We start from the raw sequence: 118004 nt of genomic DNA, 5'->3' as shown, positions 1-118004 counted from the left end.
ACTAAAATTACTTAAAAAAAATTATTTTTTACTTAAAATTACTTAAATTTATTACTTAGAATTACTTAATATTTATTAAAATTATTAATAAATAATTAAAATATTAATAATTAAATATTATATTTAATTATTTATCTTAATTATATTATATTAATTATTTATATGTTATATATATATATATATATATATATATATATATATATATATATATATATATATTATATAATTTAATATTAATTATATTATAATAATAAATAAAATAATAATAATCAAATAATATTTTATTAATAAATTAAAATTTACTAATTAAAATAACTTAAAAATTACTTTAAAAAAATTACTTTAAAAAATTACAAAAAAAAAATATTGTTGTAAAATTCAGATCAATACTGCTATTTGAAATGACCACCAAATTACAAAAAAGTACTACAAAAACACTAAAATTAAACTCAAGTAATTACATGCAGAGTAATTCCTTATCGGAAATTAGGGACCCTGTAAGGAACCTAAAACTAAGCGCAAAGAATTTTCAGTTTCTCCAATTAGTTTCAGCAAATATTCATAGTTATTCTGTTTTTTACAGTATATGAATAATTTATTCACAAATATGATTGTTTACGCATAAATATCTGTAATTTATCATTTATTAATTATTATTATTTAATAATAATAAATAAATGACCAGATGCCCTTCAATGAACAAAAGTAGGTTTACCGTGTACTTTATACCTCTTACATGTTTGCTAGAGAAGTATTTATCTCTATTTGTTAGAGGTATTTATCTCTAACATATCGAACATATGCAACGTTCAACTTGTTACATATGTTTTTCTTATATAAATGGGATTTTCATTCTGCAAACCTCTTTACAAGCTCGCTTCCATTTTCTTAAATTTGCATAAATAATTTTGATAAAATTGTAATTCAATAATTTTGAATAAAATACTGTAAACATTTTTGATACAAATCAATTTACAGAACACTATGCTAAACTTCATGTAACTAAATGGTAGCTTGTAGCCTCTTTAATGAATTGAACCACAATTTCAGTCCTTTTGTAAGCCTTTTAAAGTAAACAAAAAATACATTTGAACATTAATTTAACATATTTAATATTAAAGAGATTGCCTAGCGTCTCTGACAGCTTTCTTCCGTTTAAGCAACTATAAAATCCTAAACTTTGACATAACTTTAACAAGATTATATCAAAGTAGTTAGCAATACCTGAAAAACATCTATAAAGTCGGACCTTCAAGGGTAAGTTACGGTAGAATCTGATCTAACAAGAAGGCACTATATGTATTTAATGCTAACATTACGGTTACTGGAACTAATGACGCTAAGGATATTGAGGTGAGAGTTTTTGAGGGAGTTTCAATAAAAAAAAAACTGTATGCATGCAGGTTTTGAAAAGAGTATATAAGGACAAAGAGTTGGAACAAAATTCGAACTTTGTGTAAAAAGTGAGGTATTGACGAGGGGGCGAACCCCCTCATATATGTAAAAGCAGTATCATAAGGCAGTGTCCCTCTTTAATAGCTAGAGATATCATTGACTTTTGAATGAGTTAGTTCGATTGGAAATTAAAAAATTAAAGTACTCTTTGAGAGTCAAAAGAGATCGAAGGGTAAGCAGCCTTCCTCAGAAGCCCATTCATTTTTCATACAGATCCAGGCAAAAGTTTTAGACAGCCATTTTGTTCAGTATATTAGAACAGTCCAGTAACTATGTCTTTAGAGATGTTAGATATGTCCCCCCACACAATTAAGCAATTTGTCCATAATGTTCTAACATTAAATGTTGCTTAACAATTAATCAAAAGGAACTGCGTGTATGGCTGTTAAAAAGACACAACAGCAATATATCGAAAATTACTCTTACGTTGAAACTTTCGAGGCTACTGCCATTACCAATCCTGCTCTTACAATTTAAATATTTAAAAAGATGTAATTGTATACAGTTTGTCAAAGAGCATAGATAGAATTTTTTGGGAATGGTATTAAGCTTTATTTTTCAGGTCAAGTTGAGGAGACATAAAATTAGATGACACAATACTATTTGTGTCAGGATTAAAAATAGTTGAAAAAGATTCTCCAACACACAAACAGCAAGGCAAACTATGAATTCTTATAGAACAAAAACAGACATAAAATATTTATCTTTCCAAAAAAAAGACAATGCCATTAAAATGGAACAGAAATTAATTTTAAACCTTTTTTCAACAAACAATGTTTTCAAAGAAAAGTAAAGAGATGCCTTAAGCCAAAAAATAAAATCAAAGTTTTTCCAAGCGTAAAACTGCTACAAATTGCCATGAATAAATAAATGAAACCCAGAATTAACAGAAATTAAATAGCCGAATCAACCTCAAAACCGGCAAAAATGAACATGAATAGGGCTGGAAACCTCCATTACTTCTCTAAACAATGAGATAATTTGCACTTTACTAAAAAACGAAAACGGAATACATTTTAAATGTTTTTAATTTGTTAACTTAATAAATTAAAAATTATAATGAAAGAATATCGGTAAATGTATATTAAATAAACAACTCACGTTTAAATGTTTTTTTGTAATGTAATGTTAGTTAATCCGATGTTAGGTTGTTCAAAATGATGATTATTTTCGTGCGGAAACTGGGAAGGGTTTCCATAAGATATATTGTTGGAGTTATTGGGAGGAATTCTTTGAGTTTCTTTCTCACCTTTCTATTATGTATCTCTCTTTCTTGTTTTTCACTTTATCTTGCTCTATACTCCTCTTAGTACTTTTTTGTATCTATAGAGGGTTCAAATATGTTATATTTATATCTATTTGGCTTATAAGTAATATTTTGAGGTCGTATGCCTGAAACATAATTTTCTCGAGGGAAGTTCAGCGCAATTAAATATGACTTGTAAAGCAATAGCTTATTATCAGTTTTACTTTTCAAAAAATTTTTTTTTGTAAAACTCAGGTCAATTCTGCTATTTAAAATGATACCCAAATTACAAATACTACAAAAACACTAAAATGAAACTCGAGTAATTAATAAAAATTACATGCAGTGTGATTCCTTATCGGAAATTAGGGATCCTGAGGGTATGTCAGAGGGTAATGACAGTTTACAGTTATAAGTATATTTGTTGATTTGTATAATCGCGGGCATGGTTATAAATATTCAGCTTGGTGAGTCTGGCTCAAACCCACAACAAACAAGTGCTATTCATAGTTTAAATTTGTCGAAGATTTTTAGTTGTTTTCTTTTTCAACTTCTGCACTGTAAATTATCAGTTTGCATATGATTGGTGGTTTTGGCATTAAGCTATTTTAATGCTCCAAAATGTTTTGTTATTCAGACCAAGGTCTTCAAACACATTTTTTTTTTAAGTGGCTAAACAGTTTGAAATTTGAGAGTGTCGAACATCTTATTTAGCTTATGATAGACTGTTGTTTTAAGAACCACTTGAAACCCTTGCTTAAAACTCGTAAGAAAAATCTTAAATAATAAAATTCTTATTTCAATACCATATACTAATGTCATCTCATTGTGCTAAGAGCTTTAATCTTTACTTCGTCCTGTGAAGATCCCCTTACTTTACGTAACTTCACCATAAAATGAAAATTTAGCAGAAAAACTTTTTTTTTTAACCCCTTGGGAGTCGCCAAAGAAATTCCTTTAGATGGAGAAAAGGGGGGATGAAGTGCTACAAGGTTTTTCACTGAGACTAAAATAACAATATCTCTCTTTTTCTATTTATACATAATAAAAAAAATACACGTCCAATTATCAATTGGGATAATCCGTTTACTTGGACAGTGAAAACAGGTACAAAAAACTAGATATTTCGATCATAAGTCCTGAAAACAGGGCCGTTTTATTTTTTTTACCCGTTTTTTGTTCGTCATAAAAAGGCAGTGTGGTCTTAGAAAAGGATACCTAATTTAAGCTGTCACGTCGAAACTCGGGAGAAAATAAACATATACAAAATGTCCACAAATGATGCTATGTACATGTTAGATGTCAATAAGACGTCTCAGCAGTATCTGACAAACATCTGAGGGTATTAAATTGAAACTTACGGGGTTACAGCTATAACTACTTATGTTATTATTATGGAACTAAATCAAAAGGGTGTAAGTGTATCCAGGTTATAAAGAAAAACATGAAATTTCTTAGGAGCAGAAATGAGGATTAAGTTTTATTTTTCAGGATAAGCTGAGCTGTGAAAATATACCATATGTATTCAGAAGGGCGTCTATAATTAAAAATTGTTGAATATTTTGTTCAGCATATAAATACTAAGGCAAAATCTTGATTCATATAGACAAAAACTGAAAAGATTCGAAATATATTTTTTTTTTAACCGAAAAGACCTTGGCGATTAAAAGCGAACGGAATTTAATTTATTTTGCTTTAAAACAGAATCAAAAGGCGCTATGTGCATGCTAGTTGTCAATAAGACATCTCAGCAATAACTCGAGATTGCTTGAAGGGATTAAGTTGAAACTTTCAGGCCTACAGCTATTACTACTTCTGCTCTTACTATAGAAGTAAATCAAAAGGGTACAAGTTCATCCAGGTTACCAATATAAATAGACACAATGTCTTAGGAACAGAAAACAAAATTTATTTTTCGGGATAAGTTGACCTGTGAAATAAATGAAAATATACTACATGTGTCCAGATTTTTAAAATGGCGTTTAAAATGCCGATTTGAATAATTATAAGCAATCAATTGCGAGGAAATAATCAATAACTTTCCCGAGGCTAAAGTAAAAAAAGTCAGATTTAAATGAATCGAAAAAATCTGATATAATTTGGCCTATAAGTTTTAGGTAGATGAGGTGAGAACTAATCAATATTTTTTACCCCAGATGCAAAAGGTCAGAACTACCACTGGTATGTCACTGCCCTCCCGATTCAGACAATCAGCTGTCATTTTCTCTGGATAAATATTTCAGAGCTCATATAATTTACTTGCAAATAAAGTGAACATACCAGTTGATGCCTTTTTTATGTTCTTTACGAATATAATAATCGCTTCTGTCGCAAACTCAAATTTAAGCACTTTTTAAGCTATTAAAAATGAAAGATTTTCAATTAAAGTATGAGTTATCGGTCGTTTTGCGGATGACAGATTGCCGAAGAATTGTCCTTTTTGACCAACCGTCTGGGGCTACATGGAAAGCAGGTCGTCCTCGTCTGGGTTAAGAGGATGTCATAAATAAAGATTTAAAGGAAATGGGAACTTCCTGGGAGAGTGTAAAGAGGGAGGCCTTAATAGATTAGGTTGGAGGAGGATCGTGCGTAGCTGTGTTGGCCTCAGGCGGCTTGGTGCTGCAGTGAGTTATTAGTAGTAGTAGTATCGGTCGTTTCCGACAAAATAACACTACGTTTTCTCAGCACCGTTTTCGACAAAATAATACTACGTTTTCTCGGTGCCAAAATTACTTATAGTTAGGTTAGATATGGTTGGGTTAGGTAAAAAAGCGCTTAAATTTCCGTGTAGCCCCAGACGGTTGGTCAAAAAGGACAATCTTCGGCAATCTGTCATCCGCAAAACGACCGATAACTCATACTTTAATTGAAAATCTTTCATTTTTAATAGCTCAAAAAGTGCTTAAATTTGAATTTACGATAGAAGCGATTATTATATTCGTAAAAAACATAAAACAAGGCATCAAGTGGTATGTTCACTTTATTGGCAAGTCAATTATATGGGCTCTGAAATATTTACCCAGAGAAAATGACACCTGAATGTCTGAATCGGTATGTTTATTCAGCAAATCTAGATAAACAGTTTAAAGAGATATTCGCCTTGTCTTAGTTTATAAATTACTTTTTATCTAGATATAAGACATGACATATTGGACACTTGTACAACAAAGCAAAGTTAATCAATTTAGGTGTCACGACAATCAGGTGTCATTTTCTCTGAGTAAATGTTTCAGAGTTCATATAATTGACTTACCAATAAAGTGAACATACCGCTTGATTCGTTTTTTTTATTCTCTTTACGAATATAAAAATCGCTTCTATTGCAAATTCAAATTTAAGCACTTTTTGAGCTCTCAAAAATGACAAATTTTCAATTAAAGTATGAGTTATGGGTCGTTTCCGACAAAATAATACTACGTCTTCTCAGTGCCAAAATTATTCATAGTTAGGCTAGGAAATAACTAGGTTAGAGACCTAACAAGAAACCTAAACTAGTTAGGTTAGGTAAAAAAAAACTGCTTAATTTTTTAATTTGCAATAGAAGCGATTATTATATTCGTAAAGAGTATAAAAAAGGCATCGAGTATTTACCTTTCTCTGTTCATTGTACCCATAATCGACGGAAGCCGGCATCCCCAGTCTCTAAAAAAATTACACTGCAAAACTGAAGAGGAAGTACAAAATGCTTGCCTAAAAGAGCAAATTTAATTGCCCGATTCTCAATGCGCCTTCAGATAAATATAGGAATATATTTATCCTAAAAAAGGAAAAACATAGAATATATTTGTAAATTCATGAATACAGCACCAAATAGCACCTTACTCTGAAAAATATAAATGTATATATTAACTATTTTTTGTAGGACTAACAGTACTTTTAGAAACCAATGAGTACGACATTACTGCTTCTGAAATAGGAGGCTCAATACACGTATAGTTTTTTCGGTAATTCTAAATCAATTGACTATCTCAGAATTTTCACACAATAGCTTTTTGGCTAGAATCTTTGTTTTCACCACAAAATGCTTGAAAACGCCACTTCGCTGTGCAACTGTCTTTTTTGGTCTAAATAAACATATATGTTAACCATTTATTTTTTGGGACTACCAGCACCCTTAGAAACAAATGTGCCATCGTACAACATTGTTTCCCCTTTTGCAGCCCTCATTACTCCTAAGATACTTTTAGATATTTTTTTTAAATAAAGTGATATCCAATTCGACTTCAACCACTTCTGACCCTGGTTACAACGGTTCCACGTTCGATTCCACTGGCTTTCATCCCTGGTTCAACCAATTCCAGTGCCCACTATGCCCCCTCCAATACCAATTCCAAATCTGGCTCCGGTTGTATCAGTTCTAGATTTCCCACCTCTGCCTTCCGATTCCACAATTCTGATCCCGTCAATTTCACTCTAAATTCTGTATGCGGCTGCCTCCGTGGTAATCTATGGCTGACAAAGGACACCCCTCTGGCCCACATTATCCCGCCTGAGGGTTTTACGCAAAAAATTAACGTGGGGAGGAGAGAATTCGCCCTCCAATCACCTTTAACTATTAATAAGGGCACTAGCCCTCACAATTTCCAATAGAATGAGCCCTTTTGAGGTTTCTACAGCACTTTTTATAAAAACAGTGTATGCCCCTAGGGCATATATTACAGCCTTTGCCCTCGAGGACTTTGGGGGGGGGGGGGTTGTGAACCTCAAAGACATAATTTCCAAACCTTTCAACAACGTTTAACAAAAGAATCTCTCAAAATTTTGATTGGATGTGTTTGGGGAAAGGGTAGGCGTGGGAGGGGGTTCGTTTCCCACTAATCACTTATTAAAAAGGGTACAAGCCCTGTCAATTTCAAATCGAATGAGCCCTTTCTAAAGTTTCTAAAACACCTTTTATAAAAACGTTATATGCCCCCAGGGCATAACTTACGACACTTGCCCTGAAGGCTGTAGGGAGGGGTGGGTGTCATCCTCAATGACATAATTTCTAGATATTTCAACAATGTTGAATATAATGGCTATCTCAAAATTTTGATTGAACGAGTTTGGAGATATGGTGGGTGTGGGAGAGGGGTTAGTTGCCTTCTAAACACTTTGATTATTTAAAAGGGTACTACGAATAAGCCTTTTTTGAAGTTTCTGCGACAACTCCTGCATGTCTAAACAAAAAAAATACATAGTGCCAATATCGTTTTTTTCCTTAGACAGCGCCATTGCGCTACCTATGACTAAGTTAAAGCTAAAATTTGGAGAGGGTAACTACCTTTCGGTTAGTTTTGACACTGATTAACTCCAGATTGAGAATTCAAGCGGAGCGTTCCAAGAATATATGGATATAAAACCCAATATTTTAGAAACTAATAATGTAGAAGACAGATGGACTTATTTTTAGAATGTAGTTTAGGAAGTAGAAGGTCTTGGAATTAAGTTACAAACATTGCTAGCTTTTCTTTAGTTAAAACAATCCTTATCTCGAGTTGTGCTTTATTTTACATTATTTCGAAAGAAGACAAACAAATCACCACCATAAGCAAGACTACTGATAACAATGAATGTGAATTGACAGTTTAAAATATATACTTACATTCATCCCTGAGTGTTAATAATTTAGATTTATGTAAGTTAAAAAAAAAAAAAAACTAAAAAAAATGTTCAATAAAGTGCAAATTATGCAGTGTCGTATTTTTGTCAATATCCTGGGGAGGGGGGGGGATTAGAGCCAATTTTCCCAAATCAAGTGAAAATGACAGTGAAAACTGAAAAATTATCCATTTATTATCATAAAGGCAAAGATATACCTGCTTCTCTGGATAGATGAATTATACAGACTTATCTTAGTTTTGACGGGATTTTTTTTGCTTAAACTAAATTTCTCCTACAACAAGAGAAAGGTACTGATTAAATGATAAGAAATACTCGCTTGGCTTCAGGCACTCAATGAGTTTTCATCGTTGATAAGTTTATTTCTTCTTGTCTTAGGTTCAATTGTTTAACCCTTCCTTAATAAAACAATCAAATCCAAGAAATTTTGCCGACTATAATAGACAGCATTTATTCCTATTTTCGGAAAAACCTACATGTATTCCAAACCCTTCATTTTTGTATAACTTTTTTATTTTATTTCCTGCAAATCCATCGTTTTTTATGTTTTTTTTTTTACAAATGGCGAACTTTCACTGGATAGTTGACACAAGTCTGTTTCACAAAGAAATTTTTGTCTTCCTTCAAATGAAAAAATGAGATTAAATTAAATTCAGCCGCACGATTTTAGTGCTGGATATTTATTACCAGTGATGCAAGAAAAAAGTAAACATAAATAATAATTACAATGGCTGTCTGTGATAAAACTATTTCCCAAGAAAAGGAATATAATTGTCGAATATATGTGAAGGGAAGGAATAGAACAGAACTTCTCTTCTGAGGATCCTTCCCCTCAACAAAATTGAAACATAATGATTTAAAGTATGATTTAGTGAGGTTTTATTCACACACCCCTCCCCCTTACTCCACTCAAATATCATCAGATCTCGGAAATTTTTTTTTACAGGGACAAGTAGCAAGTTTGTCGCCCAACTTTCCTGCAGCGGGGATCGAACCCGGGTGCTCCGCATTACCAAGCAGAGCATCAATCCACTGCGCTACAACGGGTTAGGAAAACTTTATAAACCATAATTAAAACATTTATACCTATTGCGGGAAAAACATAAATATTCCAAATTCTTTATTCAGAAACCCTTTACTAAGTGACATTAGTGAATAATAAAATGAATCCTTGACAAGAAGAAGACGAGGAAAGAAGGAGCCAATTATTGGCCATCAGAAGCCTAAAAATAAGTTAATATTAAAAATGTGGAAATATGTTAAAACCCAAACCCTAATTGTTAAATATATACCCAAAGTAAAAACTAATTAAAAAAGAAAAGTAAATAAAAATAAATACGAAAATAATATTAAGTAAAACTACAAAATGAAAAATGTTTGATAAATTAAAAATTCTGTCAATAGAAAGGATTGTCAATGAGGAAAATGAACTAAAAATAAATGGGGTTATGAATTAAAAATTCAGTAAAAGCAAGTTAAAGCAGAATTAGAAATTGTACAATTAAAAATTGTACAGCATAAAATAAGATAAATTTGAAATACCTTTCTATATCCATATTTAGGAATGGGTTGGAATTTATTTCTCATCTTCCTTCATTTAGACAAAGCCTGAATAATCGTTCTTCATATTGCAAGAAAATTTTTTCTGATATGTATTTCAAAGCTTTGTTTAACTAAACTAATTTACTTTTTATTTGATAAAATGTTTTGGAATGATGCATAAGTGTGATTTTTTTTTGTTATGAAGGAGTGCCAGCAGATCGTTTTTTAGGTGTGGGAGGGAAAATTATCTCAAAGAGTAAAATATAATGCAAAGGCTCCTATTGAGCCTTCGGATAAATACATAAAGTGGATAAATAGCAGTGGCTATTTTAGAAACTCGGAAGGGAGCTCATTTTATTGATGATTGATAGCTCTAGCGTCCTTTTTAAACGTCAAAAGATACTAGAGGGTAATCAGCCTCTCTCTCAGTTCCTTTTCTGCTATTCGGCTCTCCACTAACTCAAATGATAAAATTTTGATAAATTTTTTTATCATTTTGATAAAATGAGAAAATATGAAAATTTTTTCATGTATCTGTTTTAGTGAAAAATAAAATATTACATGCATTTACACAAGGGAAGCTTAACAGGCCATTAAACTGACATTTTTTTTCAGTTTTTCCTTTATTCTTATTTTTCTTTATTTTTTTCTTTTCTTTATTTTTTTTTCTTTATTTTTCTTTATTCTTTATTCATATTTTATTCTAATTAAAATGAGTGTCTGTATCTAACACCTTTTATACAATACATGACATTATTGCAATACCATCACGGATTTTTGTTTTTTCTTGACACACATTAAAAGATTTTAGGTAACTAACATGAAAGTTTTTTTTCAAAATTAAGGCTCTAAAGTACAGTGTGTTAAAGAGTGGACGTCTTCCTATGACCAACCAAAATATTGCCATCCTCCACCGATAGAACCCGCATCCCACACTGGGAATCACGGGACCAAAGTGAGAAAAACAGAATTGAATACAACACATTTTTTAATAAATAACATTTTGTTAAGATTTTTTTTAGTTGGTCCAGAAAATTTTTGAGAAGTAAAATGACAGAGGTACTAATTAAGGTTGTGCTCGAGGCGTAAGAGAGTCGAGCACCCCACGCTGAGAATCACACTGAGAAACTAATTGCTTATTTTACACAAATAAATCTTGAATTTGATTTGAGTTTAACTTTAATTTAGTCTCTACATCAAAGGTGTATAGCATCAAATCCCAACAGATCGAAACAATAAACAGTTCCAAAGATCCGGATTTTTGACATCTTTTAGGTTCAATATGTCATCAATGTTTGACATAATAACAGTTGAAATCATACACCTTAGAGCAGGGGCGTCATTCCATGGGAGGGGGAAGATGGGGGTACCCCCTCCAATAATTTGGAGTAAAAAAATTTTATATAGCCCAGCAATTCTGGAATTATGATTCAGAATTATAATTCAATGAACTATGATTCAGATTTAGATCAAATAAATTTTTTAATAAATAAAATTTTGTTAAGATTTTTTTTTAAATTGGGCCAGAAAATTTCATGATAGGTATGGGGACGGAGGTACTAATTAAGATTATGTTCCAGGCCTAAGAGAGTCCAGAACCGTCAATGATAGCAATCAAGTCAAATAAATCGATTAATTGAATTATTATGTATAAATAAAAATATATTTTCTTTTCTTAAACGGTCAGGATATTTCTTCGTTTAATGCTCATTCAATATATGTCTTCTTTACCAAGTCTAGTTTAAGATCAGAAGAAATCTAATAAAAATGGTGCGTCGGGAAATCTACCTTTTTACATTTTTCCTACTGCAAGTGGTTTCTCGTTGGCACCATTGAGTTAACATGAGTATCAATAAGCAGTAGGGGAATTACACCTTTTCCCATTAATTAAAATTTTTACAATAAAAAAATACCAAATTTTGAGGAAGATTTTTAATTCCTAAGTCAGTACAGCCAAGCTTGATATTGATTGAGCAAATTTTATTTCTATAGCTTATATATTTTATATAATTTATTTATATAAACTTATATTTATATAGATTATTTTATATAATATAAAATTAATTATATAATATAAAATATATTTATATATTAATATATTAATATATTTATATATTAAATTATATAATGTAAAATATAATTTTATATAATATAAAATTATTTTATATAATATAAATATTATAATAATATTTATATTATATAATTATATTTATATAAATTTATATAAATTTTTATAATTTATATAATTTATTTCTATAATTTGATTGAGCATTATTTATTTCTATATGAAACTTCAAAAAGAAAACAAAAAGCCAATACATTTTGTATAAGAAACTTTATCGAGAAAAGTTATCAAGGAGAAAGTTATGACATTAGAGTTTACATGATTTTAAGAGAAGCGTGACGGGGAGATGTTGGAAAAATATTGTTGCGACTCCACACTTTCAAAAATAGTTTCTACGATTCTACCATCTTTTTCTCATTTATTTTTGTGTGCTCTTTTTTTTATGAGTAATAATTATTTGACTAATTGATCTATGTCAAGATTTTTGTTTCAGTTTGTAAGTAGACGATGTTTGTAATAGGCTTAGAATCTTGGACGGTGGAACGGTAGCACAACAATAATGGTGGACATGGAAATGAGACCCCTAATAAGAAAAACAACACATGCTCGTATTGGCGTTTTTTTTACTTACCAAAATGATGTATAACAATTCTGTTTCAAATGGGCCCTTCAACAGATAACTAAGTTTTTCCAGTGCCCCGCTAGTAGTGAAAAGAAAAACGGAAAAAAGAGGACACGTTAATGTCACCCATGTAAAAAGTGATATTCCTTTCTGTTGAAGGGGGAGGGGGAAGACAGTCCCAATGATTTAGTTTTTATTTAAATCTGTTACCTTTTTTTAAAGCTTTTTAGATTGCTGTCAAAATTCCCATTAATTTGTTATCGCTATAAACTTTAACGTTAAAATCAATCGGAAAAATAAGCTACTATTCCTGAATCAACTCTGAATTCCAATTTGCTGCCGCAAGTAAGTGACTTAGTAAAACAAGCAAATAATATATTGTAACCACTTCATTCTCCACAAGACTTCATTTCATTATTAATTTGGGATTTTTAGTATGACTTCATTATGGGTAGAGTTACATTTGTACGTTGACGTCATTGTATGAGCATCGAAGTACGTGACGTTATCATATGAGCATCAAAGTGGTGTGATAAATATGACGTCCTCTTTACCATATATTTTGTAATTCCCATGGTTTGGTAGTTAGTTATTACTTGGCATTTGACAAAGTATATTGCAATGTTTAGGATGATTTTTAAAGTTCTTGTTGTCGGAGTTCCAATCTCTGTTGCTACAGTATCAGCCTGCTGGTGGGCTTTTAAAAAATTAAATAAAAAACAAGTTTTTTTAAATGAAAGTAAGGAGCGACATTAAAACTTAAAACTAACAGAAATTGCTCCGTTTATGAAAGAGGCTTTCCCTTCTCAACACCCCATTCTTTACGCTAAAGTTTGACTCTTTCTCTTAACTCTACATTTTAAAACAGTAAAAAACTTTAGCATAAAGAGCGGGGCGTTGAGAAGCGAAAGCCTCTTTCATATACGGAGTAATTTCTGTTAGTATTAAGTTTTGATGTCGCTCCTTACTTTCATTTAAAAAAACTTGTTTTTTTTTATTTAATTTCTGAAAGTTTTTGAATCAATGTATGTTTTGATTTTGGCTCTCCGCAGAGGAATAAATAAAACAAAATTTGTATATTTATTTGTTTTGGCTAAATGGCTTTCTCATAATTTTGATCGAATGATTTTAAGAAAAAAAGAGCGGGGGAGGAAGCCTAGTTGCCCTCTGATTTTCGGTTAATTAAAAAGGCAACTAGAACTTTTAATTTTTTACGAATCTTTTTATAAGTAAAATATATACTTAACTTATAAATTAGCTTACGTAAAGAACTTTTGTATTCTCATGTTTTTATTACATACTAGCTGTTGGGGTGGCGCTTCGCGCCACCCCAACACCTAGTTGGTGGGGCGCTTCGCGCCCCCCAAGCCCCCCCGCGCTTGTAAGTCGTTACGCGCCATTGTAGTTGTGTCCCTGTGTCCCACCTGTGAATATAGACAGATTTATATATGTGTTTCAAACTACGTAAAAATTGTGAATATACAACATTCTTGGCTTTCCCATTGTCGGTGCATATACAAAGCCGTATGTACTAATAATGACGTCATATGCAAACGCTCTTTTTACAAACAAACAAACATGCATACACACAACTCGTTTTTATATAGATAGATAGATAGATAGATACAATACAAATTAACTGCGTAAAACTTGCGAATATACAACATTCTTCGCTGTCCAATTGTCCCTGCATATAAATAGATTGTCAGGTTTACCGACCCTCGAACATGCAACGTACAATTGTCCATGGGAAAAACAATCAGTATTAAGATCTATACCACATTTTTCTAATGATTGACCTTGAGCTTTGTTAATGGTGATTGCAAATGCTAATCGAATTGGGAATTGCAATCTTTTAAATTGAAAAGGCAGATCCGTTGGAATCATGGGAATGCGAGGAATAAGAACAGCCTCACCCTCAAAAGGCCCTGTCAAGATTGTTGCCTCTATTAGGTTTTCCATTGTTTTTTTTTACGGCAAGTCGCGTGCCATTGCAAAGCTTTGGTGGGTTGATATTTCTTATAAGTATTATTGGTACGCCTATTTTTAGTTGTAGCACGTGTGGTGGAAACCTTGAAAGATCTATGAAATTTAAAAATTCAGATGGATAATTAACCGCTTCATTTGGTTCCAAAACTGTGTGGACTGACTTGTAAAGGATTGCCTGGTCTCGAATCTTGGTCAAAACAATATTGTTGATTTCGTGGACGTCTATATTTTTGGGTGCGAGAATCGCTCTTTCACTTAGCCATTTATTATTTTTATAATTTTTTAGAATATTTGGAAATACTTTTTCAATCAATTCATTTTTGGACGTCACTAATTTACAGAAATCAGCAGGTAGTTGTATACGTCCTGAAATTGAGTCTACTGGGAGCTTTCCGTTTCCAATTGCCAGCAATTGATCTGAAAATATTTGACCAGAGTCATCGTTTTGCAATCGGACACGCATATTTGTAGTTAATTTTAATATTTTTACGTGTGCCCATAAATTAGAATTTTTCAGGCAAGCATTCATTTCGTCTGCAGGAGTTGATCTAGGTATTATAGGTAATGTTTGCCTGAAATCTCCCGCATCCAAAAAGAAAATTTCTCCAACGTTGTTATCGACACGATGCATTATCGTATCATAAATGTCTTTTTGTTCCAACGTTAACTTGGAAATGTTATTTTGTACATACGACAATAGATCACTCGTACTGTAACTTTGTTCACGATCCATTTCTACAACTGTCGAAACAGCAGCGATACGGTTAGGTGAAGGCATTCCCAAATCCTGAAGAGGTTTGTTTGCCATACGTACGCACAAATCTTCTATAATAACTAAAGTGTAGTTATAAATTTCTGATGTAATATCAAAAGTCATATCTGACGTCTCTAACTGTTTTCGATGGAGTATATCTTCGGACATTTTTGACTTATATTTTTCCCATAACTCTGTAGGAGCTGATGGAGAGCAAGTTGTTAAAATGATGCCAAACAATGCACGAATTTGACTTGGGGTTGACGTTTCGCACGCGTCATTGATGCAGTTATCCCAGTGTTGGTCATTCTCCAATAAATTCAGAGCTTGGCATGCACTAAGGTAAGTGTCATGTATAGTACCGTTTACAGTTCTCAAATACTCAAAGGATGTCGGACCAGGTACATTCACCAAAAGCAGGCGTAGAAAGAAGCATTCATGTTGATTGGGCTGAACGGTGTAGAGTCTTCCTATCGTGGTATCTTTGAAGATGGTAGGTTGGCCGTCGACTGATTTACCCTGTTTTCGACGTTCAAATACTTTATTTTTAGTATTCCACGTGTAATACGAAGAAACTTCAGTATACAGCAGTTTTTTTTGCAAAAGAATCATTTTTGCAAAGCGAAAAAAAAGCTGTTAATGTTGTATCCGGTGGATTCAGGGCTCTTTGTTGCACGTTGGTTTCCGTGAAATAAATTCGCCAAACAGCTTCATTACTGCTTATGTATCTTCCAGCCTAATATTGTGCGATTTCGTCGAAATCTTTGATTTCGGGCTGCAAGCCAAAAACTGCCATGTCACTGCCTTTGTTGACGTACTTACATATGTATTTGATTGCCTTTACGGAGTTACTGTATTCAACGTTTATGTGTGCGTTAAATGTTTTTGATAATAATGGAGAATATAGAACAACCCACTGGTTATCTACTTCGATGGTGGTACCGTTACACTTCTTTATTATTGCTGTTTTACCGCCATCTTCAGTAGATCTTCTTCTATTTTGTGGGTAACCATCATTGCCAGTAATTGTGTTTGATACTAAAAGTCGAGGATATTGCTTTGTGCACCTTCTTTTGGCCATGCATGGTGAATTTTCGTTCAGTGCACCGCAAGGTCCATGTATCATATTTTTTACAATAATATCATGTAACCCCTTATCGACATTTTTATCAGGTATTTCATCGGAAATCATATCATCAATTTCGTTCGAAGTAATTTTTTTAAGTAGCCAGATTAGTATATGTGCGTGTGCAAACCTCGTTTTTGCCTTTCCACTGAGTACATCCAGCATCGCACTGACCCAAACACTTCAAGTTTTACTATGTAGTTTATCAGTGATTTCAACTTTTGCCGGAAGACACGGGCCGTAATGTCATGCCTATGAGCCGCCGATTGTCCTTGAAGTAAAAGCTGCAGTATCTCGTCCCAAGATTGATTACATGTAAATGTAATAAATAAATCTGGACGACCTTAGAGACGAACATACGCAATAGCATCTTGAGCATATTCATGCATATGACGGGGACTCCCAGCATATGACGAAGGTAAAATTGTTAATCTTCCAACGTTTGTGGTATTACCGTCATTTATAACTGCATCTCGCAAATGAATGTATTGTTCAGAGCGGAGCTTGGTCTGATTCAGGCGGATATATAGCAAACGTTCTGATTCAATTTTAGCATACATATCAACGACAAATTGGTGAAACAATTCACGGCATTTTAAAATATAATTTTCTTCATCCTGCCGAATCATTAGTCTATAGGAATAATAATGCATTGCACTGCATTTCTTATTCATTTCTTTGTTAGTGGCTGGATTCATCAATTTAATATTAAAGTGATAGCCGTCGGCTCCATCCCAAAAAATGATAGGATATTGTAGGGCATCGTAGCATCGATGAGTTTCAGCAATTCTTAACAACTGAGCGTTTCGCTTATGAAGAATAATATCTGGAGGTAAAAACTGATCACCGACCATAACGATTGTCACTTCTTCGATAGTTGGAGCATTGTATCTACGCACATGTTGGCCAGGAGGCGTTTTGTCAGCGGAAATAACAATTTTATGCGTATCAGTAGGCATCAAATCGATGGCTGTTTTGAACAGACGCACTAAATTATTATTTTCGTGGAAAAGATGTTGCAATTGGGAAACGATTGTCCTTTCAACGTTGGGAGAAATTTCGTAACGTGCATTCAATTCAGAATTTCTATCACTGATGAAGTACAATTGTAAAAATTTATGATTCTCGCCTGAGAATGGGAGAAGGGACCCTGCTCTATGATAAATTTGCCCTTTTACTTTGAAAGTAGACATAAATTGATCTGGATTTTCGATTTGGGCTCCAAACGACGTCATTTGGAAACATGAGTTGTATTTTCTGATTTTTGACAAAAAACCCTTAGATTCTGACGTAGTTCCAGTAAGGAAAGTCTTCAATGGCTCTGGTGGTGCAGCCAATAGAGGAAGTTTAACTTTTCCTGAGGCGCAACACATTCCCATTGTTTCACCATTGAATTTCAAGGCCTTGCAATAGGGACAAATTTTAGACATTGTCCCGATTTGAACACATCTACTCAAGCTATAATCATCGACTGGGCTGTACCTGAATGCCAGGCGATAACTTTCAGGTTGCTCTGATTCCTCGGCACGCTTTCTTTTCTTACTTTCTCTATCAGCAGCAAGCCTGATTTCTTGCTGTTCTTGTGATTCTTCGGCACGCTTTCTTTTCTTACTTTCTCTATCAGCAGCAAGCCTGATTTCTTGCTGTTCTTGTGATTCCTTGGCACGCCTTCTTTTTTCACTTTCTCTTTTAGCAGCAAGTCTGCTTTCGCGTTGCTCTGGTAGTTCCTTGGTACGATTTCTGTTCTTTCTTTCTCTATCAGCCTCAAGCCTGTTTCCTTGCTGTTCTTTTGATTCCTCGGCACGCTTTCTGTTCTTTCTTTCTCTATCAGCCTCAAGCCTGTTTCCTTGCTTTTATTTTTAATCCTCGGCACGCTTTCTTTTCTGACTTTCTCTATCAGCAGCAAGTTTTTTGATATAGACTCTTTGAGCATCTTCATCGGCTTTTGCCATTGTAGGTTCATCAGTCATTTTAAACTTAAACATTAATAGATTTCTACATGAACATATATGTCTTAAATATCTTTAATGACGTCACCGTCATAGCAAAAATGACGACAACTAACTTCATGATTAAATATCTTGAATGACGTCACCGTCAAAGCAAAAATGACGACAACTAATTTCATGACGTCAGTCAACACAGAAACATGACGTCACCTGATCCACAGACAGACACACAGACAGACAACTTATTTTTATATATATAGACTAGCTGTTGGGGTGGCGCTTCGCGCCACCCCATCACCTAATTGGTGGGGCGCTTCGCGCCCCCCCAAGCCCCCCCGCGCGCGTAAGTCGTTACGCGCCATATTAGTTACGCGCCATTGTAGTTGTGTCCCTGTGTCCCACCTGTGAATATAGATAGATTTATATATGTGTTTCAAACTACGTAAAAATTGCGAATATACAACATTCTTGGCTTTCCCATTGTCTGTCCATATACAAAGCCGTATGTACTAATAATGACGTCATATGCAAACGCTCTTTTTACAAACAAACAAACATGCATACACACAACTCGTTTTTATATAGATAGATAGATAGATAGATACAATACAAATTAACTACGTAAAACTTGTGAATATACAACAGTCTTCGCTGTCCCATTGTCTGTGCGTATAAATAGATTGTCAGGTTTACCGACCCTCAAAGATGCAACATACAATTGTACATTGGTAAAGCAATTTGTATTAAGATCTATACCGCATTTTTCTAGTGATTGCCCTTGAGCTTTGTTGATGGTGGTTGCAAATGCTAATCGAATTGGGAATTGCAATCTTTTAAATTGAAAAAGCAGATCCGTTGGAATCATGGGAATGCGAGGAATAAGAACAGCCTCGCCCTCATAAGGCCCTGTCAAGATTGTGGCCTCTATTAGGTTTTCCATTGTTTTTTTTACGGCAAGTCGCGTGCCATTGCAAAGCTTTGGTGGGTTGATATTTCTTAAAAGTATTATTGGTACGCCTATTTTTAGTTGTAGCACGTGTGGTGGAAACCCTGAAGGATCTATGGAATTTAAAAATTCAGATGGATAATTAACCGCTTCATTTGGTTCCAAAATACAAATTAACTGCGTAAAACTTGCGAATATACAACATTCTTCGCTGTCCAATTGTCGCTGCATATAAATAGATTGTCAGGTTTACCGACCCTCGAACATGCAACGTACAATTGTCCATGGGAAAAACAATCAGTATTAAGATCTATACCACATTTTTCTAAGGATTGACCTTGAGCTTTGTGAATGGTGATTGCAAATGCTAATCGAATTGGGAATTGCAATCTTTTAAATTGAAAAGGCAGATCCGTTGGAATCATGGGAATGCGAGGAATAAGAACAGCCTCACCCTCAAAAGGCCCTGTCAAGATTGTGGCCTCTATTAGGTTTTCCATTGTTTTTTTTACGGCAAGTCGAGTGCCATTGCAAAGCTTTGGTGGGTTTAAATTTCTTAAAAGTATTATTGGTACGCCTATTTTTAGTTGTAGCACGTGTGGTGGAAACCCTGAAAGATCTATGGAATTTAAAAATTCAGATGGATAATTAACCGCTTCATTTGGTTCCAAAACTGTGTCGACTGACTTGTAAAGGACTGCCTGGTCTCGAATCTTGGTCAAAACAATATTGTTGATTTGTGGACGTCTATATTTTTGGGTGCGAGAATCACTCTTTCACTTAGCCATTTATTATTTTTATAATTTTTTAGAATATTCGGAAATACTTTTTCAATCAATTCATTTTTGGACGTCACTAAATTACAGAAATCAGCAGGTAGTTGTATCCGTCCTGAAATTGAGTCTACTGGGAGCTTTCCGTTTCCCATTGCCAGCAATTGATCTTAAAATGTTTGACCAGAGTCATCGTTTTGCAATCGGACACGCATATTTGTAGTTAATTTTAATGTTTTTACGTGTGCCCATAAATTAGAATTTTTCAGGCAAGCATTCATTTCGTCTGCAGGAGTTGATCTAGGTATTATAGGTAATGTTTGCCTGAAATCTCCCGCAAGCAATATTAATGTGCTGCCAAAGGGTTTCGACTTCCCTCGCAAATCTTTCAAGCATTGATCCAGAGCCTCGAGCGATTTTTTGTGTGCCATTGTGCACTCATCCCAAATAATAAGTTGGCATTGCTGCAATACTTTACCCTTCCCAGATGATTTGGAAATATTGCACGTGGGAGTTTCTGTAGAATGAAAGTTCAGAGGCAATTTCAAAGCGGAATGAGCAGTTCTTCCACAAGGCAGCAATGTTACGGCTATTCCGGACGACGCAATTGCCAACGCTATATCATTTTTTGATCGAATTGATGCCAGAATCAGTTTTATCACAAACGTTTTACCAGTACCTCCTGGCGCATCCAAAAAGAAAATTTCTCCAACGTTGTTATCGACACAATGCATTATCGTATCATAAATGTCTTTTTGTTCCGACGTTAACTTGGAAATGTTATTTTGTACATACGACAATAGATCACTCGTACTGTAACTTTGTTCACGATCCAATTCTACACATGTCGAAACAGCAGCGATACGGTTAGGTGAAGGCATTCCCAAATCCTGAAGAGGTTTGTATCTGACGTCTCTAACTGTTTTCGATGGAGTATATCTTCGGACATTTTTGACTTATATTTTTCCCATAACTCTGTAGGAGCTGATGGAGAGCAAGTTGTTAAAATGATGCCAAACAATGCACGAATTTGACTTGGGGTTGACGTTTCGCACGCGTCATTGATGCAGTTATCCCAGTGTTGGTCATTCTCCAATAAATTCAGAGCTTGGCATGCACTAAGGTAAGTGTCATGTATAGTACCGTTTACAGTTCTCAAATACTCAAAGGATGTCGGACCAGGTACATTCACCAAAAGCAGGCGTAGAAAGAAGCATTCATGTTGATTGGGCTGAACGGTGTAGAGTCTTCCTAACGTGGTATCTTTGAAGATGGTAGGTTGGCCGTCGACTGACTTACCCTGTTTTCGACGTTCAAATACTTTATTTTTAGTATTCCACGTGTAATACGAAGGCACTTCAGTATACAGCAGTTTTTTTTGCAAAAGAATCATTTTTGCAAAGCGAAAAAAAAGCTGTTAATGTTGTATCCGGTGGATTCAGGACTCTTTGTTGCACGTTGGTTTCCGTGAAATAAACACGTTGACCATTCTGTAAATGTACCGCTAAGTGAACAACAGCTGGACTACGTTCATGTATCGGAAATGAAAGAATTCGCCAAACAGCTTCATTACTGCTTATGTATCTTCCAGCCTGATATTGTACGATTTCATCGAAATCGTTGATTTCGGGCTGCAAGCCAAAAACTGCCATGTCACTGCCTTTGTTGACGTATTTACATATGTATTTGATTGCCTTTACGGAGTTACAGTATTCAACGTTTATGTGTGCATTAAATGTTTTTGATAATAATGGGGAATATGGAACAACCCACTGGTTATCTACTTCGATGGTGGTACCGTTACGCTTCTTTATTATTGCTGTTTTACCGCCATCTTCAGTAGATCTTCTTCTATATTGTGGGTAACCATCATTGCCAGTAATTGTGTTTGATACTAAAAGTCGAGGATATTGCTTTGTGCACCTTCCTTTGGCCATGCATGGTGAATTATCGTTCAGTGCACCGCAAGGTCCATGTATCATATTTTTTACAATAATATCATGTAACCCCTTATCGACATTTTTATCAGGTATTTCAGCGTCACCGTCAAAGCAAAAATGACGACAACTAATTTCATGACGTCAGCCGACACAGAAACATGACGTCACCTGATCCACAGACAGACAGACAGACAACTTATTTTTATATATATAGATATGAGGGGGTTCGCCCCCTCGTCAGTACCTCGCTCTTTACATTAAAGCTTAAATTTTGTCCCAATTCATTAAGAATGACCCCTGAATCACAAAAGGCGCAGAATAAATAGTTGAAATTACTAAAAATATTTAACGTAAAGACCGAGGCATTAGGAGGAGGTGAGCCCCTCATATGGGTAATAATTTATGTTCGTTTTAATTTTTAATGCTGCTGCTTACTTCCAGCTGAAAGAAAAACTTTTTCATATTTATTTTTTCATTGTTCTTTTTAAGTAATGCTAGTAAACCCTGCGCTCCCTTCATGGAAATTTTCTTCCCCCATGACAAATTCCTCGATGGAAAGCTCCCCCAGCATATCCCCCTCTTCTCAAACCCTACACCCAACCAAAAAATCCTCCTGAAAACGCCTGTACACTTCCCAATAACCATTATTATATGTTAGCACTGGTCAAAGTTTTGAACTTTTAACCCCTCCCACGGGGACTATGGGGGAGTAAGTCTTCCCCAAAGACATAGTTATAAGGTTTTTCGACTACGGTCAATAAAATGGCTATCTCAGAATTTTTATCTGTTGACTTTGGGAAAATAATTAGCGTGGGAGGGGGCCTTGGTACCCTCCAATTTTTTTGGTCACTTAAAAAGGGCACTAGAACTTTTCATTTTCGTTAGAATGAGCCCTCTTGCAACATTCTAGAAAAACTGGGTCGATACGATCACCCCTGGAGAAAAAACAAAAAAACAAACAAACAAATAAACACGCATCCGTGATCTGCCTTCTGGCAAAAAAATAAAAGTCCACATTTTTGTAGATAGGAGCTTGAAACTTCTACAGTAGGGTTCTCTGATGCGCTGAATCTGATGGTGTGAATTTCGTTAAGATTCTATGACTTTTAGAGGGTGTTTCCCCCTATTTTCTAAAATTATTCAAATTTTCTCAGGCTCGTAACTTTTAATGGGTAAGACTAAACTTGATGAAACTTATATATTAAAAATCAGCATTAAAATGCAATTCTTTTGATGTAGCTATTGGTACCAAAATTCCATTTTTTAGAGTTTTGGTTACTATTGAGCTGGGTCGCTCCTTACTACAGTTCGTTACCACGAACTGTTTGATACACAGAATCTGAAATGAAGGCATACTCAGGACAACATATTATATTTGACAATTCCATTCTGAAAGATAGTAAGAATTTAAGCACGTCGCCTGTTGAAGAAGAAGAGTCGACCCCTTTTGCTGAAACAAAACTAGAAGAGGCAACAGAGTAAGTAAAGGTCAATGACTGTACTCCAGAGCCTACAACAAAGGAAAAAAAGAGAACTGGGAGTTTCTGGACGAAAAACAAATAACCCCACCAGAAAAGAACAGCGTCAAGACAATGCTCCTGTGACCAAACTAGAAGAGAACGCCAGTAAAGGTGAAAAAAGGTCATCCAATTCATCAGTAAGCAGTCCAGCAGGAAGTCAGAATGAAGGTTCGGGAAATAAGCACTCTTCCTATAAGGGTCAAAAGAGACAAACCAAAGCGATACTAATTTTAACAACCATCTGATTCATAAAGGCATAGACAGTAGAAATGTAACGACATCACCTGTTGAAGAAACCACTAAGGACGAAGAAAACGAAAGTGACGCAAAACCTTCATCAGCAAAAATTGCAAATAAACTTGTTCTTCAACCATCTAATGCATCGATGGCCTTGATCAGTGAGCAAACCAAGACTCCAGTTAAAAAAGCTTTACATGAGGGGGAAGAAGAATCTATTTCCCATTTTGATGTCAATAAACAACAAAGAGAGATAAAACTCTACAAAAAAAAACTTCAAACGAGACAACTGGCGTCCTCAGCACAAGATAAAAAGAAAACTAATCTAAAAAGAAATAAAACCACCACCAATAATAATAAATACAATTGTCACTACTTATCCACGTAGGGAAAAGAAGCTATTCGAATTACTTCAATGAGAACATCAAAGCAACATCAAAGCAATGTTCTCATTGAAGTAACTCGAATAGCTTCTTCTCCCTACGTGGATAAGTAGCGACAATTGTATTCTATTTCTGTTAACTTCTATTTCTGGTAACTCCTATTTCTGTTAAAGTTTTTGTTAAATTTAGAATAAGGGACCATGAGTAGACAGCTAAAAAACAAACATAGCACTTTATTCAGAATTTAATATTCTATCTAAATGTAGCAATCATTATCTCTACAGAAAAAATTCTTGAGATTTAGATAATTCTGGATTTTCTTATTCTGGAATTTGAAAAACCTACTTGTGGGATAGCTTATGGCTTACTAAAAATATATTGTCTTGGCAAGTTTTTTTTTTAAGATTGATTTTGAGAAAAGATTGTTGAACAAATCGGAAAATAATTACATCTGAACCGGCGAATGTGGGTACACAGTAGCCGTTAGCCATCTGATTTTCATTCTGAAGTTGTGGGCTTAACTTTACTATTGAACATCTATTTATGGGCTGTGGTGCTAGAAAAGCACAGTTTTGTTCAAAGATATCGGCATTGGTACGGTGACGATTGAAGACTTATTTTCAAACATTCCTATCCTTAAAAAAAGCTATTGTTCAAATCTGAGAAAGGTTCTGGATTACATGTATAAAGGAATATTCTCAAATGTGATTGCAGAATGCTTGTTCAGGACTCTCGATAACACGAAAATGGATAAAACAAACTCTTTGGCAACAATTTCAGTAGTATCTATTAGTATCTACCAGTAGAAAAGTCAAATTGAGAAATAAATAGTTGTGTGTAGATTCATCTTCTCCTGTCATGAATAGCGAGATGATGAAATCGTTGTCATGTATCAACGCTTCAGAGACTTATTAAGAAGCAGTGATGATTGTCTCCAGACCCTCAGTTTTATGCTACACTTAATTTACTATACTTTTCTAGTTTTTCTTGTTGTAAGTCACTCTTAAAGAAATTCACAACCATTTTGTTTTTGGTAAACCAAAAAAAAGACAAGAATCATTTTTGTGATTTTCATAGCTTTATTTTTTGGGCTAATGAACCAAATATCTGATGATTTTCTCTGATTAACATATCAGTCGATTCACTATTATATTCTCTGCTTATATTAGCATCATTCCAATTATAAGTTCCTGTCCATTTGTCGAAGAATGCTCAATAGTTTTGAATTAATAAAAATATGGTTGTCCTATGTTTGATTATTGCCCTTATATGATTTATTTTAGTCATCTTTCTTAAAATAAACGCAAAGAAGCTACGTTTTCGGACTAAAAAAAGTAACGAAGATAATGTGTATACAAACCTAAGGTAATAGATTATGAAAGTTCATTTCAGCAATATTTAAAACACATTTGTATTTTTTGTAACAATGTCAGCAAAATCTATTATCAGCTAAAAGTTCCAATTCTAGGCTTTCATTCTAGAATCTACTTTGTAAAAGCATTTAATTTTTTTTATGAATCCATACCCTATAAAAGCCCTGCTGAGCATGAAAACAAAACTGGAGCAAGTTTATGGTCCGTTCAGACACAAAGAAAACTTATTTGTATAATGACAACTAAGTCAAGTTATGATTGAAAAATTGAGAGCTAGGACTAATTAGACTAAAACCAAGACAAACAGTTTCTGTGAGATATAAAGCCGGCTTTACTTTTTATTAAATTTACTTTTTATTAAATAATAAAAAATTTATTATTCCCCCCCCCCCTTAATGATGATATTTTATCATCCTAGGGCAAAACTAAAGTTGATAGGCATACATTAAAAGTAATTCAAATCGGCTTCTTCTGGTGCAAAAAGCATTTGGACTCATCCTTTGGGGTCCTTGTGGCTTTGAAGTTGGCTTATGCTCCTCTATGGTATTGATTTTTATGCTTCCAAAAGGAAAACAAAACTACTTTGGCTATTTTCAAAGGGATAAACTGAGGGCTATCAGTTCTCTGGACTATTTAAAGGCGACTAGAAATATTTTCAGCTTATTTTTTTTATCTCACTCCAAACTCAAAGCCTCAGCTTAGCCCCTGCTTACACGTGCCAAGTCTCTAAGTCAAGTTCATTTTTTGCAATGTATCTTCCTTTTGCATATTATTTTTACGTATATGATTTTTGAATTGGATATAAAATATTGGTTTTGGATAAGAACCATGAAATCTTGAACTTTCGTGTGCTTACTGTAATACTTTTTCGCACCCAAATTCCCCAAAACTCTTGAATTTAAAAGTTCGGCAGAATTCAAACACTGTTAAAATTCGGGAAAGAAATGATTAATGGGAACCAGTTGGCGTGACTACTGTATAGACGTTCATTGAATTTATCTGAATTAATCCGTATAAGTTAGCATTTGAAATGGGAATAGATACAGCAAGATTTTCGGGAGACATTGATGGAGATCTTCTTTGTTTTATTTGCACATTTGTTTTAGAAGACCCTGTTCAGGTTTGTAGGTTATTCGACCATCTAACAGGCTACTTATGTAGCAAAGGCTGTTTTAATTTTAATTTTTTTTTTAATGTGGCAAACGAACTAATAGAACTTGAAGTTTTAGTCTGATTTTCCTTACTTTTGACTTGAATTTTGCTGGGTTGTTGGCCAGTTGTAAAGGAAACATAATAATTTGAAATAGCCTAGGTGTATGGTATTAGAATCTGTTTAGATTTTGATTTTGAATTAGCCACCACACAAGGAGACATGTTAAGAAAACAATTCATACTTCATACTATACAGAATTTTCCTAGTTAGTCTAATATATTTTGGGTAAAATTCTAGTTAATTGACTTCTTGCTATCTTGGAAAGGGTTTAGGTTAGGAAAATGAAACTTTCAGGGACGGATCTACAAGCTAAAGTATGTCCTGGGATGGTATTTTAAAGTACCCACCTCCACTCCTTCTCCCTCTAGAGGGCCCTTAAACGTGCCTACATGACAGGCCTATAGCCTACCTATTTCAATTTTGACAAAACAACATTTTACCTTAATTTTCAGTTACTAGTTGCTTCTTCTATGCCTATGGTTCTGAAAATGGAATTCATGGTAGGCTAGTTTATTTGAGAAAAATTTTGAGCCATAGGCTATCAATGTTTTTTTTTCAACATTTAGGAAAGGTAATTGTATATCTTTAAAACCTAATAAAATGGAATTGAGTAAAGTTATGAAGCTGAAAACAATTTTGTTGTACTTCAATTAAGTGGAAGATCTATTTTGTAAGGTTTCACTTTTATAACACACATATTTTTAAAAGTCATCAAAGGTCAGGGCCCTCTAGAGGGAGGAGTAGAGGTAATTGCTTCAAAATACCTTCCAGGGACATACTTTAGTCTGTAGATTCATCCCTGAAAGTTTCATTTTACTAATATAAACCCTTTCTGATATAGCAAGAATTCAACTAACTAGAATTTTACCATATTTTGCAGCAGGACCTTTATCTCTACTTTTTTCCTTGATTTTTATGACAAATTAATGAGTTGTTTAGAACATATATATAAACAAAATATATACCTCCAATCCCCTTATGTGGTAATATATACTTACCTTGAATTACATTCTGAATCTAATTATAACCTTTATTTGCATAACAAATGAACTTTACCCCCACCCCTAAGTATATCCAAATCTGGGAATACACTTACACTTTGTAGGGGTAAAGCTCATTTGTCATGCATATGAAAGTTATATTTGGATTCAGAATTAAACTTTGGGCTTGTATTTGCACATGAGGGGATAGAGTATAGCCTATACTCTGTTAAATGTAGGTTCTAACAAATTCATGAATCTCTTAGAAAAACTAGATAAACATGGAAAGTTCTCCTGCTGCAAATATAGCCTATTAGCTAAGATTATAATGCATATTATGAAGTAAGAATTATCTTCTTAACATATGTCTCTATAGAGTGATACTGGTTGTACAATACTGTTTACCCTTTAAGGGTATCAAACATAGCCCTAGTAACAAAACCTCCTATGCTATTTTTTGATAGACCATCAGGCTACTAAACCAGTTACTCATTACCTGCTAAAAGCTAGGAAATATTGCAATAAATGACCTAAAAATAAAGGTAGCATTCCAATTCATACTTCATTTATATTCTTTCCAATTGTTTTGGTATTAATTCAATTTTAAGCCCCCTATGGACACTAAAAGATGATACCCTTTTTTCTTATTTCAGATATGGCTTATATAGCCTACCTCTTTTGGCATCACTTTTGTTTAGACTAGTTTCCCTGTAACTAAATTTAGGTTAAAATTCTAGATAGACTACTTAAATCCTACTAGCTACTTCATTTTGTGAATTTCTCAGGCTTGCTCTCTGCTGTCTGAACCTTGTCCTTCAAAGGGTTCTATCAGTATAACTAGAGGTTGGTATATTCAGCTGTGGTATATTATGAGTGTCTCTCCTTTGTACACTGAATTAACCTAATTAAGATAAACATTTCAAAGAATTTTGGAATTATAAAACTTTGGGTTCATTATTTATTTCAGTCATTAATTTCTTATTGTACTTCTTTGTGGGTGTCAACCTTTTCTTCATCTCTGGTGTTGCTCTCTGAGATACATGGCGAAGCAAGGAGCCTTATCCTTGAAACAAATACTTTTGCAAATAAGCTGTTGCTTGATTAGAAGTCTCTTTGTATTCTCATGTGTGTATTTTGTTTTCTTCAACCCCATTGTGGCACTCCTTTGGCCCTCAGAATTAGTCCATCTTTGCCTGATCATTTTAATTGTCATATTTGTAAATCTGACAACATTCAACTTCCATTAGTAACTTAAATCTTTCTAAATCTACTTAGCTAATTTAAGCTACTAGATCTTCTACTTAAATGAAGCATGAAAAAAGTGTTTTTAGCTTTAAAACTTTGCTCAATCCCACTATATTATGCTTCAAAGATCTTCAAAATATATTTCCTAAATTTAGAAAAATCCTTTGACATGGCCTAAAATTCCACTCCAGTTCTAGTATCAAAAATTATAGAGAGGTATATGGACTATCATCAAGTCCTTTCACCTCTTTGACTACTTCATCAGAAAAGCTAGCTGCTGGAAGCACTATTCTCCTCCAGTCAGCAATCAATGAGTACACACTATTATATACAATAATACACTATTATTGATTATGGGAAGTATGGGTACCTGAGCTACCTGTCCCCAGCAGTTTAAGTCCACTAGGCTGGCCAGTACAAAAATGGCTCTTCTTACTCTCTCCTGCTCTCTTCTGCCCAATCAAAATCTAAACCTAAATCATATCCTTTTAAATTGATATCTTCATGCTTAAATAAACACTAAACAATATTTCTCTTCTTTAATATATTAATAGATGCCTTAAATATCTTGTGATCAATATCTCAGGAGAGGTTAGAATTCAGGATAGCTGTATAAATATTTGGAATCCTAGCCAAGGAGCAGAAACACTTTAGAGAAATAGTCTCCTCACTCTGAGCCTGACAATCAAAGAATACATGCTGAATTGTTTCATCTGTTGAGAAGCAGATTTGGCATAAAGGGGAATGATGTAGTTTCCAATTAAATAACAAGCTGTTTAGAAATATGGCACCTGATCTCATTGGTAATATAGCACAGTATTTAATCTAGTATGAAATGGGGATAAAATCAATTTACTGTGATTAACATTGGATCTTTGCCTGATAATATTTCCTGAATGGAGGTCAGAGGAAGGACTAGGAATTAACATGAAAACCTTAACTGCTTGAGAATCTGCCATATTATTATATTTGATGCCTTCATGACTTGGAACATGTTGGAAATAAATCTCATTGCCTTTAGTCATAAGATAAAGAAGCTGTCTTCTAATATTATTTAAATCCTTGTCATTGCCAATTCTATTAATATTTTAAAGCTATAGTAATACTGATTTGGAGTCAGAGAGACAGAGTATATTTTCAGATTCTATATTATAATTTATAAGTGCATCCAAGGCCAGGCAAATGGCACATAATTCAGTAGACAAAATAGAAGATCCTAACAGGAGAGGAGAATAGATGTTCAAGTTTAGGGATGGGATACATTCTCCTGCTCCAGCTCTCTCCCTCTGGACAAATCCATCTGTATTTATTTTTCTACAATTAGGGTATGCCTTTGAGATCTGTTCAGCCAAAATAGTCCAGATCTTGTAGTTAGGCACCAGGTTTTATCAATTGAGATAAGTTCTACTTGACAACCTGGTGGACTCATTTTCCATGGAGGGGACACAGTAAAGGTATATGTAGAAGGAGAGTATTGATTCCAATTTGGGACCTCCAGTTGAAATTGATTCCATGATGAATGGGCATTGGGACAAGCTGACTTCCCAGCAAAGGTATGTGCATGTAAACCATGTTTGGTTCCATAAGCCTGGATTTGTGAGAAATATTTAATCCTTAGACCATATGCTCTTTCACTTAGGGATATCAATCAAGACAATATTTTTAACTTAGAAAGAGGAGTATGCTTATGCACACCCAAAGCTATTTGAATGGCAGGGTTTTGTGAAGATTCAAGGATTTTGAAGAAGGATGGGAGACAAACTGAGAAAAATTGGATCCCATATTCTAGATTTGAACCAATATTTAATTTGTAGAAATCCAATGTAAGTTTAGGATGACATCCTCACTTACTTCCAGAAAGTCTCTTTAGAATACAAAGTCTCTGAATAATCAAAGATTTCAAAGGATTAATATGTTTGTGTCACTGTATTTTAGAATCCATAAATAAACCAAGTAATTTCACTGAATTTCAATATGGGATGTCCCTTGAGAAGATCTTGAGTGGATTAGGAAGATCTGTACCACCATTATTAAATATAATGGCTTTAATTTTACTGATTGAGATTGGGAAGCCAAAAGCTAAAGAGAATAACTGGACTATTTTAATATACTGTTGAATAAGACTTCAAAGAAGGCCATTATCCCTTCCAGACTTCTAAATAATCAAATCATCTGCATAAAAACCAAATGATTACCTTAAATTGCAGCTTGGAGCAATCTAAGGATTTTTCCTTGTAGAAACTCCAGAGTTGATAATACATGACACATAGTTGAATACATACACTTGACTAGTGGTTTGATGTTGCTGATTTGAGTGCTTCCCTGTTATACTTCCATTCTTTTTTTACCATTCGTTGTCAAGATGGTTCTTAAAGCTGTATGTGGTTTGGGCAGCAATGGTATCTGGCAGTAATTTGTTCCAGAGGTTGGCAACATGGTTGGTAAGAAAATGGGCGTGTTGCCGCTTTGAGGAGAAATGCCTGAATAACTTCAAGTTATGTCCCCCTGTACAAGAGTCCTGAGACGCCAGAGGAAGAAGATCAGGAACTGCCTTTGAAATAATAAGTTTATGAACCAGAATGGCATCACACCATCTACTTCTATAAACCAGAGTTGGGAGTTTCAGCTTGTAAAGCCTTGTAGGGTAAGGGAGCTCATGCAGTCCACTCACCATGTTAGTGGCTCTTCTCTAGACATCTTCAAGAATTTTTAAATCTTTTTTGAAAAAGGGGGATGCAAGGACCATGCCTGTCTCAAGCCTTGGCCAAACAAGTCCTTTATACAAAAGGCTCAGAATTTTAGGAGAACGAGAGGAAATTACTCTTTTAATGAGCCCTAGTGATGAGCTAGCTGATGCTGCTGCCATCTTTGCATAAGTGCTAAATTTAAGATGATTGTCAACAATTACTTCTAGGTCACGTTCTTCCAACACTGGGGAAAGGAGCTGACCGTAAAGAGAGTAAGTTGTATTGATATTCTTGTGCCCAAAATGTAAAACATGACATTTTGACACATTGAAAGTGAGTAGCCAAGATTTCGCCCACATGCTAAGGAGTTCAAGGTCATTTTGAAGTTGGGAAGTATCTTCAAGAATGCTAGCTGGACCAATTACCTTGGAATCATCAGCATATAACGTCATCCTGCTTTTAAGCGCTAGAGGAGCATCGTTTATGAAAATATTGAACATGGTAGGGCCAAGAACACTACCCTGTGGAACCCCACTGATAACATTCTGAGAGGAGGAGAGAATAGGATTGCCATCTGCATCAAACAGTCTTACATTCTGAACACTATTCCTCAAGAAATCCAGAATCCATTCCTCCAAACCAATAGATTGTAGCTTAAGCTCAAGTCTCCTATGACACACTTTGTTGAATGCTTTTGAAAAATTAAGAAGGATCATGGCAAAAGGGATTCCCAACTCCAGTAGTTTTGTAATATATTTATATGACTCAATCAGATTAGTGTCAACTGATCTGTTGCATCAGAAACCATGTTGAGAGCTGTTAAGAAGATGATTCTGATCAAGATGCTCAATAACTGCTTTGTTGACAAAAAATCAGGGACAGAGTGCTTATTTCCACATTTAACAGAAGCATACTGCCAAAACAGCTTGGGATTATTTTTTATATTTTCAGCTAACCTTTCTTCATGACTCTTCTTCAGTTGTTTGATAGAATTGGTGGCCTCATTCCATGCCTTTTGATACTTTTGATAGTTTGCAGCTGTTTTATTTTTTTTAAAGTGTTTCCAGGTTCGATTCTTCCTATTCAGTAGTTTGCTAGTTAGACAAGTCATGAAGGGTAGTGTTTTTGCCTGTCTCCTCCAAAATGTTCTAGTGTGAGCTTTTTCAAAAACTAGCAATACAGCTTTGAATTTCTGCCAATATTCTTCAATATCTGAAGTGAATATGGTATCCCAATCAAAGTCAGCAAGTCTTTCAGAGATACGCTTGTAATCAATAACTTTGTGTTGTTTAGGAAGAGGTTGAGTAGTAAACAAGCGCAATTCTGTGAGGATAGCAGCATGATCACTGTTACCAATAGGAGCAAGAAATTCATTTTTAGTCCACAAATCTGGATTATTAAGAATAACTAGTCCAGTTGGTCCAGTATGTTGGATGCTTGACCATCTCTGTACCGTGTAGGTTGGTCAACAGTTTGGAACAGTAAATGTTCAGACAGACAAGTAAGAAATGGAGATTCCAATTTTTTGGCTGTAAAACCAGAACCATCAACCCAATCATAATTGGGAAGATAGAAGTCTCCAAGAATCACCACATGTTGGTTGCAAGAGTCTTTGATAATATCAGAAATGATATTAGCAAGATACTGCTCAGATTCAAGGCAAGAGGGAGTATTAGGACTACGATAAACCACTCCGATCGCCATTGTAGAATTACCACACTGTAGTCTAACCCAGACATTCTCAACCCAAACACAGCAATGGGAAGAAGGAATCAAAGTGCTTACCTTGAAACTGCTTTTTACATATATTCAAACACCTCTCCTGCAGGCATTGGACTCAATGTTAGATATGAGTTGGTATTCACTGATTTCAAGTGCTTGGGCTGTAAGAGGCTGTTTCACATTTTTGGGGCGTATCTCAGATATGGCTGCAATATCAACTATTTCTTTTGGTAGGCGGAGATGGAGCTCTGGAACCTTGTTGAAGAGGCCTTCAGCGTTCGCACTAAGAATCCTGAATTTTCCAATATCATTTGCATGACGAGTTGCACTTTTGGTTGCACTGTGCAGAGATGATTTATTAGCAAAAAATACACAAGCAGAAAGAGGCTCAGTTGATGAAGCACCAGAAGAAATTGTTGAATTAGCGCTGAAAAAATAGGAACTACTTGAAAACAACTCATTAATACATGAAACACCATCATCAACTGAAACAAACAAACTATTTACACTCTCATCTGGTGACAATAGTCTGTCCAGATGAGAAACATTACAGCTTAGTCCAAAATCATCCCCTGCTGTGGAACTGCAGTCTACAGCAGGTCTTCATCGTCTTTTATGACGATTTCTAAGTTCCTGATTGCAAGATTTTTTTTTCACCTGAGGCTGTTCTCTCTTTCAGTTGCTGAACAAGCTCTCTATGTTTAAGGCGATCCTCCCTGGATTGGTCGGATCGAAAATGGATTTCCGCTCTGAGTTCAAATAATTTCTGAAGGATTTTTTTTCTTAACCTTGAATTCGGACACAGTGAAAAGTGCCGGTGGAGGATTTTGGCTTGGGGTTGAATTTGGACAAGACGTCAAACGTCTAACATTAATTAGCTCGCCAGGATTGATGCAATACTGCTGCACTAGATAATCTTGAATAAAAATAGACAGGTCACCAGACACTGGTATTCCAAGTGCAACAATATTTAATTTTCGACTATCATGATTCTTTTCAGCTCGCACTATTCATATAATATTGGATGCACTCAAGGCTGAGATGTTAGCAGATTTGATTTCTTCTTGGGCAATCGACCGAGTAGTCTTTTCATCACACTTTGTGGAGAGGTTTTGCTCAATAGTAACCATTTTAGTGTTTAAAAGTTTGAAGTCTGCTTTCAACGTATCCATGGTACTATTGACCAGTTCAGTTAGCGTCTGGGTGATAGTTGTCTGGAAGGGCAACATGGCGGCTGAAACGGCAGACGTTATGTCCGCTACACTGGAAGCATGAGTTGGTGGGCTTTTAAGGCATTTAGAACAGTTCCAAGCGCTCTCAAGCTTACTTGTAGCTGAGCTCAATGCAGCAAATTCTTCATCATTCAAATTTAAACAAATAGCACATGTCCATTTGCTGCAAGAGTCGCACTTCAAACATTTAGAACTCTCGTCAAGGCCTGTTAGGCATTTCATACAGCAGTCTGATTTGGAGGGGCTTTCTCGAACGCGCTTTTTGGGTCTTTTTCCCGATTCATCAGACGCGCCGACACTTTTTACTGTCGATTTCGGCATAATATTGGCAACACTTATTACAACTTCGAAGAAAACTGTTGAAAGATAAACAATATTAATTCAGTGACATGGCACTTATCACAAATAAAATAATTGTCTAATTAAAAACAGAATAAGACGAAAAAGGTATTATTTTGTTAAGCGTTTTTTTCTGCATCCATTAACATATAACACATTGGGAAAGAAACACTCTGCCTATAGGAAATGTTGGATAAATTTAAACTAGGTCACAGCACATCAATAAAGTTTGTATCACCATCATCAACTGATGAAATGATGCACGAGATACTTGAAATTCAGAAACATACAAGTTGAATAGAAGAGGACTCAACACCACACCTTGAAGAAGACCTCTCCTAATAGAACTTAACTCACCTCTTGACTGATTTACTCGAACATAAAAACATCTATCAGTTTGAAAAGACTATGAAATTTATGAAAGAGTATGGGAAGTCAAGATTAATTAAAAGTTCCAGTAATTTATTGGGAACTACATTGTCCTAGGCATCTGACCAGTCAGACAGAACAGCCATTTTGACATGTCTTATTTTAAGAGGGTTGCAAACATCAATTTCTAGCCAGGTAATGTTGTCTAAAGAGCTATGTCCTTTTCTGAAACCTGTTTGTTCACTAGGAAAGAGATTATTGACTTCAGAAAACTACTCAATTCTTGATATATAGACAAGCCTTGCCAGAACTTCAATAAAGGCAGGTAATACTGATATAGGACAGTAAGACTTGGGATCACTAGATGAGTAAGAAGGTTTTAAAGCTGGAAATACCTGAGCAATCTTCCAAGCATCTGGGAACATTTTGCTTGACCAAATAAGATTACAAAGACTTTCGAGGGCAGTATGAACCACCTTTGGGGACTCAAGAATTCACTTCATATAAATACCATTATGACCTGGGGAAGATTTGATATTAAGAAAGTTAAGGGCTACACTGAATTCATCTTGGGAAAAAGGTTTCATCAGGGCGCCTTTATATGAACAGGTAAGAGGGAGAGTGTAAAAAGGAGGTCAGGTGGAATGAAAATCTGACCAGTCCTTATTCTAGATATTAGTAAACAAATCTGCCTTCTTTTAATCTGAGACAATTGGATTACCATCCTGAATGATATCATATCTACACTCATCATTAGACTGCTTCCCACTACTTAGTTGGCTAAGGAAATTGTGAACTTTTGAAATTGGTGTTCTAAAACTGATAATTGAGCTGAAATTCAACTATGTACCCTGTTTTGCTCTTCTTCAAACTAGTTTCACCTTAGCACATGATTGCTTATAAGAGATTGCTGTTGACTGTGATGGGTGCTTTTGGAACATTTTAAAAGTCTTTCTTATTGCCTGAACTGTAAGCCTACACTTGTGGTCTTTCTTGGGTCTTTTGAAGCCATTGTTAAAAAGCAACTTAGTCACTGGTATTTCCAATTTAGCTGACTGTAACAGGATTGATTTCAAGTTAGACTCAATGGTATTAATATCAGGATTGGAAGAAACAAAGGAAAAGTCTACTTCCTTTAATATCTCACGAAAAGGCACCAATTGCCTTTGGAGTTATTAAGTGTTGGTATGTGGAGTTTGGGCAAATAGTATAAATCTTGAAATGATGTCAAAATTGCAGAATGATGAGATTGCAGAGATAACACCTTCACCATCTGAACTAGGCCATAATGTGAAGGAGGACCCAGAAGCAAATCTATAGTTGAGAAAGAGTTAGATGAAATGTTATACCTGGTCTGGAAGTTAAATGAAGTGAAAATCAAAGTTTCTGGAAAATTTGACAAAATGTACTCTATTCCTCTTCCTGCTTTGTTGCTACCAGCTGTTTGTTCCCATAGAGGGCTGTAGGCATTAAAATCATCAAAGATAAAGGTATTAATACCTGGTAGTTTGGATGAAGACACTTTGGATGTCCTTGCTCCCACATGGGCGATACAGTGACTTTATGGCAAGATGGTTACCATTAGCTTGGGTTATTATTATACCTTCAACATCAATCTCATCCCTGTTGATAATTGAAGGTTGGATTGAATCATGAACAAAGATCGCAACACCCCCTCCTTTTCTAGTAGTTTATCTATCTTTCCTGTAGCACTTGTACCCAGGCATTTTGATTTTCTTGAACTGATTAAGATTAGTCTCTTGTAGACAAATAATCCCAACTCTATTATTATTTGCACATTGGATAAGATCGGCAAGTTTATTTGAATTTAAAGAAACACAATTCCATTGTAGGATCTGCAGCTTAGCTAGCACAGGAGAAGTTGAATAGGTGTCATGCATGATAATTTGAGAGAGTTGATGATATATCTGTTCCTATCTCATTGAAAATAGAATTGGAAAGTAGTATTCTGCAATTTCTTTTGTTAAACAACCTTTTTTTTCTTTAGACAAATTTGATTGGAAGATTTGGTCCACTGATGCAACATATAAATTTGTAATATGAGGTCCAACTCTATCTTGCATAGTGTTGGCTTGAGTAGAAATATTTAGTGAAACTGCCATTCCTTCAGACCAAGATTTAGAATTAGTTCTAGGATTGTGGAGGGCTGGAATCGCTATAACAACATTGGGTTGCTCCCTAGCCAAGTGTGGGAGAGATGTCTTAATAGGAGGTAGTGGTGCCTGATTTGTTTTTTTTTTTTGGGACCTGTAGCCAGGGTTTTGGAGGAAGGGCTAAATTCACTTCCTTAGCCTCATTAGCTCTTAGACTTGATGGAACTTTGGAGAGCTTCGCCAGCTCCTTTACAGCTATAGGGAAAGGAACATTTTCTTGATGGGCAATCCTTAAAACTTTAGCCCATTGAACATGTTTTGAACATGAATTGTGATCTGTTGATTGATAACTAACATCACAATTTGTACATTTAGGAACTTCAGTACATAAACTTTCTGTAAACAAGAAATGATTACCAAGGCAATTGGGACACCCCAATTCAGAGCAAGAACAGTACTTAGATGAGTGACCAAGCTTAAAATATTTTGAGCATTGGAGAGGCTTTTCTTGGTATGTTTTATGAGCTATTAGCTGACCAAACAGGAAAACCGAGTCAAATTGGGAACTCACAGGTAAGATAAAGAGGACACTCTTACTGGTTATTAGTCCATCAAAATCTGGCTTGCCCATACAATGAACTTCAAGAACCTCCAGCATTTCCCCCTTGTTGTTCATAGAACCATCTTTCAAGTCTTCAGTTGACAGTTTTAATGGTATGTTATACAACACTATTTTCTTTGAATATTTCTGTGGTGGTTTCCACCATTCTGACATTACAGAGATACTACCAATTTTGTATAGGTTAAGAAGTTTACAGGCTTCATTTCTGTCAAGGAACATAACTGTTAATGAACCATCTCTGTTTACATTCACAGTGGAGATACATCTAAAAGATTTGAAAATATTCATTCTAATGTTATATAAATTTTTGATACAAAAAGATTGGTCTTTTACTGTTGAATTAAAAAGGAAAATGGGTTTGTCTTTTATCTCCATAGCTGGGACTGAGTCTGAGATTCCAATTATTTCAGGAGGACATATAGAAAGCTTTTTACGTTTCTGTTTTCTGCCCATTGTCTGAAATTATCATTTGGCTGGGTATCAGTTTTGGAGATTGGGGACTCTGAGACAGTAATCAGGGTATCATTCTGGCTATCATCATTGAATATTGGAGATACAAAAATATGAATATCAGATTCTGAAAGCCAATTACATGATTGGCCCCCTTCCCTGAGGGGGCTAGAAGAACTAGGGAACATTGAGTTAAGAAAAGAAAAACTCCGAAATCTTCTACCACACAATTAACTTCGAGGAAAAACCAAAAGTATACTTCTAAAAACAAGGAATATTAAGAACATTATGAACACTAATTAAACAACTGTAAGAAAGGTGATACAATTGAAGATGGTGTAATTATTGAGGCATTAGCCTGGTTGCTGTGGGTGGCAAATTACTTAGTAGTATGATGCTTTTTAGATTGAGACACAGTGTTGACAAATTTTAAAGAAAAGAACAGTCCAGTTTTACAAATTGTAGAGGATGGTTTGTTTTGTTTGATTCAGTTCTTACCAGAGCTTTAGTGGATGTTTTATCCTTGTATGGTATACCAGATATATACATTAAAGTGATTATTGATGTGTATGAGAATAGTTCTGTTGTAGTTAAGGTAGGGAATGAGGTTAGTTGCTGATTCTGTATTGAGTCAGGAGTTAAGCAGGGTTGTGTTCTATCCCACTTTATATAGATCACTTTTGTGGACTTTTTCTTAAGAAGCACAGGAAAAGCATTGGGAGAACAGAATTAAGTAGGGAGGAAAACTTTGTGGACTTAGATTATGCTTATGATTTAAGAATTCTAGATGAAAGTGTGAACAAATTTCAGTGAACTTTGACAGATTTTCTTCTTTTCTTCTTAAGTGCAAATATTTCAGTTTTCACTAAATCATCTTTGTTGACTGAATCAAATGTCTGTTCATAAAAAAAAACTAGAAAGTGATTTAAATTGGGAGAGTGCAAATTGACCTTTTGATCCCGTATGATCTTCAGGAAAATATCCAGAATCAGGAAAATGTTTAGCATTGTCTGATCCCTAAGTTAAATATTCTTCATAAAAATCTACATTTTACCTGCCAAAAATTAAGTACACAAGGATCAAGTCTTAGAGGTGAAAGTTTGTCAACTACAAGAGATAAAAAATGACAAGATTTTTATCCCAATCTTTTGCTTGAATGTGGGAAGGATTCAATGGATAATCACTGCTTTCTTGGCAAGTATTGAAACTTATTATAAGAACGGTGCAATCACTGGAACCTATAATAAGAAATGGACAATCAGTGGAAGTGAAACTCATATCAGTTTCAATTCCGAGTTCAAGTCGAATGCATCTATCTCAAAATCGGATATTTATGGACGAAATCAAACGAGTAAGCTTTCTCAGTGATCTTATGGCTATTGAATTTTAATCCCAGTGAAGGATTTTGAAAAATTTGGCAAAAGATTGGTTTTAATTAAAACTTGTCTGACTGGTTTACTCCAATTCCATTGCTGGATAAAAAGATAAAAAAGGAATTAATTAGAACTTTGATTGATCAATATTTCTGAACGAAAAAGAGAGAAAAGAGTAAATAAAGAGAGTTTTTAACTTTGGGAACGGTAGAAGCGCCGTATTACGCGATAATAAACGAGCAGAAGAGGGGAGTTTTCTTGTCGCAAGGGCCGTTGTACCTAGCGGGAGTGGGTTCTCCCTTAAACTGCGGGGATCAGGTAGCAAGAAACTACGCTTCCCTTGCTTATTATTTAATTTCCATCGCTCATGATTTAATTTGCATTCAAGATTGCAATCACTGTGAGCCGCATTCAAGTTATTTCACTGTGCATTTCACGTATTTCACTGTCAGCGCGCTATAATTAGTTAACATGCACGGAGGTGATGAGGACAATTTGCATTATTCTCCAGTGTTAAATTTTGTTCAGCAAAATGTTGAAAAAGGAATTGATGATGAGATGATTAAGAAGTTTGGTACAGAATTTTTTGACGTCAATGATATTGTGAATGCGAAGAAGTGGCTTGGGTCCAAGCTGTATCCAGATGCTTTATTTCAGAAGCGAACTGGATTGAAAGCGTCACTAAGGCATTTAGGAGATATACTGGATTTTATCAAGAAGGGCAATACAGATGATTTCGACATCCCGATATTTTGTATATTAAGCCCTAGTGAAGTCCCATTGATACCAGCTACAGCTTATTCTGCTCTCTTTTCGGGAGTGAACGAGCTGCGTATCCAGCTAAAGACTATTTCTAATCAGTTTGAGGCGTTTTCCAACCATTTCCCGCCATTACCACAGCCTGGAGCCAGTGCCTCGAAACCTGCCGATATCCACTCCACTATTGTTGTCTCTAAATTGCCACCATCTATTAGAGATCCGACAAGCCGCAAAGACTTTATCGATCAATTAAGTGGTCATGATTCGGTTCAGTTGTTCGGTTGTTCGTGAACATTGAAAAATCGGTAGCTTCTGATTTCTGTGAGTCTGTGAAGTCTTTAGTCTCGGGTATTGGCACGAAGATTCTGAAGAAACGTTACCTTGGAATAATAAAAGGAATCCTGCTGTCACTTAATGCTTCCGAATTCAAAATGCACTCAGGAGTCGTTGACGCAAACCGAATTGGTTTCTCCCAAACTATCAAGCTAGACTTTTCAGATTCGTTTGCAAAACGTGACGCTATGAAGAATGGAGTAAAAATAGGTTACGAGATTTTCAGAATTTATGATTTCGTAAGTGTACCATGATGTTGCTTTGAAGTGCAGGTCTCCTGATCACTATCAACGATTGTACCAGTCAGGTGGAAAAATGTGAGCGCTGCGCCGAATATCACATTTTTTCGAAAGATGCACCCTGTACAAATAGACCTAAATGTGCAAACTGCGGCGATTCTCACACTTCACATAGTCTATTATGTCCAGTGCTCAAGTCTCGTATTGCGACCGCTGTGAAAAAATGATGTCGCAAAAATTCTCGGTTATTTCTTACAATATAAATGGAACACGTCAAAAAGAGCACATCATTGATGAACTTTCGAGCAACTATGACATCGTTTGTCTTCAAGAGCATCTTTTATCTTCAGATAATACCAACTTGTTGAAACGGAGTGCAAACCATATTACTTTTGTGAGTGCTGCAAGATCTACGTTTGGTAGACCTTCCGGAGGCCTCGCCTGTATACTGAGACATAGCTCCTTTTCATCCACGACGCCTGTGCTGTTCCATAGTGACGAAAACCTCTTGGCCGTGCGAATTGCCGATTTAAGACTTATTAATGTGTAGTTTCCTTGTGATTGTAAGTCGGTTCAATCACTGAATAAGTTTGCCAAGACCTGTAGTGTTTTGAAAAAAGTGACAGAATCCGCATCGTCTCTCGGTTATCATTTTGTTGTCGCCGGGGATTTTAATGCTGATTTACTGAATTCAAATATTCGGTCTGATCTGTTGTTCGAGTCTTTATCTGAGTTTAAGCTAGTGGATAAGAATCGTCTGTTTTCTTACATCCATCATTCTGGGAGCCTTACTAATATTGATCATGTTCTTTGCTCTCCTAATTTATCTGTTTCAACTGTTTCTGTACATGAAATAGAAAGCGATATAGACCACCTACAAATTTCCTTCATGCTTGGTATTTCTCTGTCGCAAGATAGTTCTACTAGACGTGGGAATCGTAGATGGTTTACCAGGCGAAATTGGAATAAGGCTAATTGGGCTCTTTATATTTCTACCCTTACAGCTTTTTTGTCTAGGATAAAAGTTCCTTTTCAGCTACTTAAGGTTGGATCTAAATTTGTAAATGATAAGAATTTTCTGAATAAATATTATTTTAATATTATATCATGCATGAAGGAAGCTGAGAGGGTGGCTGTTCCTGAAGAACGTGTTAAATTTAATACGCGGAATCCTGAATGGTCAAGGGATCCGGGTCTAAAATCAGTGAAAAATAAAGCCAAATTTTGGCTACGTATTTGGGTTTCTTGCGAACGACCACGTAGCGGTGTAATATTTCAGCTTAAACAGAAAACTAAATTAGAGTATAAAAAGTATTTACGGTCTGCAAAATCTAAAATTTGCAAATTCCTGTCAAGTAATTTAGATTGGAAAAATGTGTTAAATTCAAATAAAATCGATGACTCTTCGTCAACAAGTAGCCCAATTAGTCCTGCTGCTTGGTGCAAATATTACGACCAGATTTTCAACACTATAAACCATTTTGTTCATGCTACTTTTATGAGGTTTCTTATTTCTGCGCTTCCCATATCACTCCGCCAGAACCAGATCCTCCAAGGTAATTTAGTTTCAGTGGTACAAGCTATAAAGAAGCCTAAGTCTAGCTCTATTGATTGTGATGGTATAAGTGCCAAACACCTAAATGTTGATTGTCCAGCTCTAGTCCAACATTTACAACTTCTGTTTCAAATGTGCTTATGCACCTCGGTTGTGCCTGAGAGTTTTTTGTGTGGAACAGTTACTTCGATCCTGAAAAGAGGAAAGATTCCGACTGAGTGTGCATCTTACAGGCCAATAACGGTTTCCTGCAATATAAGCAAAATATTTGAGTATCTTCTCCCATCAGTTAATTCTTCGGCATATTTTGGTGAAAATCAGATTGGGTTTTCAGCTGGAGTAGGTTGCCAGCAGGCTCATCGAGTTTTGGCTAATGTTCTTATTGAGGCTACTAAAAAGGGATTCGAGTTACATTTATGTGCTTTGGATCTCTCCAAAGCCTTTGACACTGTTACGCATTCCCAAGCTATCTTTTCCCTTTTTAGTCACGGTATCAACATATCGGTAATTTTTCTTCTTAGATATTGGTATTCAAATTCCTTTTTGCGGATTAAAACGGACATGAGGGTTTCAGATAGTAAAATTCCAGTACGACGTGGGGTCCAGCAAGGTGCTGTCCTTTCCCCCTCTATTTTCAAACTTTGTATATCATCTGTCCGTTCCTCTATCCCACCTACTTGCATCCTTAATTCTGTAAATATTTCTTATCTTGCCTATGCGGATGATATTCTTTTGATCAGTAGGACTAAAAAAGGGCTCTCTTTGTCAGTTTCAACAGTAGCATCTAAACTTCATGCGATTGGACTTTCTTTTAATCTTTCAAAGTGTGAATATCTTTCATTTAATAGTAATATCACTACTCCTCTAATCTGTGGATCTTTTTCTACCCCGTCGGTTTCTTCATTTCGGTGGCTGGGAATTAACGTTAGTAAAACTCTAAAATCCTTATGGACTTTCACTGTTGCTGATTGCAAGAAGAAAATCCAATTAAGTTACTCTAAAATTGTTGCTAACCGGGGTAGATACAATAGAAAGTCTCTTGCTAAATTATACTCGGTTTTTACAGATCATTCGGTTTTGTTTCTTTCTGGTATTTACCCTATTTTTCATAAAAAGATATCAGTTCAGTTCGTTCTTATTATTTCCGGTTTTCCCGTTTTCTATTGTATCTGCCTCCATGGTATAGGAATAGGAGCCTCATATCTATTTATAGTTTCCCGAATATTGGGTCGAAGCTCACGGAGCTTGCTGGCAAAATACCCCAGTCTACTTATAAGTATCTGCCCGCCCACAGAGGCCTTACTCGTTTGCTTTAGTTTCTTGTTCTTTCTGTTTTGTGTAGTGTTTGTATTGTTTCTTTTATTGATACTCCGCTTTGATTTTTTGTAGCGGGTCAAAAATAAATTATTATTATTATGTCCTCCTGCATATGAAATGGATCACACTGATCCCCTTGCTGCAACATTCTATCAAAACCTTGTTAGTCAATTTATCTGCTTGATTTTTTTTACTTTGTTAGTCATAAAAACAAATCGGAGTTTCACCAGACTAATATACCTCAATGCGTTTCAGTGCGTACTTGTATATATTTTTAGTTTTGATACTGGGAGATTCTATTAACTTTACTTCAATTCTTAATGTTTCTTCACATGCCTCTGTATAATTGATGTATTTATATTCAAGGCTCCAATATGTGAACATGTGTTTTGTAATACTTGCATTACTGAGTGGTTAACATCAAGCCAGACTTGTCCTATAGACAGAACCAATTTAACTATTGATGGTCTGAAGCCTGCTCCAAGGATCTTGAGGAATTTTCTGTCTAGGTATTTATTTAATTCTATATATTGCAGATATATACAAACTGATTTTAAAAAAACCTCAGGCTAGATGAGTTTTGTGAAGTTAATTTTTTTTACCTTTATTTAGTGTATTAAGGTTGATTTATTTTTATCAAAGTTTAAATGAAGTTTATTCTTTCTTCCTTGCAGCTCTAATTTAAAAAGTGTAAATGAATAGTACTTGTCAATCAGTTTTTCATGCTGATTTCTGTAGATAACTTTATTTTGCAAAAGATTGACTGTATTCCTGTGAAAATAGGCTATTTCTGTATATACATTGTTTCTAAAATGTGCTTTAGAAAGTTTTGTGCAGATACACTGTTTATACACCATAAGAAATATAATAGGAAACTTAGACCACCCTATTTTCTTGTGATACTGATTATATTCAATAAATCAATAGAATGGACATCAGCCACTTTAACAAGGTCTGAAAACAAGCCAAACTCAGGCATTTCGAGCTGAAACTGATTTCTACTTGGGGGTATTACATAGATCAGTCATTTGACAATTTTTGATTTCTTATCAGAACTTATGCCTATAGTACTGATTTTTCTAGGTGGTAAAGGGGTATTCAATCTCGATTTCCGTTTCAAGAGAAGTCATAGTCTACATTGGGATTGTCAAGTCTGTCGTAATTTTCACTGATTTTGTTTCTTTTCAAATTGACCTTCAACTGTGTCATATAGGTTACAGGGAAAGTTCTGAGTTCCTTTTCAATTTTCAAATCGCTGAAATCTTTGGGTGCCATTTCTTGGCAAGTTATGTTTATTTAGAGGGATTAAATACCTCTGAGTCATAAATGCCTTCTTGGCATGTATGTTATTCTCAATATTTCCTTGGACTCAGTCAGCAATTTAGAGTTTTTGAAATTGGGGATTCCAATAATGTTCTTTTGATTTTGATCTTCCACTAGTTTGAAGGGATTTGAGCTCTTTTAAGAATTTCTGAAAATTTGTTTCTGTAATGAACTTTTATTGTTTGAGTGAACATGCATTCCTTTATGACTTACTTTGCATTCCTTCATAACTTTTAAATAAATAAAAAATCTCAATTGACAGTTGTTTTCAAAATACGATTTTAGACTTTCGGTTACTATTGAATGTAGTTTACTCTTTACAGATTGCAGCTATTGCTGCAACCATGATTTAGTAAATATATAGGGCATGCAAATCCAGAACAAGGGAAGAATTTACAATTATCAGAACAGTCATAGATGGCTCTCAAAGTTAAAAAATGTTATTATTGCTCTAAGCTAGTTAAACTTGGCTCTCCTGCGTAATAACATTCATATTTTTACCATATATTTCTTTTTACGTAGATTAACCTTAAGCTGTAGCAACCAGACACATGGATGTCCTGCCTTATTGACATTGGAAAGATTTGCTGCACATCTTCTCGAATGTAATTTTAACCCCAAAAGACCTGTTACTTGCCAATCTGGATGTGGAATGACAATACTCTTTGAAGAATATGGCAATCATAACTGTATACAAAGTCTGAAGATTGAATTGGCAATAGTTCAAAAAGAAAATAAAAAACAAAATGAGAAACAGGAAGAAAAAATGTCCAAGATCCTGTCAGAATTGGACTTACTTAAAGCAGAAATTGATGCATTAAAAAAAGTAAACAAAGAGAAGAAGCCAACCAGTTCAGATTTGCAACTGTTACCAACAGTTGAACAAAGTCAAGCAGTAAATCAGGTGATTCTTTATTTTTCAATTCAATTTAGTTTATTTGCAACTCATCTTTTACAAAAAGAGGGTGAAATGCCCTTAAGATGGAGTAATAAAAAAAATATAAATGAATACAAAAAAAAAAAAAAAAAAAATATAAATGAATACAAAAAAAAAAAAAAAAAAAAATATAAATGAATACGAAAAAAAATCAACACCAAGATACAATCAAATAAATAACGCAGTCCAAGGATGAGAGACTATCGACATAGAAGAACGAAAACTAGGCATTCTTTTATCAATAACAAATATAGGCAAAACTAGACAGATTTTATTCATGAAGTAACTATTTCTAGTCCAAGGAGGGTAACTGAAAAGAAACTTAACATAGCGAAAAAATATTCTACAGACAGATAGTTCCTGAGGCTCATTAAAAATTGCCAAACTGGACAAAGAGAAAGGAGATGAGGTACAACTTGGCTATTATAAATTTTCGCGAGATTTAATTGAACTATGTTCTAATATTATATACAATAGAAGCATAAGCCATTCTCAGTTTTTCTTCAAATTTTGAAGGGATAATTTCACTGTTTCTTTCATATTTTTTCCAAGGTAAACTAATTTTTGAGAAAAGGGGACTTGATCATTAGCTAAAGATAAAGTAGTAGGGCCATTTGTCTCTTTAAAATTGAAAGCTACAACATCTGTTTTTTCTACGTTGAAAGAAAATCCAACATCTTTATATTCATTATAAAGCTAATAAAACGTGTTTTCACAACGACTAAAAGTACGACTTAAGTTCAAAACGTCATCTGCAAATGTCATTAATGACAAATTAAATCCACGGTAAATATAAGTAAAATTAACAGAATTTTGGACATGTAAAACAGAGTTATCAAATAAAGACGGTGAGTTAAGGCCACTTTGAGGGACTCCTTCAAAATATCCAAAAGGGTAGATCCCCCCTTTAACTTAAAGTGATGGTACATGTACAGAAGGTATTTTACTATACAAATATTTACTTACCTTTTATACGGTTCAAGTAAAACTTGGGGAAAAATGCCGGAGTCAAAAGCTCAAGAAATATCTAAAGCACAAAGGATAATATTGGGTCCACTTGTTTCTTCATCAGCAAGAACATTCATTAAAGCAAAAAGGGCATGGTCCCAGCTAATACCTTTTTGGTTCCCAAATTGGTGAGGTGGGACATAACATTTAGAAACAATTTCATCCAAAATAACTGAATCAATTAATTTAAAAATAGTACGAGAAATTGTTATTGGTCAGAAAGAATTCAACGCTGTAAGGTCCTTTTTGCCTTTTTTCGGGATAGGGGTTATTTGGCCACTTAAAAATTGATAAGGAACAACTTCATTTTCAATAGACATTTGAAAAAGTAGAGATAAATGGTTAAAAGAAAAGGACTTGCATAATCAAAATGTCTGGCAGTAATTCCATCAACTCCCGCGGAGTTTCTTTTCTTCAGTTTTTTCAAAATAAAGCAATACATCACTTGGCTTAATTATAAACGTCGAAGTTTTGTCGCGTTTTTTCAGACAAGTACTTACTTCTTTTTCAAATTTTGATTCAAGGGCAGGATCGGGAGAAAAAAAAAACTCATGCTTATAATAGTTTATTCACTCACGCTCAGGAATATTATTGACACAAATGTATTCAAAAGGGCGTTCAAATTTTTCCAAGAGCTTTGAAGGGTTTTCTGCAATTTTATGAGCGTTTTTCTCAATAAGATCAGCTTTATGTTTTCTTAACATTTTAGCAAAAAAAAACATTTAGAACATAGCCGCAAACCATTAACAGTCCCAGACTTCGGCCTGCCACAATCCCTCAAAATATTCAGCCAAACTTTAGAATACTCGGACGTGGACATAAGGGAAGGGTTTTTTGACCAACCCTGAACTTAAGAGCCTTTCCTAACACGCTTGCATGGGGCAGCTGAAGCTTCAGCACATTTAATACATGGTTAATTTCTGCAAGATAGGTGGTGATTCCAATGGCTGTTTCTTTTTCACTGAGGCCCCAGTGTGTGCACAACAAATGAAAGGACACTTCTTTTTTTTTTTTTATAGTCTGTCGCATTCAAAACGAAACCTTTCGCGGTTAACTTTTTCCAATCTTTTATATAAAACCACTTTATCTGGCTGTTTAGAGGCATTAAACGAAGCTTTTATTTTCAACTTTATTGGAAGGTGAACCGAATAAAAGCTGTCACTAATTACCTCAACAGTTTCATAGGAGAAAGATGCAATAAAATGATCAAGGTTAGAAGTCGCTGACAGAATGCCTATAAACGTGAAAGTTTCTGTTTTGGCAATAACTGAGTAGGAGGGAGGGGGGGGGGGAATTCAGAAGGAGTTAGTTTTTTTTTATGAACTATCTGTTAAATCACAATTGAAGTCTCCTGCGATCAAAACTCGAGCGTTTGGGTGCTTTGAAACTCTTGACAAAACTCGCTAGCCTTTTGCAAGCATTTGTGAACTTATTCTTTGATAGCGAAGAGTGGTAATTAGTTTTTTTTTATGAACTATCTGTTAAATCACAATCGAAGTCTCCTGCGATTAAAACTTGAGCGTTTGGGTGCTTTGAAACTCTCTTGACAAAACTCGCTAGCCTTTTGCAAGCATTTCTGAACTTATTCTTTGATAGCGAAGAGCGGTAATTAGTTGGCAGGTAAACACTTATACAGATTAGGTCCGAAAATTCAGCAGCAACGAAATGGTCATTCGACTCAAGGAGATTGAGGGGAATTCAGTGGAGTATATTCATGGAAATTTGGAGAGAGGAAAAATTTGTTTTTCAAAATCTAGGGTTGGTGTTTTTTGTTCTTTTTTCTGAAAATAAGCAAAAAAGCGTTTTGAATGGCAATAAGGAAAAAGTTATTTATCGAAATCTTAGAGGGGTTAAAATACCCTGTTCCCCTGAATTGAGTTCAATGTTACTGTTTACCATTGAAAACTAAGTTACTTTTTATAGTTGCCATGAAACTGAAACCCTTTTGAAGAGTAATCTTTTCTAAACTTATTATGAGAAATTGCAACAACAAAAAATGCATACGTGAAACAAAGTTCGTTTATTATTTCTGGCTAAAAGCAACAAATTCTAAAATTGGAAGTGGCTGAAATGGGAGAGTAGCTAACATTTGTCCTAATAAGAAAGTAAAGCTAACCTTGAGCAATAAATTCTACTACTTTATTTACTTATCTTAACAAGCACTATTATTTGGAATGTAAAAGATGACTTGATTGGCCCTTTTGTTCTACTTCCAATGATGTAAGAAGAGTTTAATTTTGAGTTCAATTAGAGTTATTTTGGTGACAGCAATATTTTTCTGTTTGATTTTTTCAAGAAACGTAAGAAATCAGTTTTTTTTTATTTGGGATAGCAAGTTATAACGTGGTAAGGTCAGAGTATGACTGCAAAAGATATTGCCAGTGTGTTATAAAACATTTTTGGTAAAAAAAAAATCTGATGAAGCTATTTAGCCACCCCCTTCGATGGACTCTATTTTTGGGATCTTGCAGTCCTAGTTAGCAAGGACCTTGAGTGGTAGCAACAGTAAAATGCCCCTTGACGAGGTTGGTAAAATTACGAAAGTTCTTATCTAATAGATAAAAATTGCTCGAATGTAATAAAGCAAGAACCTCGCACTTTCTGGTTTAGTAGGGCGAATAACCGCACCACTATCAAGCGAAACCAATTTTGGAATTGCAATGAAATTAATATACATTCATTACAAGAAAAGATCGTAAATTAATATTTGAATAACTACATTTCGTAAATATACTTTATTTATATATGCAAGGACTGGTTTTAAAGTTTGTAGGAGTGGACACTTGTCTATGAGGGACTTAAGGGCTTTTGAAAAAAAAAAGTTAAATCATAAGAAATTTTTTGTTAAAACTTTTAGGGAATGTTCCTGGCATTCTTGATGCAGAACTTGTCAATAGATGAGAAATCATATTGGGTCGTTTATATATATATATATATCAGCTAATTAATATTTTTATGTTTCCAGAGCACAGTACTTGCAGATAGCAGATGGTTAACAAAATTTAAGATCGTTCAGAGGTTTAAATCGTTTCACTTTTTTCGCATACCTTCACTTCACTTTTCACTTCACGACAAGGACATTTTAGAGGTAATTTTATTTCTTGTATATGCCAGCCATGTTTCTAAATTGTCAAAGTTGTCTTCCTCTGAAATCTCATATGCAAAACTCACTCATATGAAGTGCAATTACTGCCAATAAGTGTAATTTTGAAGATTATTATCCCAAAGATTAGTTTTCTGACCAAAATCTCTGAACAGCTGTCTCATTATTCCTGAGAACTCTAATAGAATGAATAGCTTCAGTCAAATACAACAGTCATATATATTGTGCAAATTTGAATTTTCTAATTGCACTGAAGTTTAGATATTAGCTTGAATTAAGCTTCTTAAATGAGAGCATATTTATTTTGCTCAATAACATATTGTCATAACAAAAAGTTTAGAGAATTAAGATATATCCTTTTGGTGTGTCATTCTGAGTTGTTTTGAATTAATGCAATGTACTAGCAATAATGATGAATTTGAACTACCAGCTGAATAAAATATGAGAATTTGACATTGAACAAAAAGTTACAGGAATTGAAAAATCAACCACTCATTATATTAGTCTCTGGCCAAAGCCTCTTGCAAATTTGTGAAAGACCAACACCATCCACAAATCGTGGATATTGTTGTTACTATGTTTGTGTTCCTTCTCTGTTTATAATGTAAGCCCTATGGTTAATATTGTATATATTCCGCTATTCTTTAATTATTTTCCTGTTATTGATATCTTACGTTTTGAATTTTAATTGTTTCTTTCCTAGTGCCAAGGAAAGAAACAGTAGTTACGTTCTCAGAAACAGTAACTACGTAAAAGTAGTTACGCAGCTAAGTTACTCGGTAGTTACGTGCTCAGTGTTACCTAATCTGGTAACACTGAAAAAAGTATAGCACTCTCCTAAAATTTTAGTAATTTTCAATAACTTGAAAGAAAAATTGTTGCAGATAGCAGTTTTCATGTGTGAATATATCTAAGGAACAGAGTATAATAATAATAAAATAATTTATTTATAACCCACAAAGTACATTAAACTGTGGAGTAAACACACAAAAAAAGAAAAAACATAACAACATAAATAACATAGCAGCATAACAACATACAACATAAATAAATTACTTCCATTCAAAAAATGGCCAAAGAGGGTCAAAAACACCGATCATTTGCCGAATTTTAAGACATATATCTTTAGATAAATGTTTCAGTCGCGAGGGCGCATCAACGATGTCAAATTTAGAGACGACTGTATGATTCCGATACCACTGAGGCAGACGCAGCAAATACTTGCAATACTTAAAATATCCTGAGCGTATTTTCTTTGTATCCTTCTTGCGAAGGAGGAAAGCAAAACCAGAAAGATAAAAAACAGCAGGGGCACAAAAACTAGAATAAAGACGGCATAGTCCATTTCGGTTATACCGACCACGATTTGGTGAAATTTTCGCGTATCCAACCCGCATACTTTTCAGCACGCTGGACGTAATAGCGGAGCAAGTAGACGAAAGTGACGTGGAAAAAGAGAAACCCAACCATTTTATAGTTGCTGAACATGGTATAGTTGAAGAACCCAAGCAAAGAGGTGATGCTGGTGGAGGACTCCCAAAACACAAAAACTCACATTTGGAGGCATTAACTGAAAGGCCTACAGTGGATAGTGCGGCTGAAAGCCGGTAGAAGTTGGTAATTAGCTGTTTTTTGTCCGGCTCAGAAGCAGAACATCATCAGCATATGCAACGTGACTAATGCCTAAATTATCATTGTAAAAGATTGACGGTTGAAGACGTTGGAGACACGAAGCTAAAACACATTTAAAAATGCTCGGGGATAACACGGCACCTTGCCTAACGCCTTTTTTAACAGGAATATAATCCCCTACCGTACCATTCCACTTCACCCTAACTGAAGAATTAGCATACCAATACTTAAGCACGGAAACAATAGAAAGGTTAACACCCGAGGCTGCTAGAGAAAACAAAGCATTTGAATGAATTACATTATCAAAAGCACTAGATATGTCAACAGTCAAGCAATACAGGGGACTTTTTTGAGCAACAGCTTGTTTCATTAGCCGACCCACAATATGGTGAGCTTGAAAACAGCCCATACCTTTTCTAAAACCAAGCTGGAAAGGTTTAAAATTGCACTTGGAGTTAATGGCCGGTAGCAGTACATATTCAAATAGCATACTAACAAAACAAGACACAGTGATAGGACGATAATTAGAGCAAGCACTGGGGTCCTTACCCCTCTTGACTATGGGAGATATACAACCGGACAAAAAACTATCTGGCACAACGGACTGTGCCAAACACATCTGAAACAATAATTGCAAATGCTTCAGCAGTTCAGGACAATCATAAGCAAAAAACTTGAAGCAAAGACCATCACTATCGAGAGACTCAGACTTATTCACTTGCATAAGAGCTCGGAGTATAACACCAGATTCCACCGACAACACTTGAGATTGGCTGATACGAATTGGGAGGATTGAGTTGACAAGCTTTGTAAAATGATTTTGGAGATTAATATTAAACGAAAGCAAAATATTTTTACAATGAGAAACGAAGTCACATAGCCGAAGAGACGAATTAATTGGAGGTGAACACTTAACACTGTTTATAACACGATCCCAGGATTTCTTGTCACAAGGACCATCCCAGGCATTCAGTCTCGCTCTACGCAGGGAATATTTGTACTCTCGTTTGGTTTTCTGTTTTATTTGATGTACCAAACCAGAAGAAGGACGATTACAGGCTATCCACATACGGAGCCAGAACTTAGCTTTTTGTTTAGCTATCTTCACTTTAGGATCAACTTTCCAAAAGGGATTGCGAGTACCCGTTCGCACGCACTCGGAGGGTACAGCTGTTTTAGCGGCAGACTTTAGACAGAACACTATTTGCTGATAACACGAGTTGATATCTATCCGAGTTGAAGTTGTAGATACAGATGTTTGCAATAAGTGGAAAGGCACTTTAATAGATGATAATAACTGGGACAATGTCAATACATAAAGTGGAACATTGGTATTTTCCCAATTTGACTTTGAGAACCACTTGGGAGAGTTACGTTGCACAGAGGTTGCCATGGAGCAAGATAGTTGGCACGTGATTGGTAAATGATCGTCGTGGATTTTAGAGTCTTCCACATGAACTATTGATGAAAGTAGAGTTGAATCTGACACAATTACATGATCAAGGTTGGAAGTAAGACCACCACGATTGGGAATATAAGTAAATAGAAGATCTTTATCAGCAAGATGGAATCCTCCAGGTAGTGAATCGAGAAAGATTTCAGATCGGTCGGAATTAAATAATAAGTCAGTGTTCATGTCGCCGGCGAGAACCCATTTGGTATTTTGTTTTGAAAGGTCGCTAAGTAGTGTTCGTAGGCGATTACATGCTTGTGAAAAACTAGACAATGACTGCACAGTCTTTTTATTACAGGGGAAATAAATGTTTATAATTGCGGTATCACCACATTTTATCGCTAAGATGTTAGCGTCGCTTTGCAATAATATCGGCGTCTGAAGTCTGAAATAGATGGCCAGACCTCCTGATGGTCTTCCACGGGTTTTTTGGGCGGCTCTCAAGAAGGTATAATGGGTCCGAGAACGCTTTAGGCTATCAACATTTACTTTAGAGAGAAGGTGCTCCTGTAGAAACACAATATCATTTTCAAGTAGCTCACTTATCAGTAGATCCTTGTCTTTTGTACCATTAATATTAAGGGAAACAAAGCTAAACGGAGTTTGAGCATTCATTTATTAGCGTTGTTGAGAGCCGATCGGAGAACTTTGCATTTCAGTCTAAAACTTACGTGTTCCATAGTGCAATTTGCACATTTTGGTGAGGCTTGGCAAGGGTTTTCCTTGGAATTCACATGAGGGCCAGAACATCTGGAACACTTGGGATGTGTTGGTGAGCTGGGACAAGCTCCAATCAGGTGATCAGTACTTTGACAGCGAAAGCATCGACGCTGAATGGATTGAAAGGGCTTAGCGCGAAAAATTTCATACCCAATACGGATTCCCGACTCCAGAACCGCGTTCAGAGCGGTTTTGTCGACGAACTCGAGGCGAAAAGTACGAGAGTCGCCGATTTGACTAGCACTAATAAGTCCTTCCACGGAGGCCTCCAAATCAGCACTTGAATAATTATGGGGTATATCCCGGACCACAGCTAAAGGCTTTTTATCAATCACTCTGGCTCCAACGTTAGGGATGGAGCTAGTAACAGCTTCAGCAAGCGAGTCGGCTGAGCGTTTATTGCGTACCATCACAACCCAGCTTTTGCTATGTGGCTTAGATTTTAGACTTATGATTCCGTCATGACCATCCGACGTTTCGAGCTTTTTCATGCGAAGGATAGGGTCGCTGAGCTCCGGGGGTGGGTTTCTTACAACGACAGCGTAGGACGGTTTTTTCGTATTTTGAGTAGGGGCTACAAGCTTAGACTGTCCCTCTGTAACCTTGGACGCAATATCACGTAGCTGTTCAAGGCAAGAATTCACCTTGGCACTGAGGGTACTGAAGGCATCGACAGGGATCATTGGCACTTCGCTGGGACATTTGATAACAAAGTCCGGAAGCTTTATGTTCTGGGAATCGCACTTTACAAGCGAAGAAATAATGTCCGAAGCACAGTTTAATGCAGCATTGGCTCCTACGCGCTTCGATGGGACTTCATTCGGAAAAAGCTTTAAAAAAAGCAATTTACGGGTCTCACCAAGAGAAGAAGACTCGAAGAAATCGGCCAAGTACTCTTTTATCGTATCGGGCGAAACTCCTTTAGCAAGATTTTTCTGTACAAAGCACAGGATAGGATTGTAGAAAAGTTCATCTTCGCACCAATTGCCAAATCCCATTTTCTCTAGATTGAAGGTTCACTTGCGAGAGAAGAAAGGGAAGCGTTGGAGGCTGCCTACCTTGTCCCTGCAATTTAAGGGACAAGCCTGGTGGGTACCACGGCTCTTGCAAACAGCTCTCCCCCACCCTTCTGCTTACTTTTCTCCTCTCACCTTTATCGTAACGCAATCGTCTATAATATCGGAAATTATAATTATTTTCGCAACTGCTTAATCCTGACCTATATCATATATAGGTCATGAAAATATCGATAAGAGAAATCACTGTTCCCAAGGGAATTTTCACTCAAGTCTGAAAATAATCCGCTTATTTATAATTCTTTGGACACTGAATTAATTATTATGAAAATATTGGCTATATGTCAAGTAGAGACGATAATCCTTTACCAAATATTAGTGATAGGTTCAATCCAAAATTAGGTCCTCACACCTTGAACTCTAAATCAATTATATAAAGTATATAATACTTTATTATTAAATATAACAATTTATACTTTATTATAACAAAATTATACAAAATAAAATAAAATTTATTTTGATAGCCTCGGTAGTTACGTGTTCGCCTTTAAGTATTAAAATTTTTAAAAAAGTATTAAAATTTATTAAAATTCAATCCAAAATTAGGTCCTCACACCTTGAACTCTAAATCAATTATATAAAGTATATAATACTTTATTATTAAATATAACAATTTATACTTTATTATAACAAAATTATACAAAATAAAATTTATTTTGATAGCCTCGGTAGTTACGTGTTCGCCTTTAAGTATTAAAATTTTATTACAGCTTTGAGTTCTATGGTGTAGACATTGATGCTTAATAATCACTCATAAGGAGCAACAAACAAGTAAGTATAGGGCCTACGTAAAAATGCCTACATAAATGTTTCTGCTAACATCAGGGGAATCTATGATTGAAATTTATGCTGCAGTGTTTATTAGAGGTGAAAAAGAGCTGTAATACAGTTTGCCACAAAGCTTAAAGAAAAAAAATACCTTAATATCATTGGTTTTCATGTTTCCTTTGTTAACTCACTATTCATAAAATATACAACTTTTTTAGTATTGGTTAGAATTTTCCGCTATTAAGTTGATTTTTTCCTTCAGTGATGCTAATTTAAAACATATAAAATTTATTAGGTTATAGGTTACCTATCAAATGTTACCTATCACCCCGAAAAACTCGAGGGATCTTAATGAAAATATAACTAACAGTTTCAGCATAATATACAACTTAACAAAGATTATAGGCCAACTAGCCCCCCTATCCAAACCCCTTTTTTCCAAAAGAAGTACTTCAGGACTGATAAAATTGTCCCCCCCCCCACCCAGAAATTGTCTTCGAGTGGACTCATCCCAATTAGCTAGGGGCTTGATTTACTAGGACTTGGAGACAACTGTCCCTCCCTGACTTTGGTTTAAGTATAAGTTGGTTAGACTGAGCTTTTTGCAAATAGTGGGATTTGCTTCAGCCGAGTTTTATTTTGTTAAATATTGTTCTAAGAATCTCAACGGACTTTTTTCTTTTTGAAGCGAGTGAAAGAGCAGCTATCCAGTTCAGGATGTCCTTTGGAGATGGTTAAGACTCTGATTGAGAATTCAAATGAAAGTCGATGGCCTTTTGGCGTACGCTCCGATGAAGCTCGAACAGCAAACTGGTATCTATTAAAGGACTATCGTCGTCGTGTTGGGAACAAAGTACTGTATTATAATGACTTCAACATAAGAATTAATCTTATAATGGCATCAGATAATGCTCACATGGACCAATACTTATTTGTAATTAATCCTGGATTTTTAGTTTTAAGCATGTTCACTGACACATGTGAAGAGTTTTTAATAACAAGTATTGCATCAAGATAATTTACGTTTTAACCAAATATTACGTTTATAGATAATTTTACGTTTAATTCCAAATATATAAGAGTCCATAAGTTTTGAGTTCGAGCCTGAGAAAATGTGTTTGATCTTTTCGTGTTGGTATAGTTTCATATTTGCGTTTGAAGATAATAAAATTGATCACTTCAAGTGCTTACCTCAAATTTTTAAAGTGTTGAAACGGACTTTAAAGCGTGTTTGGACTTCTGTGCATTTTAGTGTCCTAACCAATAAAACTAAGCACAAAGAATTTTCAGTTTCTCCAATTAGTTTTAGCAAATATTCATAGTTATTCTGTTTTTTACAGTATATGAATAATTTATTCACAAATATAATTGTTTACACATAAATATCTTTAATTTATTATTTATTTGTTATTATTATTTAATAATAATAAATAAATGACCAGATTACCTTCAATGACCAGAAGTAGGTTTACCGTGTACTTTGTACCTCTAATATGTTTGCTAGAGAAGTATTTATCTCTATTTGTTACTGGTATTTATCTCTAACATATCGAACATATGCAACATTCGACTTTTTGCATATGTTTTTCTTATATAAATGGGGTTTTCATTCTGCAAACCTCCTTACAAGCTCGTATCCATTTTCTTAAATTTGCATAAATAATTTTGATGAATAAAACACTGTAAACATTTTTGATACAAATCAATTTACAGAACACTATGCTAAACTTCATGTAACTAAATGGTAGCTTGTAGCCTCTTTAATGAGTCGAACCATAATTTCAGTCCTTTTGTAAGCCTTTTAAAGTAAACAAAAAATACATTTAAACATTAATTTAACATATTTAATATTAAAGAGATTGCCTAGGGTCTCTGACAGCTTTCTTCCGTTTAAGCAACTATAGAATCCTAAACTTTGACATAACTTTAACAAGATTATATCAAAGTAGTTAGCAATACCTGAAAAACATCTATAAAGTCAGACCCTCAAGGGTAAGTTACGGTAGATCCTCATATAACAAGAAGGCACTATATGTATTCAATGCTAACATTACGGTTACTGGAACTAATGACGCTAAGGATATTGAGGTGAAAGTTTTTGAGGGAGTTTCAATAAAAAAAAACTATATGCATGTAGGTTTTCAAAAGAGTATACAAGGACAAAGAGTTGGAACAAAATTCGAACTTTGTATAAAAAGTGAGGTATTGACGAGGGGGCGAACCCCCTCATATATGTAAAAGCAGTATCATAAGGCAGTGTCCCTCTTTAATAGCTAGAGATATCATTGACTTTTGAAGGAGTTAGTTCGATTGGAAATTAAAAATTTTAGTACTCTTTGAGAGTCAAAAGAGATCGAAGGGTAAGCAGCCTTCCTCAGAAGCCCATTCATTTTTCATACAGATCCAGTCAAAAGCTTTAGACAGCCATTTTGTTCAGTATATTAGAACAGTCCAGTAACTATGTCTCTAGAGATGTTAGATATGTCCCCCCCCCCCACAATTAAGCAATTAGTCCATAATGTTCTAAAATTAAATGTTGCTTAACAATTAATCAAAAGGAACTGCGTGTATGGCTGTCAATAAGACACCACAGCAACATATCGAAAATTACTCTTACGTTGAAACTTTCGAGGCTACTGCTATTACCAATTCTGCTCTTACAATTTAAATATTTAAAAAGATGTAATTGTATACAGTTTGTCAAAGAGCATAGATAGAATTTTTTGGGAATGGTATTAAGTTTTGTTTTTCAGGTTAACTTGAGGAGACATAAAATTAAATGACACAATACTATTTATGTCAGGATTAAAAATAGTTGAAAAAGATTCTTCAACACACAAACAGCAAGGCAAACTATGAATTCTTATAGAAAAAAAAACGAAAGATATAAAATATTTATCTTTCAAAAAAAAAGACAATGCCATTAAAATGGAACAGAAATTAATTTTAAACCTTTTTCCAAAAACAATGTTTTCAAAGAAAAGTAAAGAGATCCCTTAAGCCAAAAAATAAATTCAAAATTTTTCCAAGCGTAAAACTGCTACAAATTGCCATGAATAAATAAAGGAAACCCAGAATTAACAGAAATTAAATAGCAGAATCAACCTCAAAACCGGCAAAAATGAACATGAATAGGGCTGGAAACCTCCAATACTTTTCTAAACAATGAGATAATTTGCACTTTACTTAAAAACGAAAACAGAATACATTTTAAATGTTTTTACTTTGTTAACTTAATAAATTAAAAATTGTAAGGATAAAATATCGGTAAAAATATTGAATAAACAACTCGCGTTTAATTGTTTTTTTTTTTTTTTTTTTTTTTTGTAATGTAATGTTAGTTAATCCGATGTTAGGTTGTTCAAAATGATGATTATTTTCGTGCGGAAACTGGGAAGGGTTTTCTTAAGATATATTTTTGGAGTTAATGGGAGGAATTCTTTGAGTTTCTTTCTCGCCTTTCTATTATGTGTCTCTCTTTCTTGTTTTTTCACTTTATCTTGCTCTATACTCCTCTTAGTACTTTTTTGTATCTATAGAGGGTTCAAATATGTTATATTTATATCTATTTGGCTTATAAGTAATATTTTGAGGTCGTATGCCTGAAACATAATTTTCTCGAGGTAAGTTCAGCGCAATTAAATATGACTTGTAAAGCAATAGCTTATTAGCAGTTATACTTTTCAAAAAAAAATATTTTTGTAAAATTCAGATCAATACTGCTATTTAAAATGACACCCAAATTACAAAAACAAATACTACAAAAACACTAAAATTAAACTCTAGTAATTAATAAAAATTACATGCAGAGTGATTCCTTATCGGAAATTAGGGAGCCTGTATGTCAGAGGGTAATGACAGTTTATAGTTATAAGTATATTTGTTGATTTGTATAATCGCGGGCATGGTTATAAATGTTCAGCTTGGCGAGTCCGGCTCAAACCCACAACAAACAAGTGATATTCATAGTTTAAATTTGTCTAAGATGTTTAGTTGTTTTCTTATTCAACTTCTGCAGTGTAAATTATCAGTTTGCATATGATTGGTGGTTTTGGCATTAAGCTATTTTAATGCTCCATAATGTTTTGTTATTCAGACCAAGGTCTTCAAACACATTTTTTTTTTTATAAATGGCTAAACAGTTTGAAATTTCAGAGTATCGAACATATTATTTAGCTTAAGATAAACTGTTGTTTTAAGAACCTTTTGAAACTTGCTTAAACCTCGTAAGAAGATTCTTAAATAATAAAAATGCTTATTTCAATTCCAACTACTACTGTCATCTCATTCTGCTAATAGCTTTAATCTTTACATTGTCCTGTGAAGATCCCCTTACTTTACGCAACTTCACCATAAAATGAAAATTTAGCAGAAAAACTGCTTTTTTTAACCCCTTGGCTAGCAATTAGAGTCGCCAAAGAAATTCCTTTAGATGGGGAAAAGGGGTGATGAAGTGCTACAAGGTTTTTCACTGAGACTAAAATAACAATGTCTCTCTATTTATTTATTTATTTATTTATTTATTTATTAAATCTATTTATAAAATTATATTTATTATATAATTATAATATATATAATATTATTATATAATATAATTATAATATAATATAATTATAATATAATTATATAATATAATTATATAATATTATAATATATTATAATATTATATAATTATAATATTATATAAATATATATAATTATATTTATTATATATTTATTATATTTATATATTTATTAAATCTATTTATTTATTTTCTATTTATGCATAATAAAACAAATACATGTCCAATTATCAATTGGGATAATCCATTTACTTAGACAGTGAAAACAAGTACAAAAGTCTAGATATTTCGATCAAAAGTCCTGAGAACAGCTTTAACTGTCTAAATAAATAGATATATTTACATTGGAACGTTTTTTTGTTTGTCATAGAAAGGCAGTGTGGTCTGAGAAAAGGATACCTAATTTAAGGTGTTACGTCGAAACTCGGGAAAAAATAAACATATACGAAATGGACGCAAATGACACTATGTGCAAGTTAGATGTCAATAAGACGTCTCAGCAGTATCTGAAGAACATTTGAGGGGATTAAAATCAAACTTACGAGGTTACAGCTATAACTAATTCTATTATTATAGAACTAGATCAAAAGGGTGTAAGTGTATCCAGGTTAAAAAAAAAAAAAAGATGAAATTTCTTAGGAACAGAAATGAGATTAAGTTTTATTTTTTAGGATAAGCTGAGCCGTGAAAATATACAATATGTATCCAGATTTTCAGAAGGGCGTCTATAATTTAAAATATTGAATATTTTGTTCAGCATATAAATACTAAGGCAAAGTCTTGATTCTTATAGACGAAAACTGAAAAGATTTGAAATATATATTTTTTAACCTTGGCGATTAAAAGCGAACGGAATCTAATTTATGTTGCTTTAAAACAGAATAAAACTAAAAAAAACAAGGTTTTTTAAATGAAAGTAATTTGCGACATTAAAACTTAAAACGAACAGAAATTACTCCGTATATGAAAGGGGATTTTCCTCCTCAACGCCCCACTCTTTACGCTAAAGTTTGACTCTTTCTCTGAACTATACATTTTAAAACAGTAAAAAAAAATTTTTCGTAAAGGGCGGGGCGTTGAGGAGGAAAATCCCCTTTCATATACGGAGTACTTTCTGTTCGTTTTAAGTTTTAATGTCGCTCCTTACTTTCATTTAAAAAAAAACTTGTTTTTTTTTTAATTTTATTTCTGAACGTTTTTTAATTAATGCATGTTTTGATCTTGGCTCTCCGCACATAAATAATTAAAACGAAATTTGCATATTAATGTTTTTTGGCTAAATGGCTTTCTCATAGTTTTAATCGGAAGATTTTGAGAAAAAAGGAGAGAGGGAGGAAGCCTAGTTTCCCTTCAATATTTTGATTACTTAAAAAGGCAACTAGAACTTTTAATTTTTTTTATGAACATTTTACTAGTAAAAAATATACATAATTTATTAATTAATTTACGTAACGAACTTCTATATTCGTATATTTTTATTGCGTATAAGAGGGAGTTCACCCCACGTCGATACCTCGCTCTTTACACTAAAGCTTAAATTCTGTCACAATTCCTTAAGAATGACCCTTGAATCACAAAGGCCGTAGAATAAATAGTTGAAATTACTAAAAATACTTTAGCGTAAAGAGCGAGGTATTACGAGGAGGTAAACCCCTCATATGCGCAATAATTTCTGCTCGTTTGAAGTTTTAATGCTGCTCCTCACTTTCAGTAGAAAAAAACTTTTCATATTTATTTTTTCATTTTTTTTTTAGATAATGCTAAAAAATCCTTCGCCCCCTTCATTGAAAGTCTCTTCCCCCATAAGCAGTTTTTCCATGGAAAGATCCTCCCACGTACCCCCCTCCCCACCTCAACTCTCCCTCCCAAACCAAAAAAATACCACTGAAAACGTCCGTACACTTCTCAGTAACCATTACTATATGTAAACACAGGTCAAAGTTTGTAACTTGCAACCCCTCCCACGGGGACTGCGGGGGAGTAAGTCGTCCCCACAGACATAGTTATTAGGTTTTTCGACTATGGTGAATAGAATGGCTATCTCAGAATTTTGATCTGGTGACTTTGGGAAAAAAATGAGCGTGGGAGGGGGCCTAGGTGCCCTCCAATTTTTTTGGTCACTTAAAAAGGGCACTAGAACTTTTCATTTCCGTTAGAATGAGCCCTCTTGCGACTTTCTAGGACCACTTGGTCGATACGATGACCCCTGGGAAAAAAACAAACAAAAAACTATTAAACACGCACCCGTGATTTATCTTCTGGCAAAAAATACGAAATTCCACATTTTTGTAGCTAGGAGCTTGAAAGGACTTTTAGGGGATGTTTCCCCCTATTTTCCTAAATAAGGCAAATTTTCTCAGGCTCGTAACTTTTGATTACAAAGACTAAATGTAATGAAACTTATATATTTAGAATCAGCATGAAAATCCAATTCTTTTTATGTATCTTTTAGCATCAAAATTCCGTTTTTTTTAGTTTCGTTTCCTATTGAGCCGGGTCGCTGCTTACTACAGTTCGTTACCACGAACTGTTTGATCAAAGGCGCTATGTGCATGCTAGTTGTCCATAAGACATCTCAGCAATATCTCAAGATTGCTTGAAGGGTTTATGTTGAAACTTTCAGGCCTACAGCTATTACTACCTCTGCTCATACTATAGAACTAAATCAAAAGGGTATAAGTGCATCCAGGTTACCAATATAAACAGACACTATGTCTTAGGAACGGAAAACAGAATTTATTTTTCAGGATAAGTTGATCTTTGAAAATAAATGAAAATGTACTACATGTGTCCAGATTTTCAAAATGGCGTATACTAATAAAAATTATTGAAAAATTCTGTCCGGCAAATAGTATGCCAAAATCTTGGTTCTTATAGAGAAAAACTGAAAAGATCTGCTATGTTCTTTTTTTAACCAATGAAAAAGGCTCTGCCAATTTAAAACGGATGAAAATTTGTATTAAAAAGTTTCTACACCAAAAGAAGTTTTTTAAAGAAAAGTAAAGAGCGACATGAAACCAAAGATAAGCAAGCTCAAACAGTCAAACTCAAAATGATCAGAAACTAAGAGAAGTACGTCTGATGCCTCCCATGCCTTCTAAAGACCAGAACATAATTTCAGGGGCGTAATTTACTATGGCGCAGGGAGACAACTACCCCTTTCAGACCTCATTTTCCCCCTCCCCCAGCTGAAATTTAGTTTCAGCAAAAAATCCCGTCAAAACTAAGATAAGTCTGGATAACTCACCTATCCAGAGAAGCAGATATATCTTTGCCTTTATGATAATGAGTGGATAATTTTTCGTTTTTCACTGTCATTTTCGCTTGATTTGGGAAAATTGGCTCCAACTTCCCCCCCTCCCAGGATTTATACGAAATTATGACACTGCATAATTTGCAATTTACTGAACATTTTTATAATTTTTTTTTTAACTTACATAAATCTAAATTATTAACGCTGTGGAATGAATGTAAGTATATATTTAAACTGTCAATCCACATTCATTGTTATCAGTAGTCTTGGTTATGGCGGTGATTTGTTTGTCTATTTTTCGAAATTATAAAAAATAAAATGACTCGAGATAAGAATTGTTTTAACTAAAGAAAAGCTAGCAACGTTTGTAACTTAACTCCATAAGACCAACTAGTTCGTAAACTACATTCTGAAAATTAGTTCATCTGTCTTCTACATTATAAGTTTCTAAAATATTGAGTTTCATATCTAACTATTTTTGGAAGGCTCCGCTTGAATTCTCAATCTGAAGTTAATCAGTGTCAAAACTGGAAATTATGTCTTTTAGGATGACACCCCCTCCCTACAGCCCTCAGGTCAAGGGCTATAAGTTATGCCCTGGGGGCATTTAAGGTTTTTATAGAAGATGTTGTTGTAGTAACTTTAAAAAGGGCTCATTCGATTCGAAATTGAGAAATCTAGTGCCCTTTTTAATAGTCGAAAGTGATTGGTGGGCAACGAACTCCCCTTTCAGGCCAATTCTTTCCCCACACAAATCCAATCAAAATTTTGAGATAGTCTTTTGTTAAATGTAGTTGAAAAGTTTGGAAATTATGTCTTTGAGGTTCACAACCCCCCCCCCCCCCCTCCCACAGGCCTCGAGGGCAAAGGCTGTAATATATGCCCTAGGGCCATTCACTGTTTTTATAAAAAGTGTTGTAGAAACCTCAAAAGGGCTTATTTTATTGGAAATTGAGAGGGCTAGTGCCCTTATTAATAGTTGAAGGTGATTGGAGGGCGAATTCTCTCCTCCCCACGTTAATTCTTTGCGTAAAACCCTTAGGCAGGATAATGTGGGCCAGAGGGGTGTCCTTTGTCAGCCATAGATTACCACGGAGGCAGTCGCATACACAATTTAGAGTGGAATTGACGGGATCAGAATTGTGGAATCGGAAGGCAGAAGTGGAAAATCTGGAACTGATGCAACCGGAGCCAGATTTGGAATTGGTATTGGAGGGGGCATAGTGGGCACTGGAATTGGTTGAACCAGGGATGAAAGCCAGTGGAATCGAAGGTGGAACCGTTGTAACCAGGGTCAAAAGTGGTTGAAATCGAATTGGATATCACTTTATTTTTAAAAATATCTAAAAGTATCTTAGGAGTGATGAGGGGTGCAAAAGGGGTAATAATTTTGTATGATGGCACATTTTTTTCTAAGGGTGCAAGTAGTCCTACAAAATAAATGGTTAACATATATATTTATTTAGACAAAAAAAGACAGTCCCACAGCGAATTGGCGTTTTCAAGCATTTTGTGGTGAAAACAAAGATTCTAGCCAAAAAGCTATTGTGTGAAAATTCTGAGATAGTCAATTGATTTAGAATTACCGAAAAAACTATACGCGTATTGAGCCTCCTATTTCCGAAGCAGTAATGAAGTACTCATTGGCTTCTAAAAGTACTGTTAGTCCTACAAAAAATGGTTAAAATAGACATTTAATTTTTTTCAGAGTAAGGTGTTATTTGGTGCTGTATTCATGAATTTGCAAATATATTCTATGTTTTTCCTTTATTTAGGATAAATATATTCCTATATTTATCTGAAGGCACTTTGAGAATCGGACAATGAAATGTTCTCTTTTAGGCAAGTATTTTGTACTTTCTCTTCAGTTTTTAAGTTTTGCAGGATAATTTTTTTAGAGACTGGGGATGCCGGCTCCCGTTGATTATGGGTATACCATGAAGAGAGAAAGGTGAATATATCACAGTTCACATAATTGAATTATTAATAAAGTGAATATTCCGCTCGATGCCTTTTTTTATACTCTTTACGAATATAATAATCGCTTTTGTTGCAAATTCAAAAATTAAGCACTTTTTTTTACCTAACCCAAGCTATCCTAACCTAACTATGAATAATTTTGGCACTGAGAAGACGTAGTATTGTTTTGTCGAAAACGACCGAGAAAACAGCGCTGAGAAAACGTAGTATCATTTTGTCGGAAACGACCCATAACTCATTCTTTAATTGAAAATTCGTCATTTTTAAGAGCTCAAAAAGTGCTTAAATTTGAATGTGTGATAGAAGCGATTATTGTATTCGTAAAGAAAATAAAAAAAGGCATCAAGTGGTATGTTCACTTTATTGGTAAGTCTGAAATATTTACTCAGAGAAAATGACACCTGATTGTCTGAATTGGTAAGGTGGTGACATACCAGTGGTAGTTCTGACCTTTTGCGTCCGGGGTAAAAAATATTGATTAGCTCCCACCTTGTCTACCCAAAACTTATAGGCCAAATTTCAACAGATTTTTTCGATTTATTTAAATCTGGCTTTCTTTACTTTAGCCTCAGCAAAGCTATTGATTATTTCATCGCAATTGATTGCTTATAATTATTTAAATCGGTCCACTTACGTTTTGCTTAAAGTTCAATTTAAAATTGCATAAATTCGGTCTACTTTCTGTTATTTCCAAGGAATGGTGATGAAGATATGGGAATAATGAAAATGTCGAAATCAATTCGCTGACACTGGCAACTACACCCTCTATTTTATTTTAATAGAAATCCTAAAACTAAAAATGACTGTCATTTCAGAAGAGAATCAAATGCCTAACTTATATCGGAACGGGCATAAAAAAAACGTATGCTCTCCTCCGAGAGGGGAAAGCTACTGACTAGATCCAAAGAAATACTCGCTTTGCCTTAGGCACCCGCTATATAACGCCGGGTTATTATTTTCAGATTAGTGAAAAGTTTTAATTGTTATATGATGAATATGCGAAACATGTGTAAATAAAAAAAAACACTTAATCTCCTACAACAAGGGAAATGTACTGATTAAATGATAAGAAATACTCGCTTGGCTTCAGGCATTCAATGAGTTTTCATCGTTGATAAGTTTATTTCTTTTTGTCTTAGGTTCAATTGTTTAACCCTTTCCTTTTAGTGCTGGATATTTTTTACCAGTGATGCAAGAAAAAAGTAAAAATAAATAATAATCACAATGGCCGTCTGTGATAAAACTATTGCCCAAGAAAAGGAATATAATTGTCGAATATATGTGAAGGGAAGGAATAGAACAGAACTTCTCTTCTGAGGACCCTTCCCCTCAACAAAATTGAAACATAATGATTTAAAGTATGATTTAGTGAGGTATTATTCACACACCCCTCCCCCTTACTCCACTCAAATATCATCAGATCTAGGAAAACTTTTTTTTTACAGGGAAAAGTATTAAGTTTGTCGCCCAACCTTGCTGCAGCGGGGATCAAACCCTGGTGCTCCGCATTGCCAAGCAGAGCATCAATCACTGCGCTACAATAGGTTAGGAATACTTTACAAACCATAATTAAAATATTTATACCTATTGCGGAAAAAACAAAAATATTCCAAATTCTGTATACAGAAACCCTTTACTAAGTGACATTAGTGAATAATAAAATGAATTCTTGACAAGAAGAAGACAAGGAAAGAAGGAGCGCATTATTGGCCACCAGAAGCCTTAAAATAAGTTATTATTAAAAATGTGGAAATATCTTAAAACCCAAACCCTAATTGTTAAATATATATCCAAAGAAAAACTAATACAAAAATTAAAGTAAATAAAAATAAATACGAAAATAATATTAAGTAAAACTTCAAAATAAAAAATGTTTGATAAATTAAAAATTCTGTCAATAGAAAGGATTGTTAATGAGGAAAATGAAAAAGAGGACACGTTAATGCCACCCATGTAAAAAGTGATATTCCTTTCTGTTGAAGGGCGAGGGGGAAGACAATCCCAATGATTTAGTTTTTATTTAAATCTGTTGCCTTTTTTTTAAAGCTTTTTAGATTGCTGTCAAAATTCCCATTAATTTGTTACCGCTCTAAACTTTAACGTTAAAATCAATCGGAAAAATAAGTTACTATTCCTGAATCAACTCTGAAATCTAATTTGCTGCCGCAAGTAAGGGACTTAATAAAATAAGCAAATAATATATTGTAACCACTTCATTCTCCACAAGACTTCATTTCAGCATTAATTTGGGATTTTTAGTATGACTTCATTATGGGTAGAGTTACATTTGTGCGTTGACGTCATTGTATGAGCATCGAAGTACGTGACGTTATCATATGAGCATCAAAGTGATGTGATAAATATGACGTCCTCTTTACCATATATTTTGTAATTCCCATGGTTTGGTAGTTAGTTATTACTTGGCATTTGACAAAGTATATTGCAATGTTTAGGATGATTTTTAAAGTTATTGTTGTTGGAGTTCCAATTTCTGTTGCTACAGTATCAGTTTGCTGGTGGGCTTTTAAAAAATACACAGAATCTGAAATGAAGGCAGGCTCAGGACAAGATTTTATATTTGACATTGCCATTCTGAAAGACAGTAAGAATTTCAGCACGTCGCCTGTTGAAGAAGAAGAGTCGACCCCTTTTGCTGAAACAAAACCAGAAGAGGTAACAGAGTAAGTAAAGGTCAATGACTGTACTCCAGAGCCTGCAACAAAGGAAAAAAAAGAGAACTGGGAGCTTCTGGACGAAGAACAAATAACCCCACCAGAAAAGAACAGAGTCAAGACAATGCTCCTCTGACCAAACTAGAAGAGAACGCCAGTAAAGGTGAAAAAAGGTCATCCAATTCATCAGTAAGCAGTCCAGCAGGAAGTCAGAATGAAGGTTTGGAAAATAAGCACTCTTCCTATAAAGGTCAAAAGAGACAAACGACAAACCAAAGCGATACTAACTTTGACAATGCCATTCTGATTCATAAACACATAGACAGTAGAAATGTAACGACATCACCTGTTGAAGAAACCACTAAGGACGAAGAAAACGAAAGTGACGCAAAACCTTCATCAGCAAAAATTGCAAATAAACTTTTTCTTCAACCATCTAATGCATCGATCGCCTTGATCAGTGAGCGAACCAAGACTCCAGTTAAAAAAGCTTTACATGAAGGGGAAGAAGAATCTATTTCCCATTTTGATGTCAATAAACAACAAAGAGAGATAAAACTCTACAAAAAAAAACTTCAAACGAGACGACGGCCAGTAGAGAGGAAAGACTAAAACAACGTGGATATTTCGCTTGTATCCAAACATTGCGTCCTCAGCACAAGATAAAAAGAAAACTAATCTAAAAACAAATAAAACCACCACCAATAATAATAAATACAATTGTCGCTACTTATCCACGTAGGGAAAAGAAGCTATTCGAGTTACTTCAATGAGAACATCAAAGCAACATCAAAGCAATGTTCTCATTGAAGTAACTCGAATAGCTTCTTCTCCCTACGTGGATAAGTAGCGACAATTGTATTCTATTTCTGTTAACTTCTATTTCTGGTAACTTCTATTTCTATTAAAGTTTTTGTTAAATTTAGAATAAAGGACGATGAGTAGACAGCTAAAAAATAAACATAGCACTTTATTCAGAATTTAATATTCTATCTAAATGTAGCAATCATTATCTCTACAGAAAAAATTCTTGAGATTTAGATACTTCTGGATTTTCTTATTCTGGAATTTAAAAAACCTACTTGCAGGATAGCTTATGGCTTACTAAGAATGTATTGTCTTGGCAAGTTTTTTTTTTTTAAGATTGATTTTGAGAAAAGATTGTTGAACAAATCGGAGAATAATTACATCTGAACCGACGAATGTGGGTGCTGTGGTGCTAGAAAAGCACAGTTTTGTTCAAAGATATCGGCATTGGTACGGTGACGATTGAAAACTTATTTTCAAACATTCCTATCCTTAAAAAAAGGTATTGTTTAAATCTGAGAAAGGTTCTAGATTACATGTATAAAGGAATATTCTCAAACGTGACTGCAGAATGCTTGTTCAGGACTCTCGATAACACGAAAATGGATAAAGCAAACTCTTTGGCAACAATTTCAGTAGTATCTATTAGTATCTACCAGTAGAAAAGTCAAATTGAGAAATAAATAGTTGTATGTAGATTCATGTACTCCTGTCATGAATAGCGAGATGATGAAATCGTTGTCATGTATCAACGCTTCAGAGACTAATTAAGAAGCAGTGATGATTGTCTCCAGAGCCTCAGTTTTATGCTACACGTAATTTACTATACTTTTCTAGTTTTTCTTGTTATAAGTCACTCTTAAGGAAATTCACAACCATTTTGTTTTTGGTAAACCAAAAAAAGACTAGAATCATTTTTGTGATTTTCATAGCTTTATTTTTTGGGTTAATGAACCAAATATCTGATGATTTTCTCTGATTAACATATCAGTCGATTCACTATTATATTTTCTGCTTATATTAGCATCATTCCAATTATAAGTTCCTGTCCATTTGTCGAAGAATGCTCAATAGTTTTGAATTAATAAAAATATGGTTGTCCTATGTTTGATTAAATAAAAAAAAACAAGTTTTTTAACTGAAAGTAAGGAGCGACATTAAAACTTAAAACGCACAGAAATTACTTCGTATATGAAAGAGGCTGCTTCCTCATCAACACCCCGCTCTTTACGCTAAAGTTTGACTCTTTCTCTCAATTCTTCTTTTTAAAACAGTAAAAAACTTTAGCGTAAAGAGCGGGGCGTTGATGAGGAAGCAGCCTCTTTCATATACGAAGTAATTTCTGTGCGTTTTAAGTTTTAATGTCGCTCCTTACTTTCAGTTAAAAAAACTTGTTTTTTTATTTAATTTCTTAACGTTTTTGAATCAATGCATGTTTTGATTTTGGCTCTCCGCAGAGGAATAATCAAAACGAAATTTACATATTTTTTTTTTGGCTTAATAACTTTCTCATAATTTTGATCGAATGATTTTGAGAAAAAAAGAGCGGGGGACGAAACCTAGTTGCCCCCCGATTTTTTGGTTAATTAAAAAGGCAACTAGAACTTTTAATTTTTTACGAATCTTTTTATTGGTAAAAGATTTACGTAACTTATAAATTAGCTTACGTAAAGAACTTTTGTATTCTCATGTTTTTATCACATATATGAAGGGATTCACCCCATCGTCAGTACCTCGCTCTTTACACTAAAGCTTAAATTTTATCCCAATTCATTAAGAATGACCCCCTGAATCACAAAAGCCGTAGAATAAGTAGTTGAAATTACTGAAAATACTTTAGCGTAAAGAGCGAGGTATTAGAAGGAGGTGAGCCCCTCATATGGGTAATAATTTCTGTTTGTTTTAAGTTTTATTGCTGTTCCTTACTTCCAGCTGAAAAAGCTTTTTCACTTTAATTTTTTAATTGTTTTTTTTTTTAAATAATGCTAGTAGCCTATATCCTGCTCTCCCTTCATGGAAATTTTCTTCTCCCATTACAAATTCTCTAAGGAAAGTATATCCCCCTCTTCTCAACCACTCCCCCAAACCAAAAAAATCCTCCTGAAAACGCCTGTATACTTCCCAATAACCATTACTATATGTAAGCACAGGTCAAAGTTTGTAATTTGTTGCCCCTCCCGCGGGGACTGTGGAGGAGTAAGTCATCCCCAAAGACAAAGTTATAAGGTTTTTAGACTACGCTGAAGAAAATGGCTATCTCAGAATTTTGATCCGTTGACTTTGGGAAAATAATTAGCGTGGGAGGGGGCCTAGGTGCCCTCCAATTTTTTCGGTCACTTGAAAAGGGCACTAGAACTTTTCATTTCCGTTAGAATGAGCCCTCTTGCAACATTCTAGGACAACTGGGTCGATACGATCACTCCTGGGAAAAAGAAAAACAAAAAAACAAATAAACACGCATCCGTGATCTGCCTTCTGGCAAAAAATGCCACATTTTTGTAGATAGGAGCTCGAAACTTCTACAGTAGGGTTCTCTGATACGCTGAATCTGATGGTGTGATTTTTGTTAAGATTCTATGACTTTTAGGGGGCGTTTCCCCCTATTTTCTAAAATAACGTAAATTTTCTCAGGCTCGTAACTTTTGATAGATAAGACTAAACTTGATGAAACTTATATATTTAAAACCAGCATTAAAATGCGATTCTTTTGATGTAGCTATTGGTATCAAAATTCCATTTTTTAGAGTTTTGGTTACTATTGAGCCGGGTCGCTCCTTACTACAGTTCGTTACCACGAACTGTTTGATTATTGCCCTTATATGATTTATTTTAGTCGTCTTTCTTAAAATAAACACAAAAAGCTACTTTTTCGGACCAAACAAGTAACAAAGATAATGTATATACAAACCTAAGGTAATAGATTATGAGAGTTCATTTCAGCAATATTTAAAAAACCATATGTATTTTTGTAACAATATCAGCAAAATCTATTACCAGCTAAAAGTTCCAATCCTAGACTTTCATTCTAGAATCTACTTTGTAAAAGCATTTAATTTTTTTATGAATATAAAAGTCCTGCTGAGCATGAAAACAAAACTGGAGCAAGTTTTTGGTCCGTTCAGACACATAGAAAACTTATTTGTACAAGGACAACTAGGTCAAGTTATGATTGAAAAATTGAGAGCTAGGACTAATTAGACTAAAACCAAGACAGACAGTTTCTGTGAGATATAAAGCTGGCTTTACTTTTTTGGAGATGTATAAAATGTATTATCCCCCCCCCCTAATGATGATATTTTATCATCCAAGGGCAAAACTAAAGTTGATAGACATACATTAAAAGTAATTCAAATCGGCTTATTCTTTGACAAAAAGCATTTGGACTCATCCTTTTGGGTCCTTGTGGCTTTGAAGTTGGCTGATGCTCCTCCCTGGTGTTGATTTTTATAGTTCCAAAAGGGAAACAAAACTACTTTGGCTATTTTCAATGGGATAAACTGAGGGCTATCAGTTCTCTGGACTATTTAAAGGCGACTAGAAATATTTTCAGCTTATTTTTTTTATCTCACTACAAACTCAAAACCTCAGCTTAGCCCCTGCTTGCACGTGCCAAGTCTCTAAGTCAAGTTCATTTTTTGCAATGTATCTTCCTATTGCATATTATTTTTACATATAGGATTTTTGAATTGGATATAAAATTTTGGTTTTGGATAAGAACCATGAAATCTTGAACTTTCGTGTGTTTACTGTAATACTTTTTCGCATCCGAATTCCCCAAAACTCCTGAATTTAAAAGTTCGGCAGAATACAAACACCATTAAAATTCGGGAAAGAAATGATTAATGGGAGCCAGTAGGAGTGACTATTGTATAGATTTTTATTGAATTTATCTGAATTAATCCATATAAGTTAGCATTTGAAATGGGAATTGATACAGCAAGATTTTCGGGAGACATTGATGGAGATCTGCTTTGTTCTATTTGCACATTTGTTTTAGAAGACCCTGCTCAGGTTTGTAGGTTATTTGACCATCTAAGAGGCTACTTATGTAGCAAAGGCTTTTTTAATTTTTTTTTTAATATGGCAAACGAACTAATAGAACTTGAAGTTTTAATCTGATTTTCCTTACTTTTGACTTGAATTTTGCTGGGTTGTTGGCCAGTTGTAAAGGAAACATAATAATTTGAAATAGCCTAGGTGTATGGTATTAGAATCTCTTTAGATTTTGATTTTGAATTAGCCACCACACAAGGAGACATGTTAAGAAAACAATTCCTACTTCATAATATACAGAACAATCCTAGTTAGTCTAATATATTTTGGGTAAAATTCTAGTTAATTGACTTCTTGCTATCTTGGAAAGGGTTTAGGTTAGGAAAATGAAACTTTCAGGGAGGGGTCTACAAGCTAAAGTATGTCCTGGGAAGCTATTTTAAAGTACCCACCTCCACTCCTTCTCCCTCTAGAGGGTCCTTAAATTTGCCTACATGACAGGCCTATACCTATTTCAATTTTAACAAAACAACATTTTACCTTAATTTTCAGTTACTAGTTGCTTTTTCTATGCCTTTAGTTCTGAAAATGCAATTCATGTTATTTGAGAAGAATTTTGAGCCATAGGCTATCAATGTTTTTTTTTTCAACATTTAGGAAAGGTAATTGCATATCTTTAAAACCTAATAAAATGGAATTGAGTAAAGTTATGAAGCTGAAAACAATTTTGTTGTACTTCAATTAAGTGAAAGATCTATTTTGTAAGGTTTCACTTTTATAACACACATATTTTTAAAGGTCATCAAAGGTCAGGGCCCTCTAGAGGGAGGAGTAGAGGCAATTGCTTCAAAATACCTTCCTGGGACATACTTTAGTCTGTAGATTCATCCCTGAAAGTTTCATTTTCCTAACATAAACCTTTCTGAGATAGCAAGAATTCAACTAACTAGAATTTTACCATATTTTGCAGCAGGACCTTTATCTTTACTTTTTTCCTTGATTTTTATGACAAATTAATGAGTTGTTTAGAACATATATATAAACAAAATATATACCTCCAATCCCCTTATGTGGTAATATATAAATACCCTGAATTACATTCTGAATCTAATTATAACCTTTATTTGCATAACAAATGAGCTTTACCCCCACCCCTAAGTATATCCAAATCTGGGAATACACTTACACTTTGTAGGGGTAAAGCTCATTTGTCATGCAAATGAAGGTTATATTTGGATTCAGAATTAAATCTTGGGCTTGTATTTGCACATGAGGGGATAGAGTATAGCCTATACTCTGTTAAAATGTAGGTTCTAACAAATTCATGAATCTCTTCGAAAAACTAGATAAACAAGGAAAGAAGTGAAGATAAAGTTTGTCCTGCTGCAAATATATTAGTTAAGATTATAATGCATATTATGAAGTAAGAATTATCTTCTTAACTTGTATCTCTATAGAGTGATACTGGTTGTACAATACTGTTTACCCTTTAAGGGTATCAAACATAGCCCTAGTAACAAGACCTCCTATGCTATTTTTTGATAGACCATCTGGCTACTAAACCAGTTACTCATTACCTGCTAAAAGCTAGGAAATATTTCAATAAATGACCTACAAATAAAGGTAGCATTCCAATTCATAATTCATTATATTATTTCCAATTGTTTTGGTATTAATTCAATTTTAAGCCCCCAATGGACACTAAAAGATGATACCCTTTTTTATTATTTCAGATATGGCTTATATAGCCTACCTCTTTTGGCATCACTCTTGTTTAGACTAGTTTCCCTGTAACTCAATTGAGGTTAAAATTCTAGATATACTACTTAAATCCTACTAGCTACTTCATGTTGTGAATTTCTCAGGATTGCTCTCTGCTGTCTGAACCTTGTCCTTCAAAGGGTTCTATCAGTATAACTAGAGGTTGGTATATTCAGCTGTGGTATATTATGAGTGTCTCTCCTTTGTACACTAAATTAACCTCATTAAGATAAACATTTCAAAGAATCTTGGAATTATTGTACATTTTCCTGGTTTGTTTATAAAACTTTGGGTTCATTATTTATTTCGGTCATTAATTTCTTATTGTACTTCTTTATGGGTGTCAACCTTTTCTTTGTCTCCAGTGTTGCTCTCTGAGATACATGGCAAAGCAAGGAGCCTTATCCTTGAAACAAATTAAATAAAAAAACAAGTTTTTTTTAACTGAAAGTAAGGAGCAACATTAAAACATAAAACGAACAGAAATTACTTCGTATATGAAAGAGGCTGCTTCTTCATCAATGCTCCGCTCTTTACGCTAAAGTTTGACTCTTTCTCTCAATTCTTCTTTTTAAAACAGTAAAAAACTTTAGCGTAAAGAGCGGGGCGTTGATGAGGAAGCAGCCTCTTTCATGTACGAAGTAATTTCTGTTCGTTTTATGTTTTAATGTTGCTCCTTACTTTCAGTTAAAAAAACTTGTTTTTTTATTTAATTTCTGAACGTTTTTGAATCAATGCATGTTTTGATTTTGGCTCTCCGCAGAGGAATAATTAAAACGAAATTTCCATTTTTTTTTGCTAAATGACTTTCTCATAATTTTGATCAAATGATTTTGAGAAAAAAAGAGCAGGAGAGGACGCCTAGTTGCCCTCCGATTTTTTGGTTAATTAAAAGGCAACTAGAACTTTTAATTTTTTACGAATCTTTTTATTAGTAAAAGATTTACGTAACTTATAAATTAGCTTACGTAAAGAACTTTTGTATTCTCATATTTTTATTACATATATGAGGGGGTTCGTCCCCTCGTCAGTACCTCGCTCTTTACACTAAAGCTTAAATTTTGTCCCAATTCATTAAGAATGACCTGAATCACAAAAGCCGTAGATTAAATAGTTGAAATTACTAAAAATACTTTAGCGTAAAGAGCGACGTATTAGGAGGAGGTGAGCCCCTCATATGGGTAATAATTTCTGTTTGTTTTAAGTTTTAATGCTGTTCCTTACTTCCAGCTGAAAGAACTTTTTCATATTTATTTTTTCATTGTTTTTTTTTTAAATAATGCTAGTAAATCCTGCGCTCCCTTCATGGAGATTTTCTTCCCCCATGACAAATTATCGATGGAAAGTTCCCCCAGCATATCCCCCTCTTCTCAACCCCTCCCCCAACCAAAAAAATCCTCCTGAAAACGCCTGTACACTTCCCAATAACCATTACTATATGTAAGCACTGGACAAAGTTTGTAACTTGTTGCCCCTCCCATGGGGACTGTGGGGAGTAAGTCGTCCCCAAAGACATAGTTATAAGGTTTTTCGACTACGTTGAATAAAATGGCTATCTCAGAATTTTGATCCGTTGACTTTGGTAAAATAATTAGCGTGGGAGGGGGCCTAGGTACCCTCCAATTTTTTTGGTCACTTAAAAAGGGCACTAGAACTTTTCATTTCTGTTAGAATGAGCCCTCTTGCAACATTCTAGGACAACTGGGTCGATACGATCATCCCTGGAAAAAAAACAAATAAACACGCATCCGTGATCTGCCTTCTGGCAAAAAATACAAAATTCCACATTTTTGTAGATAGGAGCTTGAAACTTCTACAGTAGGGTTCTCTGATACGTTGAATCTGATGATGTGATTTTCGTTAAGATTCTATGACTTCTAGGGGGCGTTTCCCCCTATTTTCTAAAATAACGCAAATTTTCTCAGGCTCGTAACTTTTGATGAGTAAGACTAAACTTGATGAAACTTATATATTTAAAATCAGCATTAAAATGCGATTCTTTTGATGTAGGTATTGGTATCAAAATTCCATTTCTTAGACTTTTGGTTACTATTGAGCCGGGTCGCTCCTTACTAAAGTTCGTTACCACGAACTGTTTGATACTTCTGCAAATAAGTTGTTGCTTGATTAGAAGTCTTTTTGTATTCTCATGTGTGTATTTTGTTTTCTTCAACCCCATTGTGGCACTCCTTTGGCACTCAGAATTAGTCCATATTTGCCTGATCATTTTAATTGTCATATTTGTAGATCTGACAACATTCAACTTCCATTAGTAACTTAAATCTGTCTAAATCTACTTCGCTAATTTAAGCTAGTAGATCTTCTACTTAAATGAAGTATGAAAAAAGTGTTTTTAGCTTTAAAACTTTGCTCAATCCCACTATATTATGCTTCAAAGATCTTCAAAATATATTTCCTAAATTTAGAAAAATCCTTTGACATAGCCTAAAATTCCACTCCAGTTCTAGTATCAAAAATTATAGAGAGGTATATGGACTATCATCAAGTCCTTTTACCTCTTTGACTACTTCATCAGAAAAGCTAGCTGCTGGAGGCACTATTCTCCTCCAGTCAGCAATCAATGAGTACACACTATTATATACAATAATACACTATTATTGATTATGGGAAGTATGGGTACCTGAGCTACCTGTCCCCAGCAGTTTAAGTCCACTAGGCTGGCCAGTACAAAAATGGCTCTTCTTACTCTCTTCTGCCCAATCAAAATCTAAACCTAAATCATATCCTTTTAAATTGATATCTTCATGCTTTAATAAACACTAAACAATATTTCTCTTCTTTAATATATTAATAGATGCCTTAAATATCTTGTGGTCAATATCTCAGGAGAGGTTAGAATTCAGGATAGCTGTATAAATATTTGGAATCCTAGCCAAGGAGCAGAAACACTTTAGAGAAATAGTCTCCTCACTCTGAGCCTGACAATCAAATAATACATGCTGAATTGTTTCATCTGTTGAGAAGCAGATTTGGCATAAAGGGGAATGATGTAGCTTCCAATTAAATAACAAGCTGCCTAGAAATAAGGCACCTGATCTCATTGGTAATATAGCACAGTATTTAATCTAGTATGAAATGGGGATAAAATTAATTTACTGTGATTAACATTGGATCTTTGCCTGATAACATCTCCTGAATGAAGGTCAGAGGAAGTACTAGGAATTAACATGAAAACCTTTACTGCTAGAGAATCTGCCATATCATTATATTTGATGCCTTTATGACTTGGAACATGTTGGAAATAAATCTCATTGCCTTTAGTCATAAGATAACGAAGTTGTCTTCTAATATTATTTAAATCCTTGTCATTACCAATTCTATTAATATTTTAAAGCTATAGTAATACTGATTTTGAGTCAGAGAGACAGAGTATATTTTCAGATTCTATATTATAATTTATAAGTGCATCCGAGGCCAGGCAAATGGCACATAATTCAGTAGACAAAATAGAAGATCCTTACAGGAGATGAGAATAGATGTTCAAGTTTAGGGATGGGATATATTCTCCTGCTCCAGCTCTCTCCCTCTGGACAAATCCATCTGTATTTATTTTTCTACAGTTATGGTATGCCTTTGAGATCTGTTCAGCCAAAATAGTCCAGATCTCGTAGTTAGGCACCAGGTTTTATCAATTGAGATAAGTTCTACTTGACAACCTGGTGGACTCATTTCCCATCGAGGGGACACAGTAAAGGTATATGCAGAAGGAGAGTATTGATTCCAATTTGGGACCTCCAGTTGAAATTGATTCCATGATGAATGGGCATTGGGACAAACTGATCCCAGGAATGGCATGTGCACGTAAACCATGTTTGGTTCCATAAGCCTGGATTTGTGAGAAATATCTAATCCTTAGACCATATGCTCTTTCACTTAGGGATATCAATCCAGACAATATTTTTAACTTAGAAAGAGGAGTATGCTTATGCACACCCAAAGCTATTTGAATGGCAGGGTTTTGTGAACATTCAAAGATTTTGAAGAAGGATGGGAGACAAACTGAGAAAAATTGGATCTCATATTCTAGATTTGAACCAATATGTAATTTGTAGAAATCCAATGTAAGTTTAGGATGACATCCCCACTTACTTCCAGCAAGTCTCTTTAGAATACAAAGTCTCTGAATAGTCAAAGATTTCAAAGGATTAATATGTTCATGCCACTGCATTTTAGAATCCATAAATAAACCAAGTAATTTCACTGAATTTCAATCTGGGATGTCCCTTGAGAAGATCTTGAGTGGATTAGGAAGATCTGTAGCACCATTATTAAATATAATGGCTTTAATTTTACTGATTGAGATTGGGAAGCCAAAAGCTAAAGAGAATATCTGGACTATTTTAATATACTGTTGAATTAGACTTCAAAGAAGGCCAATATCCCTTCCAGACTTCTAAACAATCAAATCATCTACATAAAAACCAAATGATTACCTTAAATTGCAGCTTGGAGCAATCTAAGGATTTTTCCTTGTAGAAACTCCAGAGTTGATAATACATGACACATAGTTGAATAGATACACTTAACTAGTGGTTTGATGTTGCTGATTTGAGTGCTTCCCAGTTATACTTCCATTCTTTTTTGACCATTCATTGTCGAGATGGCTCTTAAAGCTGTTTGTGGTTTGGGCAGCAATGGTATCTGGCAGTAATTTGTTCCAGAGGTTGGCAACATGGTTGGTAAGAAAATGGGCGTGTTGCCGCTTTGAGGAGAAATGCCTGAATAACTTCAAGTTATGTCCCCCTGTACAAGAGTCCTGAGACACCAGAGGAAGAAGACCAGGAACTGCCTTTGAATTAATAATTTTATTAACCAGAATGGCATCACCCCATCTTCTTCTATAAACCAGAATTGGGAGTTTCAGCTTGTATAGCCTTGTAAGGTAAGGGAGCTCATGCAGTCCACTCACCATCTTAGTGGCTCTTTTCTGGACATCTTTAAGAATTTTAATTTTTTTTTTTTGAAAAAGGGAGATGCAAGGACCATGCCTATCTCAAGCCTTGGCCAAACAAGTCCTTTATACAAAAGGCTCAGAATTTTAGGAGAATTGGGAGGAAATTGTTCTTTTATGAGCCCTAGTGATGAGCTAGCTGATGCTGCTGCCTTTTTTGCATGAGTGCTAAATTTAAGATGATTGTCAACAATTACTTCTAGCTCACGTTCTTCCAACTCTGGAGAAAGGAGCTGACCGTAAAGAGAGTAAGTTGTATTGATATTCTTGTGCCCAAAGTGTAAAACATGACATTTTGACACATTGAAAGTGAGTAGCCAAGATTTCGCCCACACGCTAAGGAGTTCAAGGTCGTTTTGAAGTTGGGAAGTGTCTTCAAGAATGCTAGCTGGACCAATTACCTTGGAGTCATCAGCATATAACGTCATCCTGGTCTTAAGTGCTAGAGGAGCATCGTTTATGAAAATATTTAACATGGTAGGGCCAAGAACACTACCCTGTGGAACCCCGCTGATAACTTTCTGAGAAGAGGAGAGAATAGGATTGCCATCTGCATCAAACAGTCTTACATGCTGAACACAATTCCTCTAGAAATCCAGAATCCATTTAAGAATTTATTCCTCCAAACCAATAGATTGTAACTTAAGCTCAAGTCTCCTATGACAAACTTTGTTGAAGTTTTTGAAAAATCAAGAAGGATCATGGCAACAGGAATTCCCAACTCCAGTAGTTTTGTAATATAGTCATATGACTCAAGCAGATTAGTGTCAACTGATCTTTAAGCCGTCCTGGCTGAGTGGGTTGGTGCGCTGGATTTGGGATCCCTTGTCTGAGAGGACGTGGGTTCGAATACCAGTGTACCCAATTCTTCAGTTTGGGACGGGGGTCAGTGGCGTGACTCTGTAAGCTTAGCCAGAGTCGACCCAGCTCTAAATGGGTACCTGGAGAAATCTGGGGAAGGTAAACAGGAAAGGTGTGCGAAAGCACAGGGTGGCTGGCCCCCAACCCCCCATTGCACTTCCTGGCTGAAGGGCCAAGAAACGGAGATCAGCACCGCCGGTACGGACTGTAAAGTCTAATGCCGTATCCTTTACCTTTTACCTTTTTTTTGTTGCATCGCAAACCATGTTGAGAGCTGTTAAGAAGATGATTCTGATCAAGATGCTCAATAACTGCTTTGTTGATGAAAAATCAGGGACAGAGTGCCTATTTCCACATTTAACAGAAGCATACTGCCAAAACAGCTTGGGATTATTTTTTATATTTTCAGCTAACCTTTCTTCATGACTCTTCTTCAGTTGTTTGATGGAATTGGTGGCCTCATTCCATGCCTTTTGATACTTTTGATAGTTTGCCGCTGTTTTCTTTTTTTTTAAGTGTTTCCAGGTTCGATTCTTCCTATTCAGTAGTTTGCTAGTTAGGCAAGTCATGGAGGATAGTGTTTTTGCCTGTCTGCTCCAAAATGTTCTAGTGTGAGCTTTTTTAAAAACTAGCAATACAGCTTTGAATTTCTGCCAATATTCTTCAATATCTGAAGTGAATATGGTATCCCAATCGAAGTCAGCAAGTCTCTCAGAGATATGCTCGTAATCAATAACTTTGTGTTGTTTAGGAAGAGGTTGAGTAGTAGACAAGCACAATTCTGTGAGGATAGCAGCATGATCACTGCTACCAATAGGAGCAAGAAATTCATTTTTAGTCCACAAATCTGGATTATTAAGAATAACTAGGTCCAGTATGTTGGATGCTTGACCATCTCTGTACCGTGTAGGTTTGTCAACAGTTTGCAACATCAAATGTTCAGGCAGACAAGTAAGAAATGGAAATTCCTGTTTTTTGGCTGTAAAACCAGAACCATCAACCCAATCATAATTGGGAAGATAGAAGTCTCCAAGAATCACCACATGTTGGTTGCAAGAGTCTTTGATAATATCAGAAATGATATTAGCAAGATACTCTTCAGATTCAAGGCAAGAGGGAGTATTAGGACTACGATAAACCACTCCGACCGCCATTGTAGAATTACCACACTGTAGTCTAACCCAGACATTCTCAACCCAAACACAGCAATGGGAAGAAGGAATCAAAGTGCTTACCTTGAAACTGCTTTTTACATATATTCAAACACCTCTCCTGCAGGCATTGGACTCAATGTTAGATATGAGTTGGTATCTGCTGATTTCAAGTGCTTGGGCTGTAAGAGGCTGTTTCACATTTTTGGGGCATATCTCAGATATGGCTGCAATATCAACTATTTCTTTTGGTAGGCAGATGGAGCTCTGGAACATTGTTGAAGAGGCCGTCAGCGTTCGCACTAAGAATCCTTAATTTTCCAATATCATTTGCATGACGAGTTGCACTTTTGGTTGCACTGTGCAGAGATCATTTATTAGCAAAAAATACACTAGCAGAAAGAGGCTCAGTTGATGAAGCACCAGAAGAAACTGTTGAATTAGCACTGAAAAAAATGGGAACTCCTTGAAGACAACTCATTAATACATGAAACACCATCATCAACTAAAACAAACAAACTATTTACACTTTCATCTGGTGACAATAGTCTGTCCAGATGAGAAACATTACAGCTTAGTCCAAAATCATCCCCTGCTGTGGAACTGCAGTCTGCAGCAGGTCTTTGTCGTCTTTTATGACGATTTCGAAGTTCCTGATTACAAGATTTTTTTTTCACCTGACGCTGTTCTCTCTTTCTGTTGCTGAACAAGCTCTCTATGTTTAAGGCGATCCTCCCTGGATTGGTCGGATCGAAACTGGATGTCCTTTCTGAGTTCAAATAATTTCTGAAGAATTTTTTTTCTTAACCTCGAAATCGGACACAGTGAAAAGTGCCGGTGGAGGATGTTGGCTTAGGGTTGAACTTGGACAAGACGCCAAACGTCTAACATTAATTAGCTCGCCAGGATTGATGCGATACTGCAGCACTAAATAATCTTGAATAAAAATAGACAGCATGATTCTTTTCAGCTCGCACTATTCATATAATATTGGATGCACTCAGGGCTGAGATGTTAGCAGATTTGATTTCTTCTTGGGCAATTGACCAAGTAGTCTTTTCATCACACTTTGTGGAGAGGTTTTGCTCAATAGTAACCATTTTAGTGTTTAAAAGTTTGAAGTCTGCTCTCAACGTATCCATGGTACTATTGACCAGTTCAGTTAGCGTCTGGGTGATAGTTGTCTTGAAGGGCAACATGGCGGCTGAAACGGCAGACGTTATGTCCGCTACACTGGAGGCATGAGTTGCTAAGCTTTTAAGGCATTTAGAACAGTTCCAAGCGCTCTCAAGCTTACTTGTAGCCGAGCTCAATGCAGCAAATTCTTCATCATTCAAATTTAAACAAATAGCACATGTCCATTTGCTGCAAGAGTCGCACTGCAAACATTTAGAACTCTCGTCAAGGTCTGTTACGCATTTCATACAGCAGTCTGATTTGGAGGGGCTTTCTCGAACGCGCTCTTCGGGTCTTTTTCCCGATTCATCAGACGCGCCGACACTTTTTACTGTCGATTTCGGCATAATATTGGCAACACTTATTACAACTTCGAAGAAAACTGTTGAAAGATAAACAATATTAATTCAGTGACATGGCACTTATCACAAATAAAATAATTGTCTAATTAAAAACAGAATAAGACGAAAAAGGTATTATTTTGTTAAGCGTTTTTTTCTGTATCTATTAGTATATAACACATTGGGAAAGAAACACTCTGTCTATAGGAAATGTTGGATAAATTTAAACTAGGTCACAGCACATCAATAAAGTTTGTATCACCATCATCAACTGATGAAATGATGCATGAGATACTTGAAATTCAGAAACATACAAGTTGAATAGAAGAGGACTCAACACCACACCTTGAAGAAGACCTCTCCTAATAGAACTTAACTCACCTCTTGACTGATTTACTCGAACATAAAAACATCTATCAGTTTGAAAGGACTTTATAAAATTTATGAAAGAGTATGGGAAGTCAAGATTAATTAAAAGTTCCAGTAATTTATTGGGAACTACATTGCCCTAGGCATCTGACCAGTCAGACAGAACAGCCATTTTGACATGTCTTATTTTAAGAGGGTTGCAAACATCAATTTCTAGCCAGGTAATGTTGTCTAAGGAGCTATGTCCTTTTCTGAAACCTGTTTGTTCACTAGGAAAGAGATTATTGACTTCAGAAAACTACTCAATTCTTGATATATAGACAAGCCTTGCCAGAACTTCAATAAAGGCAGGTAATACTGATATAGGACAGTAAGACTTGGGAATAAGATTACAAAGACTTTCGAGGGCAGTATGAACCACCTTTGGGGACTCAAGAATTCACTTCATATAAATACCATTATGACCTGGGGAAGATTTGATATTAAGAAAGTTAAGGGCTACACTGAATTCATTTTGGGAAAAAGGTTTCATCAGGGCGCCTTTATATGAACAGGTAAGAGGGAGAGTGCAAAAAGGAGGTCAGGTGGAATGAAAATCTGACCAGTCCTTATTATAGATATTAGTAAACAAATCTGCCTTCTTTTAATCTGAGACAATTGGATTACCATCCTGAATGATATCATATCTACACTCATCATTAGACTGCTTCCCACTACTTAGTTGGCTAAGGAAATTGTGAACTTTTGAAATTGGTATTCTAAAACTGATAATTGAGCTGAAATTCAACTATGCACCCTGTTTCGCTCTTCTTCAAACTAGTTTCACCTTAGCACATGATTGCTTATAAGAGATTGCTGTTGACTGTGATGGGTGCTTTTGGAACATTTTAAAAGTCTTTCTTATTGCCTGAACTGTAAGCCTACACTTGTGGTCTTTCTTGGGTCTTTTGAAGCCATTGTTAAAAAGCAACTTAGTCACTGGTATTTCCAATTTAGCCGACTGTAACAGGATTGATTTCAAGTTAGACTCAATGGTATTAATATCAGGATTGGAAGAAACAAAGGAAAAGTCTACTTCCTTTAATATCTCACGAAAAGGCACCAATTGCCTTTGGAGTTATTAAGTGTTGGTATGTGGAGTTTGGGCAAATAGTATAAATCTTGAAATGATGTCAAAATTGCAGAAGGATGAGATTGCAGAGATAACACCTTCACCATCTGAACTAGGCCATAATGTGAAGGAGGACCCAGAAGCAAATCTATAGTTGAGAAAGAGTTAGATGAAATGTTATACCTGGTCTGGAAGTTAAATGAAGTGAAAATCAAAGTGTCTGGAAAATTTGACAAAATGTACTCTATTCCTCTTCCTGCTTTGTTGCTACCAGCTGTTTGTTCCCATAGAGGGCTGTAGGCATTAAAATCATCAAAGATAAAGGTATTAATACCTGGTAGTTTGGATGAAGACACTTTGGATGTCCTTGCTCCCACATGGGCGATACAGTGACTTTATGGCAAGATGGTTACCATTAGCTTGGGTTATTATTATACCTTCAACATCAATCTCATCCCTGTTGATAATTGAAGGTTGGATTGAATCATGAACAAAGATCGCAACACCCCCTCCTTTTCTAGTAGTTTATCTATCTTTCCTGTAGCACTTGTACCCAGGCATTTTGATTTTCTTGAACTGATGAAGATTAGTCTCTTGTAGACAAATAATCCCAACTCTATTATTATTTGCACATTGGATAAGATCGGCAAGTTTATTTGAATTTAAAGAAACACAATTCCATCGTAGGATCTGCAGCTTAGCTAACACAGGAGAAGTTGAATAGGTGTCATGCATGATACTTTGAGAGAATTGATGATATATCTGTTCCTATCTCATTGAAAATAGAATTGGAAAAGTAGTATTCTGCAATTTCTTTTGTTATACTACCTTTTTTTTTCTTTAGACAAATTTGATTGGAAGATTTGGTCCACTGATGCAACATATAAATTTGTAATATGAGGTCCAACTCTATCTTGCATAGTGTTGGCTTGAGTAGAAATATTTAGTGAAACTGCCATTCCTTCAGACCAAGATTTAGAATTAGTTCTAGGATTGTGGAGGGCTGGAATCGCTATAACAACATTGGGTTACTCCCTAGCCAAGTGTGGGAGAGATGTCTTAATAGGAGGTAGTGGTGCCTGATTTGTTTTTTTTTTGGGACCTGTAGCCAGGGTTTTGGAGGAAGGGCTAAATTCACTTCCTTAGCCTCATTAGCTCTTAGACTTGATGGAACTTTGGAGAGCTTGGCCAGCTCCTTTACAGCTATAGGGAAAGGAACATTTTCTTGATGGGCAATCCTTAAAACTTTAGCCCATTGAACATGAATTGTGATCTGTTGATTGATAACTAACACCACAATTTTTACATTTAGGAACTTCAGTACATAAACTTTCTGTAAACAAGAAATGATTACCAAGGCAATTGGGGCACCCCAATTCAGAGCAAGAACCGTACTTAGATGAGTGACCAAGCTTAAAATATTTTGAGCATTGGAGAGGCTTTTCTCCATAGCTTGGACTGAGTCTGAGATTCCAATTATTTCAGGAGTACATATAGAAAGCTTTTTACGTTTCTGTTTTCTGCCCATTGTCTGAAATTATCATTTGGCTGGGTATCAGTTTTGGAGATTGGGGACTCTGAGACAGTAATCAGAGTATCATTTTGGCTATCATCATTGAATATTGGAGATGCAAAAATAGGAATATCAGATTCTGAAAGCCAATTAGATGATTGGCCCCCTTCCCTGAGGGGGTTAGAAGAACTAGGAAACATTGAGTTAAGAAAAGAAAAATTCCGAAATCTTCTACCACACAATTAACTTAGAGGAAAAACCAAAAGTATACTTCTAAAAACAAGGAATATTAAGAACATTATGAACACTAATTAAACAACTGTAAGAAAGGTGATACAATTGAAGATGGTGTAATTATTGAGGCATTAGCCTGGTTGCTGTGGGTGGCAAATTACTTAGTAGTATGATGCTTTTTAGATTGAGACACAGTGTTGACAAATTTTAAAGAAAAGAACAGTGCAGTTTTACAAATTGTAGAGGATGGTTTGTTTTGTTTGATTCAGTTCATACCAGAGCTTTGGTGAATGTCTTATCCTTGTATGGTATACCAGATATATACATTAAAGTGATTATTGATGTGTATGAGAATAGTTCTGTTGTAGTTAAGGTAGGGAATGAGGTTAGTTGCTGATTCTGTATTGAGTCAGGAGTTAAGCAGGGTTGTGTTCTATCCCACTTTATATAGATCACTTTTGTGGACTTTTTCTTAAGAAGCACAGGAAAAGCATTGGGAGAACAGAATTAAGTAGGGAGGAAAACTTTGTGGACTTAGATTATGCTTATGATTTAAGAATTCTAGATGAAAGTGGGAACAAATTTCAGTGAACTTTGACAGATTTTCTTCTTTTCTTCTGAAGTGCAAATATTTCAGTCTTCCCTAAATCATCTTTGTTGACTGAATCAAATGTCTGTTCATAAAAAAAAAACTAGAAAGTGATTTAAATTGGGTGAGTGCAAATTGACCTTTTGATCCCGTATGATCTTCAGAAATTATCTATAATCAGGAAAAACTTTAGCATTGTCTGATCCCTAAGTTAAATATTCTTCATAAAAATAAACATTTTACCTGCCAAAAATTAAGTACACAAGGATCAAGTCTTAGAGGTGAAAGTTTGTCAACTACAAGAGATAAAAAATGACAAGATTTTTATCCCAATCTTTTGCTTGAATGTGGGAAGGATTCTATGGATAATCACTGCTTTCTTGGCAAGTATTGAAACTTATTATAAGAACGGTGCAATCACTGGAACCTATAATAAGAAATGGACAATCAGTGGAAGTGAAACTCATATCAGTTTCAATTCAGAGTTCAAGGTGAATGCATCTATCTCAAAATCGGATATTTATGGACGAAATCAAACGAGTAAGCTTTCTCAGTGATCTTATGGCTATTGAATTTTAATCCCAGTGTATCTCCAGTAGATTTTTGAAAAATTTGGCAAAAGATTGGTTTTAATTAAAACTTGTCTGACTGGTTTACTCCAATTCCATTGCTGGATAAAAAGATAAAAAAGGAATTAATTAGAACTTTGATTGATCAATATTTCTGAACGAAAAAGAGAGAAAAGAGTAAATAAAGAGAGTTTTTTACTTTGGGAACGGTAGAAGCGCCGTATTACGCGATAATAAACGAGCAGAAGAGGGGAGTTTTCTTGTCGCAAGGGCCGTTGTACCTGCCGGGAGTGGATTCTCCCTTAAACTGCGGGGATCAGGTAGCAAGAAACTACGCTTCCCTTGCTTATTATTTAATTTCCATCGCTCATGATTTAATTTGCATTCAAGATTGCAATCACTGTGAGCCACATTCAAGTTATTTCACTGTGCATTTCACGTATTTCACTGTGAGGGCGCTATAATTAGTTAACATGCACGGAGGTGATGAGGACAATTTGTATTATTCTCCGGTGTTAAATTTTGTTCAGCAAAATGTTGAAAAAGGAATTGATGATGAGATGATTAAGAAGTTTGGTACATAATTTTTTGACGTCGATGATATTGTGAATGCGAAGAAGTGGCTTGGGTCCAAGCTGTATCCAGATGCTTTATTTCAGAAGCGAACTGGATTGAAAGCGCCACTAAGTCATTTAGGAGATATACTGGATTTTATCAAGAAGGGCAATACAGATGATTTTGACATCCCGATATTTTGTATATTAAGCCCTAGTGAAGTCCCATTGATACCAGCTACAGCTTATTCTGCTCTCTTTTCGGGAGTGAACGAGCTGCGTATCCAGCTAAAGACTATTTCTAATCAGTTTGAGGCGTTTTCCAACCATTTCCCGCCATTACCACAGCCTGGAGCCAGTGCCTCGAAACCTGCCGATAACCACTCTACTATTGTTGTCTCTAAATTGCCACCATCTATTAGAGATCCGACAAGCCGCAAAGACTTTATCGATCAATTAAGTGGTCATGATTCGGTTCGGTTGTTCGTGAACATTGAAAAATCGGTAGCTTCTGATTTCTCATATATGATTTCTGATTTCATATTTCTGATTTCTCATATATTCCTCATATATGTCAACGACCTCTATCGACTATTTAGCAACCCACGATCTGATTTCTGTTGTCATTTGTGCCAGAAAGGAGATGCTGTGGTTGGAGCCTTGGATACGCCTGGTCAACATGAAGAACTCTTTGCATTCGCCGACGACACCACCCTGGGGGCTGCAGCACCTGATGAATCATCTCTTATCTTCAAGCTACAATTGATGACAGAAAACATATATCGTTGGTTTGATGCAAATTTGTTGGCTTTGAATGTAAAAAAATCGTTTCTTATATTCTCCCGCATAGGCAAAAGCTGCCCTACAGTGACAGAGCTTAAAACATCCAAGGGATCCATATCCCGCCCAGCTGACCGGTTTATTCGATTCCTTGGGATACTTATGGATGAAAATCTATCTTTCAAACGGCATATTGAGTCAATGAGATTAAAGGTTTCTCGAGGCCTTGGAATTATTCGGAAGCTGAAGCGAGTCTTTCCTTTCTCTATCCTTCGTCTATTATACTTCTCTCTTATTTACCCTTATTTATGCTACTGCTTGTCAGTGTGGATGTCAGCATTTCCATCTGTACTTACACCTTTACATAATTTCCAACTGAAAGTAGCAAAAGTCCTTCAATCTACCACCCATATTTCTGTTGAACTTCTGAAGATTAAAGATATTCATACATTACACCTCTCTTTCATTGCATTTCAGTATTTCCGTGGAGACCTTCCATCAAGTTTTTCCGGGCTTCTTGAAATTGTTCGAAATGTCAGTCCTTATGAAACTAGAAACAGGGATGATGTGCTAGTACCATCCACCCCTGCAGTGCGTTCGGACTTTGGTCTGATAGTTGCTGTCGGACGTGCCTGGAACTCCATTCCTGTTGAGATTCGACGGTCTTGTACCATAGGCTCCTTCAAGAAACGGTTGAAAAATTTTTTAATTAAAAAAAATTAAATTAAATTATAATATTGATCAGTTATTTATATTGTTTAGTTTTAAAGATTTAATTTATTTATTTAATTATTTATATTGAATTTAATTATTTAGATTTGGGTGGTGTGAGTGTCGGATCCTCGATGTATTTTTTTTTTTTTATTATTATTTTTTTTTTTAAGTAGGTGGTGCGGATACCGGTTGTACTCGGGTGAGGATTGGTGAGTAGACTCTAAATATATTTTAAGTGTGAATGTATTTAATAGTTATTTATGTTTTGTTTTGTTGTTTTTTTTCCCAAATAACGGGCCATTGAGCCCTTTGGGATATTTTTGTTTATAAATGGATGGATATTGATAATAAAAGGAACTTGAACTTTCTGTGAGTCTGTGAAGTCTGTAGTCTCTGGTATTGGCACAAAGATTCTGCAGAAACGTTACCTTGGAATAATAAAAGGAATCTCGCTGTCACTTAATGCTTCCGAATTCAAAATGCACTCATGAGTCGTTGACGCAAACCTAATTGGTTTCTCCCAAACTATCAAGTTACACTTTTCAGATTCGTTTGCAAAACGTGACGCTATGAAGAATGGAGTAAAAATAGGTTACGAGATTTTCAGAATTTATGATTTCGTAAGTGTACCATGATGTTGCTTTAAGTGCAGGTCTCCTGATCACTTTATCAACGATTGTACCAGTCAGGTGGAAAAATGTGTGCGCTGCGCCGAATATCACATTTTTTCGAAAGATGCGCCCTGTACAAATAGACCTAAATGTGCAAACTGCGGCGATTCTCACACTTCATATAGTCTATTATGTCCAGTGCTCAAGTCTCGTATTGCGACCGCTGTGAAAAAATGATGTCGCAAAAATTCTCGGTTATTTCTTACAATATAAATGGAAATCATTGACGAACTTTCGAGCAACTATGACATCGTTTGTCTTCAAGAGCATCTTTTATCTTCAGATAATACCAACTTGTTGAAACGGAGTGCAAACCATATTACCTTTGTGAGTGCTGCAATCTACGTTTGGTAGACATTCTGGAGGCCTCGCCTGTACACTGAGACGTAGCTCCTTTTCATCCACGACGCCTGTGCTGTTCCATAGTGACGAAAACCTCTTGGCCGTGCGAATTGCTGATTTAATACTTATTAATGTGTACTTTCCTTGTGATCGTAAGTCGGTTCAATCACTGAATAAGTTTGCCAAGACCTGTAGTGTTTTGAAAAAAGTGACATAGTCCGCATCATCTCTCGGTTATCAATTTGTTGTCGCCGGGGATTTTAATGCTGATTTACTGAATTCAAATATTCGGTCTGATCTGGTTTTCGAGTCTTTATCTGAGTTTAAGCTAGTGGATAAGAATCGTCTGTTTTCTTACATCCATCATTCTGGGAGCCTTACTAATATTGATCATGTTCTTTGCTCTCCTAAATTATCTGTTTCGACTGTTTCTGTACATGAAATAGAAAGCGATATAGACAACCTACCAATTTCCTTCATGCTTGGTATTTCTCTGTCGCAAGATAGTTCTACTAGACGTGGGTATCGTAGATGGTTTACCAGACGAAATTGGAATAAGGCTAATTGGGTTCTTTATATTTCTACCCTTAAAGCTTTTTTGTCTAGGATAAAAGTTCCTTTTCAGCTACTTCAGGTTGGATCTAAATTTGTAAATGATAAGAATTTTCTGGATAAATATTACTTTGATATTATATGATGCATGAAGGAAGCTGATAAGGTGGTTGTTCCCGAAGAACGTGTTAAATTTAATACGCGGAAGCCTGAATGGTCATGGGATCCGTGTCTAAAATCAGTGAAAAATAAAGCCAAATTTTGGCTACGTATTTGGGTTTCTTGTGAGCGACCACGTAGCGGTGTAGTATTTCAGCTTAAACAGAAAACTAAATTAGAGTATTAAAAAATATTTACGGTCTGCAAAATCTAAAATTTGCAAATTCCCGTCAAGTAATTTAGATTGGAAAAATATGGTAAATTCAAATAAAATCGATGACTCTTTGTCAACAAGTAGCCCAATTAGTCCTGCTGCTTGGTGCAAATATTACGACCAGATTTTCAACACTATAAACCATTTTGTTCATGCTACTTTTATGAGGTTTCTTATTTCTGCGCTTCCCATATCACTCCGCCAGAACCAGATCCTCCAAGGTAATTTAGTTTCAGTGGCACAAGCTATAAAGAAGCTTAAGTCTAGCTCTATTGATTGTGATGGTATAAGTGCCAAACACCTAAATGTTGATTGTCCAGCTCTAGTCCAACATTTACAACTTCTGTTTCAAATGTGCTTATGCACCTTGGTTGTGCCTGAAAGTTTTTTGTGTGGAATAGATACTTCGATCCTGAAAAGAGGAAAGATTCCGACTGAGTGTGCATCTTACAGGCCAATAACGGTTTCCTGCAATATAAGTAAAATTTTTGAGTATCTTCTCCTCCCATCAGTTAATTCTTCGGAATATTTTGGTGAAAATCAGATTGGGTTTTCAGCTGGGGTAGGTTGCCAGCAGGCTCATCGAGTTTTGGCTAATGTTCTTACTGAGGCTACTAAAAAGGGATTCGAGTTACATTTATGTGCTTTGGATCTCTCCAAAGCCTTTGACACTGTTACGCATTCCCAAGCTATCTTTTCCCTTTCTAGTCACGGTATCAACATATCGGTAATTTTTCTTCTTAGATATTGGTATTCAAATTCCTGTTTGCGGATTAAAACGGATATGAGGGGTTCAGATAGTAAAATTCCAGTACGACGTGGGGTCCGGCAAGGTGCTGTCCTCTCCCCCTCTATTTTCAAACTTTGTATATCATCTGTCCTTTCCTCTATCCCACCTACTTGCATCCTTAATTCTGTAAATATTTCTTATCTTGCCTATGCGGATGATATTCTTTTGATCAGTAGGACTAAAAAACGGCTCTCTTTGTCTGTTTCAACAGTAGCATCTAAACTTCATGCGATTGGACTTTCTTTTAATCTTTCAAAGTGTGAATATCTTTCATTTAATAGTAATATCACTACTTCTCTAATCTGTAGATCTTTTTCTATCCCGTCGGTTTCTTCATTTCGGTGGCTGGGAATTAACGTTAGTAAAACTCTAAAATCCTTACGGACTCTCACTGTTGCTGATTGCAAGAAGAAAATCCAATTAAGTTACTCTAAAATTGTTGCTAACCGAGGTAGATACAATAGAAAGTCTCTTGCTAAATTATACTTGGTTTTTACAGATCATTCGGTTTTGTTTCTTTCTGGTATTTACCCTATTTTTCATAAAAAGATATCAGTTCAATTTGTTCTTATTATTTCCGGTTTTCCCGTTTTCTATTGTATTTGCCTCCATGGTATAGGAATAGGAGCCTCATATCTATTTATAGTTTCCCGAATATTGGGTCGAAGCTCACGGAGCTTGCTGGCAAAGTACCCCAGTCTACTTATAAGTATCTGCCCGCCCACAGAGGCCTTACTCGTTTGCTTTAGTTTCTTGTTCTGTCTGTTTTGTGTAGTGTTTGTATTGTTTCTTTTATTGATACTCCGCTTTGATTTTTTGTAGCGGGTCAAAAATAAATTATTATTATTATGTCCTCCTGCATATGAAATGACCTGCATATGAAATGATCTCATCAGTGTGAGATCACACTGATCCCCTTGCTGCAACATTATATGAAAACCTTGTTAGTCAATTTATCTGCTTGATTTTTTTTACTTTGTTAGTCATAAAAACAAATCGGAGTTTCACCAGACTAATATACCTCAATGCGTTTCAGTGCGTACTTGTATATATTTTTAGTTTTGATACTGGGAGATTCCATTAACTTTACTTCAATTCTTAATGTTTCTTCATATGCCTCTGTATAATTGATGTATTTATATTCAAGGCGCCAATATGTGAACATGTGTTTTGTAATACTTGCATTACTGAGTGGTTAACATCAAGCCAGACTTGTCCTATTGACAGAACCAATTTAACTATTGATGCTTTGAAGCCTGCTCCAAGGATCTTGAGGAATTTTCTGTCTAGGTATTTATTTATTTCCATACATTGCAGATATATACAAACTGATTTTTAAAAGACCTCAGGCTAGATGAGTTTTGTGAAGTTTATTTTTTTTTACCTTTATTTAGTGTATTAAGGTTGATTTATTTTAATCAAAGTTTAAATGAAGTTTATTCTTTCTTCCTTGCAACTCTACTTTAAAAAGTGTAAATGAATAGTACTTGTCAATCAGTTTTTCATGCTGATTTCTGTAGATCACTTTATTTTGCAAAAGATTGACTGTATTCCTGTGAAAATAGGCTATTTCTGTATATACATTGTTTCTAAAATGTGCTTTAGAAAGTTTTGTGCAGATACACTGTTTATACACCATAAGAAATATAATAGGAAACTTAGACCACCCTATTTTCTTGTGATACTGATTATATTCAATAAATCAATAGAATGGACATCAGCCACTTTAACAAGGTCTGAAAACAAGCCAAACTCAGGCATTTCGAGCTGAAACTGATTTCTACTTGGGGGTATTACAGAGATCAGTCATTTGACAATTTTTGATTTCTTATCAGAACTTATGCCTATAATACTGATTTTTCTAGGTGGTAAAATGGTATTCAATCTCGATTTCCGTTTCAATAGAAGTCATAGTCTACATTGGGATTGTCAAGTCTGTCGTAATTTTCACTGATTTTGTTTCTTTTCAAATTGACCTTCAACTGTGTCATATAGGTTACAGGGAAAGTTCTGAGTTCCTTTTCAGTTTTCAAATCGCTGAAATCTTTGGGTGCCATTTCTTGGCAAATATGTTTATTTAGAGGGATTAAATACCTCTGAGTCATAAATAACTTCTTGGCATGTATGTTATTCTCAATATTTCCTTGGACTCAGTCAGCAATTTAGAGTTTTTGAAATTGGGAATTCCAATAATGTTCTTTTGATTTTGATCTTCCACTAGTTTGAAGGGATTTGAGCTCTTTTAAGTATTTTTGAAAATTTGTTTCTGCAATGAACTTTTATTGTTTAAGTGAACATGCATTCCTTTATGACTTACTTTGCATTCCTTCATAACTTTTAAATAAATAAAGAATCTCATTTGACAGTTGTTTTCAAAATACGATTTTAGACTTTCGGTTACTATTGAATGTAGTTTACTCTTTACAGATTGCAGCTATTGCTGCAACCATGATTTAGTAAATATATAGGGCATGCAAAGCCAGAACAAGGAAAGATTTTACAATTATCAGAACAGTCATAGATGGCTCTCAAAGTTAGAAAATGTTATTATTGCTCTAAGCTAGTTAAACTTGGCTATCCTGCGTAATAATATTCATATTTTTACCATATATTTCTTTTTACGTAGATTAACCTTGAGCTGTAGCAACCAGACACATGGATGTCCTGCCTCATTGACATTGGAAAGATTTGCAGCACATCTTCTTGAATGCAATTTTAACCCCAAAAGACCTGTTACTTGCCAATCTGGATGTGGAATGACAATACTCTTTGAAGAACATGGCAATCATAACTGTATACAAAGTCTGAAGATTGAATTGGCAATAGTTCAAAAAGAAAATAAAGAAAAAAATGAAGAACAGGAAGAAAAAATGTCCAGGATGCAATCTGAATTGGACTTACTTAAAGCAGAAATTGATGCATTAAAAAAAGTTATCAAAGAGAAGCAGCCAGCCAGTTCAGATTTGCAACTATTACCAACAGTTGGACAAAGTCAAGCAGTACATCAGGTGATTCTTTATTTTTCAATTCAATTTAGTTTATTTACAATTCATCTTTAACAAAATGAGGGTGAAACGCCCTTAAGATGGAGTAATAAAAAAAAATATAAATGAATACAAATCAAATCAACACCAAGAGACAATCAAATAAATAACGCAGACCAAGGAAGAGAGACTATCAACATAGAAGAACGAATACCAGGCAGTCTTTTATCAATAACACACATAGGCGAAACTAGACGGATTTTATTCATTAAGTAACTATTTCTAGTCCAAGGAGGGTAACTGAAAAGGAACTTAACATAGCAAAACATATTCTACCAACAGATAGTTTCTGAGGTTCACTAAAAAACTGCCAAACTTGACAAAGAGAAAGGAGATGAGGTACAACTTGGCTATTATAAATCTTTTATAACATCTTTTTCAAATTTTGATTCAAGGGCAGTATTGGGAGAACAAAAAGCTCATGCTTATAACAGTTTATCCACTCAGACTCTGGAATATTATTGGCACAAATGTATTCATACGGGAGTTCAAATTTTTTTCTGAGCTTTGAAGGGTTCTCTGCAATTTTATGAGCGTTTTTCTCAATAAGATCAGCCTTATGTTTTCTTAACATTTTAGAAAAAACATTTAGAATGTAGCAGCAAACCATGAACAGTCCCAGACTTCGGCCTACCATAATTCCTCCAAATATTCAGCCGAATTTTTAGAATACTCGCACGTGGACATAAGGACAGGGTTTTTGACCAACCCTGAACTTGACAGCCTTTCCTAACACGCTTGCACGGGACAGCTGAAGCTTCAGCACACTTTAATGCATGGTTAATTTCTGCAAGATAGGTTTACCTCAGCAGTTTCACAGGGGAAAGATCCAATAAAATGATCAAGGTTGGAAGTTGCTGACGCAAGCAGCAACCTTTTGCAAGCATTAATGAACTTATTCTCTGATTGCGAAGAGCGGTAATTACTTGGCAGGTAAACGCTTATACAGATTAGATCTGAAAATTCAGCAGCAATGAAATGGTCATTCGACTCAAGGAGATTGAGGGGAATTCAGTGGAGTAAATTCATAGAAATTTGGAGGGAGGCAAAATGTGTTTTTCAAAATCTAGAGTTGTTGTTTTTTGTTTCTTTTTTCTGAAAATATAAAAAAAGCTTTTTGAATGGTAATAATGGAAAAGTTATCTATCGAAATCTTCCCCTGAATTGAGTTCAATATTAGTGTCTACCATTGGACACTAAGTTACTTTTTATAGTCGCCATGAAACTGAAACCCTTTTGAAGGGTAATCTTTTCTATACTTATTATGAGAAATTTCAACAACAAAAAATGGATAGTTTGAACAAATTCGTTTATTATTACTGGCTAAAAGCAACAAATTCTAAAATATGAAGTGGCTAAAATGGGAGAATAGCTAACATTTGTCCTAATAAGAAAATAAAGCTACCCTTGAGCAATAAATTTTACAATTTTGTTTACTTATTTTAATAAGCACTGTTATTTGAAATAAAAAGATGAATCTATTGGGCCTTTCGTTCTACATCCAGTGATTAGTTCAATTAGGGTTATTTTGCTGACAGAAAACATTTTCTTTTTGAGCTTTTCAAAAAACGTTAGAAGTCAGGTTTTTAAGGCACTTGGTATTAACCAAGTGACATATATCAATTGCCAATTCTGTCGGTCTGTCTGTCGTTCCCGGTTTTGCTACTTTAGGCACTTCCTGGTAAGCTAGGACGATGAAATTTGGCAAGCGTATCAGGGACCAGACCAGATTAAATTAGAAAGTCATTTTCCCGATTTGACCATCATGGGCGGTCAAGTTGCAAAAAGTAGAAAAAATGAAGTATTTTTAACTTATGAGCGGGTGATTGGATCTTAATGAAATTTGATGTTTGGAATGATATTGTGTCTCAGAGATCTTATTTTGAATCCCGACCGGATCTGATGACATTGAGGGGCGTTGGAGGGGAGAAACCTAAAGTCCCGGTTTTGCTACTTTAGGCACTTCCAGGTAAGCTAGGACGATGAAATTTGGCAGGCGGATCAGGGACCGAACCAGATTAAATTAGAAATAGTCATTTTCCCGATATGACCATCTGGGGGGGGGGAGTGGGGGGCCGGTTAATTCGGAAAAAATAGAAAAAATGAAGTATTTTTAACTTATGAGCAGGTGATTGGATCTTAATGAAATTTGATGTTTGGAATGATATTGTGTCTCAGAGCTCTTATTTTAAATCCCGACTGGATCTGATGACATTGGGGGGAGTTGAAGGGGGGAAACCTAAAATCTTGGAAAACACTTAGAGTGGAGGGATCGGGATGAAACTTGATGGGAAAAATAAGTACAAGTCCCAGATACATGATTGACATAATCGGAACTGATTCGCTCTCTTTGGGGTAGTTGGGGGGGGGGGGGTAATTCTTAAAAATTAGAAAAAATGAGGTATTTTCAACTTACGAACGGGTGATCGGATCTCAATGAAATTTGATGTTTAGAAGGATATCGTGTCTTAGAGCTCTTATTTTAAATTCTGACCGGATCTGGTGACAGGGACGGGGAGTTGGGAGGGGGAAACCTAAAACTTGGAAAACACTTAGAGTGGAGGGATCGGGATGAAACATGGTAGGAAAAATAAACACAAGTCCTAGATAGACGATTGACATAAACGGAACGGATCTGCTCTCTATGGGGTAGTTGGGGGTGGGGGTATTTCTTAAAAATTAAAAAAATAGGTATTTTTAACTTACGAACGGGTGATTGGATCTCAATGAAATTTGATATTTAGAAGGATATCGTGGCTCAAAGCTCTTATTTTAAACCCGACCGGATCTGGTGACATTGGGGGGGGGGGGGAGTTGGGAGGGGGAAACCTAAAACTTGGAAAACACTTAGAGTGGAGGGATCGGGATGAAACTTGGTGGGAAAAAAAACACGAATCCTAGATACATGATTGGCATAACCAGAACGGATTCGCTCTCTTTGGGGTAGTTGGGGAGGGGGTGGTTAATTCTGAAAAATTTGAAAAAATGAGATATTTTTAACTTACGAACGGGTGATTGTATCTCCATGAAATTTGATATTTAGAAGGATATCGTGTCTCAAAGCTTTTATTTTAAATCCTGACCGGATCTGGTGATATTGGGGGAAGTTTGGGGTGGGGAAACCTAAAATGATGAAAAACGCCTAGATTGGAGGGATTGGGATGAAACTTGGTTGGAAAAATAAGCAGAAGTCTTGCATACGTGATTTGCATAATTGGAACGGATCCGCTTAATTCGTGATTTGCATAATTGGAACGGATCCGCTCAATTGGGGGGGGGGGGGGTAATTCTGAAAAATAAGAAAAAATGACTTATTTTTAACTTACGAAGGAGTGATCGGATCTTCATGAAACTTCATATTTAGAAGGACCTCGTAACTCAGATATCTTATTTTAAATCTCAAGCTTATTTTAAATCAAGCGGTGAGATCAGGATGAAACTGGATGGGAAGAATAGAAACCTGTCTAAGATACTTGACTGACATAACTGGACCAAATCTGCTCTCTTTAGTGGAAATGGGGGGGGGGGGGTAATTTTGAAAATTGAGGTATTTGTAACTTACGAAAGGGTGACCAGATCTTAATGAAATTTGATATTTAGAAGGATCTTGTGCTTTAAAGTTCTAATTTCAAATTCCGACCAGATCCTGTGACATTCGGGGGAGTTGGAGGGGGAAACCGGAATTCTTGGAAAACATGAAAATTGGGGTATTTTTATCTTACGAATAGATGATCGGATCGTAATGAAATTTGATTTTTAGAAGGAATTCATGTCTCAGAGCTCTTATTTCAAATCCCGACCAGATCTTTTGACATTGGGGGGAGTTGGAGGGGGAAATCTTGGAAAAACACTTGGAGTGGAGGAATCGGGATGAAGCTTGGTGGATAGAATCAACAAATGTCCTTGATACGTGATTGACAGAATCGTACTGGATTCGCTCTCTTTGGGGGAGTGGTTCAGTGATTTGGCGAGTTCGGTGCTTCTGGACGTGCTAGGGCGATGAAAATTGGCAAGCGTGTTAGGGAGCTGCAGAATTTGACTTGATAAAGTCGTTTTCCCAGATTCGACCATCTGGGAGGGGGGAAAGGGAGAGGTAAAATTAGAAAAAATTAGGTATTTATAACTTACGAGTGGGTGATTGGATCTTAATTAATTTTGATATTTAGAAGGACTTTATGACTCAAAGCTCTTATTTTAAATCTTGACCGGCATTAAGCCTCTTATTTTCCTTTTTAAATCAATCTATTGATTCATAGAAGTTTGTTAGAGCTCATACCATATGATCTCTTGGCTCTTAGCTCTTCTCCCCTCGTCACAAGTGCCATATGAGCTCTTAGCTCTTTAGAAACGTTAGAAGTCACGTTTTTTATTTGTGATAATAAGTTATAGCATGGTAAGGTCAGAATAACTACAATAGATATTGCCAGTGTGTTATAAAACATTTTGGTAAAAGCAAAAATTTGATGTAGCTATTTGGTCACCCACTGCGGTGGATTCTATTTTTGGAATCTTGGAATCTCAGTTAGCAAGGACTATGAGTAGTGGCAACAGTAAAGTCTCCCCTTGACGAAGTTTGTAAATTGACACTTTCGAAAGTTTGCAATTTCTAAAGCAAAATTTATCTTCGAATTGTTTTCTTCTGGCTGATTATGATTTCCTATAGACCCATTTTGCATTGACTAACCTTGCTGATGACACACGCCCTCGACATTTCTCTTTCCTTCTGTACCGTATGGTTTTATTTTACAGTTAATTCTTTTTAGACCATACAACAGTGAATTTTCTGTTCACTTACGGATTTCTTTTTAGAATATTTGGAATCAGTGTGTCTTGTCAGGAATTATAATTTTTTTTTGTCTTCAAAGTTTTTGTCTAATAGAAAAAATTGCTCGAATGTAATAAAGCCAGAATCTTGCACTTTCTTGTTTAGTAGAGGAATAACCGCACTATTATCAAACAAAACCAACGTTGGAATTGCAATAACATTAATATATATTCATTACAAGAAGATCATAAAATTATATACGAATAACATTTCGTAAATATACTTTATTTATGTATTCAATGACTGATTTTAAAGTTCGTAGGAGTGGACACTGGCCTACGAGGGACAAAAGGGTTTTTGAAAAAAAGTTGAAAATATAAGAAATTTTTTGTTAAAAGTTTTAGGGAGTATTCCTGGCATCCTTGATGCATAACTTATGAATAGTTAAGAAATCATCACGCCGAGATAGAAAATCTATTTTAGAATGTGATTTTGTCTTATTTGACAGAAAAGGGAGAATATTGATAACTAGAAAAAACTGCAAATAGTTTTATAGCTTGTTCTTCCGCATAAATATGTCTTATTAAATTAAGTTCTTCTCTGCTTATTTGATGTGCTGATATTCAATATTGCAGCAAATATATATACATGCTTCAAACAAATATCACAAACAAATATAAAAAACGTAACGAATATTGAATATAACATGGAACATGGACGACATATTAGGAAAAAGTACAGAGCTAAGAGGCTTTGATGGTGTACATACAAGAATTTCACCTAGCTGACTTGCTTGATTGGAATAAAATCTAATGAAATGAAAAGGTATTTTGGAAATAAAATCCTCTTTGATTTTGAATTGCTGTTATTGTTTATAGTTTTTAATTTCTTTATTATTGTTGTATTGTTTTTAATTGCTTTTATTGTTTTATTGTTAAGCTTACAGAGATTATTAGATTTTTGTGCCCTTCAGCTTTTGGAAAAAATTAATATTCTGTCATAATGTTTGATCACCTTTAATTGTGTCCAATAAATTACAAGGTTATTATTAATATTTAGAAGATTAAGGCATAATGCTGACATGGATATTTAACAGGATTGAAACACGCCGTCAAAATTGAGGAGGATTTTTAATCACACAATTCTATTGGCTGACGTAATTCTGACGTTGTCTTTTAAACACCTTTGAACATACGTAAATTTTGATCCACCTTTTATAATTCTTGCTAAAAAGATTCTTTTAATTTCTCTTTCCTAACAGTTAATTTGTTTAAGTAATTGCATGCCCAGTTAATTTTAAAAACGAATTTGTTTTCTTCAACAAAGAGATGAATATGAATAGCCAGCACTGTGTTCAATTGTTATTTATTTGTTTCCTTTGAAAGCTTTTGAAAAATGCTTTTTGACCCCCCTCTCCTCTCCAAAATTTTCATCAATTGCCAGCACTGAGACTTGTGAGTATGTACAGGTTTGAAATCCATGCGCGGCGAGGGCCTCAGTCTGTCCACATATATATATATATATATATATATATATATATATATATATATATATATATATATATATATATATATATATATATATATATATATATATATCCAGGGCACAGTACTTGAAAATAGCAGATGGTTAACAAAATTTAAGACAGTTCAGAATATTCAGAAATTGTTTCATTTTGTCGTTTATTTCACACTTTGCAATTGGTTGTTAATGGTAATTTTATTTCTTGAATATGCTAGCCTTATATATATATATATATATATATATATATATATATATATATATATATATATATATATATATATATATATATATATATATATATATATATATATATATATATATATATATATATATATATATATATATATATATATATATATATATATATATATATATATATATATATATATATATATATATATATATATATATATATATAAAAAAAAAATTTATTATAAAAAATTCATAAATGCAGCTAATGAAAATTTTATGTTTCCAGGGCACATTGGTGTGGTGGTACAGTTGGAATTAATCTTATAATGGCATCAGATAATGCTCACATGGAGCAAGACTTATTTGTAATTAATCCTGGATTTTTAGTCTTAACCGTGGGGGACAGATGAAACAGTTCCTGGTAAAGGTATAACGCACAGTTTAGTTGAAACAATTTGACACAGTTTTGTGACAACGAACTGTTTGATCGTCACTCACACAAATGAAAAGTTTTTGATAACAAGTACTGCTTCAAGATAATCTGCGTTTTAACCTAATTCCAAATATATAAGAGTCCATAAGTTTTAAGTTCGAGTATGAGAAAATGTGTTTGATCTTTTCGTGTTGGTATAGTTTTATATTTGCGTTTGAAGATAATAAAATTGATCACTTCACGTGCTTACCTCGAATTTATAGTATTCCCGCTTTGTTTTGTTTCATACTTGCATTTGAGGATAGTAAAATCCATCTCTTCAAGTGCTTACCTCAAATTTTTAAAGTGTTGAAACGGACTTTAAAGTGTGTTTGGTCCTCTGTGCATTTTAGTGTCCTAACCAATAAAACTAAGCGCAAAGAATTTTCAGTTTCTCTAACTAGTTTCAGCAAATATTCATAGTTATTCTGTTTTTTACAGTCTATGAATAATTTATTCACAAATGCGATTGTTTACACATAAATATCTGTAATTTATCATTTATTTACTATTGTTATTTAATCATAATTTTATAGTTTACTATGCCCAAATAAGAATTTTTTAGTTTATTATTACAAAGCCTCAGGTAATTATTAAACAATATTCTGTGTTCATTACAAACTTGTCAGTTGCATTAAAATTTTTACTGCTAGGAATGACCTTTAATGACCAGAAGTAGGTTTACCGTGTACTTTATACCTCTAACATGTTTGCTAGAGAGGTATTTATCTCTATTTGTTAGAGGTATTTATCTCTAACATATCGAACATCTGCAACATTCGTCTTGTTGCATATGTTTTTATTACATAAAGAGGGTTTTCATTCCGCAAACCTCTTTACAAGCTCGTATCCATTTTCTTAAACTTGCATAAACAATTTTGATGAAAAAAGTATGGTAATTATTTTTGATAAAAATCAATTTATAGAACGCTGTGCAGAACGTCATGTAATTAAATGATAGCATTTAGACTCTTTAATAAGTTGAACGACAATTTTAGTCCTTTTTTAAGCCTTTTGATATAAACATTAATATTAAATATCAGTTTAATATATTTAATATTAAAGAGATATCCTGGGGTCTCTGACAACTTTTCTTCTGTTAAGTTATGGCAGATCTTGATCTAACAAGAAAGCATTATATATATATAAATAGTTGCTGGGGGCGCTTCGCGCCCCCTCAAGCCCCCCCGCGCGCGTAAGTCCTTACGTGCCATTGTAGTTGTGTCCCTGTGTCCCATCTGTGAATATAGATAGATGTATATATGTTTTTAACTGCGTAAAACTTGCGAATATACAACATTCTTCGCTGTCCCATTGTCTGTGCATATAAATAGATTGTCAGGTTTACCGGCTCTTGAAAATGCAAGATATAATTTTCCATGGGAAAAACAATCCGTATTCAGATCTATTCTAATGATTGCCCTTGAGCTTTGTTGATGATGATTTCTAATCGAACATTCCCTTTGTCCCCGTCGTCATTTATATATCCCCCCTGTGCCCCCCGGCGTCCCCGTTGTAGTTGTGTCTCGGTCGTCATTTATTTCCCAGTGTCCCGATCGTCATTTGTGTCCTGGTGTCCCAGTCTGTAATTTATCTTTGAGTTTCCCGGTCGTCATTTATATTCCCGGTGTCCCGGTCGTCATTTGTGTCCCGGTGTCCCGGTCTGTAATTTCCCTTTGAGTGTCCCGGTCGTCATTTATATTCCCTGTGTCCCGGTCGTCATTTGTGTCCCGGTGTCCTGGTCTGTAGTGTCATCTTATAATGACGTCATATGCAAACCCAGAAACAAACAAACATGTATACATACAACATTTTTTTTATATATAGATATAGTTTCTTTTTTAGTTTTTTTTTTAGTTTTGCAGCTTTTTTAGTTTATTTAGCTTTTTTTCTTTTTAGTTTTTTATTTTTTTCGTTTTAGGTTTTTTCTTTTTTTTAGCTTTTTTAGCTTTTTTCTTTTTATTTTTTACCTTTTTTTATTTTTTTCCTTTTTTTAGTTTTTAATTTTTAGTTTTTTGTTTTTTATTTGTTTTCTTTTTTTTTTAGTTTTTTTGCTTTATTAGTTTTTTTATTTTTAGTGAGGATGCGTCAACCCCTTTAATATACGGGACAAATTCTGTTCGTTTTACGCTTTAATGTCGCTCCTTGCAGTTAAAAAACTAGTTTTTTTCTTTTAACTTCTGAACGTTTTTTAATTAATGCATGTGTTGATTTTGGCTCACCGCACATGAATGGTTAAATGAAATTTACATATTATTAATTTTTTTTGGCTAAATGGCTTTCTCATAGTTTTGATCGGACGATTTTGATAAAAAAGGGGGTGGGCAAGGAGGCCTAGTTGCCCTCCAATTTTTGGCAGCTTAAAAATGCAACTAGATTGTTTTATTTTTTTTTTACGAATGTTTTTCTTAGTAATAAACATACGTACCCTACGAATTAACGTAACGAATTTCTATATTTGTATATTTTTTATTACGTATATGAGAAGATTCGCCCCCTCATCAATACCTCGTTCTTTACAATAAAGCTTGAATTTTTTCCCAAATCTTTAAGAACGACCCCCGATTCACAAAGGTCTTAGAATAAATAGTTGAAATTAATAAAACACTTTAGAACAAAGAGCAAAGTATTGTGGAAGAGACGAACCCCAATATATACGTAATATTTTATGTTTGTTTTAAGTTTTAATACTGCTCATTACTTCCAGTTAAAAAAATTATTTACGTTCTGATTGTTTTTTCAGATAATGATAGAAAATCTTGTTCCCTCTTCATGGAAATTGTCTTCCCTCATGAAAAATTCCTTCATGGAAAGATCCTCCCATGTAACCTCCTCCCTGCAACCCACTCCAACGCGATAAAATCCCCCTGAAAACGTCTGGACACTTCATAATTAACAATTACTATATGAAACCAATAGTCAAAGTTTATAACTTGCAACCACTCCCATGGGGACTGGGGAGATTAAGTCGTCCTCAAATACATACTTTTTAGGTTTTTGACTAAGTTGAACAGAATGGCTATCTAAAAATTTTGATCCGGTGACTTGGGGAAAAAATGTGCATGGGAGGGGCCTACGTGACCTCCAATTTTTTGGTCACTTAAAAAGGGCACTAGACCTTTCAATATCCGTAAGAATGAGCCCTTTTGCAACATTCTAGGACAACTGGGTCGATCACCCCTGGAAAAAAAAACGAAAAACAAATGAATACGCATCTGTGATATGTCTTCTAGCAAAAAATACAAAATTCCACATTTTTGTTGATACAAGCTTGACACTTCTTCAGTAGGGTTTTCTGACACGCTGAATCTGATGATGTGATTTTTGTTAATATTCTATGACTTTTAGGGGGTGTTACCTCCTATTTTCTAAAATAAGACAAATTTTCTCAGGCTTGTAACTTTTGATGGGTAAGACTAAACTTGATGAAACTTATATATTTAAAAACAGCACTAAAATGCAATTCTTTGATGTAACTATTGGTATCAAAACTCTTTTTTTTAGAGTATCGGTTAGTATTGAGCCGGGTTGCTCCTTATTACAGTTCGTTACCACGAACTGTTTAAAAAGAACACAAAGATATAAAGTATTTTTAATTCCAAAAGAAAGACGATGTCAATAAAAACGAACAGATATCAATTCTGAACCTTTTTTTTTTCCAAAAAAACAAGTTTTTCAAAGAAAAGTAAAGAGATCCATTAAACCAAAAAATAAAGTCAAAATTTTTTCAATCGTAAAACTGCCACAAATTGCCATCAATAAATAAATGAAACCCAAAACTAACAGAATTAAAGTAAATAACCAAGTCAACCTTAAAACCAGCAAAAATTAACATGAATAGGACTGAAAACCTCCATTACTTCTCTAAACCATGAGAAAATTTGCACTTTACTGAAAAATGAATACATTTTAAATGTTTTTACTTTGTTAACCTAATAAAACAAAAATTATTCAGACTAAGGAAAAAATGTCGGTAAATGTATATTGAACAGACATCATGTTCAATTGTTTTTTTTTTTTTTTTTTTTTTCCTGATTTAAGTTAACGTTAGTTAATCCGATGTTTGGTTTGTTTAAAATGGTGATTACTTTGGTTCGGAAACTGGGAAGGTTTTCCATAAGATATATTGTTTGAGTTATTGGAAAAAATATTGGAGTTTCTTTCTGGCTTTTATATTATGTATCTTTCTTTCTCGTTTTTCACTTTATCTTGCTTTATACTCCTCTTAATACTGTTTTCTATCTATAGAGGGTTCAAATATGTAATATTTATATTGATTTGGCTTAAAAGTAATATTTTGAGGTCGTATGCCTGAAACATAATTTTCACGAGGTAAGTTCAGCGCAATTTAATATGACTTGTAAAGCAAATGATGGCTTATTAGCAGTTTTACTTTTCAAATTTTTTTTTTTGTAAAAATCGGATCAATACTGCTATTTAAAATGACCACTAAATTGCAAAGAAGTACTACAAAAACGCTAAAATTAAACTCAAGTAATTAATAAAAATTACATCCAGAGTAATTCCTTATCGAAAATTAAGGACCCTTTATGTCTGAGGGTAACGACGGTGTACAGTTATAAGCATATTTGCTGATTTGTATAATCGCGAGCATGATTATACATTTTCACCTTAGCGAATTTTTTATCCTTTTTTTCAATTTTTGCAGTGTAAATTAACAGTTTGCAGATGATTGGTGGTTTTGGCAAATTTGGCAATAAGCTATTTGAATGCTCCAAAATGTTTTGTTACTCATACCATGGTTTTCAAACACACTTTTTTTTCGATAAATGGCTAAGCAGTTTGAAATTCGAGAGTGTCGAACATCTTATTTAGCTTAAGCTAAACTGTTGTCTTAAGAACCACTTGAAACTCTTGCTTAAAACTCGTAAGAAGAATCTTAAATAATAAAAATTCTTATTTCAATACCAACTTTTACTGTCATCTCATTTTGCGAAGAGTTGTAATCTTTACATCGACATGTGAAGATCCCCTTAATTTACGTAACTGCACCATAAAATAAAAATTCATCAGAAAAACTCCTTTTATTCAACCCCCTGGCGAGTAATTAGAGTCGCCACAGAAATTCCTTTATATGGGGAAAAGGGGTGATGAAATGCTACCAGGTTTTTCACTGAGACTAAAATAACAATGTCTCGCTTTTTTTATTTATACATAATAAAACAAATGCTTGTTCAACTATCAATTGGGATAAATCTATTTGCTTAGACAGTGAAAACAGATACAAAAGTCTAGATATTTCGATCAAAAGTCCTGAACACAGTACTTGTACCCGCTTTAACAGTCTAAATAAATGAATTTCACGAATTGTCCTAAAACACAATTAACACACTTTTCCCTGGAATTTTTCAGGCAGAATCTTCCAAAAGAAGTTTTCTGGGGGATTTCAGCAGAGATGGAATTGTCTGGGGGAAGGGGGATCTTACCCGAGAGGAACACTCCAAGGAGAAATTCTCTTGGGAGGGATTTGAAAAATAATTAAATAAAGAAGCAATTTTTTTCAATTAAAAGTAAGGAGCAACATCCAAAGTTAAAACGAACCGAAATTGTCTCGGTTTTTTGAGGAGTGGGTCCCTCTCAGTAGTATCTAAGCTAAAAACCTGATCAGAAATATTGAAACCAACTATCGAAAGTACAAGTATTGATTTATCGTTCAATCCAATTATCGCTTGACACTACCTACAACCCTGAGGGCTGGGGGGGGTATTTGTCAGCCTCAAAGATATAACTTCTGGAAATTTCAACTACATCGAACTAAGCGACTATCGCAAAATTTTTATTACAAGTTTTTTATTAAATGATAGGCGTGGGTAGAGGGAAATTTGCCCTCCGATCACTTTCGACCAATAGAAAATGCACTAGTCCTCTCAATTTCCAATCGAATCAGCACTTTTTGAAGTTTTGACGACAATGCTTTCTATAAAAACCTTATATGCCCCAAGTGCATAACTGACAACCCTTGTTCTGAGGGCTGTGGGGGGATTTTCATCTTCAAAAAGATAATTTTTAGACTTTTCGACTACTTTGAACCAAATGTCTATATCAAAATTTTGATCGGAAGTGTTTGATCGGGGGTGGGGCATTTGTCCTACGATTAGTATCGACTATCAAAATGGGCACTATTCCTCTCAATTTTCAATCGAATGAGACCTCCTTGAAGCCTCTACGACAAAGCTTTCTATAAAAACCTTATATGCCATGGTGCTAATTTTATCAATGTAATCAATAGCACCCCTTTAGCTAAAAGTGATTGAGCTAGAAACAGAGAGATAACGGATAGGGACTTAGAAACATCCCCTTCCAGAAGTTTAACGTGATGGAAAATTGATTTCTGAAATCTTAGAGAAAACTGAGCATTGACTAATATCAATTCTCAGCAAGCTTTAAATAATCATATTAAGCTCCCTAAGCCAAAAACATAACATTACTCTAAACCTCTGCGTTTTCATTCGTTGTCTCAATAATGTCTAGTTTTCTCGACCCTCTGTGATGCAAATGAAGATTAATTTCCGTTAATGAAGACATAAAGGCACACTAGCTAATCTTCATTAAAGTGAGTCAGATACTCCCTTTTGGGATTGATGATACACCCTCAACAAACTTTCAACGGAAAAATTCGTCTGAGTCGTTCCATAAAAACTTAAAATTAACCTTATAAATAAGAAAGGATGTATAAAGTGAATTCACGAGATCTACCTTATGACTATTTTTATCAGTGTGTTTTCTACGAATGTTTACGAGTGTTTTCTAAAGGAGTTGAGAACTAAGTTGAAATTTGAAGTGAATGAAAGTTATTGCTTAGCACCTTATGAGATCATTTATATCTACATAACTAGGAAAAATAAACCGACTTGTGATATATATTTGCATAGTTAAGCAAAACTAAATCTTCTCTGAAAATTCACGAAAATTATATAACTGGGATGCAAATTATGAAATATGGTTTATGAATATGAGGCTGAAAAGAAATAAATTTCGTTTTACATTCGCACTTTCTTCTTAACTTCCACCACATTAACTTTGCTTTGAAACAATAGTTTATTTTTCATATTTAGTTTGCTTTGATATACACGATTAGCCTTTGAAATAGATTTTTCTAGCTAAAGTAATGGTAGAAATGAAACGCCAGCATGATTATATGTTTAAGTGTGGAGTCAGACGTGGATTTTTGTTCCAACCACTTTAAAACTTTCCACAAAAATTTGTTAAAATTTTTCATGCGAACAAGAATCTAGAGAAATAAATTCTAACCTATTTCTTAGAGAAGGCCAAAAGTAAAAATTCAGTTATATGTAAAATTTAATCCTCTTATTAAGCTGTACTTTTTATTTAATATGAAGTTCAATCATTTAGAATACACTGTCACAAAAATGATGTAAAAGATACTACTTTTTTTTACAGATCCTATAGTTCAGTTTGTCAAAACAGGTTTAATTTTGCTCCTTAGAACAGTGGGAGTAACCCTTTATGAGACACATATAAAGGGGTCAAGGAACAATTTGTCATAGCCGTGCAAAACAGGCCTATCTGATGAAGAAGCTCAAACACAAAGTCCTGAAAATCTCTAGAATTTTCATTTACCTAGCTCAACTTCTTTTTGTAAAATATCAATTAAGCTTTTCCAGACAGCAACGTGTTTACTCTAGGCATAGAAATGTTTATGATGATGGTTACACTAAAAAATACATCTACGATTGGGAAACCAAAATGTCTGTTTATTTCTTGGCTATCTCGTTGTGTACCTTTACTTACTTGTATCCCCTAAGATTTGCACGTATATCATTTGCTTAAAAACATGATACTTTGATACCCCAAAATATAGTTGCAGTAGTAACAGCAGTAGTAGTAGTAGTATTGATAGAATTAACAATAGAAGCAGCAGTAGTAAGCACATTTATCCTTTTGGTCAGTTGGACATCCCCATCATCATACCCTAGAAGTTCATAAAACTTCATGCTCTAAGCTGTTCTCAGAAATTACTGATATGTCCTTTTAACAGCCTGTATATCCATAGTGTGTATTAATTTAACTCAATTCCTCCTTAACATTTCCTGGAATTTTCACTTTATATTTTAGCCATATTAGAGGGTGCAGAAAAAGTAGTTGTTGCTGCAATATACAGTTAGTAGAAGTAGTAGCTTCAGTCTGAGCTTATTACTTACAGGTCGATTCATTAACTCTCAAATTATTGCCAAAGAGTTCTAACTTAATACCGTCGGCTAAAAACATGATACTTTAAAACCTGTAAATATAGTAGCACTAGTAATAGCAATAGAAGTAGTATTGATAGTATTAACAATAGAAGCATTAGCAGTAAGGTCATATATCCTTTTGGTCAGTTGGACATCCTCATCATCATGCCCTAGAAGCTCATAAAACTTAATGTTCTAAGTTATTCCTCAGATATTACTGATATGTCTGTTTAACAGCCTGTATATCCATAGTATGTTTTTGTTTAACCCAAATTTCCCCTCAATATTTCCTGTAATTTTCACTTTAATATTTTTAGCCTTAGTAGAGGCTGTAAAAAAAGTAGTGGTGGCAGCAATAATGTTAGTAGAAGTAGTAGCTCTAGTCTGAAGATAGTGCTTTTAGGTCGATTGATTATCCCTCTAATTATTCCCTAAGAGTTCCAACTTAATACCCCAGACCATTACACTGATAAGCCCTTTTGATAGCCTTCATTGTCAGTGTTTGTATTGATTCAGTTCAACTGTTTCCCCTGAATATTCTATGAAACTTCCACCTTGATGCTCTTAGCCCTAAACATGGGTAATAATCGATAGACCCACAAAATTAATAGACAAACATCAAACCACGATAAAATTAGGTACTGATGCTCAGCTGTTGCTAAAATTTTCAGCAATGAACTATTGCAAACCACAGTAATGTAGTTTGCAACAACATTTTGGATTAGTTATGGTAAATTCCATATAAATTCAGCTGCTTTTGCCAACTTTGCCACTAATATTTAAGTACCTAACCTCTTCCACTTATCTCAGTTCCTTTCCCCAACAGAGGAGACTGAACCCAACATTTGGACCAAGTGCTGTTCCAAAAGCCCCGTATATCGCGTCATTCACTTGCTTGGGATTTAAAAGTGACGTAGCAAACCAAAAAGTATACCCTTTGTTGTCAAAATCTTAGACAAGTAAATTACAACACCCCTCCTTGAGCAAGGAGGAAAATCTTTTTTTTTGCATAGTTCTCCCTGATAAATCCTCTTTTTTCTTTTTATCAGTGCTTCCCTGAAAAAAAGGGATCCCCGAAAATCACTGTTCCCTCGTTAATTTTTCTTATAAGCTATGCTATGTAATAATCCAACAGTTTTTCTATACTTAAATGGGATTTACAAATTCCGACGGCAATTTTGATTTTGCCAATGTAAAGTTCATTGTCCTGCAAATTTAAATACCAAAAATTGGAATTGGAAATTTGGAAATTCATTTTGTGTCTAGTTTCAACCTTCTTTGCAGAAAGTGTACGACCCATATTAAAATTGCTTTGCTGGAACGTAATTACCCTAAAGGGGAGGATAAAAAAATTTCATTGCATGACATTATGCATTATCTGCCTATCCTGCAGTAGAAAATGCCCTTTAGAAAAACCCCTCTAGAAATATTGCACTAAAACATGCAGTCAAAAATCCATGTTCCTGGGAAACAGTTGATTAAAAAAGTAAAATTCATTAAGATTTCATTTGTATTTATCCTGCTTCTACACGACAATATCCGTGCAACTTTACGGCCGAATTCACCGAATAACTTTATAACAAAGGAGTTGTTTATATTAAGAGTAACTAATATGACTCATTTTCTAAATTGGTTGATGTATTTCAAAGTGATATTTAAAAACTTCTATTTCTGTTAAAGTTTTTGTAAATCTAAAATAGGGGACCATGAGTATGCATCTAAAAAATAAACATGGCAATTTATTCATAATTAAAAATCTTCTATCTGAATATAGCAATGATTTTCTCTAAGAAAAAGATTATCAAAATTTAGAAAAATCTCTAGTTTCTTATTCAGGAATTTGAAAAACCTACTTGTGGATTAGCTTATGGCTCATTAAAAATGTATTGTCTTGGCTAGTTTTTTTTTAAAGATTGATTTTAAGAAAAGATTTTGAAGGAATCAGAAAAAATGCCCTTTTCTATAATAATGATTGAACCAACCATTTTGGGTATATAGTAGCCCTTAGCCTTCTGATCTTCCTTCTGCAGTCATGGGGTTGACTTTACTATTGAACCTCTATTTTTAGGCTGTGGTGCAAGCAAAGCATGGTTTTGTTCAAAGATATCAGCATTGATAAGGTGACGATTGAAGACTTATTTTCAAACATGCCTACTCTTAAAGAAAGCTATTTTTTAAATCTGAGAAAGGTTCTGGATTATATGTATGAACAAACATCCTCAAAAGTAACTACAGAATGCTTGTTCAGTGCTATCGATAACACAAAAATGGACAAAGAAAAAGTCTTTGGTAAGAATTTCAGTAGTATCTATTATGAAAACCGAATTGGGAAATAAGTAATTGTATGAAGATTTACCTTCTCCTGTCATGAATAGCGAGATGGTGAAATCGTTGTCAGGTGTTAAAGCCTTCAAAGACTGACAAAGAAGCAGTGGGGATTATCTCCAGAACTTCAATTTTATGCTACACCTGTTTTGCTATGATCACCTGGCTTGTTTAAATTTGGATATTTTTGCCAGGACAGAAGAGATTAAATCACAATCAAATTTGGAGGAAGCATGGCAGACTTCCTTGCGTGTAGAGATTTGGGGGTGGACTTTTCCGAGAGCAGAAATAGGTTTGATGCTAATTGAGGACTTAATTTCTTTAGAACATGATTGTAGGTATTGCTACTTTTAAATTCACGGGTATGTTTCCCTATGGCTAAAATATTTGTTTTCCTTGATTTCTTTTCTGTCTCAAAGGTATGTTGAGCTAAATGAAATAATTTAGACCATCTTTTAGATAGTGATAGGACAGATCGGCTATTCCCACAGATCCGTCACATCCCTCGCATCCAGATAGCTTCGGACAGGCACATGCTAGATGCGCAAAATGGCTTCCACCCATCTCGCTTTTCAGTTGACCCTTTGTATATCCTACGCATGTTTATTGGATGCAATAAATAGAAGTAAACCATGTGCCGTGTCTTTGTGGGTTTAAAAAAAAGAAGAAAAAACTTCGAATAAATCCATTAAAAGTCAATCCGTTTATACAGTATTCCACAGAGCTTGATCATTATATCTGATCAATATACATCAATTGATCATAATACAGAGTATTCAATATATCCTTGATCATTGGTCTGCGCGAAAACACTGACTGCGTTTGGACCCACAAAGGAAATGCAACGCATTTCCATAGAATGCCCAGAGTCAAACCAGTCATGTGGCCTCTCCTGATTTTTGCACTTGTGATTAGTCACATGGTCCAGGATTGTACGGGCTTTTGTGTCCAAATCAATGGCGACAAATTACTAGCAGATGTTTATATAGCTGACGACAAAAAACTTAACAATGGAAAGCATGTGATGGTTCCAGATTACCTCTTTAAAATTGAGAATAAACTGTTTTTTTGTGACTGAAAGTCAGCTCAAAAATAATAAAAATGATGGCAAAGATAGAATCCTGTTTGTGTATAAAATGCAGTGATACAGCAATAGAACAGATGTTGGAGTTTAAATATCTTCGAAGCACAGTCCAGTGAATGGAATCCTGAAAAAAGAATAACCAATGACTTCCTTGTCGACCCCTATTTAATAAGAATTATTTTGTCCTTCCTCTCTAATAGAACACAAGTCGTCAAATACCTAAATGTATATTCTGATCCCCTCCAATTTATAATGGTGTACCGCAGGGAATCCTCTTAGGCCCAATTTTATTAATACTATGAAATTACTATTCATTCTATTAATACTATGAAATTAATGAGTGCTACCATCTCAAGTGACTTGGAATAGGATTGTTGATGATTTTAAAACGCAAAAAATACTTTATTTTCTCTTATCAAACTCCTTAGTAAATTTAATTTCAGAGAGAGAGAGAGAGAGAAAGAGAGAGCGATAGAGAGGGAAGGAAGAGAGACACAAGGAGGGGAGAGAGAAATAGGGAGGGAAGGAAGGCAGGGGGAGGGAAGAAAGGAAGAGGGAAGAGAGAAAGAGTGAGGGAAGCGAGAAAGAGTGAGGGAAGAGAGAAAGAGTGAGGGAAGAGAGAAAGAGTGAGGGAAAAGAGAAAGAGGGAGAAGAAAGAAAGAAAGAGGGTGAGAAGTAAGACGGAGAGAGAGAGAAGAGAGAGAAAGAGAGAGAGAGGGAACAGAGAGAAAGAGGGGACGAAGATAGAAAGAGGAGAGGAAGAGAGACACAAGGAGGGGAGAGAGAAAGAGGGAGGGAAGAAAGGAAGAGGGAAGAGGGAAAGAGTGAGGGAAGCGAGAAAGAGTGAGGGAAGCGAGAAAGAGTGAGGGAAGAGAGAAAGAGGGAGAAGAAAGAAAGACAGAGGGTGAGAAGTAAGACGGAGAGAGAGAGAGAAGAGAGAGAGAGAGAGAAAGAGAGAGAGAGAGGGGGGCGACAGAGAGAAAGAGGGGAGGAAGAGAGACACGAGGAGGGGAGAGAGAAAGAGGGAGGGAAGGAAGGCAGGGGGAGGGAAGAGAGAAAGAGTGAGGGAAGAGAGAAAGAGTGAGGGAAGAGAGAAAGAGTGAGGGAAGAGAGAAAGAGTGAGGGAAAAGAGAAAGAGGGAGAAGAAAGACAGAGGGTGAGAAGTAAGACGGAGAGAGAGAGAAGAGAGAGAAAGAGAGAGAGAGAGAGAGAGGGAACAGAGAGAAAGAGGGGACGAAGATAGAAAGAGGGGAGGAAGAGAGACACAAGGAGGGGAGAGAGAAAGAGGGAGGGAAGGAAGGCAGGGGGAGGGAAGAAAGGAAGAGGGAAGAGAGAAAGAGTGTGGGAAGCGAGAAAGAGTGAGGGAAGAGAGAAAGAGGGAGAAGAAAGAAAGACAGAGGGAGAGAAGTAAGACGGAGAGAGAGAAGAGAGAGAGAGAGAGAGATTGGTATATTTAAAAACTAAATTCAGTTTTTTCTTACAAATTCATAAATTTAAATAAAAATAACACACTACGGCTCAGCATTGAAAATTGATGTGAAGAAAAGTGCAAAGTAGTTTGCGTAACGATTAGTTTGTAATTTAGAGGGTAAAATTTTCTTTTTTAACCGAGTTTGACTTTTGTCAGGGGCTGGTCTGGGTAGTAGTGATCAGTGGCTCGTATTGGCTAGGACGGATTTACCAAATTGCAGAATCAGGTGTTCAAACTGGACTTTAATTGGAGGTAAAATCTGTTTCGCAAGGGTTTTGTCATAAGGTATGTCACGGTCTCGGAGTATAATCCTTGTTGCTCTTTTCTGAACGAACTCTATGTCGCATAATAGGTACGCCGTGCGGGTAGCAGATGAACCCCACACGGGGCACGCGTACTCGAACAACGGGCGAACATAACACATGTTGGCACGGAGAAGAATTTCAGTATCACACCCAAAACGTCTCATTTTGGCGAGTTTCTTAAGGCTTGCATTAGCTTTGTGGACGGTTGAATTAATATGGGCACTGAAACTACTGTCACACGTGAAAGCTACTCCTAAGATTTTCATTTCGTTCGCAATCGGGAAAGGGATTAGAGGCGTAGCTATATTCGTACTCGAACAACGGGCGAACATAACACTTGTTGGCATGGAGAAGAATTTCAGTATCACACCCAAAACGTCTCATTTTGGCGAGTGTCTTAAGGCTTGCATTAGCTTTGTGGACGGTTTTTGAAAATTTTCATTTCGTTCGCAATCGGGAATGGGATTAGAGGCGTATCTATATTCCGCTTCAGAGGGTTGAAACGAATTATCTTCAACTTGGCAACGTTGATGGTAAGGTCATGACTTGAGCAATCGGTCTTTAGCTGATCAAATAACTGGTCTGAAAACTGCTTTGTTATGATAGTGTCTTCGACAAGGTAAGCGAGCACTATGGACAGATCATCTACAAACTTGTAACGGTCGTCGTGATAGCTAAGCAGTGAGTTAATTTGAACCAGGACAATTATTCCAGGTAATTTTTTACCTTTTGAGGCCCCGCAACAAGTATCTGACCATGATGGATCCGACTTGCTTTTGAGCAGTGCAAAAACTTTTTGTTATTGGCCAGTTAAGAAGTCAAGTATAAGGCCAAGGGTGCGTCACTTGGCACCCATTTCCTGGCTATTCATGCCTGCAGTCAGGTGGCGGATTAGGTCAAAGGCCTTTCTTAAATCCATTGCACAAATGTTGACAAAACAGCTGACTTTTTCATGCCATTCGAGGACGCAAACATACATCCGTAATGGGTAGATTGTAGTGCTACACTTGGGGCGCCCACAGTACTGGAATTTATCAATACGACCATGAACTTGTTTCAGAAGAAACTTGGGTGTGAAGGCCTCCGTTACTTTCGCCAAACAACTTGTAAGTGAAATTGGGTGGAGATTTCGCATGCACTAGGGGGGGGGGGGGCTTTTAGGGATAACTCTAATATGGGCCCGTTTCCACTGTGATGGGAGATAGCCAGAAGCAAAACACTCGTTTATGATGATGGACAGTGGTAATGCTATGATAGCTGCATATTCACGTAGCAATTTGACAAGTAATTCACCAGGGTATGAAGATGTATTCGGTTTAATTATCTGTAATTCCATGTAAACGTCGAACTCACTGACAATTTTGTCACTCTCAGGCTCACATTTTTCAAATATGGTTCTAAATCGTATTCTTTTGTACGTCCTACCCTTGAATACGCTTGTCCTGTTTAGAATCCTGGCATATCCAATAAATTGTTGGACAGAAAACAGGCAGTTTAAAAAAGATGCGGGTAATGAGGGTAAACTGCGTTACATTTCCCTTCTTCGTAGAGAAAATCTAGTCACCCTTAAGGAAAGGAGAGCACAAATTTCCTTGCGTTTTGCCCAAAATGCCGTGCATAATCCTTTTACTACTTCTCTTTTTACTACGTTCTTAAGACAACAGTTTAGCTTAAGCTAAATGAGATGTTCGACACTCTCGAATTTCAAACTGCTTAGCCATTTATCTAAAAAAAAGTGTGTTTGAAAACCATGGTATGAGTAACAAAACATTTTGGAGCATTCAAATAGTTTATTGCCAAATTTGCCAAAACCACCAATCATCTGCAAA

At 35.0% G+C, this 118004-nt stretch overlaps 3 protein-coding genes across 8 annotated transcripts in view; all 3 read left to right on the top strand.

Annotated features, from left to right (window-relative positions):
- Positions 1 to 26458: 26458 nt before the first annotated feature.
- On the top strand, positions 26459 to 57373 carry LOC136041031 (E3 ubiquitin-protein ligase NRDP1-like). 4 transcript variants are annotated; one of them, XM_065725553.1, is made up of 5 exons: positions 26459 to 26641; positions 44437 to 44579; positions 45916 to 46297; positions 50304 to 50426; positions 56779 to 57373. In XM_065725553.1, the coding sequence occupies exons 1-5, from the start codon at positions 26552 to 26554 to the stop codon at positions 57106 to 57108; spliced, it is 1068 nt and encodes a 355-aa protein (XP_065581625.1). In that variant the 5' UTR covers positions 26459 to 26551; the 3' UTR covers positions 57109 to 57373. The 4 variants fall into 4 exon arrangements, with proteins under 4 accessions (XP_065581625.1, XP_065581628.1, XP_065581627.1 ...); XM_065725555.1 differs by lacking the exon at positions 26459 to 26641 and adding an exon at positions 38030 to 38136; XM_065725554.1 differs by lacking the exon at positions 26459 to 26641 and adding an exon at positions 39813 to 39845.
- A 15817-nt stretch (positions 57374 to 73190) lies between these two features.
- LOC136041034 (E3 ubiquitin-protein ligase NRDP1-like) lies at positions 73191 to 102979 on the top strand. Of its 3 annotated transcripts, none has more exons than XM_065725564.1 (4): positions 73191 to 73375; positions 93928 to 94070; positions 95407 to 95788; positions 102592 to 102979. In XM_065725564.1, the coding sequence occupies exons 1-4, from the start codon at positions 73286 to 73288 to the stop codon at positions 102622 to 102624; spliced, it is 648 nt and encodes a 215-aa protein (XP_065581636.1). In that variant the 5' UTR covers positions 73191 to 73285; the 3' UTR covers positions 102625 to 102979. The 3 variants fall into 3 exon arrangements, 1 of the variants encoding a protein (XP_065581636.1); XR_010620949.1 differs by lacking the exons at positions 73191 to 73375; positions 102592 to 102979 and adding exons at positions 83648 to 83751; positions 102192 to 102265; XR_010620950.1 differs by lacking the exons at positions 73191 to 73375; positions 102592 to 102979 and adding exons at positions 87954 to 87975; positions 102192 to 102265.
- A 14428-nt stretch (positions 102980 to 117407) lies between these two features.
- The window catches only part of LOC136040712 (tudor domain-containing protein 7-like), a 69363-nt gene continuing 68766 nt past the window's right edge, over positions 117408 to 118004 (top strand). Inside the window, exon 1 of the mRNA XM_065725015.1 lies at positions 117408 to 117482. Coding sequence (XP_065581087.1) covers positions 117408 to 117482 — 75 coding nt within the window. The remainder of the gene's footprint in view (positions 117483 to 118004) is intronic.

Source organism: Artemia franciscana, chromosome 21, assembly GCF_032884065.1.
Source record: "Artemia franciscana chromosome 21, ASM3288406v1, whole genome shotgun sequence".
NCBI classification, from domain to species: Eukaryota; Metazoa; Arthropoda; class Branchiopoda; order Anostraca; family Artemiidae; genus Artemia; species Artemia franciscana.
This window is presented reverse-complemented; position numbering and strand designations above follow the sequence as displayed.

Bases quoted from the DNA above. Each gene is read 5' to 3' on its own strand.
- LOC136041031 (XM_065725553.1), top strand. From the start codon at position 26,552: ATGGGAATAGATACAGCAAGATTTTCGGGAGACATTGATGGAGATCTT. The intron at 26,642-44,436 runs GTTTGTAGGTTA...TTTATATTCAAG, and splicing joins TTTTAGAAGACCCTGTTCAG to GCTCCAATATGTGAACATGT. The intron at 46,298-50,303 runs GTGATTCTTTAT...TTATGTTTCCAG, and splicing joins AAAGTCAAGCAGTAAATCAG to AGCACAGTACTTGCAGATAG.
- LOC136041034 (XM_065725564.1), top strand. From the start codon at position 73,286: ATGGGAATTGATACAGCAAGATTTTCGGGAGACATTGATGGAGATCTG. The intron at 73,376-93,927 runs GTTTGTAGGTTA...TTTATATTCAAG, and splicing joins TTTTAGAAGACCCTGCTCAG to GCGCCAATATGTGAACATGT. The intron at 95,789-102,591 runs GTGATTCTTTAT...TTATGTTTCCAG, and splicing joins AAAGTCAAGCAGTACATCAG to GGCACATTGGTGTGGTGGTA.